The 135822-nt window shown below is 39.7% G+C and overlaps 9 protein-coding genes and 1 long non-coding RNA gene across 15 annotated transcripts; 7 read left to right on the forward strand and 3 right to left on the reverse strand.

Moving 5' to 3' along the window:
* The first annotated feature begins 1555 nt into the window (after window positions 1-1555).
* On the forward strand, window positions 1556-9949 carry pdha1a (pyruvate dehydrogenase E1 subunit alpha 1a). Its single transcript, XM_022190550.2, has 11 exons — window positions 1556-1699; window positions 2411-2479; window positions 2574-2747; window positions 3052-3178; window positions 3966-4057; window positions 4344-4436; window positions 4846-5001; window positions 5341-5412; window positions 5501-5568; window positions 6067-6175; window positions 7815-9949. Exons 1-11 carry the CDS (start codon window positions 1652-1654, stop codon window positions 7977-7979), a joined length of 1173 nt encoding a protein of 390 aa, XP_022046242.1. The 5' UTR covers window positions 1556-1651; the 3' UTR covers window positions 7980-9949.
* A 2705-nt stretch (window positions 9950-12654) lies between these two features.
* prdx4 (peroxiredoxin 4) lies at window positions 12655-18821 on the forward strand. Its single transcript, XM_022190551.2, has 7 exons — window positions 12655-12946; window positions 14697-14814; window positions 14899-15015; window positions 15205-15327; window positions 15633-15763; window positions 15924-15958; window positions 18699-18821. The coding sequence occupies exons 1-7, from the start codon at window positions 12754-12756 to the stop codon at window positions 18747-18749; spliced, it is 768 nt and encodes a 255-aa protein (XP_022046243.1). The 5' UTR covers window positions 12655-12753; the 3' UTR covers window positions 18750-18821.
* Window positions 18822-18934: 113 nt separating this feature from the next.
* Window positions 18935-21665, forward strand: LOC110948825 (diamine acetyltransferase 1). The gene is made up of 6 exons (XM_022190552.2): window positions 18935-20209; window positions 20321-20372; window positions 20483-20563; window positions 20645-20746; window positions 20886-20926; window positions 21038-21665. Exons 1-6 carry the CDS (start codon window positions 20144-20146, stop codon window positions 21203-21205), a joined length of 510 nt encoding a protein of 169 aa, XP_022046244.1. The 5' UTR covers window positions 18935-20143; the 3' UTR covers window positions 21206-21665.
* Window positions 21666-22658: 993 nt separating this feature from the next.
* On the forward strand, window positions 22659-35988 carry LOC110948826 (zinc finger Y-chromosomal protein 1). Of its 5 annotated transcripts, none has more exons than XM_022190553.2 (8): window positions 22659-23159; window positions 25689-25785; window positions 26105-26419; window positions 27861-28010; window positions 30931-31059; window positions 31152-31286; window positions 31430-31573; window positions 33200-35988. In XM_022190553.2, exons 2-8 carry the CDS (start codon window positions 25719-25721, stop codon window positions 34498-34500), a joined length of 2241 nt encoding a protein of 746 aa, XP_022046245.1. In that variant the 5' UTR covers window positions 22659-23159; window positions 25689-25718; the 3' UTR covers window positions 34501-35988. The 5 variants fall into 5 exon arrangements, with proteins under 5 accessions (XP_022046245.1, XP_051793196.1, XP_051793198.1 ...); XM_051937236.1 differs by lacking the exon at window positions 22659-23159 and adding an exon at window positions 23599-24182; XM_051937238.1 differs by lacking the exon at window positions 22659-23159 and adding an exon at window positions 23599-23893.
* On the reverse strand, window positions 35982-50975 carry LOC110948828 (palmitoyltransferase ZDHHC23-A-like). Its single transcript, XM_051937239.1, has 9 exons — window positions 50842-50975; window positions 49300-49920; window positions 46246-46413; window positions 44778-45015; window positions 37182-37321; window positions 37019-37098; window positions 36821-36934; window positions 36325-36426; window positions 35982-36237 (listed from the first exon to the last, which is right to left on the reverse strand). The coding sequence occupies exons 1-9, from the start codon at window positions 50958-50960 to the stop codon at window positions 36218-36220; spliced, it is 1602 nt and encodes a 533-aa protein (XP_051793199.1). The 5' UTR covers window positions 50961-50975; the 3' UTR covers window positions 35982-36217.
* Window positions 50976-57931: 6956 nt separating this feature from the next.
* LOC110948830 (V-type proton ATPase catalytic subunit A-like) lies at window positions 57932-65527 on the reverse strand. The gene is made up of 15 exons (XM_022190558.2): window positions 65384-65527; window positions 64701-64809; window positions 63572-63700; window positions 63181-63395; window positions 62960-63097; window positions 62734-62885; window positions 62398-62560; window positions 62085-62193; window positions 61184-61306; window positions 60958-61072; window positions 60240-60303; window positions 59924-60127; window positions 59290-59384; window positions 58761-58932; window positions 57932-58656 (listed from the first exon to the last, which is right to left on the reverse strand). Exons 2-15 carry the CDS (start codon window positions 64780-64782, stop codon window positions 58564-58566), a joined length of 1854 nt encoding a protein of 617 aa, XP_022046250.1. The 5' UTR covers window positions 64783-64809; window positions 65384-65527; the 3' UTR covers window positions 57932-58563.
* A 633-nt stretch (window positions 65528-66160) lies between these two features.
* On the reverse strand, window positions 66161-73572 carry LOC110948783 (actin-binding protein WASF3-like). Its single transcript, XM_022190481.2, has 9 exons — window positions 73405-73572; window positions 70841-71005; window positions 69143-69277; window positions 68863-69016; window positions 68658-68775; window positions 68382-68566; window positions 67781-68002; window positions 67375-67679; window positions 66161-67245 (listed from the first exon to the last, which is right to left on the reverse strand). Exons 2-9 carry the CDS (start codon window positions 70971-70973, stop codon window positions 67088-67090), a joined length of 1410 nt encoding a protein of 469 aa, XP_022046173.1. The 5' UTR covers window positions 70974-71005; window positions 73405-73572; the 3' UTR covers window positions 66161-67087.
* A 2249-nt stretch (window positions 73573-75821) lies between these two features.
* LOC127530557 (uncharacterized) lies at window positions 75822-80723 on the forward strand. Its single transcript, XR_007937129.1, has 8 exons — window positions 75822-75929; window positions 76261-76317; window positions 77706-77869; window positions 77943-78017; window positions 78197-78291; window positions 78536-78623; window positions 80407-80449; window positions 80558-80723. It is a non-coding gene; the product is annotated as an uncharacterized LOC127530557 (long non-coding RNA).
* Window positions 80724-80797: 74 nt separating this feature from the next.
* Window positions 80798-110776, forward strand: LOC127530631 (coiled-coil domain-containing protein 38-like). 2 transcript variants are annotated; one of them, XR_007937274.1, is made up of 6 exons: window positions 80798-81435; window positions 81944-82037; window positions 83524-83653; window positions 93587-93660; window positions 101117-101188; window positions 110251-110776. XR_007937274.1 is itself a non-coding variant. In XM_051937885.1 (3 exons), exons 1-3 carry the CDS (start codon window positions 81239-81241, stop codon window positions 83644-83646), a joined length of 414 nt encoding a protein of 137 aa, XP_051793845.1. In that variant the 5' UTR covers window positions 80798-81238; the 3' UTR covers window positions 83647-84176. The 2 variants fall into 2 exon arrangements, 1 of the variants encoding a protein (XP_051793845.1); XM_051937885.1 differs by lacking the exons at window positions 93587-93660; window positions 101117-101188; window positions 110251-110776 and having other exon boundaries at window positions 83524-84176.
* Window positions 110777-129754: 18978 nt separating this feature from the next.
* On the forward strand, window positions 129755-131241 carry gsx1 (GS homeobox 1). Its single transcript, XM_022190482.2, has 2 exons — window positions 129755-130262; window positions 130387-131241. Exons 1-2 carry the CDS (start codon window positions 129884-129886, stop codon window positions 130737-130739), a joined length of 732 nt encoding a protein of 243 aa, XP_022046174.1. The 5' UTR covers window positions 129755-129883; the 3' UTR covers window positions 130740-131241.
* The last annotated feature ends 4581 nt before the right edge of the window (window positions 131242-135822 follow it).

Below are 135822 nucleotides of genomic sequence, written 5' to 3' on the forward strand. Positions count from 1 at the left end.
TTCTGTTGATATAATATTTACATTAACTGAATATTCAGTGTAATTTAAACCGAAATGTTGATTTAAAACGAAATTAAAGTTGCAGAGGATGAATGAAATTGGCATAACTTAATTTTTCTGCAACTTGAGTGTAGGACCCAACACTTCAGAAACCTGTGTTTATGATACTAGCTGTAAAATAATCTATAATTTAAAATAGACAGACAAATTCTCCTGACTCAGTTTAGTTCACTGGTTAAACATAATTTCATTAGAAGTTCTCATAACTCAAAAAGACTGACTCATTTTGTAACTGTCAGGTCCAGATTTTTTTTAAATGCAACTTGTCAAAGTGGGACTCGCCTGTTATGAGACATGGATTGTGTCCATTCAATGCAAATAAAAATAGATATATTCAGTTTTTCCACAGTCCTTTCCTCTGTAAAGGTCATTTTTAAATGTCTCTGGTGAAAGAAAAGACACACACAGAGAGAAAGAGACTTAATGCTTCATTATAACAATAAAAATTCAGTTTAAATAACATTTAGGCTCCAGTTTTTTGCAGCTGTTGACATTTATGACCCAAGCAACTATTGAGCTATTGAGGGTTACATGTTTTCCTACTTTTGTTGGGTAATAACTATCATAATGCTGTATCTGATCCCAGTAAAAGTCTTTGTCATGATCATAGCTGGATTAGGTGGCTAGAGCAAAAATAGCGGTGACCTGATAAATGCATTAAAGAACACACACCACTATAAGCTTACTGCAGTTATAAACAGATATTTCAAGTTATTACACATTTAAAGAGGTCACCACAGAATTAGCACAAATGTTTGAAGTGTCAGAGAAGCATTATCCCTGCAGAATCCCAAAAAAAGTCTACTGGGATTAATATTATGGTCATAATGGCACTGCAGCCAACAAACATTGTCACTGTAAGATTCTTGATTGACTGATTGTTGGGTTTATTAAATGTCGTATGTCAAAAGATGGAAAATGTTGACCAATGTTTCCCAAAGTCCAAGTTGACAAATGTCTTGTTTTGTCAAGAAGAATAATTTACTGTTATAGAAGAGTAAATAGATCATAAAATATTCAAATTTAAGACGTTGAAATCAGAGAATTTCTAAATTTTTTCTTTAATTTTTTCAAATGGAATGATGAATTATCAAAACAGTTGGCAACTGATCCATTGATTGTTGCAGTTCGTGTTCATAAGAGGTCTATCAGCCAGTGAAATAGACCCCAAACATAAATATGATGACTATGTTTAAATAAAATTAATGAAATATGACATAATATATGACAGTTTTCATTGTGCTAACATGCTAACAGGGGTTTACAGTAATAGTGAGCTCATTGTTTGTGGCAAAGGAAAGGATTATAACTTGGTGTTCTAATTACTTAGTTACAATTACGAAAGTATATTAAAAACTTCTTAGATGTTTAATGAATAAAAAATGATTAAGCTATTATCCCGGGTTAATTTAAAAGTGAATTTAATTTCTTGCATGTGTTTCTTACACCAGAGAAGAAGAGGTGGCAGCAGCGTTGGTTCTGCCGTTATTACAGGCACAAAAGAAGAAGAAGAGCGGAGCCGGAAGGACAGAGGCTGACAGAAGGACGGATCAGTGCCGTGCAGGGACTGTGCTGGGCTAGCTTGGGAAAGATGCTGACCAATATCTCTAACGTGTTGAGAGCTTGCGCTCAGAGGAATGTAAGTGAACACATTTTATACCGTAAACAGTCTTGGAAACAAGCTGCATTACAGTCTGAATATGAAACCTCCCATATTTACCTAAACAAGGCTGTTGTCGCTGTTCTGACCTTGTCGGGCCGAACGGTAGCTTGTTTGGCTAACGCGGCTAAATTCTGCACTAAAATCTGTACTCTTTACGACAGTTTCAGTGTTTTGGTCAGTGAAAGCTCAGTCTTTAAGTTTTGCGTATTTCCGACTCACTGATTGTCTCTTTACGGAGTCAGGTGGTGTTTTAACAGTGGGTGTTATGAAAAGCTGCCTGCTAGCTTTAGTAACTTATTGCTAATTCTGTCAAATTGTGGAATAAAATGAATCAAACATGACAAACAGGTTCATGTATGTCACTGGGAGTCGCTCTGACACATTAGAATAACATACTTTTTTCTATGCAGTTATTTTTTGCGTGCTCATACTTATTGTTAGTATATTTCTTCATTTAAGGCTCAAACAACTGCTGCTGTCAGAACAACACTTCTATTATAACAGGGTTTTTATGTTCAGTGAGAAAACTGTTGTCAATAGTTTTATATGTAAAAAAAAAAGGTCTTGGTATTGGTACTGAAATTATTATGATACGTTGGTGTTAACTGATATTAAAAGTAGTGCTGAAAATTTTCAAACCTGCAGATTTTAGAAGTTTTCTTTCTATATCTCTATCTCCTATATCAGGGAGCTGCGGCGGTGGTGTCGGCACGCACATATGCTGACTTCACAAATGAGGCTACTTTTGAAATAAAGGTAAGGTTCAAACATGAGGTTGTATTTTGTGATAAACTCCCCCATGTGTATTTTGTGATTTATTTTTTACAATTTGTGCTTTCCTTCCCGCTAGAAATGTGACACCTTCAAGCTGGATGAGGGCCCAGCCACTCAGGTGGTTTTGACTCGTGATGAGGGTCTGCAGTACTACCGCACCATGCAGACGATGAGGCGTATGGAGCTGAAGGCAGATCAGCTGTACAAGCAGAAGATCATCAGAGGATTCTGCCACTTGTATGATGGCCAGGTTGAGTGAACTGTTTCTAATTCAGAATTTTTTCCATCTGTACAGTATAAATCTGTTGAGAGTTTGACTTTAATGTTAGTGGAATTATTTCTATTTACTGCTGTTAGATTCAGCAAAGTCTACTTTGAAATACAACCAAATGCCACCAGTCACATTAAAACAGACGCTCACAGATGAGCGTCATTTTATAAGATGCTGTTATCGAAATATTTCTACTGATCTGTGTTTTGAAAGGATTTTTTGAGTACATCTCTCCACATGAAGGTCCACAGACACGTCAAGCTGTTTGTTTTTCTTCTGGTAGGAAGCTTGTGCTGTTGGTATTGAAGCAGCAATCAACCTGTCAGACCACCTGATCACTGCATATCGTGCCCATGGCTATACTTACACCAGAGGAGGGACTGTGAAGGAAATCATGGCTGAGCTTACTGGTAAGTCTGCAATTTTCAGACATTAAAGTTTTTCCCATGTGGGGGATGAAGTGTAGTCATGCAGCAAACAGCCAGGAAAGGTCAAGGCACTCGAGCTTGCTGCAGACATTTTTCCACTGCACCGCACAGAATCACGTTTAACGTTATTGCAAAATAGGGTTGTCCTTCAGTGATCTTTGGAATATAAATAAAGGTTCATTAAATGAACAGAAAGGTGAAGTTGTTTATCCAACCCTCTAACGAAGCTAAAGACATCATACTTCCTAAGACTTCTTCACAATTAAAGAACCCTATCGATACTTCGGTGAAAAACTCTTAGCTTGAGGCAGCAACAGCAGGAAAGGTTCAGGTTACATCAGCAGTAGTTCAAAACAGCTTTGATACAACTAAAAACAATAATCAGTAAAATAATATACAATCAGGGACACAGGAGTAAAACTAAACTCCAAACATAGACATAAAGATTGTAGATTTACACTTAGTGAGAGCTGAACACAGAAGAGAACAGACTTCACAAACAGAAAATATGCTCAAGGATCCTGCACAGTTTTGACACTGAGTACAAAGAGGGAATTTGGCATAATTAGGCTGTGATCGGCCTGCCACAGCTATTCACTGCTATGAGGGCAACAGTGGAAACACGTGTCATTATGGTTAGACTTGTCCCAGTGAAGGGATCAACCCTCAAGTAATGTTCACTTTAATCATAACTGACTTTAAAATACCATCAGTTCTTCTGTTTTTCTTTTACTTCAACTTGTCTCTGTGCTTCTGTTTTAATGCACAGGCAGAAGAGGAGGCATTGCAAAGGGAAAAGGAGGCTCTATGCACATGTACTGTAAACATTTCTATGGAGGAAATGGAATCGTCGGAGCTCAGGTACACCACCAAAGTTTACTAACAAGGCATTTAAAGTAAAATTAGGTCAAAAAGATAAACAACAGTTTGTGTCATGTAACCACATACAAGCAGATACTGTAAAATGTAATACTGACATTGTATAAAATAAACAAAACATACCCAGCCAAGTGATTCAGCTGTTGTCATGCACGGTTCTGCAGCTATACCTTAGTTTTGTTGAATTTTAACTTTGATGGAATATTTGCGACCTTTGGGCTGAACCTACTGAAAAATGTTTAATATCCGTGTCGACCTATTCTCCCAGGTTCCTCTGGGTGCAGGTGTGGCGCTGGCCTGCAAGTATCAGGGCAACAATGAGCTGTGCGTCTGTCTCTACGGTGATGGTGCTGCCAACCAGGTATAGCAATCCTCTGCTTTTGAAGGTGCAAAGAAACATCTTGTGGAAGTGTTTGTGCCATCATGAATGTACACAAGGTCATCGGGCTAGCAGCTTCTTGAATTCATTCATTACACTGAGCTTAAGTTGGACTAGCCACATTTTGTCAAATATGTTTTTTCTCTAATCTTGTATCTGAGCTGCTGCAGATCCTACGGACCATCAGAGCTAACCAGACATACATTCTGACTGAACACAGTTACATAATGTTTACACTCAGAAAGGGAAATTAGTACAACTTACAAGAACAATAAAACACCTTCTAAACTCTCAGTTTTAGGACTTTAAAATCACGCCCACAGGCACACTACATCAACAGTCAAATGTGGCTTTTCCCCTGTGTTACAAAATCCTTTATGTTGTTAAACAGGGTCAGATTTTTGAAACCTACAATATGGCTGCTCTTTGGAAGTTGCCCGTCATCTTCATCTGTGAGAACAACAGGTATGGCATGGGCACATCGGTGGAACGAGCTGCTGCCAGCACGGACTACTTCAAGAGAGGAGAGTTCATTCCTGGTCTCAGGGTACTTACTTTCTTACTCATGTCTTCGAACCTGTTTTCCCACTATTAAAACTGACTGTAGGAAAGAGTCATACTGTTCAATGATTATGCTATTAAAACATAGCTTTTGTCAAGCGTGTTTGCTGAATTAATGTACTTTCTATGTAGTATAGTCCTTAACTGCCGTAGCTTGTAGGTTTGTCACTCATTAATTACTTCCACCTCGTAATGGCTGCAACATGAAACTTGATAGAAAGTGTTTGTCCCTGCATGTTTCCATCAGAGTGATCGCTTCAGTAAAAATTGCTGTAATGTCTCATGAGAAAGCTGTAGCAAAAATTGTACTTGTTTTTGTGTGCAGGTGGATGGAATGGATGTTCTGTGTGTTCGGGAAGCAAGCAAGTTTGCAGCTGATCACTGCAGATCTGGAAAAGTGAGTAAACACCGACTTAATTACAGAAAGGAGAAAATGTACATTTGCATTTACTCGTCTTAATTATTTCTGTCTCACTTTCCACCAGGGTCCTATTCTCATGGAACTGCAAACCTACCGCTATCATGGACACAGCATGAGCGATCCTGGAGTCAGGTACGCGATTGTAGCTCCTGTTCTTTGCAAATTTGGATTTTTGTTACAGCTAAAGTTCTTGCTTTGACTGACTGCTTTTGCTCTTTCTTGGTTCTCTTCAAATCAATAATCGTCCAACCTGCAAAAATTATCCTCACTGTGCCGCTGCCCCTTGCTTCTGCCACTGCTCCACAGTAGACTTTCTGTTTTATCCTTCCCTCCGTAGTGGCCTTGCAATGCCCTGACCGCAGCCTAGGGATGAACTGATTATTAATATGGGTATTGGCTTAGTAGATCAACACCTGGCTAAAAATCTAAGAAATCAAATTTCCTGAAATTTTGTTCAGTTGTTCAAAAATGCTAGAAATCTCACCAGTTTTGCACAATGAGTCCAAATCAGTTTCCTAATATGGCTTACTAGAAATACTGTTCAGCATCTCTCAATACTTAGCTGTGATTTAATGTGATTATGTTAGTGCATCCCTACAACACCCCTGCACCAATCTCTGCCCTTTTTAGCTACCGTACCCGTGAGGAGATCCAGGAGGTCCGCAGCAAGAGCGACCCCATCTCCATGCTGAAGGACCGCATGCTCAGCAACAACATGGCCAGCGTGGAGGAGCTCAAGGTAGCAATACTTCCTGTTTGTAAAATTAACAAACATTGCAAGTTGTTGCAACATTTATCTATCATTCTTAGACATTTGTTATGTTTTTATTTTAATTTCTAAACCTTTTTCATCCCAGATACATTGCGAGGGGTCTCAGATTTTTGACTTGTAGTTGAGAACATGAACATGAAGAGAAAAAAGCAGATTTTGTCATGGCAGTGACTCCATTGATGGCTGGAATTGGGTTTGGGGCAAATAGACTGAGCCCACATTTTATGTAACAAGTTACCCACAGCTTTTGAGGTGGCCATGACTACAGTCAACTACACTAACAGTGTTTAAATGCAAAACATCTACATGTAAGACATTATTCTAGAAATAAATTTAGTTTTAGAGTCCATTTTTGAGTCAGAAATGTGAGGAAGTGAGCTGCATGTTGAGAGATAAGAGATGCGAGTCAAATTTATGTGTTAAACATGATGCGCAAATAAAACTGTCTTTCTACAACAAAACACTTACTGTAAAGACATGTAGTTTGTATGTTTAGGCAACTGCTGGCCTTTTAAAGTTGGTAAATGCTGATGGCACCTCTAAGATTGCTTTATCACTACATGCACGATACCACGACTTTAGCTGTTTGGACACATCTGCAGTGATTGGGGTATTAAAACAAGCTTGTAACAGAAGTTTTCCTTTTAAAAATCAAGAACATGGAATTAAAAAATGTACATTTGTCTTCTATTGGGTTAGGGATACTGTCAGAGTTTACATTCAGTCACTTTGCATTATTTAAACAAGAAGAGAGTGCTAGAATGATCAGTTTTAGCTTCTGTCTCATCACCTCTTGTGATCCCAGGTGAAAGCAGCAGACATACTGTAAATGACAAGATGTCAATGTTTCGCTTAGCCAAGCCGCGCTAGACCCATGTTCTGAAGACACAAGGGTCTAGGATCGCTCGACAGGGAGGGAGACGGGCTAAAAGGTTTTCTTTCAAATCACTCTGCAGCTATTGGGTAGGTATACAACCAATCAGCGCAACGAATAGGCTGACGTAGTTCCTAGAGCGCCGGCGGATTGTGGCTAAGTCCCATTAGCTTCCCAACCAGCGGAGCCACGGAGCCAACTGGTATATTAAGGATTTGCCATATCCCGTCGGCATAAGTCCAAATACGTCTTTCTTCTCAATGAAACACTTCAGTGCCGTCCTTTGTTTATCTTTCAAGTTGAATTTTAGCTTCAAATCTTTAAGGGCCGTGGCCAAAGCCGAGTCGAAAGATAACCGTTTATTGTGCGCCGGTTGTTTCTGTCAGAATCGTCGCGCCTCTGTCATCACTTCGTTACGCCCGCCTTCTGACTCTACACTTCATGGTGATTGGTCCGGCCAGTTTTAGGAGAATCCAGCCTCGAGCCTTATGGAGGGTAACTAGACCCACCCTGGCAGAGAATTAAATTCGTTGCCGTGGGTTGTCTAGCGCGGCTAGGCTATGTTTCACTTGGAACATGGCAAAAACTCGAGACATTTGACACGTGCATGTATTTTTCTGTTATGTACTTAATGTACTCTGCTTATGCTGTCCTCTGTAAGTGCCTCAGTCATCAGAATCAATGCATAGAAACATGTTTTCACTGATTTTTCTGTTTGTGTTGCGTCTGTAGGAAATTGATGTGGAGGTGAGGAAGGAAATTGAAGATGCTGCTCAGTTTGCCACCACAGATCCCGAGCCCCCACTGGAAGACCTGTGCAACCACATCTTTCACAACAACCCGCCGCTGGAGGTGCGCGGCACAAACCCCTGGTCCAAGCTGAAGTCTGTTAGCTGAATTTTCTGATCCCTTTCTTTTATCACCTCATCCACCCTAAAACATATTCAGTCGTCTTTCTTTCACTCTAATGCGCACACATCATACATTGTACCATAATCTAGTGCCTCAATCCCAGAGCTTTAGGCATCAGCAAGTAATTTCCTTTCAGTACTGTACATGTAAACCACAGGAGCCATATTCACACAGAGTTGACAAAAACCTACTGCCATAATGATTTGTCAGTTTGAAAAGCAGCTTCCACAGTGCTAATTATCACAGTGCAACACAAAGCCTTACACACAGAGATGTAGAAAAGGCGGAAACAGCAGTAAGTTGGAAGTACATTTCTTTGTCACTATTGCCACAGTCTCATGAAATAAAGTCCCACATTTATTTATTTTTTTGAAACAATATTTAACTAAGAACCAATTATCCTCATTTCAGAGCTTTCATTGTCTGTTTAGTGTTTAAAATCACCTTTCCTGGTAGATCATTTAAAGTGTCCCTCTCAAGTTTATGAAAAAGTTACAAATTAACACCCATGAAGCGCAATAAATTTCCCAAGCTACTGTATTTAAAGTATATTGTGTCCTAAAATTGAGCACTTCCCATTTTTTGACAATGTTTTTGAGTTTTTTGTTTTTTTTTTAAATCTGGCCCTGTGTGAACATAAGTTGTAGACTGTACTGGCTTGCTTGATGTTTCTCTCGGGTCATTATTGAGGTCACAGTGCAATAAATGTCATCTGTCACTGTTCAACTCAAAAACAGACTATCTGACCTGTAAAAAATAACTTTGTACTCTTTATAAATAAGTGTACATGATAAATAATTCAAGTTAATCAGTTCTTGTCTTTTTTTTTTCTTTTTTTTTTTAATTTAACCTCTTGTTACTAAGATGCCATACAAGGCAGCAGGGTAAAGACTGTTGGCATGAAACGATCTCTGAGTTTACTGCATGTAACGGAGAGCAAAGAATACCAAGAGAAAGTTTTAAAATCTGTCGCCAAACCAAACATGTGCCTGGCAGATCTGGTGTTGATTGGAAGATGAATGTGTCGTCTCATGTTTGTCACACTCCAACCTGAGCGAGTGTGTTTGCGTTCATGTGGTTGCTTTGCAGATACTCTAGTCCCTCGTTTGAGTTTAAAGAGCAGCTCATCTACAATTATTTGGAGGACCTCTTGTTAAATTGTTGATATATGTAATTAAGGGTATTTATAGTCCTCGATATTTGTAATCAAGACTCCCACAAGCTGAAGAGTTGCCTGCAGCAGCAGTGGATGTAAACATGCCAACTTTTAGTCATTTTAGTGCTTTCATCCTCTAAGCTTCACTACACATTTTAATTTCCAAATCTAAGAGAGATGTCGGGTTCAGTATTATTGGTTGAGCCAGCAGTGCATCAGTAGCTTTATGTGCCACTTGTGTGTTTCACTAAGAAGGGTAGTTGGAATAGCTTTGACGCATCAGCAGTGGCACATTAAAAGCTCACGTGTACAGGATACATGAACATTTTGAATCTGAGTCTGCCTTTGTACAGTACTGTGGAGGAAGAAATATCTGCAAGTGATGCCCCTGGTAGCAAAATGAAAAAGCTGCATATTAACATGCAATGCTAGCAGGAAGCTACAGTGTTGATTTGTAGCTATTGTGAACGTTGTAATGAGGTGTACCAGGGCGGTTCAAGCCTTTTCTCTCTTTAATGTGAGATGTATTTAGTTAAATCAAAGGCTAAAATTGAAAATGTCAGTACATGTGTTACAGCTGAGAATGGCTGCAATGTGAGAATTTGCAGTCGTGAACTGTTACATTTAGGGTGGCCGAAGAACCAAACAAATATGCTCCATGGAAGCATTGTTTTTATGTGTGAGCCGCTGTAATAAAAAGACTGTAAGGTATTGTATTTGTGTTCTTCTCTTTATCTGTAAATGGATGTCAGTTTTCCGGTAGTTGTTGCTTAATAAATGCAAAGAGATGTGGTTTAAATTTAATATCTCTTCATTTTCAGCATTGTCAAAGTTGTTTTTCAAATCTCTCTTCAAAGAGAAGCTCCAGCCTTTAGCTTGCACCATCCTGACAGCAGCAAAGAGAAGAGGTTTATAAATGTCCTTCAGTCCTTTCAAATACGCTGCCTGGCCAAAAAAATCCACACATTCTAATATTTTGTTGGACTTGCCTTCAGCTTTGAGTATGGCACTCATTCGCTGTGGCATCATTTCGATAAGTTTCTGCAATGTCACAGCATTTATTTCTGTCCAGAGTTGCGCTACTTTTCTGCCAAGCAGAGAAGTCAGATCGCTGCAAAAAGTCTTCTCCAGCACATCTCAAAGATTCTCAATGGGGCCGAGGTCTGGACTCTGTGGAGGTCGATCCATGTGTGAAAGTGATGTCTCATGCTCCCTGATCCACTCATTCACAATGTGAGCCCATGAATCCTGGAATTGTCATCGCGGAATATGAAAAACTTCATTGATGGAAAGACTTGATATTTTTTATTCTACTGAAATAATCAGCTGACCTCATTCTTTTGGAACAAAACGTTGCTGAACCTGGACCTGACCGACTGCAACGACCACGAAACAATGTGTAAGCTAAAGCTCAGTGAAGCTGTCCCCCCACCCACATAAAAATCCAAGCTATCAGGTTGACTGATTTGTGCTTCGTTTGGGCTGATTTGTGCCGTTAAAATTTTTGTTTGTACCGCTATAGTTTTTGAGATATTAAAAGTTATTTTTTCAGTCATTCAGAGGTCATCATCCCCCCAGCTTGCTTCAAAATTAACCAGACTGGTCTACTTTTTTAGTGCTTTGTGCTGCTATAGTTTTCCTGCTTCATCCTCCTCAGGAACAACACTGATCTGCAGAAACATCTCTCTGCTGCTTCTCTGCTTCTGGATAATCTGGACTTGGAACCTTCTGCATCTTCTTCAGCTCCTTCTTCACAAAAGTCACCACGTTGTCCTCCAGTAGCTGGAACAGAGAAATGTGTCAATGAGTCCATCAGAGTGAAATCATGGAGCCAAACATCAGCTCAGGTTCCACCCCAGCTGCCTGTTGCATCTGTGAGTGAATGTTTAGTCCTCTTCTTTCTTTGAGGTTTCAGCTTCCTCCAGTTTGACTTGACAGTGTTAGAGCTAAAATACTGCAGTAACTGAAGGATATTAGAGCTAAAATACTGCAGTAACTGATTAGTATTAAAGTTAAAATACTGCAGTTAATGATAATTATGATAGTTAAAACACTGAGCTAATTGATGAGTATCACAGGTAAAATACTGCAGCAATTGATCATAATGAAAAGTTGAGTATCCTCTTAAACCTAACAATAATGTCATTTAACATTTAAATACTTTCCTGATGAGCTGATTATAATCGCTTCTGATCTGGCATCAAGTCTGTTTTCACACTCATCTTATAAATCCTGAATCTGATATCAAGACTTTGTGAGTCTGAATATATTCTTTAAAGAATGAACTGCTGTATCTAGTGTTTGTATTATGAGACGCGACTGTTCACACTGGAGTCCTTTTCAGGATAAAGTTGTTCAGCGATTATGTAACCATCAAGTATCATCATAGAAATGGAAGAAGAAATCAAGGAACGATCACACAAAGGGAGCAAAGAAGAAAAAAACACTCCACAAAGTATAATGGCTTCATTCTACAACAAAAGATTGTTTTAACATGTATGTATAAAGGAAATGAAGAACTTGTGAGAAACTACAACTGGCTCCTAAAGCGAGCCAATCCTCATCAACCTCCGTGTTTCAATGTCCAACTTTAGAGCAGAAATAAACCCTGTTGACAGCCGTGATCTAAAACAGTTGTGGTCTCTTTAGCCGATCTGTCCAGTCATAACAACTACACTGTCTGAGCATGTGCCAGAAAAGTCCTCATTTTTCAATGTTAATTCTTCTTTGAGGCCTAATTGTTCAGGTCATTGTCATGTTCTTAATGTCCACCCTTAATAAAAATAAAGTCCACATCACTTTCCAGGAATAATTCAAGTTTAACAAATGTCTCCCTTGTCAAAAAAGGTTTTAAAATAAGCTGAAAAATCTCCACACTTAAATGTCAACATGTCCTATAAATAGTCACTTCCCATGTTAAAAAAAAAAAACCCACACCCTCAGTTTCAAAAGTGTCCCAATTTGACAAAAGTAGTCACAGGAAAATGTCCAACTTTTGTCAAATTCTTTTGCTGTTCAAAACACGTCAATGTTTTCTCACTTGAAAAAGTTTTCTGAAGTTTCCAGGTCTGTCTTTACTTTAGGTTCATGTGTAACAAGTAGCAGTTTCTATTTATTCTGTACTGTCTTTAAACTATTTTCTCTCATTTGGAGCTGCTGTAACAGTGAACTTTGCCCACTGTGGGATTAATAAAGTTTATCTTATCAGTTGCTCTGATTTATATGAAATGTGATACAGATTTGGTGTGTGTTTGAGTGCCTGAACTACAGAGATGGAGTCCTCAAGCTGGAAGCAACCATGTGGAGGATGAAGCAGAAAGACGTGGGCATGGAGTGAAGAAAATAAACGCACCAAGAGAGGAAAAAAAATGCTGATTCATTAAGATTCATTAAGATTACGTGTGTACCAAGTCATTGCTGAAAGCTGGAATTTGGAGAATGCATGTGCGCACTGAGAGCTAATTAGCTCCAGAAGATGGCAGTAGGGGACTCCAGCTACAGGAAAACCTGAATGAAGAAGAAGAGGACAAGGAAGAGGGAAGGCTCCGTACCTGCCTAAAGTCTGATACACATTCCCAGTCAGTGGTCTCAAAGAACAGCACCATGGAGGCTCTTTTCCACAGTGTTGTAAAGAAGGAGCTGCTGTGCGTCGCCGCGCTGCTCCTCACCGTCCTCACATCTGCAGAGGAAGCGAAAAACTCTCAGTGTCACAACTACGCGGGAGGACACGTCTATCCCGGAGAAGCTTTCCGTGTGCCCGTGTCAGACCATTCCCTGCACCTCAGCAAAGCCAAGAGTGAGTTTCTGTCGCGATTTCGTCATGTGGTTGCATATTAATATTAGCATGATCAAAGTGAGCAGTGATTTTTTTTTGTTCCTCCTTCCTGACAGCTGCAGCTCCGTGGTGTCGCTGCTGCTGTCAGGACAACAGCCTGCAGCCTTTTGTTAGACCAGCTATGTCTCATAGTTTCATTCTCAGCTGATAGTTTGAAGGATTTAGTGCCACTTGCATTTTTATGCTCAACTTTAAATGTGATGCTAGTAGGACACGTCATTCCATGAGGTTCTCTGGATTCTCTCCGCCCTCTAACTGACACATGACCTGCAGTATGGCACAGCACCAAGCCAGTCCAAAGACAGACCTGATGACACTTGCAGCTAAACTAAATTACACATGCACTTTACCACCAGAAAGCATGCATAAAAAGTCATCCATGAGGCCTCACAATCAGCGTTTCAGTCCATTATTGCTTATGGTCTCTGTACTTTTTCCACTACTGCAGGATTTATTCTGCCATATGGAATCATGAGCTGTTAGACTTTACCCCTGGTCACGGTGTCTAGTTTTCAAGCTACTGTCCCCCCCATGCTTGTTACACTAGTTTTTTCTTCACTTTAAATAAATAATGACACATCCAGGGTTTTTCCTGCACAAAGGAACTTTTTTGGTGCCCACCTACAACATATTTTTACCAGCAATAAAGGCCAAAAGACAATCACCATCACAAAAGTCAGACTTTTTTTAGCCAGTTTTATTCATTTTATTATATTAATGCTATTTACTTGCATCTTGTAGGCATTTTTGTGTATTAAAAGATGAGATGAAAGAGAAAAATGCAGATTTCTGCCAAATAAGGTAACATTTCCCTGATGTTGTTTGTGTACGTGGACCAATCATGTGTTCTATCTTGCATGATTACGTCCTTAAACGCCCATTCAGACCCTGAAGAAACCCTGCAGACTGGAAACCTACACAGATATAGAGCAAGAGCAGCTCGGATTTATGTATTTGGTTTATCACATTGGCACACCGTACAGGAAGAGACTTTATTACCTCTGCAGATTCTGCACAAGGTGTATATATATATATATATATATATATATATATATATATATATATAAAGACATGAAAAAATGTTACAAAACTTTATATAGAGCATTCAGGCATAAATACTGTACTGTTCTGCCATTTATTATACTGAGCAATACAGCAATGCAGAACAAAACTGTAAATCTGGACATTACACACAATAAAAATAAAGCTAAAGATGTAAAGTAAACCTTCAGAAGTGTCTGCTAGAATCCTTCTGTGCAGTACGATATAGATATATGCGTCTCTACATACGTTGTGGCATCAAAGGTTGATGCCACAACGTATGTTGGTATTAAAGCTGGAGTATGACAAATAAACATGTGCTACATTTAAGCTAAACAATTTCACACAGTGAAAATCAGCTCCAGGCAAATCTCTCTGTGTCTCACCATACATCAGAGATCTAGATCTGCCATCTGGTTCCTTGGTAGTGATGAGTTTTACATCAAACAGCCATGATTAGTTTGCCAGAGCTGAAGAAAAAACGAAAGTTTCTGAAAGGCGTTTGTGTAATTACCCTCACTGCCACAAAGGGGAGACAAAAGTTTATTTTTTTCCTTGTACATTTTTGCTAAATTACATTTGAGTCAAATCATTGTTAGCAACAACAAAATGTCTGTCAAGGATGCTTTAAAATTGCACTCATTATACTTTTTTTTTCTTCTCAATTAAGTTTCAAAGCCTGCGCCACACTGGGAGGGAACAGCTGTTATTAATGGAGAATTCAAGGAGACGAAGCTGTCAGACTACCAGGGCAAATACCTCGTCTTCTTCTTCTATCCCCTGGACTTGTAAGTTACCATCTGAGGCGCAAATTGCATAATCACTCAGAGGATGTTCATATGTAAATGTGTGTTGTTGTTGTTTTTTTGTAGCACATTTGTCTGCCCCACTGAGATCATTGCATTCAGCGATCGTGTACATGAGTTTCGTGCCATCAATACTGAGGTGGTCGCCTGCTCAGTGGACTCCCAGTTCACCCATCTGGCCTGGTAAGATCACTGTCCCCAGTTACACCAACACAGTGCTGTTCTAGCCAAAGATCAAACGAACAATAACGCATCCAGGCATTGTTGTTGTCTAATTTCACCTTTTGTATGTACTTTTTAACCAGTGTGAACCATTTTGATCAAGTTTCCAACAACACTTTTTTTTTTTCTACCATTTTTTGTTTTTAACAGGATCAGTACCCCAAGAAAGCAGGGTGGACTTGGTCAAATGAAAATCCCTCTGTTGTCTGACCTCACTCACCAGATTTCAAAAGACTATGGAGTCTACCTTGAGGACCAGGGACACACACTGAGGTTGAGTTTCACGTTTATATTTATTTATATTTTTAGCCATTACCAAAGGTTTACAGGCATCTCAACGTAAAGAAACATGTTTCATTATATATCACTGTAATGAAACTTTAAATAAATGCAGACAAAGTATTGGAGTCGGTATGAGAAACTGTGCAGATATCATCATCTTTTGATGTCTTTACAGTTTAGAGAAAAAACTTAAGTTAAGTTTTCCCTAACTGGCCATTTAAATAACCATGTGGACATGAAGAGAGAAATGAAGCAGTAAGTAATGCTCTAGTGCCACCTGTCCATGTTTCTCTCAGGGGTCTCTTCATCATCGATGACAAAGGCATCCTGAGGCAGATCACCATGAATGACCTTCCAGTGGGCAGATCTGTGGATGAGACTCTGCGGCTGGTTCAGGCCTTCCAGTATACAGACAAACACGGAGAAGGTACAGGAAGCAGATTTCATTTAATTCATGCACAGATTCAGTTATATTAACAGCTAAAATTCATTTACTTTTCTCAAGTGGAGTAACATCGCACTTGTCAGTGATTCTTTGAGCTGTTTTTCTTAAAGTGCTGACTGGAATTGCATCATGTTTTTCACAGTGTGTCCCGCAGGATGGAAGCCAGGCAGTGACACAGTAAGTATCTCTTGTTGTTGATAGGGTCAGGTGCTTGATCACTAACTAGTGTTGTCTTTTAGTAGAAAGAAGATTTCAGATGCTCCTTTTCCACCACGGTAGTAGAAGAGATGGTTTAGAACCAGTGTCTAATTTTGATGCCGTTCACCATGTTTGAACTGCCAAGGAGCCGACTATCATCCTGGAAAACTGGTTCCAGAGTGACAACGGTGCTTTGCTGCTCTAGAACCAAGAACTGCTTATGACAACGGCTGTAAATGTGTTCATCATTGCTACCAAAACCAACTAAAACAGTTGAAAAAGGATTAACCAGAGTCTAATTTTCCCACTGATTCGATATTGTAACATTGCCAGCTTGCATTTATAAGTGATGTTGCAAGTATAAATGCCGGCAAACAGAGGGGTGTTCACAAACACAGATTGCTGTTTGAAACAGCATTGTTACACTGCGGTACTAGTCATTGAGCGGCAGGGAAAATGAGGCAAATAATGACTTCATCTGCCTCCAGCAGTGATTGTATGGAAGAGACAAACTCTCTCCTTGTACTCCGTTCCTCAACCAAATAAACTGGAGGGAGTTTTAACAGTGAAATCAACTTTTAAAACAGACGTACAGTAGGTACGGAAAGTATTCAGACCCCTTGAAATTTTTCACTCTGTCATTGTAGCCATTTGCCAAAATCAAAAAAGTTCATTTTATTTCTCATTAATGTACTCTCAGCACCCCATCTTGACAGAAAAAACCGAAATGTAGAAATTTTTGCAAATTTATTAAAAAAGAAAAACTGAAATATCACATGGTCAGAAGTATTCAGACCCTTTGCAGCGACATTCATATTTAACTCACATGCTGTTCTTTTCTTCTGATCCTCCTCAAGATGGTTCTGCTTCTTTATTGGAGTCCAGCTGTGTTTAATTAAACTGATTGGAATTGATTAGGAAAGGTACACACCTGTCTATATAAGACCTTACAGCTCACAGTGCATGTCAGAGCAAATGAGAATCATGAGGTGGAAGGAACTGCCCAAGGAGCTCAGAAACAGAATTTTGGCAAGGCACAGATCTGGCCAAGGTTACAAAAGAATTTCTGCAGCACTCAAGGTTCCTAAGAGCACAGTGGCCTCCATAATCCTCAAATGGAAGAAGTTTGGGACGACCACAACTCTTCCTAGACCTGGCCGTCCAGCCACACTGAGCACTGGTGGGAAAAGAGCCTTGGTGAGAGAGGTAAAGAAGAACCCAAAGATCACTGTGGCTGAGCTCCAGAGATGCAGTCGGGAGATAGGAGAAAGTTCCACAAAGTCAACTATCACTGCAGCCCTCCACCAGTCGGGGCTTTATGGCAGAGTGGCCCGATGGAAGCCTCTCCTCAGTGCAAGACACATGAAAGCCGCATAGAGTTTGCCTAAAAACACATGAAGGACTCCCAGACTATGAGAAATGAGATTCTCTGGTCTGATGAGACCAAGACTGAACTTTTTGGTGTTAATTCTAAGCGGTATGTGTGGAGAAAACCAGGCACTGCTCATCACCTGCCCAATACAATCCCTTCAGTGAAACGTGGTGGGAGCATCATGTTGTGGGGGTGTTTTTCAGCTGCAGGGACAGGACGACTGGTTGCAATTGAAGGAAGGATGAATGCAGCCAAGTACAGAGATATCCTGGAGGAAAACCTCTTCCAGAGCGCTCAGGACCTCAGACTGGGCCCAAGGTTCACCTTTCAACAGGACAATGACCCTAAGCACACAGCTAAAATAACAAAGAAGGGGCTTCAGAACAACTCTGACCGTTCTTGACTGGCCCAGCCAGAGCCCTGACCTAAACCCAATTGAGCATCTCTGGAGAGACCTCAAAATGTCTGTCCACCAACGTTCACCATCCAACCTGACAGAACTGGAGAGGATCTGCAAGGAAGAATGGCAGAGGATCCCCAAATCCAGGTGTGAAAAACTTGTTGCATCATTCCCAAGAAGACTCGTGGCTGTACTCGCTGAAAAGGGTGCTTCTACTCAATACTGAGCACAGGGTCTGAATACTTATGACCATGTGATATTTCAGTTTTTCTTTTTTAATAAATTTGCAAAAATTTCTACATTTCTGTTTTTTTCTGTCAAGATGGGGTGCTGAGTGTACATTAATGAGAAATAAAATGAACTTTTTTGATTTTGGCAAATGGCTTCAATGACACAGAGAGTGAAAAATTTCAAGGAGTCTGAATGCTTTCTGTACCCACTGTATAATGATGTGGCTCTGATATTTTCTCTCTAATCTGTGGAACACAAAACTGGTTCTTAAAAGGTTTACAAACTAACACTGAACCAGAATTAGCACCGAGTTTGAGCTGGTGGGAAAGTGGTGTGATAGGGTATCATTTCTTTGTAAATTCTTTGTCTATCTAGGTCTAGATAAATGACATGCTATCTCAATCTGTGTTGCAAAAATAAGTTTACATTTCGCAAATGAGTTAATGGATGACTGCCCTGAACCTGGCTTGACTAAAGGTGTGTCCACACAGGACAGTTTTTATGTTTATGAAAGTTCAGCTTGGTCTACACTGTTAATCTTTAAAGAATGTTTTCTCATTATGAACCTATTAGTGATCCTTGAAACACACTTTATAGCTGACTGGTTTGTTATCAGGAGCCTACTTTAGTCACAGCCCAGTTTGTATCATATTCTAGTGTCTTTCTAGTGCCTGGTGTGTTTTGTGTTACTGAATTTAATGGTTTCTTTCCCACAGATCATTCCAGACCCTTCAGGCAAGCTGAAGTATTTTGATAAACTGAACTGATCTGTGCTTCTGTTTTCCCAGTCTGTGAAATCCAGAACTTACTGAAAGTTCAAATAAAATGTGTTTTCGTAAGCTTTTGTCTGTCTGGTCGTTTAAATTCATCTGACTGAGTCACTACAGGACATGGGACATTTAGCTCTCACCTTTCGTCTTCTTTAGGACAGAAAGTTTCAAAGCTGTCATCACTGTGGGAAAGAACAGCTGTCATTGAAAGTCACCCAGTGGCTGGCTGCTAAATGCTCGTCAGTAGTAACTTATTGCACAGGTCAAAAAAGAATTGTAATGTCTAGAATGTAAATACACTGTTACCACAGAAGAGTTTCTTAATTTTTGGAAACTAACTTTAGGCCAAGTTTCCTCAAGTGTTTACTCAAAAAATTAAGTAAGTTTGCAATGGCAAGCATCTCACTGCAGTGTATATTTAACTTCACTGTCACCTCAGGTGCGGCTGAGCCATTTGTATGTGAAAAACAGTGCATGTGTCAAACAACATGTTCATGGTGAGAGACTGTAGAGAAAGCTACAGTGTTCTATTTCTGAGAAAGAAAATCTGCCATTTGAGTACGGATTCACGTGAACATGCTCCAAACAGGTAGAGTCCTGAACAACTTGTGTACAAATTGAACAACTTTTTTGAAAAGAAAGTCTTCAAGCTTGCACAGTAGGTTTGTGCTTTGTTTGCAGCAGCAGACAAGTTGCCATTGAGCAACAAAACTCAGTTGCTTAAAATAAGCTGCTGCATCAAGAATTAATTTTTTCGCTGCTCATTCGTGGCCATAATGTTCCAACTCAACTTCCTTGTTCACTTCTTTGGAGGTACACAAACCTTATACAACACATATACCTGAGGCAATCAACACATCAATAAAAGTCTGTTGTTCTAATTTATGCAAGTGACAGTTTGAAAGTGTCTGAATGTTTGCAGAACAGAAACACGTGACCAACTGCAGAAAACCTTGCTTTTTCTTAAAGGTTGTATTTGTGTAACAACTAAATAACTCATTTGAAGTATGAGTTTTTCTTTCTTCAGCTTGACAAACATTATGTGCACTGGTCATGTGTTGTTTTTTTTAGGTCTGGTTAATATTTACCTTTTAAACTGCGTTCTAATGAAGGACAGTAATGAGCTTAACGATAAAGAAACCGGATGTAAAGAGTCTGCTTGTCTATATATGGATTAACGTACAGCTCTGCCTCCTCTGGGAACAGATAAAAGGGAGGTTTCTGAGGCTGCAGAACCACTCTGCGACGAGGCCGACCCAATTCTGTTTATGCTGGTTGTCTTTATTCATTGTCGGGGGGTAAACTCCTGAGGAGCGAATGAAGAAACAAATTTTGCTTTTGTTCAATTTCAGAGGACTAGTAAGCAAAGGGAAAAAGGGTAAAAAAAGAAAATGGCCAGTTTTATATTACGCAGGGCTGAACCAAAGGACGTGTCCGATATCTTGCGACTCATAAAGGTAAGGCGGATGTAAAAAAACACTATTACTTTAATAGCTGGGAAGACTAAATTGCACAATACTTGTACTTTAAAGTTAACTTCATTGGCTTTCTTACTTTCTGCATTTTAGGAACTTGCGAAATTTGAAGAGATGGAAGAGAAAGTGATACTGACAGAAAAAGGTGCTGTAATTTACCTCAGTTTACGCTGAGCTGTAATATTTCAATGTGGATTTTCAAAAAAACATTTGCAGCCTTCACAGAGTCATATAAAGTCAATGTCCCACTTCTAGAATTACTTGAAGATGGTTTTGGAGATCATCCGTTCTACCACTGCTTGGTTGCTGAAGTACCAAAAGAGCAGAGCTCAGAAGGTAAAAATGAAAACCAAAAAAGTCATATTTCTCAAGAACTATTTATCTTATTAAAGTTTAACTCACGGTGTTCTCTTCCAGGGTACACTGTGATTGGCTTTGCAATGTATTACTTCACGTATGACCCTTGGATTGGGAAGCTGCTCTACTTGGAAGACTTCTTTATCATGCAAGAGTTTCGGGGTAAGGCTGTTGACATTAAATGTTATATGATGGCACTAAAAGTTAATAATTTACAGAGGTTTTGCAACATTGAAGGTTTTTTTTTATTGTCGTTGCCAGTTAGTCTTTTAATTGCTGTCTGTGCATTTTGTCTCACCAGGTCTTGGCATCGGCTCAGATATCCTGAAAAGACTTAGTGAGGTATAGTTTGAAATGTACAATTTATTCTTTTATGCTTACAGATTCACCTTAAGGACAGCTGCATCAATGCTTCACATGCAATTCTATTTTATGTCTTTATGCTTTCCCTAGACGGCAGTGAAGACTCGATGTAGCAGCATGCATTTCATCGTAGCAGAAAACAACACCAAGTCGATCGAGTTCTACAAGAGAAGAGGTGCTGCTGATCTCTCCTCTGAGGAAGGCTGGCGTCTCTTTGAGATCGAGAAGGCCGACCTGCTGAAGATGACTTCCAAATAGAGTTTGCTGTTCATTAACCTGCAATGATTGTTGACGATGTGATTGCATTAATTTTGTTCTGTTTGGTCAAAAGCTTGGCACTTGCTTAATAAATCTTTTTACCAGGCAACTGTTACCTTTGATAATAAAACATTTCTGCTGTGATCTGAAAGTTAGACTGAACTCTGCTGTTCAGTTAGCGAACACCGAGATTTTGGAATAATGCAGTAATTGTATGGAAATATTTCTCACTTGAATAATGTTTAGGGACCTGTAAAAGGAAAACACTGACAAAAATGACTTTAGATTTTTTTTTTCCTGCTTTGTAACTAATCATCACAAAGCCCTGTGTCATCTTGTGAGTCTTTTTTGGTTCTTGATTTCTGGGATGAAAATCTATTTGTGGAGGTGATTTTGTTAATTAATTATTCTGAACCATATTTTCCATGTATTTCAATAAATCCAAACATTTTTAATCTAACTTCTGACTCAGATGGAATATGGTAATAAACATTGACTTCAGTATTACAAGACAATCTTCATGTGTGAGCAGCCTGGAATCAGTGCTGAAAATGTTCAGGCCATTTAATTAAGTTAAGGTAAAAAGTACCAAAATGTACACGTAAATGTCTTGTTTTAAAAATATTGTGAAGCAGAGCGGTTCCTCACAGGGGCATGTTGTAATACTGCAAATTAATGTTATTGAACTACTATTACAGATTAATATGTAAGCAGAATTCTAATGTTTACATACAGTTAGATAAATTAAAACCAATTGAGCAGCTGATAACAGGTAGATAATCACTATGTAATGTCTCATAAACACAGCTAAAAGATTTTCCTTGTGCAAAGCAAAATACAGTAAACTGAAATTTATTATTCCATAAGTAAATACTCATACTAAATCAAATGTATTATGCCACTGAAGCTGCAACTACCAATAAATTAGATGTCAAACTTCCAGCTTCTTAAAATTGAAAATATTCAGATTTTTTTATTCCTCAATGAACATGAACTGAATATTTTTGGGATGTAGACAAAACAGGATATTTAAGGACTTACTTATCAACATTTCTCTCCATTTTTGACATCTTATAGAGAACAATTAAATCAATGAATCAAACTAATGGAGAAAATAATTTGTTGCCACCTTGTCTATTATTGAGTAAAAGTATAGCATATTGGTAATTGCTAGGTAAATGTGAATAGATTGTCTAGCTGCCTCTGGTGTTTAAAAAATAAAAACATAGCACTTCATTAACTTTATTTCTGCGTTTTTGCTCAGTAGTTAACTTGTGATTTTATTGGAAATAGTTCATTTTGACAAGAAGCAACATATATGAGAATTTAAAGAGTCAAATTAGCTGAGTAGTTGAGAAGAAACGGCTGTTTTCCACTCAGAGGATGAAACTCCGGCAGTGATGAGGTGTTTGGCTGCAAACTAGTGAGCGGTTTGTTTAAATGTTGTCTGCTCTCCGTCTGGAGGTCATAGTTTAATCGCCTTTTATTGTCCACCTCACCGGTGCAGTGTTGCTGTTTGGGGATCCGAAGCGGTCCTGAAGCTACATACCAGCCTTAGGACACAAACTAATTAAAATGAACACCGCAGTGCACGCTTTGCCATGAGTCGTGTGAACAGTGGTCTCTAGATTATGGCCTGTTTGGTGCCTGTCGCGGTGATTTCCACCACAACCCTTCCGCATTTTCCTGCTGCTCTCGGGCTGTGACGTGTCGTGCTGACGGCGGCCTCGGAGCTGGAGGAGCAGGGGGCTGTAGCATGACAAGATCTGGCTCCAGACGTCCTGCTTTGCTTTCAGCGGTGCTCCAGAAACAACCCCTAACCCCTCCTTCTCTGCTCCTCTCCGGCCCGCCCAAATAACACAAAATTCCCGACTGAATCCTGCCCGAGTCTGGGGGAACCAGGCGGCCTGGGAAGCCGAGGAGCGGACGGAGGCCATCCTGCAGCATAAATCTGGTACGCGGCTCATTCGTGCTCCGGGGGCGCCCGTTTTCAGAGCTCTGTTTGCATTCGTATTTGTTCGTGGGTCTTTGTTTTTGCATGCATGTGGTATTGTAATTTATTTCTTTATTCTTACTGAGAGGCCGCAAAGGGTTGGGCCTTTTCTTCTCGGGCCCGGGCCTCAATAGAGGCCGTAATTGGTAAATCAGGCCTATCCGGTTAGCTAGCTAACCTGCCCATACAAAGCGCTCCTGTATCCGCCTGTCGTTGTTGGCCTTTTGTTATCGATTCTATCAGTTATTGTGCAGTTTAGCCTTCAACTGAAACGTATTAAATACATTCTCACCGCCAAGGAGTATTTATAGTAAATGTTAAAATTAGCATTCGTCCAGACATAAAGCTAACAAAATGGCGGACGCTGCTGTGGTGAATATTGGTTGTAGAAAAGGTGTGTGTGTTTGTGTGTTTAGCCCTCCTGCTAGCTGGCTACTATAGAGCCGCATCAGTGTGCACCTAACGGAGCATTGCATCTTCATTTTGTGTTTCTTACACCCTCCATGTATGTCGGTGCAGCCAGCTTTTCCTAAACGTATGTTTTGGCCGTGACAGTCGGTCTTTGCATGTGTAATCAGTGCTAACGTTACTCCAGTGGTCAGTTGGAGACATTACCGTGGATCATCTCATCGGGTTTTGTGCTATGTTTAGTCTCGCATGGATGAGCTGCTAAGTTAGTCCGACTACGAGTGCAGGTATTAATGTATAGCTGGTGTCTTTTAGCTCACTGATGCTCTGTTGTGCGCCACATCTCAACACACCGTTGTCATCTTTTTCCACCTGGAGGTGGGGGATGGTACATTCAGTGGAAATTAAATGGCACCCTGGCTGCATCGTTTTCTGTTTACATCTCTGCATCCCCCCTGTGTTTGTTTCACGGAGAGATATTTTTTTGGTCGCTCATCATCTCGCAGTGGCGAAGGTGTTACCAGTTTGGCTGTGAGGATTATTGTGGGGAAATGTGTGATTTTAATTTTGGTGACTGTAAGTAGTGATGCGGATAGCAATTATGCCACTGGTCAATTCATTTGCTGTCCTTTGCCGCAGACAGAAACTAACAGTGTAAAAATCAATTTTCCCAAATGTGTTCTGAGCAATTTAATATTCCCCTTTAAGAAATCACGCATTTTAAATTGCAGTTGTAGCAGGCAATTACCACTGAGGCAAGACTTGTAATTTTTGTTGCAAGCTGAAATTATGCTGTGTGCATGTAAATATATGTGAATAAAACAAATTTAGCCTTCCACAGACAAGAATGCTATGTTTATATCAGGTTCTCAGAAACCTATACAAGCAGTATTTAGTGCAAAAGATTTTTTTTCTGGATAATTACATATTAGGGGTTGACTGATTGATTGGTTTGACCAGTTACCTAATTTGATATTCAACAGTTTTCAGATTATTGATGTGTTTTCTTTTCTTTTTAATTATTTTGAAGATTCTCGATAAATAACCTAAGTTAATTTTAAAGTGTGCTTCTGTGGCTGTCATGCACCGGCTCTCTATCTTGATACCATTCGGCTTCCTCAAGCAATGTCTTGTCAACAATGGTGTCTGATCGGTAAAGCATCACTAATAAATACCTTTCAAAACTGAAGGATAAAGGTTGCAAAATTAGGTTTTCATCAAATATGTGTACAGTCTAAAAAAAAACCAAGAGTTTTAATGAAGTTCACTGTTGAGGTTTATGTTGTTCTAAATTTGGACACCAATATTTTTATTTTTGCTGCCAATGTATTTAAATTCCAAATATTGGTTGTTGTTCTCCTTGAACACTAATAATCTATCATTTCGACCCTGAAAGACCATCTTGGTTGACCCCTAATGTGTCTTAGCATGTTAAGGTCATGCTGCAGTAGTTGTGCAGTTCCAAGCCAGCGGTCTTTCTATCATGTGAGTCACATTATATTGTTAGATTACCAATTCACACCACATTTTTCCTCAACAAGCCTTGGATAGCATGCCTATTATGTCTTTCCAAGGGTGCATCTTGAAAGATATTGCTCCTGTATTGGTTAACACACTGCGTTAGTCACATTTGCGCCTGCATCTTGTGATTCTGCAATGAAATCAAAACGGTTTCACATCACATTAATGACCATGAACACACATTAGTATTGCTTTTGTGGGTGCAGATTGAGATCCAGTTGTATCACGCACAGCATACAAAACAGAACAATGTTTTAAAGATGGATACTAATCTGTGTCATTTTATATGATGCGATTAACATCTGTTGTCTGAGAAAATTGACCAAAATTGATTGGTCCAGTCTGCTGCAATATTTAAGTACCATACTGAGAGACATTGCTTAACATATATGAGCATGTACAAACGGACTGATTGAAATTACTTTTGCGTGTAAGAACATATAATTAATAACTAATCTGTTCATTATTTAAACTACAGGCATTTGCAATGTTTTTCTGTCGAGCTTTGCTTCCAACAGTTTTGACCACCAGAGATCTAAGCTTTTTGTCATTTGCTTTCAGCTCTCCAGTAACAAATGCAGTGCGAGGACAATGGATGAGGATGTCACCAGGCTTGCAATACATTCTGAAGAGCCTAAAATAATATTACACGGATCGGGTAATTAGCCATGCTTATGTTAATGTTTGCACAGAGTATGTTTGTGGGTTGGTGTATGTTCTGATAAATAGAATCGGGGTATTTTAAGAAGCAGGATTGTTTGGATAACCAGATAACTTTTAATATTTAAACGACATAAGTAAATTGTACTAAGGAACGATATGTTACAGCCATTCATGGCAAGTTAATGTTACGGTTGCATGACATCAGTGAGAAAACAGTATTAATGTTTAATGTGCCGTAGAAGTCATTCTCACACACACAACACACTGTGCCTCTTGACGTTATCTGGTTAACTGGGTAATCCTGCTTCTTCCAGATGAGGGTGGTGCCGGCGGGCAGGAGTTTGTTGTGGAGCTTCAAGAGACTGTGTTGGTGTCAGAAGGCGAGGGGGAAGGCATGGCGGTTCACAGGTTTGCCCCAGACGAGCTAGTCATCCAGGATGCTGTTGAGGATGTGGTATCTGAGTATGTGCACTGCGATGAAGATGAAGATGTTGCTGTAGAAACCTGCGTGATGGCTCTGGAGGGCGAGGAGGAAGGTGTTGCCATGGGAGACATCCCTGAAGATGGGCTGGACCCAGAGCAGCAGGAGGATGACCAAGACGGCTGTGGAGATTATCTAATGATATCCTGTAAGTTCACTGCCCTGCACTGCATTCACAGTTAGCAGTTGTTAGCGTCTTGGCTGCATTGGATTGTTTTCCAGTCTGACATGGATTTGAAATGCGGTCGCTCACATCACCTGTAGAAAAATGTTTTAGTCAGATACTGAAAAGGGGTAAATGTTTCCATCTCCCAAAGACTCGTATTTAATCTTTGTCTCCACCTAAATGTAAAGATGCCAGTGAAAGTAAAGGGCGAATTACAATCTGATCTTAGTCCATCCATGATTTGTCATCTCTGTTCTGAAAACGACAGCTAAAGTTACACAGAAACTCACCAGGTAATTTCTGTGCTTTTGTTAGATTTTGTGTAATTAAATAACACTAGCTAAGCTTTGGTGATTGAATTGGTACAGTAGAAAAGTTGTTGTTTTTGGGGCAGTTACCAAACAGCTTTAGGCGTACTGCCTCATCGTTATAGAGCTAATGCAGAAGAGCTGACCATGATTCCTGTGTCGTAAATCTCGTGAATTTAATGCAGATATGAGACACTTTGACGATGTGTACATGGAGCCCTATGCTCTTATATGTGAATCTAAGTATATGGTGTATGTGGTGGGTAGTGGTTACCAGGCAGCAGCTGTATTTTATATTTTGTGTAACACTCACTAATAACTATCAAAATATTCTACTGTAAATGTGCAAATGTTGATCACAATGTCTATTTTAATTGGTGTTTCCTGTGCAGGTTGATATAAAGTACAGTGTCTAATTACAACTCCATTTAATAAAGAAGTGTGGTTGATTGTTGATGGCTTGATACCGATGGACTTGTGACACCTTTTGTCCAGAATATTGACACTGTTTGCTGAAAACACTTCTGTGCATCTACAATTTAAATCTATTTGACAAACTAGAACAATGTAAATTTCAATTATTTAAATCTCATACTACAGTCACATATTTCCCTCAAGCAGCCAGTTTTATTCTGCAGTAATTAACAGCAGTTATGTAGCTCTGACTTGCTCACTGTACTGTGTTACAAAATAAAGTGGTACGTGATTATGAAAGACGCAACGTACCACAGTACTTGTATGAAACACTATTTTCCCTTTATTGTTAGAATTTAATCTGTTCTGAATGTAGTAGGTTTCAGGACAGAGTACACGAATGTGCTTTCAAGAAGACAATTTGAAAATGTACAATTTAACCTCACTTTTAATTTACTGTATTACAGATAGACAAGAACTACTTCTAACGTGTGCTTTAATGATAACAAGTGGTACAAAATGACATAAAAGTTCTATTTTACCATTCAGATAAGCTGGTGTAAAAGCTGAGGACCAGTTACGATCAGTGTCCTTCTAGCATTTACTAGATTTTCTGGCACAATTTGCTCTGTCAGCAGCTCATAGGTGACTGACCCTCCCACACATCTTTAATGAAATGTACCGTGTCCCCCCTTCACTAGTGGACGAAGCTGGTAAAATGGTGTCTGAGGATGGAACCGAGGTGACAGTGGAGGGAGCTGTGGAGGACCAGGAAGTGGAGAAGGATGAGGATGGACAGGAGGTGATCAAGGTGTACATCTTCAAGGCTGATTCTGGAGAGGATGACATGGGTGAGTAGAAGTTTACTTCAGACTACCACTGAACTCATGATTTCCTCAAATTAACCTGTATTGTTTTAACTTCTAAATTGTTTTGACATTCTTCAATATGCTTTAAAAACAACTAAATGCAGGTAAACTTACTCCAGTCTTTTTTACTTGCAGTAGTTTGTGTGACATAAATTACTCAGCAAAATGAATTTGATAATATGTTTGTTACAAAAACAGATGTTATCGCAAATTAATGTTTTCTCTAAGGCAGATTATTATAAAGTTTTGCATTCAGGATCATAAAAACCGTATAAAGTCTTAAATTACATGTTCAGTAGTCATAAATATTGCATCTTGGTGTAGGCCAGGGGTCGGCAACCTTTAACACTCAAAGAGCCATTTCGCCCCGTTTCTCACAGAAAAGAAACCACCGGGAGCCACAAAATCCTTTTGGCATTTAAAATGAAGACAACATTGCATATATCGCTCTTTTACCTCTATGCCCTTGTTAATCAGTCGTGATTAATTAATTACAAAGCCTCTAATTAGATAGATTAATTTTTTTTAATTGTGTCCTTCCACTAATATTTATCTTATTTGGTTAATGTTATTTTTGCTCCTGGACCTCATATGTTACGTAATGTTAGCTGGAAATCAATATTTTGCGAATATCTATTTAACTTGTAAAATCTATTTATCTTAAGCTAATAACTTTTCTCCGGTAAGTTGCTGCACTATTTTCCAAGACGACACTCCTCTGACTCTCTGACCTGCTGCCTGAATGCTGTACGTGAAATCGAGCCGTGTTCTTGTGAGTAACGTGTATTACCCTATCATGCGTACTTTTGACTCAAAGACAAGACGTGTCTTTCTTGGAGTGGAGCTTTAATATACAGGCTTGCCATTCTTGAGTACAAAACGAGGTGAAACTACAGGCGTTGCTTCTCCAGGAGTAAAACAAAAAAAGGCATGAAACGTGTGGGAATCGGAAGCTCCGTGTCGCTACCCGATCCGTCCCGGAAACCCGATTTGTACTGCGCATGTGCGAAAAGTACGTCACTTCCGCTACTCGTTTTTCCATGCATTTTACAGCATTTTAACCTTTAACCCGAAAAAAATTGAATTTCCTGTCAATTACTTAATGATTCAAGAATTATAGGGTTAAGCTAGTAGTAGGAACCTTTAGTAGTGAAACTGGGCGCCATCCTCCTCACTACAGCGATCTGCTTCTGTCAGAGGAATCACTCCGTTAAACTGCGGCCAAGTGAGCCGCTGGGCGTTGCGCGGCTATTCTGCGTAATACCGTAATGTTATCGCAGGCGCTGAGCAGCCAGGCTGACAGACGTCCGCTGCAAATACATGCTGTTATTCAGATTTTGACTTTCAATATCTTCAAATCCTGAGGCGGTGACAAAGATCTCTCACTATGGCCTTGTCAGGGGTCATCCCAGCTACCACCTGCACAGTATCACCTGATTTTACTGTAAAATTTTAGAGAAAATTAATGTCAAAGTATGCTGAAATTTCAGTTGTGTTGATGCATAATGGCTGATTCTCAATTCAATTCAGTTCAATTTAAATTTATTTATATAGCACCAATTACAATTAAAATGTTTCAAGACGCTTTACAAACCCATATGGCCTGAAACCCCCAGAGGAAGCCCTCAGACGACAGTGGCAATGAAAAACTCCTTTTTAACAGGGAGAAACCTTAAGCAGAACCTCTCTCATACGGGCCAGCCCATCTGCCGTTGGCCAGCCGGACGATTGAAATTTCAGCATACTTTGACATTAATTTTCTCTAAAATTTTACAGTAAAATCAGGTGATACTGTGCAGGTGGTAGCTGGGATAACCCCTGACAAGGCCATAGTGAGAGATCTTTGTCACCGCCTCAGGATTTGAAGATATTGAAAGTCAAAATCTGAATAACAGCATGTATTTGCAGCGGACGTCTGTCAGCCTGGCTGCTCAGCGCCTGTGATAACATTACGGTATTACGCAGAATAGCCACGCAACGCCCAGCGGCTCACTTGGCCGCAGTTTAACGGAGTGATTCCTCTGACAGAAGCAGATTGCTGTAGTGAGGAGGATGGCACCCAGTTTTACTACTAAAGGTTCCTACTACTAGCTTAACCCTATAATTCTTGAATCATTAAGTAATTGACAAAAAATTCTTTTTTTTCGGGAGTAGCGGAAGTGACGTAATTTGCGCACATGCGCAGTACAAATCAGGTTTCCAGGACGGATCGGGTAGTGACACTCCGTCTTGTCTCTCTGCATCAACTTTGCGCTCTCATGCAATAGTACCCCAGCAGCACATCCGGTGGAGTGACACGTCAAAACAAGAGCGGTAATTTCACAATAAAATTCTCTATATTAAAATGCATTGAAACGCGCCTGAAAGGCAGAACAATTTATTTTCCAAAGTTACAGGGAGCCACAACAGAGGGCTGAAAGAGCCGCATGCGGCTCCGGAGCCGCGGGTTGCCGACCCCTGGTGTAGGCATGAGTAGATGCAGGTTGAGGACAGTCGGAAGTTATACAATTAAAAACTCTGTGTCAAAATGTTGTGACTGCATTTTGTAAGTGCAGGTGATCTTTTTATGTTGATTTAATCTGTACAAGAAGACTTACAGCAAGCATAGTCACTACTACTGCTTATAGCAGATAGAAAGTTGCATCACATAAGAGATGTGAAGATTTTGGCCAAAACTTCATCAGATTTATTTAGTTAGCTCATCTATTTTGTACCTTTCCTCATCCAAATTGCATACATTTTTTTTACATTTATGTTATTAGGTGAGATTTAATAAATACATCATAATAATTTAACACATATGATCATGAAAATCACATAAATTGCATTTAAATCTAAAATTTAACTTAGTGAACCATTGAGAGACCCTAGAAGGAGTTTGAAATTTGTTTTGATTCTGCAGGAGAGTCTGTTGACATCAGTGATGGGGACACGGAGAGCATGGCGTTGACGGAGTCTTCAGGCCAAACACTCAGAGAGAAGATGGTTTACATGTCCGTCGAGGACTCTCACCACAATCAAGGAAGCCATGGTGAGTCATGTGGAGCCAGCGAGCAGGGATGGCTGTCATAAAAGTGAACGTCACTAGTTTTTTGGTTTTGTACATGTTGGGCTCATCTACAGGTGGGTCCAAGGTGACTGATGAGGTTTATATGGAGGTGGTGGTAGGAGGCGAAGAGCCAGTAACTCACGACCGCTCGTATGACAGCGTGTCTCTAAGCAAGGACTTCATGCCTGTGGCCTGGGCAGCTGCTTATGGTCAGCACCCTTGTCTATTAAATTGCTTTTAAAACAACACTGGAAGCCTGTGCATCACCCACGTCTCTGAGTGTCTTGGCTTTAGCTTGACACGTGCTGGTCTGGTTGATCTTCGTGTTAAAGGCGTTCGGTTGCTCCCGCAGGTGCAGAGGACAGCGAGAGTTGTGAAAACCGGAACGGTGCAGCCTCGGCACTGCTGCACATCGACGAGTCGGACGGGGTTGATGAAATCAATAGACAGCGCAGCAAGAACAAGAGACGGTCAGAGCCTCGACAGGTCCAGACAGGTAAGGATAACTCAGAGGTCAAACCTGCCTTCAAAGGGCAGTTTTGAATGCAAACAGTGAATGCACTTTGTCATGAAACCTTATAAAGAAGCCTTTAGATCATAACTGCTACAGTGTGGCAGTATAGAGCTTAGGATTAGTGGAACGCTGCATTAATGTTGAAAGCTGCCACTGTGTCATTTTCATAATTGACTAGTTGGTAATATTTTAATTCAGTGGATTATTAACAAATGGGATCAGAGTGTTTAGCATTATGGCTAAATGCAGTTTTACCGTATAGTTTGTTGACAAAAGTGGAATCATCTCCTTTGGTCTTTATGGTCTGAGTCAGAGCGTACTCCTCCTACTTCACATCAGCCACATGTCATTCACATTCCTCCAGCCTGATTACATTCTGGTGTTGTGTGTACGTGCACTAAGACACAAACTCCATGAACATACTTGGGCAATAGAGGTTTAATACAGATCAATCATTTGTTTTGCACATCAGTTTGAGATTAACATTTTCTAGTAGTTAATATTAAACAGTACATTTTTTTTTACTTTGTTTCCTCACTGATGATCTACAACTAGTTTATTCTGTGGATTAGGGCTGACCGACATGGGGAAAACATTTAATCTCGCTTTTCCTTACAATTATTGTGATTGCTCAATATTCACTGAATAAACAGATAAATATATTTAAATCATGTGATGGAGCATTATTAAATGACACGGCATCAAAAGTGTGGACAGAATGAATTTGGAGAACCTCTGAGCCAACAGTTTAAACCCATCTGCTGCACAAAAACATATCCTAAATTGCAGCCTATGTGATTTGCTAATTGCATTGTTTCAAATTGCAATTTCAGTTTGAAATGGATAGGGTTTTCCCTACTACTGCTGATCAAACTGAATGTTTAGATTATGGGAAACCTGTGTTTTACTGTCAGCTTTAAATGCAAGACGTCTGTCTGTGAGACTGTCTAAGCACAAAAAGTGAGTCTGTTTCTTTCTGATTTGTGGCTGTGAGTTACCTGTAGCTCAAACTTGTGTCCTTTACATACATTTATTGTGCTCTCTTGTTTGAATAACTGTTCAGCTGTTGGACCTGTGGACAAGTAGTTTATAACTTTGCTACATTTTAGGCTTCTACAAGAGTTTGTTCAGTTTCATACAAAAGTATCATCTGCAAGGTGAAGCAAAAAGAAAACTCTGCCCTGAACATGTACTTTGTAACATCACGATGCTAGAACTCTAGAGCTAATAAACTGAACCATTTTTAAATTGAAGTAAAATATATTTGCTCTGTTTCTAGTTTGGAGGCCTTCTGCACTTGTTTAATTTTGTGTTGCTGCACTGATAAATTGTCCTAGTAATTGTTTCTGCAGCTTTGTTCATTTTATGTAAGTCCTGATTCCTGGTGGTATTAATGATGTTCAGAAAGCCTAAGTTACACACGTCATTGATATGAATGATAGCACAATGTTTCACCAATATACCTAAAGGTACTTTCCACCTTTTTTTTTTTAATAAAATTGTTCAGTTTAACTAAAAAGCTAAAATGACAAAGTTAATGTTTACTTGACAGAACGAAAGACTCCTGTGTAGTCATTTCCTTCTCCTTCTTTTCATTTTTGTCTCCAGCCATCATCATCGGTCCGTATGGTCAGCCGCTGACAGTTTACCCCTGTATGCTTTGTGGTAAAAAGTTCAAGTCGCGAGGCTTTCTGAAGCGCCACACTAAGAATCACCACCAGGATGTTCTGACCAGGAAGAAGTACCAATGTACGGACTGTGAGTTCACCACCAACAAGAAAGCCAGCCTCCACAACCACATGGAGGTGCACGCTCTGAGCAGCAAGGCCCCTTTTGAGTGTGAAATGTGTGGCAAGGAGTTCCACCAGCAGGCGGCGCTGTTCTCTCACAGACTGCAGCATCACCACCGGGAGCCCAAGAACCAGCCGCCTCCACCGCCCACCAAGATGCATAAATGCAAGTTCTGTGACTATGAAACTGCTGAGCAAGGACTGCTCAATCGACACTTGTTGGCCGTTCACAGTAAGAGCTTCCCCCACATCTGTGTGGAATGTGGAAAAGGCTTTCGACATCCCTCAGAGCTGAAGAAACACATGCGCACACACACTGGCGAGAAACCTTACTCCTGCCTGTACTGCGATTACAAGTCGGCCGATTCCTCTAATCTGAAAACGCACATCAAGACTAAGCATAGCAAAGAGATGCCATACAAATGTGAGCGCTGTTTTCAGACCTTTGCGGAGGAGGAGGAGCTAATGCAGCACGGACTAACACACGAGGAGAATAAGACCCACCATTGTGCCCACTGTGATCACAAAAGTTCCAACTCCAGTGACCTAAAGCGCCATATCATATCTGTTCATACCAAGGACTATCCACACAAATGTGCTGTGTGTGGGAAAGGCTTCCACCGGCCGTCTGAACTAAAGAAGCACTCGGTAGCCCACCGCACTAAGAAACTCCATCAGTGCCGGCACTGCAACTTTAAAATTGCAGATCCTTTTGTTCTCAGTCGCCACATCTTGTCTGTCCACACAAAGGAGCAGCAGGCCTCACCTGAAAAGAGTGAGACTAAGAGGACAGAGACACACACTCCTGTTGCAGCACCTAAAAAGTCTGCAGCTAGCGGGTCGAGCGCCTCGGGTCCACCAGCTCGAGTCAGTGCAGCCAGCTTAGCCAGCAGTGTGACTGTAGTTATTGGCAAAGGACAAAAAGAGAGGAGAATTTACCAGTGCCAGTACTGCGACTACAGCACCGGGGACGCGTCGGGTTTCAAGCGGCACGTGATTTCCATTCACACAAAAGACTACCCGCACCGCTGCGAGATCTGTTCGAAAGGCTTCCGGCGACCCTCGGAGAAGAACCAGCATATCATGCGCCACCACAAGGACGTGGTGCAGGCAGAGTGACTCTGACCGAGCCAAATACTGTGCCACAACAAAGAACAATGTTGAAACATCCATCGCACCCCAATCACTGCACCCTCAGCACCACACCGGTCACATTGAAACAGCGTGGTGTGTGCTGCACTTAGTCCATTCTGTTGTGTTGCTCTTTTTGATCCCCAGCCTAACGTTTGTTCAGAAATGTAAACACGTGTACATAACATTAATGCTGTCAGAGTTAGCAACCGAGCCCCTCCGTAGACTTGCACTTTTAACTGCATGTCCCTTGCTGGTGACAGTGTGCATGGCAGATTGTGCAGACGTCTCTTTGTAGATACACATTTTTTCTTTTTAATTTTGCAGGTAGCAATCAGTTCTCAATCACGATGGTCCTAATTATTTGTCTTAAAGCTGAAGTGTAATTTTCAATAATGTTTGCGTCATTTTGTTAAGATGTACTTAACACAGCAGTATGGATTAGCAACCTGTTCCCAGTAGCACTTGGTAAAATCTTGTGTCTGAGTGTGTGTGTGTGAGAGAGAGAGAGAGTGTGAGTGGGAATGTGAGGGACAAAAAAAGCAACTGTTGTGCTTCCTGGTACTCTGACCCCCACCACTCTGTAACATAATGCTTTTTGTTGTGTTAAGGAAACACAACGCTGACTGTGTGTGGAGAAAAGAAGCAGTTACACGTATGCACATAAATCGTGACACGATCATTACCACATCGCTTGATTATCACATGTCCAATATTTCTGTTTGAAGTCAGTAAGTGTACTGTAAGTTATTCAGAATAAGTGCCCAAAAGAGAAGAGATGAAGTCCTGACTGACAGTATTTAACTCATTAATGCTACCTGGGGAGTGAAATCCCATGAATTTGAAACAGCAGCTTCCGTGTGAGAAAGACAATGTTGCCTCTTCACGTACGTTTTTGACGTTTTAACCATGATGAGCTGTTCATACAGATTTTTTTTTAACACATCTATGAATTCACATATCGGTTAAATCAGAGAAGAAACATCATCTACAAGCACCAGTATGGTATCAATATTAGGCTGGGTTAAAAAAAATACAGACTTAACATCAGTGTCCCAATATAACTGTCATCTAAATGGGAATCGAACAGTATATCCGATGCTGCTGTTATGATACTATGGACTAAACACTTTGTTTTCGCCAACACAGATGTACTTTTGCCAGTAGAAAGGGAAAATGTATATCTTTTTAGATGCAACTTCAGACGACAGGTGCTGGTGGTGTACATGTACTTTGGCTTTTTACATTTTTTTTGTTATCACCTGTGATTATTTCTGTTTTTATATTTATTTCATTTACAAGTTGTTGTATAGGTAAGTGTAACTAGACTTCTATGGGACGTAAATTATTGTTTTGTATACAAATCTGTACAAAGCGTGTAGATGTAAACACTTGATAAAAAGGAAATCTCAACTGTGTTGTTATGGATGTACTTCAACGTATTTGTTAAAAAAGATAATAAAGCAAAGTATTTTAGCCATTTGTTTTATTTGCGAAGACGGCTCTCAGTTACAGCTGCAGGCAGATGATAGCACAGTGCTGAAACCCGGCTGTACATCGTTAAGAGCTATCCTTAACATTTAAAAGAGCAGAATTCAACCGAAATGTTTCAGTTTGTAGCAGTGAAGTAGAAAGATGTAGAATTTTCACCACAAATGTTAAGGTCCACAGAAAACATCTCTGACAGGACAAGCAGGACAGAAAATTATTCAGCTGGGCACTCCTCTGTGGAAGAAGAAACAGAAGGTGATGAGTGCCTTATGTCACTCACAATCACTGATTATTTTACGCAGAACTTGGTTTCAAAAGTACCATTTTTAGGAAGGTAAGCGATATTTTCAGGCAGGACGCCAGATTCCAGAGAGAACTGCCTGAACTTCTCCCGCAGCTCAGGGCTGAGGTCAACTCCACGTCCTGTGAAACCACATATCAAGTCACGTCAAAGTCAGCTTTATTGTCAATTCTTCTAATCTGTACATGACGTACCAAGAATCGAAATTACGTTACTCTCTGTTCGTGCAACAGTAGACGTTAAATAAACACAGAGAAGGTTCTGAGATTTAAAAAAAAGTATAAATTAAGAAATGTAATGTCCAAAATAAGATATATAAAGGCAAAAACTACTTAAGAACTAGAGAGCAAAAAACGGGTAAACTTAGAACAAGGAAGGAGAACTAGAACCAAGCAAGAACTAAGAAAAGCAGAACTGAGTGAAATGTAAACACGACCATGAGATAAAGATGCAGTCTGCGTAAAAGCACTGAAATTATTGGATGGAGTGTGGCATAATGGCTAAATGCGACTTTACCGTATAGTTTGTTGACAACGGTGGAATCATCTCCCTTGGTCTTGATGGTCTGAGTCAGAACGTACTCGTCGTACTTCACATCAACCACCCGCATGTCATTCACATTCCCCCAGCCTGACGAAGAGAACAGCAGAAGTAGTATCGATGGTTCAGCTGTGCGTACGTGTGCGTGTGTTACATGTGTGTGGCTGCACTTACGTTGGCTTGTGTACTTGAACTTGCCAGGCGTGTTGGTCTTCGTGGCCAGGTTGTTCATCCGCCAACATGAGCCGTCAGAGCTGCATCGAAACAGGATGAGTTTTTAAAGCATTTTATTCGGGTTAGAGCATCTTTCCTAACCTGCCTGCCGTCTCACACTCACTTGAGGCTGGAGTACGATATGTCCATGTCCCCGTCAGCAGTTGGGGTGAGCATAGCCGTGCCCATCTTCATGCTGCCTTTGCGACTGACAAACCACTGGGCGTTAGTGGCAAATCCAATCAGGTACCATTTTCCTGAAATCTGTGGACACACACAAAACAGAAAAAAAAGAATCACAGAAATTACACAAAGAAGACATAGTATCTGTCGATATAACAATCGCTGTGACGTGCATTTGAAAAAAAGTGTATGGAAGACTGTGGGGAAAGCAAATAAATTAGCTTTATAGATGAATAAATGCATATTAATTAAAATACTATTGCATTTTATTTGTTTTAAGAAGGCTCAAGTCTGTCCAGGGCATTGAGCTGCAGTATTTTTGATGCATTCCCTAAATCTATAACTGGATAAAAAAATATTTTGATGCCAAACATTAATAATAATGTATGTTGCATCTCTCGTGCGTAATCTGCTTTTGAATGCATTTGGAGGTTGTATCTGTTTGTTTTACATGAGTGGTGGAGTTCCACACTGACAGTAGGATGTGTGATTTATAGTTGATGTGCTTACGGCAATGTAGAATGACTTTCAATTCCAAATAATGTACATAGAGTGTGTTTGCTGTTGTTTAATATGCACTAAAGGCTGTTGCAATACCACACAGACCTTCTCATAGTACCAAGATTATATCAGGAAGCCACTTTCTTTCAATCCCACATTATAGCAGAAAGTCTCCACTAAAATACAGAACAAACACTGAACTGTGCATGTTATGTCCATGCAGAAATCACGCAGGAATACTGCTTCTGTTGAATCTACTCTGAGATGTACGTCGCTCTGGATAAAAGCATCTGCTAAATGAAATTGTAGAATTGTAGAAATCAGCTATAGAACACCAATTATAAGCAAAATGTCTGATATGTATGTCATTAAATAACGTGTTTTAACAAATTACTAGCCTTTAAAAGCATGGTCAGTAGTCTTTTATCTTTAACTCCACTTGATGCTCAAGCAGTAGCCAACTTAGCTGGATTTACAACATTCTGATCAATTAAAAGAAATTAATCCAGCTGCCATAAATCTATATACTGACTAGGATAAGAGTTATAGCACCTGTCGTGTCTCTTACCCCTTGTAAATTGAAGTCTGCTGGAGGAATGACCTCAGAAGAAACAGCCAGGGAGCAGAGCACAGCTCCCAGCAGGGTCAGCAGTGAAGTCATCGCCACTGAGGAGCACAGTCGGTGCAGAAAACGTAGATGAAGATCCGAAAATCTGTTGCTGAAGTTCTGCTTGACGGCCCCTTTATATAGCGGAGAGTGGGGCTACCTTTCCCCTCCCACACACACACACAAATCCTCAGAACTGGGATGAGTTCAAACACGTGAAGCTCCACACAAACACATGCACAGTTTCACAGCCACAAGGTTGAGCCCTGCCAGCGCAGATTCAATCAACCGTGACAGCAGGCAGGAGAAACATGCAAAGAAACTGCATGACCTGAATAACAAGTGAGCACAGATTATATCCTGTCTGTCACAAACTTGGAGCCCAGCTAATGTGTTCTCACTGAAATGATCATGTAGCTTCCTGTTTTTGTGCGTAAGCTTTGAAAGAAAAAAAAAACAACAGTACCCAAAATTAGTAAACAAGGCAGCGGCTGGGCTCCAGTGCTTTCTGTGGGAGACACCACAGAATCAAAATCAGCCGTCAGCAGTTGCAGCAGTAAAGCACAGACACAACACAAATGCCCCTGCTAATCGTACCTCACCATGTGATGAATGGGAAACTATAGTGTCTCTTTATAGGCTTAAAGTTTGTAAATAATTGCCTCCAAATTGCATGAACTACCTTCATGAATGGAAATAGCGTAAATAAGAGAACTGCCAACACATTCAGTTTAAAAATTTATTCCAAAGTTGACCCATAAACAGTCTCGCCTCAAGTGACTGTTCTGGTACATTTGATTGTATCACAGCATCATCAGCAGCAGGTTGAGTAACGCAGTAGCTGCTGTAATCATGCTTTTTGTCAAATGAAAGAATGGACTGTAATTTTATTTCATCTGCTGATAAACGTCGTGATCAAAAGCACCGGAACAGTCACTTAATGGAGCTGGAAGTTGACATGTTAAACTTTTTGTCATATTCCGTTAATGATTCCTGAGTAGCTTTTGCAGTGTGTCAGGGAGTAATCTCCTGCACTGCCATTAGGGAATACACTTGAAGGGGTGTACAAACTTCTTCCATTTCTCCATGGTACAGGTCTAACACCTTCATACCCACTGCAGGGATTTTCATTAATGGACAGGAGTCAGAGGTAACTCTACACAGCTACACTATCCCATACGTGATAAACTGTGATAAACTTTGTGTTCTAACTTTTTCCTTTTGCAGCAAGCATTAAGGTTTTCATCAGTCTGCGCTACAGTAGCTCTTCTGTTTAATCAGATGGCTCAGTGTTCACTCTCTACACATATCAGTGAGCCTTGTACACTCATGATCTTGTCTCCAGTTTCCCTGCTTGGCTCTCCTTGAACCACTTATCTGTACTTACCACTGCATACCAGGAACGCCCAACCAGACCTGCCATTTAGGAGACCTGCTCTGAGCCAGTTTTCTAGACATCACAATTTGGCCAATGTCAAAGTCGCTCAGGTATGCTGCCCAATTTTCCTGTTTCCTCCAAAAACATGTATGTGTTGCTATGGTATAGCTTCGTAGTTAGCTGGCGACTTGTTTTGCTCATCTTTTTTTTTTACATAATGGCAGACAAAGATCCAGGGGGACCCAGCCGTAAAAGACAACTTCACGAGTGCTACGCAAGTTTCTGGAGGGGGGCGTTTCTTCGTTAATGTTAAGAGGAGGGAGGTTAGAGGGGGTGAGGGAGAGGTTGTATGTGCGCATGCTCATGCGACGTTCATAGTCGTAGGAAATTAATCTCCTCTAATGCCTTTAAAGCAGAGATTCCTCCTAACTCAGACTTAATGTAAAAAAAAAAGTTGTCTTTGCTGTCACAATTATAGTGTGACAGATTTAGCTTGAGCTATTTATTATAGCTCAGCATACAGAAGAAGTATTGTATGAACTGCCCTTCTACTGACTGAATATTTTGTTAGCAGCCCATTGAGCAAAGCAGACACAGTGTCATATCGAAGCCATCCAGTTCTCTCCTGTTCCCCTGTGTTGCTTTGGTCTTGTTCACACCTAACACTGACAGGTGAGCTGGGTGATCTGATCAGGCATGAATTTTCCCTGGATGCATTCACTCAGATCTCATTTAGAGCTGCATATGGCCACATTCTTTGAGCAGTTTGAGCACAAATGCGTCCTGGACCACATTGAAGGACCACCTACTCACTGACATGCTTCCCACCAGTGAAAAACAAAAATGCACTTGGCAGAGTCATGAAGCGGGTTGAGTACCAGCAGCTACTATTAACCATTCATTTTGCAGAAGCCTGGAGTAAAAATAGAGCACTTTAAAGACCTACACTGATGGAAACTGAGCCACATATTGTTTTTTTTATATGCTATAAGACATATAAGCAGTAATAAACACCTCTTTAATAGGGACACTAACTTTGCAGATCTGCACATTGTAAAGAAGCCAGTGTGGAGTAACATCTTAGCTATTTTAAGGCAGGAAGGGATCATTCTAATAGAAAAAAAAGACTTCTAAATATGTAACTTTGATATACAGAGATGAGTTTCAGGGTTTAAACCAATGACTGGAGAATGACAGTAATTGTGACTGTGTAGCTTATGTGCATAATCATGGGTCAGGTCGTATCAGAACCGCTCATGGTGGGATTCTCCTGTCATTTACCACCACTCTGTTACAGCTACTTGTGTGATAGTAACGCTAAGGTCTCCAAGTCCCTCCTGTGCCTCAGTTTCTCTCCTCCTCCATCCTGCCTGCTGTCCAACTTCAATCTGCTCCGCTTCACCAGCCATGCCAGCTCTCCCTGCTTGCCACTCCAATCTGCAGCTCTGTCTTCTTCCCTGTCATCCATGCAGCCATCCCTTCCTCCATCATCTGTATTCTCCTCCACTCGTTCAGCCTTAACCTCTCACCCACTCTATCATCCAGTCTGAGTCTTCATTTGGGTCCAAATGTGTGAATCTACTGAATCTGGTTTATCTGGATGAATTCCACCCCGTGCTTTGAGTAAAGTACACGTAAATTTAATAGCTTCGTTTACCTAATACACACAACCTTACACAACTAATAACTTATAAAAACTGAGTAATATTAACCCTACCAATATCAAGCAACTACCATATTGTTCCCAGTAATAACTTCATAACCCAGTTGTATTTTTTTTTGTCTAAAGAGGTGGCTTACTCTTGATAGAAATCAGCAAAATTACTCCTTCACACCCACATGATCATAGTAAGCATATCTTTGTGAAGTAGCATCGAGGTTATCAAACCTCTGGAATTGATGATAATCAGCTAATCTAACACGAAGGTCAATAAGACACAACCTGAACAGCTGAACCGTCAACATAACGCAACACTTACAGAATGATCCAGCATAACAGAACATGCTCAACAATTTGCTGAACGTATCCCTGACACTTTCACTCACAATGTAACAATAGGAAGCTGTTCCTGTGCTTATTTGTTTAAAATAATTACCAGTATGACTAATTCAACATTGCTTATGTCTCAGACACAGGAGGACAGCTTATCAGGAGTAAAATATTTTTCCTGAGGATTACGTGTGTCAGTTATAAAGTATGATGATAATAAGCGGATGCCCCGTCTGAATGCCAACAAACCATGATTCACATTCAGAAGATGGACACCCATTACAGCCAACAATGTTACAATGACAGATGGAATGAACAACAGACTGCATCTGACTTTAATGCACTTACAGCTTTACCAGTCAGGCTATTACATGACTTCTGCCTCAAGGTGGCACCTGTCAGTAGTCTTGCCTGTTTTTGGGAGCATGACTTGTCTAAAAATTTACACTGACACTAGTGATAATAATCATAATAATAATTTTATTTATATAGCACCCTTAAGAACAGCTTTGACAAGGTGCTTTGACAGTCAATACATGCAAAAACAGATAATCAAGCAAGGCGTAAGGAGACAAGGCAGAGCAGTCAATTAAAATAAATAGTAAAAATGACAATAAATTGAATGAATAATTAGCTAGATTAGCATGCATATCAAAGGAAGTAGTCAATTTAGAAATCAAAGAAAGTTAAAAGTTAGAAATTAAAAATTACAAAACAAATGTGAGAATTAAAGAATTAGAGACATCACACCAAAGAACTAGGAGGGTAAAATTAAAATTAAACAAGAGAGGACATACAAAATAAAGAGGACATAATACAGAATAAAACATTAAAGGTAATTAAAGATAAAAACAAACTTCATGTAAAAGTGGGTTTTCAGAGGGGCTTTAAAAGAAGTTACTGACTCTGCAACCTTTATCTCCTCAGGCAGGTCGCTCCAAAGTCTAGGGTCCTGATGGAGAAAACTCGGTCAACTTTAGATTTAAGCCTCAACTTTGGAAAAAACAGAAGGGATCCACCAGAGGGTCTGAGGTTGCAAGGAGGCTCATAATGGCTCAACAGATTGCAAATGTAGCTTGGGGTGAGGCCCTGGCAAGCTTTAAAAGTGATCAGCAAAATCTTCAAATCAATTCTAAAACGAGGAAAAGGGAGTCAGTGAAGGGAAACCAAGACAGGTGTGATGTCGTCTGTTAAAATCGGTAAGAAGCCTAGCTGCTTTGGACAAGTTGGAGGTGACCGAGGAGCTTTGCAGGAATGCCAGAAAGGAAGAAGTTACAATAATCGAGACAGGAAAAGATGAGTGTATGTACAAATGTTTCCAGGTCTGGGTGTGAGAGCATCAGCTTAATCTTGGAGATTGTTCCAGCGAGCAAAACTGAGGTCTGGGTTAAATAAAAGGCCTCAGTTTATGACAACAAGCTTTACATTGGTGGATAATGGACAAAGGTTGTTGGAGGTGAGACTGTTGTGTAGGTTTGGAGGGTTGAAATGTAACATTTCATATTTTGATTTGTTTAGCTGAAGAAAATTTTGAGCCATCCAACGGTTAATGTCACTGAGACAGTTAGAAAGCTTGATAAAGTATTAGGCGTGACTAGTCCATCACTGTGGGAAAATAAATCCACAGAGTGGCCAGTTGGTGGCACCAGAGGAAAGTCTATTCATACTGACTCTGAATCTGTTAGCAACCAAGTTTGATGCCAAATTAACATTTTGGCTGAGTGTTTTAAATGGAAGAAAATGTATTGATTTAAACAGCTGGATCGATTTGCTCCACCCAAGATGTGCATTATGAGAAGTGATAATGGTAAACAGTGGGAAGTGTGGAGTGAAACTGGAGTCTAGACATTACAGGAGAGTGCACACACTGTTCAACCTTCCATTAGCATTATGCTGTGGGAGGGGGAATGAAGATTTTATCATTACAGTACACTGCAGTGGGCAGGATTTAAATAAATAATCTCTGTAGCTGATTATTTACAGAAACAATCCTTGCATGTGTTTAAATTTGTAGGTTTGGACAGTGTAAAAAGGAAAACCACAGGCACTGTGAGAAAGCAATGAGTAAACACCATTAGACTGAAAAATCAATAACACAGGGCATTGCAGAGAAGAATATGAAGTGAATCCAGGAAAAAAGATTGCAACAGTTCAGTAAAGACAACTGAAGCTGCTCCAGATATCTGACTGTACACCCACCACTGACTCACAGCCTGGGTCAGGTTCTGATACTCTATTTGTCAATCATTTTTTTGTTTTGTTGAATGAAGTCTCTAAAATGAAGAGTAGGATGCGTCATCCAACTAGCGTGGTGTTCTCCAAACATGAAGAACTCAGAATATCTGCGCTAACCATGACATACAACATATTTTAACATGTTAAAGTGCTAAATGTCACATGCCACACATAGCTGGAGGGCTGTGGAGGCACAGCTGAGCCTGACGGGATGAAAGTGACCACTGTATGGAGGATTTTCTCTTTTAGTAATTTATGGCTCAACCATGAGGCGGATCCTCCCATTTACCTACTGATAACAAAGATGTCTCTCTATTTTTTGATCCATCCAACAACTTTGTTTTTGGATGTTTAATGACCACTACTAACTCACACAGTTTAAGTTGGCTGATAGTCTTCTTTCTCCACAATCATTCCTCATTCCTTTTCATGCTTTATTCATATTTTTATTTCATTTTTCCGCTAACATGCAGTCAAAACATGACAGACAGCATGAAGGACTTTTTGCAGGTATAGAAATTGAGTGCAGAAACATGGCAGTGCCTGCAGCTTTATGCCTCCAGTTTAAATCCTCAAACTGTGCTATGAATTCAAACCCAAAGCATGTATCAGTGTGTAGAACCAAGACTAGCACCTTTACATAGCCCTGCAACTGTATTAAATAATTTTATATTAAGACGCTGGAATGCAATAAACATAAGGAAGTCTTCATCAGATAGTTTTTACATATGCTGCATTAAAAAAGCTTTCTGTTTCCTTGTCTGAGGAATCCGTAAAGTATAAAGTGAAACTAGACCAAGTCAGTGAGGCTGGAGCGAAGAGAAACTGAGGCATCTGTCATGGTGAGGAACTCAACCCAGTTCTGATAGAAGCCACGTGAAAACTCTCCGGTGTCGACCACCAGTCCCCACAGGCGGCTCTGGCCTGTTTTGTTCCTCAGAGCCAGCTGAGCCTCTCGCTCCGTCACATTGAAGCTGATATTCAGGACTTGTGTCACCAACAGGTAAAGCAGTCCACCTGTGACGATGCTGCTGTACCAAGCACAGGTGAAGCAAAGGGCTGTGCTGTGAAGAGGCAGAGGAGAAAACATAGAATACTACATTTAACATTTGACTTTCCAGTACTGGTTGGTTAACTCGTCTTATTTTACAGCTATTATGACACAATCCAAAGCACAAAAAAATGAAAGAATTAAAATGATTTCTCTTTCCTCTTATCTTGTTTTTTCATTTAAAATAAACAAAGAATAATATATTGTAAGAATAGTAAATACAGTACATAAATTAACTTTAGCAATGCCATGTAAGGTGAAAGGTGTGTTTTATTATCTATAACTGTTTAAAATGCTCACTGAACTTTTCAGTTATAAAAACATAAAATGTTGACAGCTTCTAGGAACATCTAAGAACAAAAAAAATATCTAAGAACAAAATTCTGCCTTCTTTTCTTTTTTCTTGCAAATGCTATTGATGACTTTCAATAGCATTCATTAGAATACATTCATTGATTATACACTATACTTTAAAAGTCCCGGTAATTTCATGTTTTTCATGATAACTCACACTTTTATTCATGTGCTAACATAATTAACCACGCCTGGGGTTACTGCATTCGCTTCGGTATCTGGCTGGGTAAGTATGTATGTGGGTGGGTGGCGGTGTGGGTGTGTGTGTATGTCCGGTCAGATATCTCTGCAAGTGCTGAAGTCAGGATAATCAAACTTGGCACTGAAGATCAGTCTAAGGTCCCCTGCTCAGTTGTGGAGTTAGAGGTCAGCAGATCAAGTAGGAAGGGATATATGTAGGATGATCAAAATTGAAAGCTACATGTGTGATGGTAGGGGCTGCACAGTGGCAGCCAGTAGATGGCGTGGTTCTGCCATCTACTGAGGGCTTTTCTAGTTTCAAAAGGGTTCAATTAGCTTTTCGACACCATTAGTTAACACGATGTAGCATTAGAAGGAGTGATGGTTGCTGGAAATGTTTCTCTGTACCCCTATGTAGATATCCCATTAAAAATCAGCCATTTTCAGCTAGAATAGTCATTTACCACATTAACAATGTCTAGACTGTTTTCTGATTCATTTAATGTTATCTTCATTTTAAAAAAACTGCTTTTCTTTCAAAAATAAGGACATTTCTAAGTGACCCCAAACTATGGACATATGGACTAACAGCAACTTGGCACATTTATATTTAATTTCATGAATATAAACTTTGATAACTTCTACAATATCAACATCTAATCTGCTCTTCCATTTATTTTTATAGTGTCCTGCAGACAGAGATCTGTACCTGGACTGACTGTAGACTCCGGGGCAGTAGAGGAGAGCTGTCATCAGATACTGTCGAGGACAGAGGCTGCAGAGCACCAGACTGATCCCGTACACAGAGGTCAACAGGAATACACAGAGGGTCAGCAGAAAGCTGCGATGGTTGGCCTGCCCGACACAGCTGTTAATCCTACAACACCTCAACAACACAATACAGTGGTCAGAGCAGGTTAAAGAGCAACAGGCTGTATCATAGTCTACATCGGGCATGGGCAAACTACGGCCCCCGGGCCACATACGGCCTGTTGGGCTTTTCAATCTGGGCCGCGAAATAAATTTGTCAATATTTGAACGGACGAAATTACAGTAAAGACCACATTCATTTGGCCTTCCCTTGCAGTACCCAACGTTTCTGTTGACACCACTAGATGGCGCTCCAGACACAAGTGACCTTTGTTGGTTTATTTTCTCTTCTTCTACTTTGCAGCTGCATTGAGCCCTGCCATAACGTCAGTGGATCAAAGAAAAGAAAAGTCGACAGTGAGTGTCGAGTGTTTCAGAAGGAGTGGAATACGAAATATTTTTTCGCTGAAGTCCGTTCAAAGGCTGTATGTCTTATTTGCAATGAAACCGTTGCGGTTTTTTAAGAATACAATATCAGCCGGCATTTTTCCACGAAGCATGCTAACTCCGCTAGCAACCAGTCAGCGCAAGAACGGACAGCTACGGTCAGAGGCTGGCAGCCAGTTTACACACTCAGCAAAATACGTTTTTTTCTGTAAACTACGATTCAAGAGTCAAGCACGAAGGCAAGTTATTTGCTAGCATTCAAAATAGCAAAGGCTAGCAAGCCTTTCTCCGAAGGGGAGTTTTTGAAAGAATGCATGGTAGAGACAGCAGGTCTCCTGTGTCCAGAGAGCAAAAATAAATTTGAAAAAAAAAATATATATCAGCAGGAGAGTTACTGGCCGTGTTGAACTAATCGACGAAGACTTAGCCAGCTGACTGAACGAAAAAGCGGAGTCCTTCAAGCTATATTCATTAGTACTGGACAAAAGTAATGGCATAAAAGACACTGCTCAGCTTTTAATTTTCATTAGAGGGATTAATGAACATCTTGAGACAACAGAGGAATTTTTGACCATGAATCCATGAAGGGGAAAACACGAGGAGAGGACTGTAGGACAGAGTGTCTGGATCATTCAGAGGATGAAGCTGTCGTGGTAGAAACTCGCCAATGTCACCACGGATGGATCGACAAACTCACAGGAAAAATGTACACGAAATGTACACAAATGTGACAGCCTTCAAAGCCAAACTGACTTTATTCTCAAGACAAATGTCAAAAAAATCCTTCTCTCATTTCCCTACACTGGCGACGCTGACAGAGGCCAGTGGACATGTGATGAAGTATAAGGAATCACAAGAAGACCTAAACGGAGAATTCTGCCGTCGGTTCTCTGATTTTGGAAAAAAATGACAAGACACTTCAGCTGGTATCATGTCCCTTGTCACAAGACCCAGAAACAGCACCTCAGGAGTTGCAGTTGGAACTGATCGATCTTCAAAGTGACTCAGTCTTAAAGACGTTCAGCTCCCTTAAACTGAATGACTTTTACGCTTCACTAAGTGAAGCCAGGTTTCCAAACATTGGGAAGATGGCACACAGGATGCTGGTGTTCTTCGGGTCTGCCTACGTTTGTGAGCAGACGTTTAGCGTGATGAACACCAACAAAGCACAGCACAGATCCCAGTTAACTGATGAACACCTCAGATCCATCCTGAGAATTGCCACAACCAGACTGACACCAGACTTTGATGCACTGACAGAAAAGGGTGACCAACAACACTGTTCCCACTGAAACTGACTGTGAGTATTCTTTACTTTGTCAGTATTGTCTTTAACATGTAATTCCTATTAGTTTGCACAATCTCCAAGCATCTGATGCTGGTCTGGCCCGTCTGTCAAATTTCAAAAGTCAATGTGGCCCCTGAGCCAAAAAGTTTGCCCACCCCTGCTCTACATTCACACTGTTGTATGTAAGATGATGCAAAACGAGCATTTAAAAGAAATTTCTTTAAGTGTACGTTTGAAAGGCCTTTGTTTAATTCCAGTTACGTTATTTTAAAATCACACATATCAGGTGTTGTAGCTGAGTGAAAATAGTTTTGGAGCAGACTCCGTTGCTTTTGTGTTCCTAGGCAGGAGCAGATGTTGGTTAATGTATTCTGTGCTAGGGCATTTGCAAGTTTTCATGTAAACTATTATGAAAACAAACCACTAGAAATGTGCAGATTTGATTATTTTTACTTAATATTTAGATGTTTTATGAGACATAAGGGCAGAAAGTCAGAGAAAAAAGTAGCCTTCTGTAGCAGTAATGTCCCACAGCACATCATATTACCTCACATAAGGGAGTTATCTCTGCCTTCTTCTGGAACTTGATGGCAACACCTTTGACCAATCGCACTCGAAGCGCTTTTTGCACTTACTAAAGGTTTTTCCTTATGTCTGAGTTCTTGCTTGTGTTGTACGTCACTTTGGACAAAAGTGTCTGCTAAATGAAATTGTAGAATTTACTAAATTCTGTTGAGCTCCATTGTTGAAAATCAGCAGAAATCCCGTCAGCAGCAGGTATCTCCTCAACAAAACCAACAAGAAAACCTATCGAAGCATATTTGCATTGCTAGACGACAAAATGGGTATGAAGTGATTTAAAAAAAAGTTTTTCTTTATGATTTATTGAAATGACTCTTTAGCTGGACAGAGACAACTGCTGCTTGTTGACTAGCAGGATGTGTAGATGTCCTTTTAGGGAATGTCAAGTCTGGACATCAGCAGGTACTACATGTGTGTGGTACTGAACTGAAATAACTGAATGTTAATCTAATAGTAAAATGAACCCTTTCCAGTCCCTTTAGTGTGATTGAAAACAATTGATGGGTGGATTTTTTTTTCTGAAGATCTGATTGTTGGTATGTAATTCAAATGCAGTAACTATGACTGAGCATTGATTCTCATGATTTCATGTAAATGTACAATGCAGTCAAGAATGAAGTGTTAAATCAGACCCACCAGATACAGTGGTGATCCAAACGCTGCACACATGATCCACAGGTCCGACAGTGTCCGGCCCGTGGAGGTCGCATTAGTTTACACACAGGACACCTGCTCCATTTAGCTGTCAGGGTCTGTGGTTTTGACTCTGAGGAGGAGGCTGCTGATTGGACAGATCCATTAAGGTGTTCAGAGTCCTTTTTTTCTGCCTCCTGATCGCGGCTGTGTGCTTCATGCAGAGCAGCAGTCACAAAGCCTGGGCCTCTCTTGGTGTTAATCAGAGACAGTATGGTGAGAATCATGCCGGTGGTGACAGTAAACAGCTGCAGCTGGCTGACGTCCCCTCGAGGTAAAATCTCTGTGATGAAGAGGTAGTACATGTGGGCCAGAGAGTAGAGGGCGAGAGTGAGGAAGAAGAGGGTGCGTCTCTTCTTTCTGTGCGTGGCGTAGTAATACCACAGCACCAGGCCGGGCAGAGCTGTGAGGATGATGATACCCAGCAGGTAGTGCAGCGCTGCAACCCTCAGCAGGAGAGGAAGCAGCAGCAGGGCCGGGATCAGGGAGATCTCCAGGTTCTGCATCAAGGCCCCAAACACTGGAGACTGACATCCACTTTTAGAGGGTTTGTCTTTGAGCCACCTGTGGAGTTTGATGCAGAGTTACAAAGATGTGTGGTTGTAAATGAGGACAAGAAGTCACAAGAAAAAATTTCAAATTAGTAGATTCATTCAAAGGGAACTAACAAGGTTGTCTTTTTCACTTTTGGGGGAAAAATTTGATTTTTTTGGTGTCTTAATAACCAAAAAAATGAGCTGTTTGGTTTTCCCCTTGGTCTTACTCTCATTTTGTATGAGATAATTAGTAATTTTTTGTGCTAACTTAATAAAACATGCATTTGTAAAGTAATATATAACATGCAACAACAACATGAACTCAAATAATATAGATTTTAAGTTTGGGCCCATTTACAAGACATGATCTCAAGATTTTTAACTGCACTGCGTGTGGTAACTCAGCTGTCACATTAAAAGAGTAATTTCACATTTTGGGAGATTTGCTTTTCTGTCGGAAAATTCTCATGTCCGTCAGTTTAATCAGAAGAAAAGCCAAGAGAGCCTGTGAACACATCTATGGCTCACTGATTCACACATTATATAAAAACAAAAGCTAAAAATGACAAATTTTCTGGACTGTTTCTTGGCAGGGAGACACTGACGGGCGACCACGACTATTTCCAGACTTTATAATAACCAGCTGCCGGCTGGAGCTTCATGAGAGTGGTATTAATCTTATCTAACACTGGCCAGAAAGCAAACAACTTAATTTACAAAACTCTCAGACTATGATTTTTATTATATTTCATGCATTTCTGGTTTTGCAGTCCAGCCTTGGAGCTTTTTTGGGTGTCCATGCACATCTTAAAGCAGCATTTTTATTTAAAAAGCGCTACTTCTACGTGATTATGTAAGTAACACTGGGCTTCTTCTACTCTCCAGTAACAGTTCTTGATTACATTCCAGTACTTGTCAGTGCTGACCCTTTTCTTCACACCCTTCATACCTGCTAAAGGCTTCATCCAGATCTTCACAGTCACAGCAACATCCGTACTGGTAGATATCACATTCACAGCAACACATAGGATCATCTGGCTCTGGAGGCTTTAACTTCTCCCATTTCATAATGGCTTCCTAAAGACGACTGAAGTTTACAAGCTGCCACTTCAACACAAAAGAAACTTAAACCATGAACACCACAGTACCGCAGCATAAAGGTTATTAAATAACTTCATTAATCACTACAACCAATAAAAACGGTCAAAACAAAAAGCTAAATGCATTTACTCAGTACTGTACTTACTGTATTGTACAAATTTGAGGTATTTATACTGAGTTTTAGTAGTTCTCAGAGGCAAATGTTCTACTTTTCACTCCACTACTTTTGTCTGACAGCTTTAGTTACTAGTTACGTTTCAGATTACAATTTTCCTCCCCTCTCCTGTACAGTAAAAGCAGCGTTCTTCCTCTTTAAAAATACAGAAACTATTCAAAGGAAAACCTTTTGGATTAGATGTAAAATACATTGTTACAAAGCTGACAACACGGTATGTTATTCTGAGCTCACAAAAGCTGAATATTTAGAGAAACAGTTCTTAAAGGGCAGTGATGTTACAAACATATGATGATCATTTAGAATACGAGTCATTCCTGTGGATTAAACTGCCCAAGCAGTTAAAAACAGCTCAGTCTTGAACATCTACAGCTCTAAAATGCAACAAACACAATCATTTAGCATTATTATCAAGCTCAAATGTCATATACAACCGTAAAACACCGACAAGGAATATTTTACTGCACATTGACTACATTTACTTTTGCTACTTTGAGCAAAATTTACTGATTAAACTTCCTAAATAAGATTTGAATGCATGACTGTAGAGCATTTACACAGTGTGGTATAAATGATTGTAATTAAGTAAATAATCTGAACCCACTGAACTCTCCCCTCATTGTTTCTCCATGTATAAGAAACAGAAGTAATGCTGACAAATTTATAATTCTAATCCTAATTTACAAAACAAAACAGCCCAATGATCATGATTAAAGGACATTGACTCAACAGGACACAAATACACATGAATGACAGCAACAGTGTGTCCAAGACAAACAAGGCATAAAAATAGTAGAGAAAGATGATGCTATTAATACTATGACTGCATATAATGAGGCATGAAAGATTCACAATACCACAGTGTAACAATGCATGATCATACCACAACTTGTACTGGACTCAACCTCTAAAAGAATTCAAGAAAATTAATTATTTCAGTAATCACAGGGTTTTCTTCTCTTGTTACATCCCCAAGAGTTTCGAATGCAATTTGTTGAAACAAGGCCACTGCGTCCGCTGAGACAAACTATCTGGGCCAGCAAACCTAAGACCTAAACTCTGAGATGCACTTGAGTTATTGTCGGTGTGAGTTATTATTTGAGTGTTATTTGTAACTTGGGGTGACAGCCTTGTCATACAGAGCCTGACCCAAATCTATACAGGATGCAACAGAAGAAAATACAAAACATAAAAGGGAAAAAAAATACACATTAAAGTCAGCATTTGTCTGTTTGTTCTATCAGTTTTCTAATTTAACAGTTCTTGTATGCATTTGAAACATACTTTTTAACATTATTGTTTCTAGGTATTAATTGGCAAAAGAGACGCATTCAGAAAGCAAAGACAAATCTTTCCTCTGCTGACTTACCTTATGTCTTCAAAACAAAAAAGCACAAAACTATCAATATATGTCAGATTTCCCAGATGAAAGTTATGCGTCTTCAGCAAGCGTTGAGGAGAAAAATGCTGAAGGAAGATGACCCCTTGTCACCAAGCTCCTCCTGTGAGTGACTGAGAGGGAAAAAAAAAAAAAAAGAAAAGAGCAGCCTACTTTCTCATCAGTCATTTGTGTTGAAAAAGGAAATTGGCATGTTTCTGCTGTGGTGGTGCTGCGGCGACACCGTATCAGCGCAGTGGGATGGTTTTCATTTCTTGGATTCCCATGGTGGAAGTGTCCCAACAGAAGGCAACTTGAATTCCTCCTGACAAGTGCTTTGATATTGTGTTGCATCCACTGGCTCGCTTTACCCAAAGCCTATCTTTCTCACATATCATTAAATAGTTCACAAGTCTTCCTCTGGGATACTTCGCCTGCCTCTGTCTTTGCAGCTTCTATCACTTGCCATTTCAGATTTGAATACTGGCATGGCTGTTAAATATAGGCGCTACCTCAACTGGTTTGAGGGAGCCAGAGAGTCTCTCATACCTCGTTCCACAGCTGAGGGCGGCTGCGTTGAGGTGTTCAAAAGCTGCAACGGCCACCTGCTAATCCACGCTGAGCTGGACGAGGGTGCACATGAGAAACATGACAGGCACTCAAAGATGAGAAAGTGAGCGATGATCCTCGGGGCAGCCCCACCCTCTGAGATCATATTTCCTCCCACAAGCAACCTGACCTTACCACTCGCACAGAAAACTCTGGAAGTGTGTGTGCGTGAGTGTGATCACAGTCAGAACCGGTGTGTTGATGTCAGTACGAGCCTGTGTTTCTGTGCCTCTTTGTGGCAACACTGGATACCAGCAGTGACAATGTGGGATGTGACCCCTGCAGAGAAGTCCCCCCACCCACCCTCCCGAAATGCTGCTGAGGGTCAAATTCAAACAAGCGACACGTGTTCTTGCTCATGAACACTTCAGCAGAGCAGCTTCACTGCCAAAACCTGAAACCAACCTCCATTTCCTCGCTGAGTCAGTAAAAAACATTTTATGAAAATCTGACGCAGCAGATTGCAGAGCTGATGGGGGCCCCGCTGTGGTTAAAGGCATCTTTTTTAAAAACAGGCATTAAAAGTGACAGCTCAGGGAAACTAGAAACACTGGCAGCTTGATGACAGAAGGTAGGACAAAACCTGAATTTCAAGAGTCATTCTTGGAGCGCACAAATGATGCAGCATTTTTTAACCTTTACTGACTCCAGTTTAAGCATCGAAAAGTACTTTGCCATCCTATTATCTTTAACCCTCCTGTTGTCTTCATTTATGGGCACTTCAAAAATATCGTTTCCTTGTCTGAAAAAAATCCAAAAATTCAGCAAAAAAAATTCCCCAAATTTCTGAAAATTTGCAAAACCTTCAGGAAGAAAATTCCAACAATTCCGTAAAATTTTCCATGAAAAGTTTTATTTTAAAAAAAATCTCCCAAATTTGGGAAGAAAATTCTTGTAAACATTTTCAAAAAATGAGTAAAAATCTTCCAAAAAAATCCTAAAAATATCTATTGTGATTACATATATATCAGTAAAATTTCTAATATTTTCTTTAAGAATGTTCTTTAAGAATGCTCTTAAAGAAACATTTTTAACATTTCTATTTTCCACCAAAAAATGTTCAGAGATTTACTAAAAATGTTGAAAATGTGGACATTAGAAGTTTCACTGTGAAAATATATATATTTTTTCCACATTTTGAGACTTTAAACGGGATCAATTTTGACCTGCAGGACAACACGAGGGTTAAAATAGACACTTAGCATGAATATGGTTCATTTCAGCAGGCCATGCAAAAGATCAAATGATACAAAGGCACCATTATTCCACATGTGAAGGTGGAAACAGACATTATATTCTAGCTCAAAGTGATGGAACCTGCTCTCCTCTGCTTTTACTGTCACTCACATATAGTTCTGTTAATGTCTTCTTCACACACACACACACACACACACACACACACACACACACACACACACACACACACACACACACACACACACACACACACACACTCTCTGCCTGTCAGTCATTACAAATTGAACAATAAGAGAAAGACAAGCAGGCGCATTTCAAGCTACGGTCTGGTATGTTCTTAATGTCTGCACTAGTGTGTGTCTGGATGCACCGAATCAATGCAGGGAAAAGATGCTGCTCTTGCTCCTGTGGGTTCTGCTTCCATTAGTCTTAATGGAGGCCGGAACCTGAGATAGAGGCCCTAATCTATTTTGACGGATTTTAATGCGGCGCATCACACTGAACAGACAGTAGATGCTGAAGATTATGCATCAGCAAACTGCTAAGACGCTGCACATGCAGGAAACAAGGCATGACGAGTAGTAAACCGGGAAAACTGATGATGAAACCGTCCAGTTCATGTACACTACAACTGTCTGGGATGCAGTTTGAGGCACCAAACTGCATCCCAGTTTGGTGCCTCACCAAACTGGGAGCCTTATCTGTGGAGACAGGTAAGGCTCTGTCTCCATGTGGCCATTCAACAATATTGAAGAATAAGGCTTGTGGTATTCCATATTTTTGTTTGATTTCCCATCATCACTGGACGGATGATGAAACCGTCCAGTTCATACTACATCTGTCTGCGATGCAGTTTGAGGCACCAAAGCGTTTAAAAGTAATGGCATGAATAAGTTTATTTTTTTCAACTGAATAAAGTCAGAAAACAGTAAAAAAAATGAAGTGTCCTCTGTACAGTTGATGCAAGTTTTTGCAAGTACGTTTCAGGTAGGTTGTTCCAAGCATGTTGGAGTTCTTCTGTGGGTTTAAACTCTATCAGGGTGTCTCTTCATTTAATCCAGAGATCAGAGCTCTGTGGGGGCCTCACCATCTGTTGCAGGACTCCTTGTTCTTCTATTTGCTAAAGATAGCTCCTTATGACTCTGGCTGCACATGCACACTGATTTATTAACCATATATAATTATTTTTATTAGTCTTTTTTAACAGGGCGACTACTGTTAAATGTGTGGTTTGTATCAGTGTGCCTTTTTGTTTGGAGATTCTGTTATTTTAGTTTTAATGTTGCCATTTTAGCCATTTATTTTTAGTTAAGTGATTATTGATATAGCTTATTTATAACAGCAGCCTCTGAGCCAAAAGGCTTTCCAGACAAGAAATAAGACTGGCATTTTGAATACATCAAGGTTAAGACCCTGCAGTGTGATTTAATATGTGAATTTTCCTGGATAATATAAATATTCTAGTTAACACTGTTCTTCTCTAACAACATTAGAGAAGAATGGCTCACTTTTATCGGGAAGAAACCTCCAGCAGAACCAGGCTGACAAAGGGCTGCCATCCGCTTTGACCGGTTTGGGTGAGGGTAAAGAAAAGAGACAGAAAAGGAAAGCAGAAACAAACAGACAAGAGAACAATAAGCAGTGGACAGAGCGGTGGGATCAGTAGCTGCAGATCAGATCTGTGAAGCTCTAGAGCCAGGAATACCTTCAGAGACAAAGGGAAAGAAAACAGAGAGGACAAAGAACAAACTAGAGAAAGAGAAGACACAATGGTAGAAATAAATGTATGAAGGAAATGCACAGAATAAACAGAGCAAAGGTGAAACATTGTCAAGACTTTTCAATGCCTCTGGCAGATCACAAAAGGACTTTATCAGCTTACCTGCTGATGAAACCACTTTACATTCTGAACGTCATTCATTCTGTCTGTAAACTCATCTGCACCTATTTATGTCATTTGCACATCCCAGCACATTCTCATTTGCATATTTCTGTATCACTCGTGTGTTCAGATTTTTTCTATATTACATTTTACATATTTTTATCCTATGTTTTTCATTTACCTTCACTTTATGCCCTAATATTCTGTATTGTCTTGTTGTTTACCCCTTTGGTTGAATATCGATGCTGCTGTAACAAATTAGTTTCCCTCCAGGGATTAATAAACGTAATAAACTAAATCTAAGTCTAACGTGGTTGGACTGATAAAGCCAGTAAATGTACTATCGCAACTGAACATAAAAAACTGATCTGCAGCTTTGACCTAAAAGTACATAATTTGAAAACTAAGCAATATTACACTAATTTACTCAACCAAAAATTATGTTTACTTGTTAAATTATTCTTGTTGGATTGGTTGTTACTCCAGCCAAGCTAGTTAGATCTTTAACTGTAATTTAAAGAATATATCCAACTTTGCGCCCTTTTCCACAATGTAAAACGACCCATTCCAACCCCACAATATTTGGAATAGCATCCCCAATCTTCCAAGCGTGATATTCAGATTTTCCTAACTGGAATTCTGAATGGGTGGCTGTTTTTATTCCTTTGGGAAGCAAGAGAAAGAAAGACCTGACTGGCTCGTAGCAGAAGGAACTCCAGACCAATAAGACACCGATCTGGCTGCATTGCATGAGTATGAAAGTGTTTTTGTACAGTACTGTCTATACACACACATATTTTTTGTGTTGTTTTGTGCTTCTCGCCAAATCTAAATTGGTGTGATTGGTTGTGGAAAAGCAGATCTCACACTTTGTCAGAAATTAGCAACCGCTGAGGAGTTATTTGCTCATGTGTCAATCAAATCTGGTCAAACTACATCCACAGTCTTGGCAAAGCAGAGAACCTGAGTGTTGCATTCTTAATAAATAATATCTAAAGTCATGATATGTATTGTTTTCTGAAATGGTTTTAAATTTTACAACATATTTTCAGAGGTTTAGCTATTCAAAATCAGGCACATCTTCTCATTGTGAAGAAAAAATAGATTTTTAATGCTCAGATTTTGAATGTAATGATTATTAAATAGAAGTGATTAAACGATTACCGGTACTTAAATCATTCTAACAGGCTGGATGTAGGCTTGTGGTTTAAAGTTTTTTACAAATACCGAAATGCCAAACTGTTTTTTTTTTTTTAAGGGAATCGAGTATAAAATGATGCACATTGTGTTTCAAAGATTCAATTTTTTCTAACAGTGCAGATAATCTGGGTGTTTTGCACAAATAGTTAGCTTCTAACAAATGTTGAAACCAGTAGATAGACAACACGCTGTATCATATGCATTTTTCAACCTAAAATAATAAAATTTTATGGCATGATTTAGATTTTAAGAGGTTAGTAAAGAGTCTTTTTCTAACAGTCACTCTGCAGCATTCAATCTGTGTGTGTGCGCCACCTAGAGCCGAGAGACTTCCACTGACAATGTGTGTTCATGAAGTTCATCAAAGGTCAGTTCACGTAAGAGTGAAGCAAATTTCTGACCTGAAAAATCCACATTTTGAAAGACATTGTAAGTCGCTTAGAATGTACTAAAGACATAAATACAAGCATATAAAAAATCTACCTGACACAATCAACTTTAGTCATTTTTTTACATTTATTTCAGGACACAAGAACGTACCATGAATATAATAGTGACACATCTGTTACAACACAAACTAACAGATCCATTCATTCACATTTTTATACATAATAACTATATATTCCACAACATCACGATCACACTTAAGAGGTAAAAGGTGGAAGAATTCTGTAAACCCCTGATAGAACACAGTGCCTCTGTCCCTTTATCCACCAACATGTTCCCATTTGATTTAGAAATTTGTATCGATCACCGTCACATCTAGGGGAAAAGAAAGACATTTCCACTCTCTGTTGCAGCTAATAGTTGAGTGCAAGTGCAGCACTTGACTGGGGCCCGCTGATTTAAACCACAAGATGGCGCAGTGATCTACAAGTGCCACGTAATGGGCCGAGACAAGGGGATGCTGTCTTCCAGTATAGTGTTTTTGATGATTAAAGTAGCCAAAAAAAAATCTAATGAAATGTAAATATGTGCAGGTCATGGAATGTTTAGGGGGACGTAAACAACAAGGAATACAGGAGTTCACATGACTGAGGCGCACACTCAGAACACGGGCCAATTTATCTGCACTATGTCGCACTGCACTGGGGTGTGGATATGTGGGAAGAGCTGAGAGGTAGGAAACTCATTCCTCCAAGGTCCGGAAGGAATTCTGCATGTCCTCCAGCAGCTGGGCGAAGTCTGCTTTGATCTTCGCTTCGCCATCCTTTACAGGGTCCTGTAGAATGAATTAAACACAAAGAGAAGATGTTATTGATCTTGAATGGCGGATAGCACGACAAAAAGATCATCTCCCCCCAAAAATGATGGACAATCGTGTACCTTGAACTTCATGGAGCTGATTTTGTAGAGAATCTCTCCCATGTGCTCTCTGATCATGGCCCAGGTGATTTTGTTGTCGCTCTGAGCCGTGGATTCCACAGCGTGTCGGGCCATGTCGTAGAACGCAATCATGTTTGAGAGGATGCCGACAGTTTTGTAGAAGGGGCAGAACCTGTGGATGGGACAGAAGAATGTGTAAAGTTCACAAGCTATGTTACAATCCAGTCAGGGAAAAAATATTACAGCCATGTCCCTTCATGTTCACATATGTCTTCAGTTGTTTCCTAAGAAATCACATGACGTCTTTAAATACATGCATTTCTGAGATGTGCAGGTAAATCTTCAAAAAACTTCTTATAATCAGCTTTTTCAAATGTTTTGCTCTTCAACAAAAGGGACAAACAACAAAGCTAATTCAGTGTTTCTAAGTTCAATATGTTCTTCATGCATTTTCAAAATGATACAAATGGGAAAAAGCTGTTTAGACCCTTTAAATGGAAAAAATTGTGCATAGATGATTAGTTTTCACCTGTCGTAGGGAGTATAACCGTTCTGCTGCAGGAAGTCATCCTTAATGAGCTTAGCCACTTCCAGAGTAATTTTATCAGTCTCAGCGAGGGACGCCTGCAAACAAAAAAAAACAAGATCAGCCTCGATTAAATGATTAATTCTACAGCTATAACAGAAACCTGCTTAATAAAACACAGAATCAGAGATAAAGATAATCTACTAACTATTGTTGAAAGATGTGTGCTTTTAGAGAAAACGTTTAGGAAAAAAATTAAACATGAAACTACATTTACTGTTTGTTTTGGTTTCAGTCGTGCACTGTGAGTTACTTGCGTTTACTTTATGAAAGATGTTTCAGTTGTCTGACTTTCAGCTAAAATTTACAGTAGATAAACATCTTAGACAGCAAAGAGTCTGAGAAAACAACCATTTTTAGAGTGTCAGCAGCACATCCACTGGAATCGATACAGACTGATAATAAACATTGATGTCTGCTGCAACAAAAGGTCTGAGGACTGAAATACCATTAATAAAACAACACACTTGTCATTAAGACTCTTTCCACTGTTGGACTGTAATTTCTGCCTTTTTCAGGTAGTCTTGTACTCATTGTGTGTATTTAGCCATTTCGTGTAATTCTAATCTGACCCCACCTTGCCTACAAGCTGCACGATTTCAGCCAGGTCCTCCTCCTCCTGCAGAATCTCTTTGGCTTTCGTACGAAGAGGAACAAACTCAGGGAAATGTTTGTCGTAATATTCATCTAGAGCTCGTGTGTATTTGCTGTAGCTGATGAGCCAGTTTACGGAGGGAAAGTGCTTCCTCTGTGCCAGCTTCTTGTCCAATCCCCAGAACACCTACAAAGAAGAAACCGTAAAGATTCCCAGACACTGATACAGCTAAAGGAAGAAATATTGATTGCCAAAGGGAGTTAGGCCAAATGTTAAGATGGAGGGTTGAGCTGCTTACCTGAACAATTCCCAGTGTGGCTGAAGTGACGGGATCGGAGAAGTCTCCACCAGGGGGGGACACACTAAGAGGATTCACCATATTAAAGGGAAAGTCAGCTACATTACATGTCCGTGTTTGTTCTGTTCCCTTTAAAAAGTTTCACACGCAAAGCTAATCATAAGACGCTGAAGTCAAAGACCTGTTTGAGTATATAACAATAACAGGATTTGGTAAAGAGATGAGACAAAGGTACTGGGGCTGAATGATTTAGGGAAAATGTTCAATTGCAATTTTTCTGACATACTGTAAAAATAATCTGTGAAAATCTTTTTAGAATCAAGTTTAAAGCACTGACAGTGTCAGAACAGGTGAAATTCTGGGTCAGATGCACTATAAAATGTACCAGGTGTAGCTGGTAAATAAGATTGTGCTTATGTCAGTTGAACCACAGTATATACATCTGAACCATCTGGTATTAATAGCCAAGTATAAAACGCTGATAGTTCCAAACTGCTTGAAAGAAGAAAGTGAGTTAAAGCACTAGTCTCATTACTTAATAGCCACAGTTTGTGCATCCCAAAGTGCCGTCTTTGCAATTTTATAACTGCATTGTTTCAAACTGCATTTAGAAAGACAAGTTTTGCAAGTCAAACTTAAATTTTCTCAACACTAAAACAAAGTACAGCCATTTTAATACTGTTGATAAAGAAATCTGTCTATACGAAAGTCAACTCACGCTCCCACGATGCTGACGCTGCCTTCTCTCTCTGGATTTCCCAGGCACTTAACACGTCCAGCGCGCTCGTAGAAGGAGGCCAGCCTGGCGCCAAGGTATGCAGGATACCCGCTGTCTGCAGCCAACAACATTAACAACTGTAACTGGTTCACAACGTCTCATCTACTGTCTGACTGTGCCCTTTAAAAATTCACATTAATAATTCATATGCATCCAATAATCTCACCAGCAGGCATTTCAGCCAGTCGTCCAGAGATTTCTCTCAGAGCTTCGGCCCATCGAGACGTCGAGTCGGCCATCATACTCACATTGTAGCCCATATCTCTGAAGTATTCAGACAGAGTGATTCCTGAGGAGGTAAGTTGTTACATTTGATGAATTCTCCAAACTCACAAACAGAAAAAAAATGAAGCAGGCATAATAGCATTTAAGGTGTTTTAAGACACAAGAAACAGAAAATGATGTTTTAAGTGGCAACAGACAACTTTTCATCTTTGTCCTCTTGTGTTTTCAAATGGAATCACTGATGGGTGGAAAGAGGAGAAGAAAACACCTGAAGAAAAAAAACTATTCATTCTTTTAATTTACAATGGGACATGAAAGCAGAAATTAAAGGCAAAGTGCAGAGCCTAATTGTATTAGTGCAACTTAGTGATCAAGTGGAAATAATACTAACTGAATGTCATTTTTGACATTGAAGCTTAGTTACTATCACTCTTAATCTTCTTTGTTTTCTCCAGCAACGGGGCTGTTTTTTTGTTAGTGAATTTCCACACTTGTGGATATGACCTGGAGAAAACCGCTAACAGCTACCAGGATAAACAAAAGCGCTGCCCTCATTGTGTTTTTATTATGCAGATGCACTTTGTTTGGGTCATAAATCAAGTCTCCATTATTCCAGGAGACGTCAGACCCAGGGTTAGACGGACCAGCATCGTAAAAGTGATGCTAACAGGGAACCAATCAAAACACCGATGGTGTCATCCTTTTGCAATTACATCTACATTTACTTTAGCATGATAAGTTACAGCAAAAAAAAAAGTTGTCTAATGCCACTTGAATGAAAAAATACTTTCAAAAACTATAAATATACATATCGACTGTCCTCTAATGTGAATAGTTGATACCTGTATAAATGGAAGCCTCTCTAGCAGCCACAGGCATGTTGGATGTATTAGCAACCAGCGCTGTTCTCTTCATGATGCTCTCAACTTTGCCATCGACTTCCATAGTAAGCTGTTGGCACGAGGAGCAATAACATTATACAATGCGCTGAACAGTTTTTGATCCAAATATTAAAAGAATGTTTTCTCTTTAATTGTATTCTTTTCTAAGCTTAAAGTAAGGTGGATATAATGCAGCAGTATATGTACTGTATATAGTATATTGAGCAGAAATCACAGACGTGACAAAGTGAAAGCTTTATGTTCTATGACCGACCTCTGGGAAATCACGCAGCACTTCAGACATTTCATTTCCACGCTCTCCGCAGCCGACATAGATAATGACATCACTGTTGGAGTACTTGGACAGTGACTGTGAGATCACAGTCTTTCCACATCCGAAGGCTCCTGGTATAGCAGTGGTGCCGCCCTGCACACATCTACACAACAGAAAGGTCGCATAGTTTCATTTGTAGCTTCAGTCACCAACTGAAGACTCACATTTATAAGTGAAAAAGATTACACATAAATACAAAAATAAACTTGTCATAACACCACAAGTAAATTAGTGCTTCCTGCCTCTACAACTACGATCCAGCTGTTTAACACTCACGGGAAAAGTGCATCCAGAACCCTCTGACCGGTCAGCAGTGGATGATTAGCAGGTAGTTTTTCTGTCACTGGGCGGACTTGTCGTACTGGCCACACCTGCATCATGGTGAACTTCTCCTTTATACCTTCAAATTCAAGCTCCAGAACCACATCCTGGATGCAAAAAGATCAGAAGATCAGTTCTTAAATCAAGCAGAAGAGCGTTTTTCTGTAGGAGCAACACTCACTGAAAGGTCGTAGTTTCCAGGTGGGGCCAGGTAGGTGACGGTGCCTCTGTTGCGAGGTGGAAGCATCAGCTTGTGCTTGATTAAGGAGTTTTCAAACACCATGCCGTAGATATCTCCACCTGTCATGTGACTGCCAACCTGGAGAGGAGATCATGTGAAATCAGTCAGAGTGGCAGAAGAGGACAGACAACAACATCCAGCTGAAAAGGAATTTTTCTTACCCGAAGGCTCTGGCCAGGGGAAAATTCCCATTTCATATCTCTGTTAAGAGCACCAATGTTCACACCTCTCGGGATATAAATACTTTGAGTGAGGTCATTGATGTCTTTTAGTGGACGCTGGATACCGTCAAAGATGGAGCCCATGATACCCGGCCCCAGCTCTACAGAGAGAGGTTTTCCAGTTCGTAGGACAGGGTCACCAACAGACACACCAGCTGTCGCATGAAGTTAGGGGAAACAAAAAGCATAAAATCTTGGACACATAATTTGCTATCACTAGAAGAAGAAGAAGTAAAAAAAAAACATCTTAATTTAGTTTGAAGGTAAATCCTGACATGCTCTGTGGCCCTTTTAACCGCAGACAAAGGCAAAATGGCTGCAGAAAGGATACATGTCTCCTCGTAGACCTGGATAGTTGCCATGTCTCCCTCTAAACGGATGATTTCTCCCACCAACTCACTGTGACCGACACGAACCAGCTCATACATGGCTGCTCCTGCCATCGCAGTAGCCGTCACCACTGATAATTAAACAGATTTGTGAAAACAGGAATGAAAGGTATTGAAATTAATACAGTTTTGAAAAATGTTTTAACACAATACTGAGAAATGTAGTTTAATATTACCGGTAAGTACAACACAGAGAATATACTCATGTACAAACTGCCCCACACTGATGCAATCAATGAATGAGCATGTGAATTCCTTTGATTCAAAAATTCAATATTTAAGGTGTCATTTTTATATTTTAGATGAGTTATTAAGTATTACCTTCAATAATATATACAGGTTTAAACCTAAATTAGCTTGCTATTGCTAACCAACTTACGGTTCTGTGATAAATATGGTATACATTTGCCTGTTATGAGATTTTCTACATAGTTTAAACCAGTTTAGCTCTTTCTTTAATATATCAGGGCTTAATGGCCCATTGTGAGCAATAATACAAATCAAAGAGCAAGAATTGCTTCATTGCGATATTATTTTACCCATATACAGTGTCTCAGATGATTTTCTAGAAATTTCACAATATCACATGTGGACAGGTGACACATTAAAGGAAAAACTTAAAGTGTCTTAGTAAGATGCCAGAATAGCTTCAATACACATTGACATTGATTTTTTTAACACTATTCCTTTAAAAGATATCCCTTCATTTATCATTTGATTGTGCTGGAGGAGAACACAATCTAATATACGAGTCTAAAATCTCCCAAATGTGTTTAACTGGATTGAGATCTCATGACTGAAAAGGCCATTGCATGCGATTCACATCATTTTCATGCTCATCAGACCTTTCCACAACCCTTGTGCCATGGATGGGGAACAACATTCTCATCATAATCACCCCCACAGCCCCAGACAACCACCAGCTCACTTCAGGGGTCAAGCATTCAGGTTTTTTTTTAACTTGTCACCAGTCTGTATTACATCAATGTCACAGTCAAAAAGCTACATTTTACAGAACAGATGCTAAACAATGTAACCCAGCCATTTAAATATAAAGGAAATGATCCAGACCTGGTCCAGATACCCCATGGACGTATCCAAACTGGCTCTCTCGCTCCTCATCCCGGATCTTTGGAAGTTTTGAGGTGTCCATCTTGATAGTTTCTGTCCAGCTAAATCCCTTGAGGGACGATTAGAAGACACAGGAGTCATTTAATAAGAATACACTCAGCAAACAAATCTCACTGTCACTAATTATCACCAGGCTAAAGCAACACAACAAATGTTTCGGACTACATTTTACAGTGTTTGTGGCTTCACACAATATGAGGACAAGGACATTTACTGTATGTGGGCACCATAATCTGCTAGCAGCGTAGTAACTTTGTCGGATGAATGGTCAAGTATAGCAATGTAAGGACAAAAGCTAACTCAGCTAAAGCTGCAAAGCTTTTCATGTAATTCAAGAAACGACGATAAAGTGAAGTAAGCTGGCTCTGTTCATTACTGAGGACATGTTTTATTGACAGATGATAGCACAATGTTTATTACCACACACGGAACGATGAGAGCAAAGCTGATTTGTGCGTTTACGCGTACAAGTCAGGTGACTAGCTAGCAAACACTAGCTATCTTCATCATCACCTCATATAGGTTAAGCTAAACTGACAGTTATTTACGCTATACTTGGAACAAAACTGGAAGGAAAGCTGTTCTGAATACAAAACCGTGTAGCGTTAATATAAGTATCTCACCTTATATTGCTAAACAGCTGCCCAGGTTTGTCGTTACCGTAGCAGGCTGAGGAGGAGCTTCTCTGTGCTAATCACCTGCCAAACACCGGACTGTCACAGGAAGAAAACAGCTCCATTCTGGCTCTACGGACTTCCGTCACTGCAACGCAGGTGATCGTAAGAGCCAAAATGGCGTCTGACGGGCAACAGATTCGTAGTCGACGACAAGCTCTTTTGATGTCCACACCAGATGCGTTACTGACCTCTGCTGGATCAAAGTGAAAGGTTCGTCTCAATTCACAAGCTATGGCGGTGTCAGTTCTTAAATAAATGCACTAAGGCCCTATCATCTTATCTTTACAACTTAATTTATATTTAGCTTTGTTGCTACAAATTTTACCTTTTACCTAGATATTAACCATACACTTTTGCTATGTGTTTACGCCAATTTGAAAGCTTAACTATCTCAGAATTCTTTATTGCAAAATTAGTAAAACTGAAAAGCAAAATAAAGTATCTATGCCTAATTTCCATAATCACCAAGTTACATCTCTTATGAGATAATCTGCCATCACTGGGAAACAAATGATTACTAATCAAAAGATATTCAACAGCTATATCAGAATTGGACTGGCATGTTTGCTGTTGTCATGTGTACAGAAAGGAAATATTTCTGCACATGGACCGCAGTGAATCATGATTTTTAATGCATTATAGGCACTTCAAGATGGTTTTGACTTCTAGAATTTAGGAGAGATAAAAGAGGAAAGATACAAGGACGAAGACAGCAGCATAATGTTCTGTCTAATTTAGAGAACTTTAATGACATGTCCACATTTCCAAGACACATCACAGCAAATAATAACAATAATTTCATGGCAGCACACAACTGTATCCAGACTGTTCATGATATCCTACTACACATACTGTGGGACAGTGAAATGGTCTCAAATTGAGGTAGCAATAAAATGTCTAACACATAGTAGAGGGAGTTTCACATTTAGTCCAAAAATATTATCACCAACTTAAATTACATAAAATTATTTTGAAAATATACACTTAAAAATCTTTTAAACTTTTTCATTTTAGCGCTGCACTCATTTAAAATCAATAGACGTTTATTACAAACAATTTGACTAACATGTGACTAATAACATCAGCTCTTTTCTATTCAAGTGTCCCAGTTAGCCATGGCGATGTGGCAATGAATCAGCACGAACGACACAAAGACCCTGAAACTGAAGCAGCTAGATGGAAATTAGCCAGTCATGTATTATTTATACCTGTGCTTAGTTTACAGTGGCATGTCAGAATGCCTTCAGTGAAAAAGGCAGAGTGGAGGGACAACTTGTACTTGTAGGTATGGAGGTATGTTCAAGGTGTCAGTTTGTCATTACAACAGGATATTTCATTGGAATGTGCAGTTTAGAATGACAATGATACAAGACTTATGGCTCACATTGCAGCGATAGTACAAAACAGAACATTTAATAATCATAAAATCAATCTTGTTTTTAAATATGTGTACAGTACATCCGAATATTTACTTGTTTCTGAACAATGGTGCAAACTGCGTAGTCATGAAATGTAGTAATGAAATATTAAAGTGGCAGAGCAGACTTATTAATACAAGATGAAGCAGTGGCTCAGTACATAAAATCCACTAGATGGAGCCAAATTGAGAGTTTTGTTAGGTTTTTACTGAAGATCCAGTAAAGCGTGCTGTCAGTCTGACCACTCGTTTTCATCAAGCTCCGAGTCATCCTCAGAGTCGCTGTACTCGACAGCAATGCGTCGGGAAAGGATGGTGGCCACGTCGTTTCCTACTGGCTCCCGCTTGTTCTGCTGCTCCTGCTGCTCTTGAACTTTTTTCAGCTGGATGCCTAAAAAGAGATCAAATACATTAAAATCAAGTCAAATACTGTACACCTGTGTCAGTGGAGGCTGTGCACAGGGCAGCAAATAGTTCCATCATGTCGGCATTTATTTGATCAGCAACAGATCTCACTCACCCATGCGGATGGCAGACAGCAGGTCACTTCTCGCATCTCTCACAGGTTTAGTCTCAGCTCGGCCGCCTTCACTGTGTCCTGATAGGTGTGAGGGTACAGCTGGGGGAGGAAGAGGAGGAGGCGGGGGCCCTGGGGGAGGAGGGACCATGCGAGGCCCCGGAGGAGGTACTGGTGGGAGTGGGTAGCCTGGGCCTACATGCAAAACTCCATTATGCGGCGTTGGAGGTAGCGCACCCAGAGGGAAACCAAAGGCCGTCTGAGCTGATGGGATTGGTGGGCCTGGGACAGGAGGTGGGGGTACGGAGCTGTTGGACGGAAAAAACAAAGAGGATTACGCTGCTGATGAGGGAAAAGTGATATTATATTTGAATCTCTCTCTGATTACGCAAACAACAAACTCACGTACTTGTGATCTGCAGCAAGACGAATGGAGCCGTTCATTCGGTCCGCAGCGTGCGGCTCTGCTGTGGCGTAGGTTACCCTCTTGTAGTTGACATCAATGCTGTGGTATTCATGCTCCACAGGTGGTGAGGGTTCTGAGTTCCCAGGAACGTAATCATGAGACTTGGCATAGTTACAAGCAGCGTGGGCAGGCAGCGGAGGGATCGGGTAGTCGAGGAGGTCAGGCCTGGATAAACAATGAAAGAGAGAGAGAGATTCTCATGCAGATGCCGCCACAAATCCAGACGGTAGATTTATTGTTACAAAATCTAAGCTGGACATTTACACAACAAATATATTACTATTTGAGTCACATGGTCCTATTCTTTGAAAGAGATCTACACCCTCTCCAACACAAACATACACAGTAAAGACTTTAAGATTTTACTTCTGCCTACTTCAATCTACATCTTGATTATCATATTTCTGTATAAAATACAGTTACACAAGAGGTGTTTTGAAGATGAATGTTGCCTTTTCTTTTTTGAAATGTTTCATTTTTTCTTTCTTTTTTTAATTAGATACACACTCAAGGCTAAAACAAACCAAACAAAAAAAGCACTGACCTGCCATCTGGAGACAGCGAGCCCTCCGACGATGCTCCTCTCCGAAGTGTCTGTGGATGATGGTGATCTGGACGAAGCTCTTTATCGAATGCCATCATGTTCCACTCATGCCTGCGATTTCGAGCCTTTCTCACCTTCTTCACTTCACGCTGAAGGGTGCTGCTTTCTACACATCGCTTCTGCTCCTGGAATTGGTGGACGGAGAGAGAAAGAATGAATAAGCTCTCGCTGAGGGAAACACATAAACATAAAGGAATTGAGATAAAGTACTCTCACCCTCTGCCTCCGTCTTTCTTTCCTCTTGTCCTCTGTGTCCTGGAGCATCTTCTCCTTCCACAAGTCAAAAAAGTATGACGGGTCCGAGTAAAACTTCATTGCATCAGTGGAATCCTCTCTGCATTTAAAAACATTTTCCAACATGGCACATGAATTGAAACCGTAAACTGATCAGATGTTTCACTTTTGATGAAACGTACAGTACCTGTAGGATGTGAGGGTGCTGAGGGGAGGAGGCCTGTCGCTGCCTTTGTACAAGTCAGCTACAGAGTTCGGAGTGCTGCCCTTCGACAAAACCTGCTGGTCCTGGATGGCAGAGCTTTTGAACGCCTTCCTCATGTTTATGTCCTGAAGAGAGACTGCAAAACAGCAAGATGGAGAATTCAAACGCGAGAGTAAAGAAACCGAGCAATAAAGTACTGAATTAACAGTTGCTGCATATATGTATATGTATTGAATTAGGAGTTGCTCTCCAGTGGACTAACCCTCCTCCACGCTGGAGTCCAGCTGGGTGACCTTAACAGCCAAGCGGTCGATGCGGTCCTGAAGGGAGTTTGCTCGTACATAAAACGTGTTGGCTTCATTGAAAAGCTCCCCAAATACATTTTCGGCATGTTTACCTGCAACAGACAGGTGCCAGATCTCAAAAAAGAGCAGCTTACTGCACGACACAAGAAATGGAAAACAAAAAATTCACTGTACCAACTATCTATAGTTTTGTACATTTCTGGATGACTTTTATTGCTCTGGATTATACATTTGCACTAAGTGTTTGGTTAGGGCGCATGTCAAGCAGCTCAGATCCACTTAATGTGGAAACTATCATTAGACTGCCTGTGTTTGTGTCTCCGCCCACCTACTCTCCGTCTGATCTGCCTGTGATACAAAGCTTTACGGTAAGCTCTAAGCTCCTGTAACTTCACTAAATCCACACACGCGCGCACACGCGCACACACGCGCGCACACGCGCGCACACGCGCACACACGCGCGCACACGCACGCACACACACATACACTAATCAGAGCATCCATGCCCCAGATGTCCAGGAGTAAATTTGCTTCCTAAAATAGTCTTTCACTCTCACCTCTACATTTTTCTCTCTCCCTCCACAGCAACTCACACCAACAAAAACACAGGTATAGCAACCTTTACAGAGACAGTGCAACACTAAACTAAACATTTCAATGACTCTGTTTCTGCACTAAATGATTGATTAGAGAGTACATCAAATAGATTTTAGTGCTGATGACACTGTTGAACAATAATGCACACAGACTGAAACAGTTAGATGATGAAAGTGTTGCCCTTAATATCGTACTCATGTTGCTTTTTGTGTTTAAAAACCTACAGTCAAGACGCGCTGGGATGTATTGCTGATGGTCTCCGATAATCACCTTTAGAGGATTAAGAAAATATAAGCACTTCTAACACTAAATGGATACAAGTCAATATGTTAAATCCTCTGAGAACAAACAAAGAACTGTTTATCCACTGTTGTATTTATGCCGCAATTTGTGATGTCCTAAATCTCAGCGAGTTTTGTGTTTGTCTAAATGAGGTGAAAAACAACACTGAACTGATACTGCATGCTAGAAATTAGCAATGTAGTGCATTTCTCCAGTGACTTTTACTGAATCTGTTTCCTTCTAATACAGAATGAGCTTAATATGAAGTTAGTACATTTGTATTCAACTGTGGCAAAACTTACACATAGTTCCTGCGACAGTTACCATAGACTTTTATGGCTTAAAATAGGTAATTTGGGGGAAAACATGCACGATAGTAAGCGTGTAGAGTAAAGCTAATGGGTCTGTATAACCATATTTGACAGAAATCTATAGGGTTTCCTGTTATTTGTGACTCTCTGATGAAGAAAACTGTCTTTAGAATTGAGTAAATAAACTACAATTAACACAACTGCTCAAAAACATAAACATATATATTTTATTCTCAATTATTATTTTGTTGGTGATTTTCCTATGGTCGTGGCTGAAAACTCTTTGAAGGTCACCTAAAATCTCTTTGGGGGTGTCATAAATGTTTCTATGTAGGAAAAACCATGGTTACATAGAAGACGGGTCATACAGCTTCCCTCCTGTAATGATCTCAGTTTTTAAAAGTATCATTTACAGTAACGTTTTATGATGCAAACATTGCTGAATTTGAACCAGTTTAATCTTACTCAGGCTGCTGAGCTGACGGATGATGGCGGACAGCGTGTTATTGGTTACACATTCCAGCTCATTGCCAATCCCATCAGGCACGGCACCGTGGCACAGGTGCCGAGGCTCAATGTTTCTCTTGACCAGAGGCATGACCCCTTCTCACATCTCAGCCACTGCACCTGCTGTGGGACAGAGAACAGAGCTGACAGCTCACTGTGTGCTGCAACCTGCAGAGAAGACCTATCAGCACATTAATCCATATTCATTAAGCAATAACAGTGGCAATGAAACATGGAGACTAAATGCATTGGGTGCACTGACCTGTGCATTAAGCATAGGGTCCAGGTTAATGCACATAATTGCCTCTGGATTGTTATTCATTTTCCCACCAATAGCTACAGTAATGATTTCCATTATTTCTGTATGTTGATAATTTCACAGGCGACATGAAAACGAACACTAATGACAGATATAAATTGCATATTTTACAATAACAGCTGCAGTTCTTTATTTTCCTGAATTTAACATTTGTTTTGTCTGTTATCCTTTTGCGATTTGATTAATTTGAAAGGAGGGGTAAAAAAAAAGTGTAATGGACAAACAATATCAAAATTAAACGTTTGAGAGTTTTGTTATATTTGCTGTGTTGTACAGTGCACCACTTGCTGCTAAATGTCCCAGTTTATCACCATCTGTCAAAGTGGTTCACCTATTGTGCGTCACTGGGTATTTTTGTAAAGGATTTCACCTTTTCAGCTACAGCTATTTTATTCAGCAAGCTGATTGTGATGAAAGAGGAGAGAAGGCAACAGATGTCCCAGTTTTGAAGCAAACCTGAAATTCACTTTGCATGTTTTTATTAAATGGATTGGAAACAAGGCATGGTCTATGATTACAGGTAGGGGAAAGCTAGCACACCAGCAACAATAAGAACACCAACTGACCACAACTACCATAGTGTGAGGATATTTGCACCATTGTGCCACTTTAGAAAATGTTTTGTTACAAAGGAGGGCACACCACAATAAATTTCACATTGTGGCATTTTTAACTAAAATAAACCATAAAATGAGATTACAAATTCAGAGGTCTAATCCTTAATTCATGTAAAGGCTGTGTATGCTGACTTAATTTGGATGACTCAATCAGTGTAACTCTGCAGATAGTTTACATCTATATTAGGTTTATTTTATAAGTTGCAGCCTAGCAAGTTCTTGCTTCTTTTTGATTTGATAGAAAGCAATAAATGTATTTTTCTTCTTCTGTACTCAGGTTATTATTATTCTGCTGGTCACAGAGAGGGCTGCGCAGTGCCTCGGTGGTTAGCACTGTCACCTTGCAGCTGGAAGGTCAACGGTTCACGTCCTGGCCTGGGCCTGAGATCTCTCTGAGTGAAGTTTGTATGTTCTCCCTGTGCACGTGTGGGTTTTCTCCAGGTCTCCAGCTTCCTCCCACAGTCCAAACACTTGCCAAGGTTAACTGGTAATTCTAAATTGCCTGTAGGTGTGAGTGTGATTGTTTTTCTCTTTGTGTAGCCCTGTGATAGACTGGTGACCTGTCCAGGGTGTCCCCTGCCTTCACCCTAAGTCAGCTGGGATAGAACTCGCAACCCTAATGAGGATTAAACAGTGTATAGATGAATGGATGGTTACAGAGAAATGAAGGGCTTGAATGCGATACACAGCCAGAGCCTTTCTTGGCTCATATATGAAAGTATTTTTTAACTATACATGATTTAAGTAAGTATCTAAAAGGTCAGTACCAAATGTCTACTATGTATTGTTATCCCTCTGCAGCAGTTCAGAGAGGAAACATTTTCCGTGGAAGCACAAAGGTGGGATTTTCATATCAGAAAGACTTTATGGTAAGAGGAAAATACCCACTTCATTTGCCTGGCTCATACTGCTGCAGCCTCATAGCGTCACATGCACTTTAGATAATTCCTTTTTGCACAGAAACTGCTATAAGAGCTGGATCTCTGTGCAGGCAGTATGGACAGGGGAGAAATATGAAATGAAATCAATCAATTTTATGAATATAACACATACCAATTTCAATGCACAGTTGTACGGTTAGATTCAGAGGAAAAGAAAAGGTTTCCTTTCATGTAAGGGTATTAAGTAGAAATGCATGATTTAATATACAAGAATTTTAAATATTGTTGCATTGATAACACCATCATTTTTTATTTTATCTTTTTCCAAAGCTAACTGACTAAAAAATAAAATGGAGTAATGATAATAAATATATTGTGGTAGTTAATGTATAGTGGTTCTGATGACAAATAAAGGCATTAATAAAGTATATTTGAAAGAATTTAATTTATTATGCATAAGGTCAGAAAAAAAAATAGTTTCCAGGGTGACGTTCCCATAATTCATTGCGCGCCAAGACCCAGAACCGTAACCTGTCACCGTGTTTGAGCTAGCTACTTCGGATTTCTTTGTTTTTTTTCTCGACAGAAAGTTTGAACAACCAAGAAAAGGTAATTTTTCCAACTCTCACACACAAAACATGACACATATAACAATGTTTCAGCCGCTCCAGAAGATGCTTTAGTACATAACAGTGTGTTTCTTACCATAGAGTTTCTGTTGCTTGTCAGTTGGTTCGACGTACGTCTTGTTCACGTCAGCACGCAGGTAAAGGGCCAAAGTCAAAGTGGAGTCGAAGCAGCTTCATCCAAATTAAAGAGACTACTTGGTGTCCTGCTGCAGTCCTCAGTGTGCTGACAGTCATCTCTGCAAGGCGGAGTTCACTCTGAAAACAAATCTCTGGTCCAAATCACAGCTTGAGCCTCCAGAGGATTTGTCGGGCAGATTTACTCCCGTTATCCAATCACAGCCGTTTGGCATCCGCCGTTTTTTTCCAGGATGCATTAGTCCTATTTTAAAGGACATTAGCTTCCTGCCTTCTATGAATTGGATATTAATATGGCAACTTATGAGTTGTTTTTTTTTTATAGAAGAACAAGCAATCAAATCAAACCTGCGCTTAATGATTACCGATGTGTTGATGGGGGCTCAATGAATGCATTGACCTTTGAATCTCATCAGAAAAAAGCAAAAATGCTCATCACACTACCAAATAAATTACTTGTTTTATTTTAAGAAATGACTATGAAATTGCAAAATATTCAATTTTGCTGTCTGATACAGAACATGGAATGCAAATTATGATTTTGTGAGAAGAAGTGAGCAGGTTTTTTCATTTTCTGCAGACTGGCAAAGTGATTAATAAATTAGATGAACACTGAAATGTGCAAAGCGTTTAGTATTTGCAAAACTATGTCCATAACCTGGGTTAGAGCTGAAACAATTAACTGACTCAGATTAGTTGTCAGCTATAAAATTAATTGACTGTATTAATCAGTTTAATCAGTTTGAAGATTTCTCTTTAAACGACAAAAAGCCTCATTTCCCTGATTCTAGCTTTTTTGTATTTGATTATTTAAAAAAAAAATTGAATATTTTATGGTGGTAGACAAAACGAGACATCTGAGGACATAATTTGGGGCATTTTTCATTATTTTATAACATTTCATAGATCAAACAACTAATCGAGTAATTAATGAAAAAGTATGAAAATAATTGTTAGCTGCAGCCTGAAAGTATACGCATCCCTTCAGTTTCTTCCTCCAGTGTCATAGTTATTCCTCGTGTTTTACAGATGTTTTTGAGTGGTTGTGAGTGTGTGTGTGTTTTGTATAAGCTATTTCACCTTTTCATGTCTTAGATCCCTCACTTGGCATAAACAGCAGCATGTCAGTCCCAGCCAGTCGGCTAACACCTCAGTGGGTACAACTGGATTACCAGTTAAATGAGACATTCAGAATTTGATTTGAAAGCCACACACACACACACACACACACACACACACACACACACACACACACACACACACACCGTATATACACTGTTTTTTTCCCCTCACAGATGGTATAATCTGGATTGGGACTCCCTCACCACATCTGTAACCCAGATATGGTGGCTTAAATCTTCATAAGTGGCACACCATGAAACTGTATCTCACAGTTATTACAGGAAAATCGCTTGTTTTACAGAGATGTTGTTTAATCCAACTATCTCCGTGTAATCTGCATTGGTGGTGGGTGTTTTGTATGAATGAACATTTTTAAGCAAGCAAGCAGCCGTGGAGAAAACTAGTGGAAAGAATGAGGAGAAGAAGATAATATAATAATATATAATTATAGGTAAGTTGTGCACGATCCAAAAAATCTGAGCAAAGTCAAGACAAAGACAGGGAAGAATATGGGTTTTAAATTGATTTCTAAAGATGTGCACAATTGTGGCAGCTGGGAGGAAATTCATGTATGTCCAAACCTCACAGCTTGTGCCACCATCATCTTGGGCTGTGATGTCTTCTGGTTGCTTTGGGATAATAAGCTGGATAAAAGTGGTACAGGTGGCCGGCATTATAGCTTTACTGAACACTTCAGCCATCATCCCTCTCTGCCGCTCCCCTTTCACCTCTGTTGCCTTTCACCTCCATGAGCTGTAGTGCTTACCGTACACGGCATTCAGATCACACTGATGGGTGGAGGGATTTTGATCGTCCTCTTTGGCCTCTTGTCTGATCGCTGGTTTGCACAAGCTCATACATAAATTCATTTTTCCTACCTCGATTACTGTAATGCATGTTATTCTGGCTTCAGTCACAGCTCCTTGCCTATGGAGATCAGACTGACAACATCCTCAGTGTTTTTTAAACCTCTTCTTTAATCAAAAGGCCTCCATGAATTTTTGATAATGTGTTTGATGATCTCTTTTGTTTTCCCTTATGTTTTGTTTTCTGTCTTTTATTCTTATATTTAATGATTTCTCTGCCATTTTTATTGCTGTTATTAGCCATTTTAAAATATTTTTTTATTTCTGTAAAACACATTGTAATTTTGTGAATAAAAGTGTAATGTAAATAAAGTTTATTATTATGAAGGTTTTTTTTGTTTTAAACATGGAATGTGTTACAGTTTACAGATTTGACCAATGAAAGTGAAAAGAAGTTGCCATGACTACAGCTGAGTCACAACAACCCAGTCTGAAGTACGGCATTTATGTGTGATAAAGTTGAGCAATAAAGAGTAAGGTTGGTAAGGTTTTTATTATTTTTTTAATTAAAGAATGTCTAAAACTTGTTTGCTTCAATTCTATGCTAACTTGTTGCTGATTTTTGGAAGGCTAGCTGGGTATGACGGCTTGCTAGGCTAATGATAACCATGTTAGCTAAAGCTAGCTCTGTAAGAAGTGGTAATAGATGTGTGTGTTACTTTATAATTTGATGTTTCACAAGCATGTATCCCAGGATTAAAAAAGAACAGAGTATCTCATCAGAAGACATTCATTGTTTTCTGTTTTAAGAGAATATGAAGAAGTTGTGCCCAGATTTGTCATCCTCAGTTTGTTCTTTCAACCTGCAGATCCAGAACAGCGCCAGACGGCAGAATAAAGTTCAGAGATGGCTTCACCACAGCCTGGTAAGTGTCTGCAGTGTCATAACAAAATGCAGTGATTTACAAATGAGAAACAGTGTAACTACACTGATGTTCAGGGGTGTTTATTAGCATTAATTCATTTTTAAGAGAGAGATGATGGAAGTGTGATGTGTTTTAATTTGAACTGTTTTAGACACTGATAGGCTTCACAATGGACTATAGGACTTAATCACTGTGGTGAATATAGAACTGAAGACAATTGTTTGCTCTGTTTGATTTGCACCTTTTCTTCATTTGTTCTGTGTGTAAAATTAATAGAGATGGATTCAGAACAAAGTGACCTTGAAATGTCAGACACCGATAGTCTGGCGAAAGAGCTGAGAGGAGTAGTGATGGAGGAGGAGGAAATGGAGGAGACAATAAAAAACACAGTCCTCCTTATTGAACACACAGATGACAATCTTGAACTTAAGAGATGGGTGATTACATCAGGTGGGTGAAGAGAAACCAGAGCAGAGAAAAATGTCACATTTTTAAATACGGCTTGAAAGAATTGCTGACCGGAGTGGTTGAGAATAATCTGTCCTCTGTCCTCAGGCAGTACTAAGATAAATGAACTGGAGCTCATTATGCTTAGTTCTCAGAAAGAAGCGATAGAGGTAAATGAATTAATGAACTTTATTTTAACGGTACAGCTGGACTGGGTGAGGTGGAGAAGTTGTGCTCAGTTGAATTCAGAGATTTTGATTGTTTTGACTGTAAAAATAATGATATATTAAATTATACTGATCAGTAGAGACGGCTTCAATCACAGTAAACATTTCCTCTTTAAAGCCAAGTGAGACGCATGCATATCTGAAAATGTTTATTAAAGTTGTTTGTGTAGTTGCTGTTTGTGAAGAATCAAAATCTGATGCTGTTATGTAAACCAAAGTTTCACATCTTCCATATAACCTCCACAATACCGGCTGGTCCCATAACTTCCTAAAGATGCCAGTTCAGTTTTTCCATATAAAAAGCTAGTCTGCTAAATAAACAATTACAAAAAAATAATGCTACAGATCAAAAGAAGACAAATAAGGCAAATGAACTAATGAAACTAATAACTCATTCTACATACAATTTGTAGACAATGTGTTTAGTTTGCCTTTGCAGACACTGATGGAATCACTAAACAAAGGCCTGTGTCTGAGATATCAACCATTTGAAACCTCATTTGGACTTAAAACAATGAGCTTCTTTGTGCTGCTGTGAAAATACAGCACAAGTAACTTTGCTGTTTCTCCACTACAGACAAACACTCAAGTACAGCATTGTGAACCAAAGCAGCTACAGGAACATTTTTGAAATTTAGATCACTTTTTTTTGCAGAGACCCTGAATTTCCTCAGTGGGATATGAAATACTTCCTGTATTTCCCTCTGTCCTCAGGTCCGGTTGAAGAAGGAAAAGTCTGAGATTTTGAAGACTGAGAAGGTCGTTACTGGAAAGAACAAATTTATCAAACTGCTTGCAGACAAGTATGAGGCAGAAATTTGCAGCCATGAAGCACTTATCATGGATTTTGAGAAGAAATCTGCAGATGCAAAAACCCAGTAAGTACTTATTTTATCTTAACACTGAATTAAATTTTCATTTTACAGTGTTGTAATACTTGAATGTTGTCAGTTTTGCAGAAGCTACAAAGGCTAAAGCAGAGTTGGATGCTGTGATTGAGAAGCTAACTGGTGGGACACTTGAAAGGTAGCACTTTAATAACAAATTTAGCAACATGTGCACACTCTCCATGTTTTAGGTGTATGATTAGCTAACAGGTGCAAGGAAAGGAACTTAAAACAATGGAGAGAAATTTGGATGTGCAGTGATTATTTTTGCAGTGTAGTTGTGCTGATGTGGATCTAAATCAAGTCTTTTCTTTGCAGTGAATTCGCTGAGGTAGAGGCAATCCTGAATAATTATAAGAGTTACAAGAACCTTCTTTTCAATCTGTTGCTTCCACAGACAGTAGTTAGCAAGGGTAAGTCTGAATACAAATGAAGTATAAGGGCCAGAGTGGTGCTAGTTTATCCACTGATCTCTGCCTTGAATTACATCATCTTTTGCAACACAAATGCTATTACTCAAGTAATTAGTTTCCACATTGGAGTTTCACAAGTGGCATCTTTTTAAAAAAGTGATCAGAATCTTTGCTGCAGAGATTCACATATCTGGACCTGTAAGTCTGAACTGCATATTTAGCAGGAATGATCCCATTTGCACAGGTCCGGAGAGAGATTTGGAGTCCAGTCCACGTCGAGTGCTGCCTTCCACCAAAAACCCCACACTGTCCTCAGCCTCCAGCAACACTCTGTAAGAAAACACACTCAGCACTGAAAACTCAAATGAAATGATTTACTGTAAATCCTCCATCAAATGAATTATCAAAGCAGTTACCAGTTCGTTTTTTCGACTGTTGCCTCATCAGTTAATCAAAAACAAAATGTTTTATTTTGTAACAATATTTATAGAAAAATACAATAATTTACATGTCAGATGATTTATGTGCAAAAATCTTTGTAACTAAAGCTTTTAGATAATTGTGATTGGGTAAAAGCTGTGTTTCTCTTCTGAAATGTAGTGCAGCAGAAAATATAAAGTAGCTTGAAATTTAAATAGTCCACTAAAACAGAAGCTTTGCATGTGAGTAAATCTACTTAGTTACATCCCGCAATATTTTTATTTAAATTTAATGAGTTCATTTTATTTCTCTTCTTCTTATTTATTATCATTTTGAATATCTCTTTTTGCTGCTGATTAAGAAAACTACACAGAAAACCTTCTGCCATATAACAGTCTACACACACATATATACTGTATTGCCAAAGTATTTGCTCGTCCATCCAAACAATCAGAATCAGGTGTCCAATCACTTCCATGTCCACAGGTGTATCAAATCAAGCACCTAGGCATGCAGACTGCTTTTACAAACATTTGTCAAAGAATGGGTCGCTCTCAGGAGCTCAGTCAATTCCAGCGTGGAACTGTGATAGGATGCCACCTGTGCAACAAATCCAGTCGTGACATTACCTCACTCCTAAATATTCCACAGTCAACTGTCAGCTGTATTATAAGAAAGTGGAAGTGTGTGGGAACGACAGCAACTCAGCCACCAAGTGGTCGGCCACGTAAACTGACAGAGCGGGGTCAGCAGATGCTGAGGCACACAGTGCCAAGAGGTGGCCAACTTTCTGCAGAGTCAATCGCTACAGACCTTCAAACTTCATGTGGCCTTCAGATTAGCACAAGAACAGTGCTTCAGCAGAGAGCTTCATGGAATGGGTTTCCATGGCCGAGCAGCTGCATCCAAGCCATACGTCACCAAGTGCAATGCAAAGCGTCAGATGCAGTGGTGTAAAGCATGCTGCCACTGTACTCTAGAGCAGCGGAGACGACTTCTCTGGAGTGACCAATCACGCCTCTGCATCTGAAAATCTGATGGACGAGTCTGTGTTTGGCGGTTGCCAGAAGAACGATACTTGTGGGACTGCATTGTGCCAAGTGTAAAGTTTGGTGGAGGGGGGATTATGGTGTGGGCTTGTTTTTCAGGAGCTGGGCTTGGCCCCTTAGTTCCAGTGAAAGGAACTCTGAATGCTTCAGCACACCAAGACATTTTGGACAATTCCATGCTCCCAACTTTGCTGGAACAGTTTGGAGCTGGCCCCTTCCTCTTCCAACATGACTGTGCACAAAGCAAGGTCCATAAAGACATGGATGACAGAGTGTGGTGTGAATGAACTTGACTGGCCTGCACAGAGTCCTGACCTCAACCCGATAGAACACCTTTGGGATGAATTAGAGCAGAGACTGAGAGCCAGTCCTTCTGGTCTAACATCAGTGTGTGACCTCACAAATGCGATTCTGGAAGAATGGTGAAAAATTCCCATAAACACACTCCTAAACCTTGTGGCCAGCCTTCCCAGAAGAGTTGAAGGTGTTATAGCCGCAAAGGGTGGACTGACGTCATATTGAACCCTATGGATTAGGAATGGGATGTCACGTTCATATATGAGTCAAGGCATGTGAGCAAATACTTTTGGCAGTGTAGTGTATTTTTAACTTCTCCTGAGCTTAAACTCTTTCTTTGCCATTTCAGGGTTGCAGATTCTACCCTGGATGTGAGCAGCACAGAATATGAGGTTTGGTTTTCTGAATTTCAGATCAAATACCACTCAAGCAACATCTTTTCATCTTGAGTGTTTATTTGCAGCGCTCACACTGTGGTGTCTCGTCCCTCCTTTCTTCAGGAGTACTATTCGAATCCCCAGCAGCTGATGAGTCTGCTATCAGACTTGACAAACCAGAACCTGTCACAGATTAAGAACTCCACCGCTATGGATAACGTGCTGGAGCACGCCGTTGAGTTAGCCTCAGAGAAAATGTGAGAATCGTATACAGTATATCTTGAGAAAAACCGGCTTTAAGAATGAGCTTTATCCATAGATACAACAATAAAAAGCTTGACATTTCAAAAGAAAACAAAAAGGGATAAATCATAAATTGTAACAAAGCACATAAGGCACCATGGGATAAACTGCACACAGAAAAACTTACATACCTGAAAGACACAAAACATTCCTACCCTCTCTCTGTCTGAAGGAAAGAGTTGGAAGAGAGGCTACCGTCGCTGGTACGTAACATGAAGGACAGAATTGTCAAAGAGCAGGAGAGAGCGGTCATGCTTGGAAAGCAGGTTCAGCTCCATGAGTCAGTAAAATACAGGACAGGGTAAGGAAACACAATGTCCTGGCTGCAATTTTTTATGTCACTTATTTCAAATCAACAAGTCACACTTAGGGATTCAATCTAGACACATTTAGTAATAACACCCATAAATCCAGCATGTTCATTTTGATCCCAGCTCTCCTGCTGTTTGTTGTTTTTTTTCCCCCCACCTCTTTTAACAATATTCTTACTTCCAGGATATTATGTTGGATGCTGTGGATAAGAAGGTGACAGAAGTGCTTTCGTGCTTCGTGGATTGCCGGATGCCATACCTCAACATCACCAAGAAGCTGTGTAATGTAGAGTACCGTATGTCTTTAATGCTCCAGCAAATCGAGAGCATCCCTGAAGACAGGTTTAAGATACTGAAGCATATCCAGGAAACACAATGGAGGAACAGGTTTGTCACTGACCACAGAGCTTTTTAGGTATTTTGTTTACCACATTACACATTGTAGATTAGTGAGTAGATTGACCTCATTGCAGTGATAGAAATACAATGGACAGTATTAATTCGTAGCAACTTAAATATGCAGTTGGCAGAAATGTGGAAACAAAAAAGGCAAATGTACTGAAACTCCTCTGTTTACAGCACTGCACCACCATGTGCTGCTCCCATTGTGGACTGTGTTACTCTTTATACTATATACTTTGCACATCTACTCACCTGATCTGTGTGGACACCTGCGATTTTCTGAAACCTCCTGTCATAGCCTACATTTTCTAAAGCCTGAAATCAGAGCTGAGAGGAGGTGCAGCAGTCTAGTTTCCTCTCAGACCATTTTCATTACAATATGCTGAATGGTTCGTAGGGATTTTTTGTCCAATGGCATTACAAGAATAAGAAAAAGTTTGTCCAACGTCATGTGAAAACCTCTTCTCTTCCTGCATGTCGTTTCCTGCTCCAGGCTGCGTGAGGAAAAGCTGCTGCTGGAGATTGCGAAACGGCAAGAAAAGTTGGTGAAGTACATGAGAAGATCTATGGCTGAAGCCAAGAAAATTGTGAGTGACTTAAAAATAGATGCATACAACATGTACAAGTATGTGAAATTGTATTATGTATTTTTTTTTGCATTCTGAATTTTTTTTTTCACATTCACTTTAACTGCATCCTACACTGTATGTATAATTTGAGCCACTGAGTAAGACAAGATAAGATAAAAGTTCACAGATCACAAATTAAATTGCAAATATGGAAAACATCTGGTAGAGTACAGCTGTTGTGTTGTTCTACCACAGCAGTCATTAGAAAGTTGTTTGTAATTTGGAAAAACATTAAAGCTGCTGTCCGGAGTTTCCGTTTGTTTTCAATTTATGTATCATTTTTTAACAAAGCTTAAATGTGTTAGTCTAGTTCGATACTATAATATAAAGTTAGTATAACGCGATATGAAAATTTATTCCTGAGCTCCACCTTCCTCTCATAGACCCCCATGTTATTCCAAAAAGCGCCGGTTGCTGCCGACCAATCAAGTTCGAGCTTCAGCTTTGTCATGCTGTCAATCAACGGTTACGCGCACAGCAAGCAAGCCCATGCAGAAGTGGGCGAGCTACGCACTACGGAACCGCGCGCACGTTTGTTTTGCTTGTGGAGGAGAGAGCATCAGGGCTCAGCAACTTCCAGAAAAGTTACCAATCCCACGGCTTGTCAGGCCAAGAGACTGCAGGACGTTTTTTGGCTCGAGGTGCTCGCGTCGCTCCCCGACCACGGCCTCCATAGCCCGCCTGACGGCTTCGTTTAGATGCCGTGTTCGGGGAGCGAGGCGAGCACCCCGACCACGGCCTCCATAGCCCGCCTGACGGCTTCGTTTAGATGCTGTGTTCGGGGAGCGAGGCGAGCACCCCGACCACGGCCTCCATAGCCCGCCTGACGGCTTCGTTTAGATGCCCGACCTCTGGAGGAAGATGTTGGGGCGTCTGGGACATACTCTTCGTCAGAGGAGTCATGCAATTCTGAACTCTAGATAGAAATAAATAAACAATGTAACACATATACACGCGTAAATGCACTAAGTTTGATAAACAACGTCATCGAGAGGGATACACGAGTGTAATCACATATTGAAACTTTACTCGTTAGTCCTAGCAGATTCATGTTATTTTGGTATTAGGACAAGTTCGACTCAATACAGCATTCTAACGTAATTCCTTTATTATTTACTAAATGTACTAAATGTAGAAGAGGGGAAAACAGCAAAACAGGCGAGATGCTGCAGCACTCCGGGCACTTCTCTCATGTACTGCGCGCGTGCACAAATAAAGGGGCGAAATCAGAGGGAGGGAGGGAGGGTGGGACCACCAGTGTTTTGGGAGACGCTGCGATTCAAACTCCGGACAGCAGCTTTAATACTATCTTTCTGAAACAGAGGAACCAAGCTTCACACAGCTACAGCTTTTAGTTTGTAAAATGCTGAATTGATCTTTTTTCCTGATAGCATGTCCATATCAGTAAACTGATGCTGAAAACTTTGCCCTTCTGTTCTTTTAGACTGGGAGAAAGCTCATGCCCAGATGCTTCCCTGTCAAGCAGAATATTCAAGTCCTTGAGGAGGCTCCTGTCTCTCCTGTGGAGGACCTCAATTCCTACCTCTTCTCTGAGGACTCAGATTAAAACTCAGGTTCTCATGCCATTCAAATTACAAAAATGCAGTAAAAATACAGCTGTTTGCATATGATTGAATCACCGTGATCATATAAAAATCTGTTTATCAAACACACTTCCTTACTAAGACTCCATGTAGTCTACAGGTAAATGCACATGTAGATACCTCTGACATAAGCAAACATCTGGAGTCTGAGAGGAACATTTTTCTTGTTATCACATTTTAAGGACATGATCTTTTTATTAGATGTTGCCATGTTTAGTTCACAACATATGATATTACTGGTGAATGTGATCAGAAGTGATGCTATTGCATGACTGGTTAGGTTCTCAATAAGACATGAAAGAGAATCCTCTGAAAATTTCTATCAAGAAGTAGCTTTGAATGGAAAAACTATTCTCAGGAAATTACATTTGTAGATATTCAATTTTTCACTACAAATTCATATTTTACTGTTTTGACTCCACAGTCAGAAATTCTCAGCTGACTTCATCTTTTGCTCATGATATCTCAAAATGTGGATAGTTTTTTTAGTTGAATGTCCAAACTTTTATGTATAACATCAGGAAATGTGTGCAAATTGTTCTAATTATAGCAACAGACCATAATAACGTTTTCATAACATGCATGTTGTCTTCTAAAATAATCACCATATCAATGTCCTTCAATTGTGTCTTTCAGAAAGATCTGTATGTAAATAATTCATTTCAGAGATTTACCAGAAAACATCTTGGTTTTGCTCCTCAGTTAGCAGTTCCAAAAGTTTGTTTAACCTTTGAAGAATCAAAAAATTCAGACTCACATTCAATTGTCTGAATTCTAATTTAGTTACCCAGGCATGAAAAATATAGCCTTAATCTTAGTCTGGGATTAAATGTATCAATTCCACAATTTTTCAGAAGTCCAGGATATCTAGAGTCCAGTAAATGTAAAATAAAACTATAAAAGCACTCAGAAAGCACAGTAATCTGCCAAAAGCATTGTCAGAAATGCAGTATTTTTTTATATAAATGCAACATAGTTATTGGTGTTCAGACATCACAGATTTTTCTCTAGCAGTCGTCATCACACCACCTCCTACTGTGACATGCCTGTCTGCTCTGTAGGTTTTAGAGAATGTAAGGATGGAATCAACTTGTTGCTGTGGCGTCAAGAATGTTTCCACAAAACAGAAGACATCTACTTGAAAACAATGCAATACCATACAAGAGCTTTATTTATCCCCAAAGGGAAATTCTATCATCTGGGAGTCTCATCTGTTTACTTTAGAATTATACAGTCTTAATTGCTGATGGTATGAAAGCCATCACCACCGATGTTTCTTTGCTCATTGAGGGAGATATGAAGTGGATGATCCATGTTTCTCAGAATGGCTTCCACCTTGCTCAGTGCACATCTCTTCACCTCACCCTCCAGTGAGTTCAATTGATTCCGACCACAGAGCCAGCTTTTTTTTTTTTAACCAGTTTGTTCAGACGCCTTGCATCCTTGTGTTTTATGCTGCCTCCCCAGCAGACTGCAGCATAAAACAACACTTCCCACCACAGACTGATAAAATATCTGCAGGATCTTACTGCAGATGTCTATTGATTGGAGTCTTGTGAGGCAAAAGAGGCTGCTCTGCCCCTTTTTGTAGATAAAGTCTCTGTTTTTAGACCAGTCCAACGTATTATGCAGGTGTACACCTAAATATTTATACGATGTTACCACCTGAATGTACACGCCAAAAGTGTTCACTGGCTGAAGAGGGGATTTGGATCTGTGGAAATCTACGATCATTTCCTTTGTCTTTGAGGCGTTGAGTAGCAGGCAGTTTCTGTGACTCCAGTCACTGAAGGCACTTATCAGATCCCTGTATTCGGCTTCATGTCATTTCTGATACATGCCACAATAGCAGTGTCATCAGAGTATTTCTGAATGTGGCAGGACTCAGTGCTGTATTTGAAGTTTTATGTATATAGTGTGAACAGGAATGGAGCCAGGACTGTTCCTTGTGGAGCCCCAGTACTGCTCAATAATGTTCCAGAAACACAGTTCCCCAGCCTGACAAACTGTGGTCTTCCTGTCAGGTAATGTGTGATCCAAGAAAGACAGAAAGGATCCACTCCCATCTCCGTGAGCTTGTCTTTGAGTATGCTGGATTGGATGGAGGGGAATGCATTTGAAAAAGCAAAGAACATGATTCTCACATAAACTCCATGTTCCTTCAGTTGAGACAGGCCATGGTGAAGCATTAAGAGGATGACATCATCCACTCAAATGTTTTCTTTGCATGCAAACTGTAGGGAATCAAGTTTGTCTTTGACTTCAAGCCTCAGCAGGCGTAGAATCAGCCGCTCCAGAGTTTTCATGATATGTGAGGTCAGGGCAATAGGCCTGTAGTCATTTAGTTCAGTCGGGCATTTGATTTTTGGTACCGCTACAGTACAGGATGTTTTCTATAGAGCAGGCACCCGCTCCAGCACGAGACTCAGGTTGAAGATCTTGTGGACAGTTGACACAGTTGTGCAGCACAGTCTTTAAGCAGTCTTGGACACACACCAGCTGGGCTAGCTGCCTTCCCAGAGCAAAGTCTCTCAAGCTCCAACATCACCCCTGTCTCTGTGACAGAGAAGGGTACAGGTGCTGGAACGGAAGTGGCTGCAGCTGTGGAGATGTGTAGGAGACGGAGGAGAAGAAGGAGGAGCTATAGTGGAGATTTCCATATGTTGAGGAGTAGCAGTGGAAGTAGGTGTGTCCACAGTGTCAAATCTGTTGAAGAACAGGTTGAGTTCATCAGCGCTTTCCACATCAGCCACTATTGGCTCCCTTCTCTTTTTATTGTTGTGTCCAGAGATGGTACTGATTCCTCTCCACACATCAAGGATGTTGCTGTGTTGAAAATTCCTCTCTATCTTCTTTTTTGTTTTCCAGCTTTGCCATCTTCAGTCTGCTCTTCAATCATGTTGCACTTCTTTGAGCCGTTCTTTGTCACCATCTCTAAAAGCTTTTTTTTTTTGTACTGTGCTCTCTGAGTGATTTTCTAATTTAAGTTGTAGTGCTGAATATTCCACAAGCCCCTAATTTTTGTTTTTCTTGCTGGTGTGAGTTGAGGCAGGCAGCTGATGTAGTCTTCACTTGTCATACTGTGACACCGTGACGCTATCTTGCAATGACACAGAAATCTTTAACAAATCTGTGGATCCAGACTATATGCCGCTTCAGTGCCAAAACTTTATGAGGTGATCCTTGTCATTTATGACCTTCCCTGAAAATTTAATCAAAATCTGTTAGGCCGTTTTTGAGTAATGTTGCTAACAGACAGACAGACAGACAGACAGACAGACCAACACAGATCGACACATAACTCCGCTGTGTTCCTTGGGGGAGTAATAATGAATACAAGAGGAGATGCTGAATATTTTTTTTTTAATCGCAAAATATTTTTGAATGAAGTTTCATGTTGAAGTTGCCCACTTCATTTTAAAAATTAAAATCTATTTTTAATCAGACATTTTAATGTGTAGTTTTAAAGCTATTATTCTGTTTTTATAGTAATCTGCCTGGGAGCATCCACTGAGGGGCCTTCCATAATTTAGACAGTGCCATAATCTCTTAGCCAGCTCAGAAGTATTAACCCCAATACAGTATTTACCCTCCCCATTATCACCATCATTGACCCTGCTGGTCTCACACTGTCACCAGCTTACCCACTTACTGCACACTGGCCAAACACTAACACCTCCATCATCCATTACACACAAACTGCCTCTCCTCTGATATTTGTCCTCCTATTATGGCTTTCTAGTCCCTACACTATATTGATCACTGCCAATGCCTTGGCAGTTATTACCCACTAAGAGTGAGTAACACAGCATCAGTGTATAATTTCACACTCCCTTTTCATGCTTGCCTTTGCGGTAATCCACACTGTCTGACGGTATCAAAGGAAAAGTCCAGTGTTTCTGTTAAAATCATGAATGAGCTGTAAAGATGTCATTATTATAATTGAGGGTTCAGTGCTTTTCGTCCACACGGTTGTCGCCACGGCTTTCAAGCAGAGTGATGGATGATGATGATGCAGTGGAATGCGGAGAGTCTAGGAGGGGATTTGATCATAAAGCACCCACAGGAGATGAACTAATTTGGGATTTGTTTTACTTTTAGTATCCTTGTGTGGCAGAATCATGATAGATTTCATTCATTGATTCAGTATGCTTAAAATTTTAATCTTTCACTCTGCCATTGCTGCCCTGTGCACTCTAAAAGTAATTGTCGCGCTCAAATGTAGTTGTTATCAATTTCTAATAAAACTATGTTCAACCAACAAAGTACGTTGAATTAGGAGGATTAGCTTTTTCTCTACAATCAGTTATTTTTAATTACCAGTCTGACCGTCTGAAATTGTCCAAGCATGTTAAAGTAGGGAAGGAGACTTGAAAAATGATGTCAAAAAATAACCCTTTAGGTTACCTTAACTTTCATTTGTTTTTTAACCAACCAACAGAAAATTTGAGTTCACTTTACCACACAATATTAAGTTAATGCAATTACTCATGTCAGCCCGCCCTGCAGAATATCAGTTTAAAAGGTTTTTCTAAATGAGTTAGATTTTTTTCTATTGTAACCAGGCATTTAGTTAAGCGAATGGAATCGGTCGACTGAATTAGTTTTAAGTTTGCACATGTACAGGCATTTTATTAAAGAAGCAGTCTACCAGTTTTACACGACGTTTAGTTTACCCGTCGTAATAGCAGACCTTGAATACAACTTTAGAGGCTAGGAAAGGCACTTTTCAAAAAAACATACCAGTGATGATCTAATGATGATCTAACCTACTGAAATATGCCTTTATATGTGTTCTATAACTCTTAATAGCACCCTTTTAAAGTTTTTCAAATGTTGACAGATCTTTAATGCATTAGGTGAAGAAATACAAGAAATTATATTCCTCTTGCAAATTTTAGGCAAAAATCAAGACATTCTGTAGTGTAGTACCGGGATACTCAAATGCTTTCACTTTTCACTTGGTGCCATCTGTTGGTTATTGCAGGTAATACACATAAATGAGCTGATGAGCTGTGGTTTAAAACATCTGTCCTTTCAGATGAAAATGTAGTATGAAAATACAGTCCAATAGGATTGATATTTTTGTGAATTCCTAAGTCATACTGTTTGGCAGGAGTTCCTGTCTGACTATGTTATGTTTATGTGACTGTAGGTTGTTATTGTGCAGGGGAAGCAAAAGTGAGGCTTGCATGAAAAAATCTGTTGAAATAAATATATCTTGTTATTAAATAGATCCTGCTGCTGATCAGATATGAATTTACTGCAACTTTTTACAGAAAGAGTTTACTCTGTTGATATGCAAACTCAGTAGTTCTTTTTTTTTTTTTTTCCATAGAACTGTCAGGAAGTCTCAACCGACCTTGTATAATAATTTTAGACTGACAACTCAAGGTCCACGTTTTCATTTTTCTAAGGTTTTATCTGTCACATGAATCATTTGGGGATTTAAAATTTACATTTAATTGATTAAAAGATCTAATCACCTGTAAAAATAGTTATAATTGGTCATTTTTAAATTATTTGGTGTGACGATGGTTAAATTTACCAGTGCTGCTTCTTTGTTGCGTTAACAAATCATTAAAATTCACCATACCTTATCATTATAAAGCTATCATCATATTATCCAACTGTTTTCTTCTCATCCTGTTTACAATGGGCCTTTACAAAACACAAAACCTTAAATTTTCCCATAGCAGAGCGCTGCACATCACACGGCAGTGGGAAAAATAATCAGCCGGAGCTTAAGGCCGTATCAAAAGCCTCACAGTTCCTGAGCAGCCGCCTTTAGAGGGGGTGACTCTTAGAATGCCTCAGCTTGTTTGTCTCATGGTTTAAGTGGTGCACATAGCCATGGAAAGATCATTAAATCACTGTTTTACCACTTGGCTTAATCCCCACAACAAAAGGGGAAGATACAAAAAAGAGAAAATGGAGAGAAAAAAATGGTGGGCGAGATTAAGTAGAAACTTGATGGATCTAAACTGACGGCTCTGTTTCCCAGCGTTGCTAAGGGGAGTTAAGAATCTTGATTCCACATCTCCCAGGCTGGAGAGTGGTTGCTGATCGGACTTTCCCTGTTACCCCTGCAGTGGCCAGCCTCGCTTGTAGTGTCCACTGCTGTGGCCATCTGCCGGATTACCCAGCAGGATGTATTTTTATAGAGAGCATCCTATTCATATCCTGCCTGCTAAGGTTTACATTAAGGTTGAACTCGGGTGCACTTACAATGGCAGATGAAATAAGCCCTATCCTTCTTACAGCACCCCTCCCCATCTTCTCACTGTTTGAGAGACTGATAGCAGTGGGTTGAAAGGGGCTGCTTCACCGTGGCATGAAAGAGGATCTCATGCAATGCCACTGTCTGCTGCTGATTTTTATTCAGCTGCTGACAATAAAGTGGTGCCCAGCATGAAAAAAACATTTGTATGTGCCAAGTGCGATTGTTTCTTCTAATAGGCATCAACAGGCCAACTTCTCTGTGTTACCATACAGGTGAACTCATTCCTGGGAAAATGTTTTTTTCTTTCTCAGCCTTGTAGGCGCGATGGCGTCCCCCTTTTTCCTCGGCCTAACGGGATTAGTCGTGCCAGTGCTACCCCGGCTGTCACGGTACTGTCTACTTCCCATCTCTCTTCTGGGCCTCTAATGTGATTAACCCATTCCCTGTGGTCCAAATGGTTCTGGAGGGTGGGTAGAGGGACATGGGGGTGGAGGGGGGCACCTCCCTGGCATGTTCCTCCCCATGCTTCACTCACATTGGTGCTTTTGTTGGGCAGGAAGAACCGAGGTCGAAGGTCTGTCAGGATGTTGGAGATGAGTAAAAGTGTCTGAGGGTGGAATTCATCAACTCTTATGAGCACAATTTAAATCATAAAGTTGTTATTGAAACCATTTTAGCATTACTTCCATCTGAAAATCTTCAATATGGACCAGCAGGCCTTCAGCCATTTAAACGCTGGCTCTCTCATATGATCATCATCTATTCAAAACTCCTCAATCAGTGATGAAAATCTGGTCAAGCTGATTTGTATTATGGCTTCTGCTTTCAAAGACATCACCACTGAATATTTACTGCTTGCTTAAGTGGAGACAATAATGATTGCCTACGCCCATCATCTTGTCAAATGTCAGTGTTGTGGGGCTTCGCCTGTTTAACACATGTCACGCTCATTTTCGACTCATCTGTCGCAAGTCTTCTTTGGGGCATCTGCTGCACACAGAGGACCACATGCCCTTTGCCACCGCTCAGAGGGAGAAGCCCCAGAACCTGCGGGCTGCACACAAAACCCTGAAATCACCTCTGCAGCAGCAAGCACTTGTCACTTTATATTTTTATCAGTGTGGCGACATACGGCATACTGTAGCTCCTCTGTGTAACGTGGAAAATTCATTAGCATGTGCTTGAAAACTGTCCTGTGAACAAATTAGATTCCTGTTGGCAAGGCTGGACACTAGAAGGGAAAGATATTTTTTTTGTTTGTAGAAATATCACACCATCAATGCAACACAAAAACCGCTGTGCTATTGTAATCTGGTGTATTCACATTTCCTTTGTACGAAAAATCACTTTGAGCTACTCGGAAATAAATTTTTAGATGTGAAGTTTTCAGAAAATGGCAAAATTTTGTATGATATCTATCAGTTTTGGTTCCTCATAATGGCAGCAATGCAACATTTACTGCGTATAAAGTGAAATATCTGCACAGGCAGTAAATTTATATCTAGCATATTTTATTTTTGAAGATTACAGAAAGATTTTCCTCACACTCTGCCATGTGAAGGCCAAGAAAACTGCAGTCCCTGTCCAACCTCTTGCTGTGTTAAGCGCTTCACGTGAGCCCACAGCCACGGTCAGGCGACGACACGGAGAATTAAGAGTCTTAATTAAGATTTTTTACAACTCTGCATGTGCTGTTCATATGCGAGACAACAGGCTTGAATAGGGTGGGGTACGGTGGATTCTTAACCAGCTGCCTGCTCTGAAACAAACCCCAAAGTTAACATGAAGATCCACACGGTGAAGGAATGTGTATCACTTTGGTTAGATAGTATGTAAGGTGGTTTGCACGTCAGAGAAATGTCTCAGAATGTGTATTTATCAATAATAAGTCTATACGTTTAATTTTTAGCAGACATTAGCCAAAGAGAAAACAATTCAACATTGTGGTGGAAAGACAATGCCATGCATGAGGGGGTAGCACCCCTTGTGTGGAGATTTGGTGGGTTTCCAATCCTGATATCCAACACAGCACCATGTAATGGAAGGTGACACTTATTGTATTAGTAGGGGCTAATGAGTGTCTAAAAGCCTGTGTGACTGTGTGCACTGAGGAATCTCATCGTGTGTGCTGGGTGGCAGGAAGAAAGGACAATATCTCTGCAAAGGAGAAGAGGCCATGAAGTGCAGCTTAAAAAACAAGGGAGAAAAAAAGAAATGTCCACCACCATCACTGCAGATCTCAGGAGGCACGCGAGGCCTCGGAGACTTTAGTGTACTTGAATTCTAATAGAGATATAAAAAGGAGAAAATGAGTGGCCTGTTTTATTTGATGCCTGTTGCTGATCAGTTTAGGCAGGTAAACTTTAGCTGTGCTCACATAGGCATCAAAGTGTGAAATTGTGGTTTTTGGGAACCCCCAAAGAAATTAAATGCGCCGGGCTTCTGCAGCCAAAGACAATATTAATCACAACATTTGCAGGTTTGTGTCCATAAAAACAGCACCAACAAATATTAAACTTATCAAAGGCTAGTATAAATGAAAGTAATCTTTATAGCCTGTAGTACTGTATCTGTCTCAGCTCCTCTGACATGTAGCATTTGTTAACAAAATAATGGTCAGAAATCACATAGAATATGAAAGCAGCAGGAATCAGTGGTTTATTAGCATTTAATGCATTCTGGCCGACATAAGGTTAAACACTGTGGCAAACCCAGCAGAATAAATCAATATTGCAAAATATCTGTGAATAAAAATGTGGTGTTGATGTGTTTAGCCCAGAGGTAATGCAATGTTAACCCACAGACTACTGAGTGTTCATGCTGACATTCAGATTTAATATAACATATTGGTGGCAAACTGCCATGTTTGGGGTAAACGGTGTACAACAGCTTAATAAACAGTGCAGTACCACATTTTAACCACAAGGTGGATATCTAACAAAATGAATGCTTCTTAGCTTTTAGAAATAATACTCAACACAGACCAAAGTTCACTGCTAGGAGTCAGTGCAACTTTTGTTTTACCGTTTTTAAATCATCAATATATTTTTTATGCACTTATTTCAACAGGTCTCCGAAATAATCTTTGTTTTTCCAAGAATTCTCTTTTCAGATGATGATTTGTTTATAGTGTTTTCAAGGGAGAATGAAAGATTAATAGAACAATTCGGGATTTTCAGGGTGCCACAGATCTTTCATGAGTCTTTTGCATTCAGTATAATCTGAATGCAGTGTTTATGGGAACTCCCAGCTACAGTCATTCTATACCTCAGTTTTAAAGCTTGAAGCACTTGTGCAGTATGTTGACCATGATATTTTATATTTCCTGCACTAAACAGCCACAAAAACATGAGTTTAGGGTTCAGTACATGGCTTCAGTGTTGTGATAGTTGTTGAACACTGGGAGGAAGGTTTCCACCTGCCATAAAAAAAAAAAAAAAAAACACTGTGAGCCACTCAGCTCTTTCTCAGTACAGGCTCTTAAAATGGCTTCCATTAACTAATATGACATTTGCTGTACGGTGAAAGTCAGAATATGTGCAGTGAGAGCAAACTACAAACAAGCTGTTCTTTTATCTGTGTTAAATTCAGGTACATGAATGAAAATGACAATGAAAATATAAAAACTGGGAAACAGCAGCAGTTGCATCTCATCTTTTGTAAAACCTTTTTGATTACAGTTGCAGTACAGTGGATGATGCCTAAATAATGGAGAAACAAGAACGAGGACTGACAGATCCACATTTAGTGGTTGGTAAGACAATATACTGCAATTTTTCAAATTGTTGCTCCACTAATACATTGTTTTGGTAATGTGGTAGAGTTGGATGTATGACAGTCATAACTTGCTAGTTTTTACTATTAGAATCTGGATGACTTTGCTGAGGCGTCATTATTTTAAAATAAATGACCAACATTAGATCTTCTGACATCTCTTTCATGTTGGGTTTGATCCACTAATGCTGGTGCTTTTTAAAGTTGTTTTTATGTCTTTACCAGTGAAGTAGCTCCACCTCACACCTACAATGTTGCTTCATTAATTAGACCTCAGGTTTGCTTTTGACTCCAATTCTGCTGTTGTTGCAAATTATTAGCCAAGAGATTGACAGACTTATTCCAACCTGCACTGTGAAGGTTTGAATGATGTATTCAGCGTGAACAAGCACGATATAATGACTCGTGCATGATTAGTTTGAAACGATTCTGCCTGTAATTGGAACCTATATCAACATTTGATCACATTTTAGCGCAAAGTTACACATAAGTATATTCACTTACTTTTAAACCAAAGTGAAACTCTCTGTGAACTTCTTAATAAACTACATGAGAGCTAAGTCTGAGGTTAGATTGATTCAGAAACACATTAGTAATGACTCTCTTATAAGATCAGTTTGCTGTGCGTCTTTGTCAGTGACGCTCCTGCCAAATATTCCAGGCAAACAGCCCTCATCTCCTCTTTGGGCAGCTCAGAGTGTTGGACGTTTTTATCAATGGCCATCAGAATAATCAGATGTCAACAATTTAATCATCACAATTATCCCTGTAAGTGAGACAGCACTTCCACATGATAACTATCATTTCATGTCTGTCCTTTATTATTCTTTTATTGTTTGAAATGTGTAGTTCCAAAACAGACAGTATAGGCCCTCATTGCTTAATGTTTGGATGAGCTGTATGAGTCAGCCATCTGAACAAACAGCTACTACCAACTGACCGACTGAAGAATGAACACCAGGATACACACTACCAGTCAAAAGTTTGTACACACCTTCTCGTTTAATGGTGTATCTTTATTTTCATGACTATATTTACATTGTAGAGTCTCACTGAAGGCATCAAATCTATGAATGAACACATGGATTTATGTAGTAAACAAAAAAAGTGTGAAATAAGTCAAAATATGTTTTAGATTTTTCAAAATAGCCACCTTTTGCTTTGATTACTACTTTGCACAATCTTGGCATTCTCTTAGTAAGCTTCATTAGATGGTCTTCCAACAGTCTTGAAGGAGATCCCAGAGATGCTGAGCACTTGTTGGCCCTTTTGCCTTCACTCTGTGGTCCATTTCATCCCAAACCATCTCAACTGGTTTAGCTCAGGTGACTGTGGAGGCCAGGTCATCTGATGCAGCACTCCATCACTCTGCTTCTTGTTCAAACAGCCCTTATACAGCCTGGAGGTGTGTTTGGGGTCATTGTCCTGCTGAAAAATAAATGATGGTCCAACTAAACGCAAAACCGATGCGATGGCATGTCGCTGCAGGATGCTGTGGTAGCCATGTTGGTTCCTTCAATTTTGAATAAATACCCAACAGTGTCACCAGCAAAGCACCCCCACACCATCACACCTCCTTCTCCATGCTTCATGGTGGGAACCATGCATGTAGAGACCATCCGTTCACCTTTTCTGCATTGCACAAAGAAACGGCTGGTGGAACCAAAGATCTCAAATTTGGACTCATCAGACCAAAGCACTGGTCTAATGTCCATTCCTTGTGTTTCTTGGCCCAAACAAGTCTCTTCTGTTTGTTGTTTTCTCTACAAGTGGTTTCTTAGCAGCTATTTGACCATAAAGGCCTGATTGGTCAGTCTCCTCTGAACAGCTGATGTAGAGATGTGCCTGCTACTAGAACTCTGTGTGGCATTTATCTGGGCTCGAATCCGAGGTGCTGCTAACTTGTGATTTCTGAGGCTGGTGACTTGGATGAACTTATCCTCGGCAGCAGAGGTGACTCTTGGTCTTCCTTTCCTTGGGCGGTCCTCATGTGAGGCAGTTTCATCGTAGCGCTTGATGGTTTTTGCGACTGCACTTGGGCATACATTGAAACTTCTTGCAATTTGACTGACCTTCAGTTCTTAAAGTAATGATGGACTGTCGTTTCTCTTTACTTAGCTGATTGGTTCTTGCCATAATATTGATTCTTACAGTCGTCAAATAGGGCTGTCAACTGTGTACCAATCTTACTTCTCCACAACACAACTGATGGTCCCAACCCCATTAAGAAGGCAAGAAATTCCACAAATTAGGCTTGACAAAGCTGTGAAGTGAAAACCATTTCAGGTGACGACCTCACGAAGCTTATCCAGAGAATGCGAAGGGTTTGCAAAGCAAAGGGTGGCTATTTTGAAGAATCTAAAATACCAAACAGGTTTTGACTTATTTCACACTTTTTTGTTTACTGCATATTTCTATATGTATTCATTAATAGTTTTGATGCCTTGAAAGAGAATCTACAATGGAAATAGTCATGAAAGTAATGATAAGCCAGTAAATGAGAAGGTGTGTCCAAACTTTTGACGGGTAATATACAAACATGTGATTTGTGTTGTTTTTACCAATAATGCTTGATTTAAACTTAATAATCGAGTATTTTTCATCAAATCATATTCACTGCTGATGTGCATTCTCTATTGACTGGCCTGTATCCTTTAATAGCAAAACCAAGTACTTAATTACTGAAGTCATTGGTGGTAGAAGAAGTAGTTAGAGCCTTTACTTAAGTTAAAGTAGAAATACTACAGTGTAATCAGTATGTTTATGTGTAACAATTTAAAGTCCTGCATTCACAATTCTTCTGAAGCAAAAGTTCAAAGGTATTATCATCAATATATACTTTAAGTAAAAGTACTCATTATGCAGAATGGACCATTACAGAATCATATATAATTAAAATTTTCTTTTTAATTCCGTACTGCTTGGTGGTTTAACCGATAAAAACAGAATTTAACAGAGTTATATTTTAATAAATACATTTGATTTACAAAATAAGTAGCTTGTAAGCTTTAAAATTATTGCAGTGCAGTACATAATGCAATATTTGTCTCCAAAATCTAGCAGAGTAAACGTAGAAAGTAGTGTAATATGAACATACACCAACATTGTATTTGACTACAGCTCTTCAGTAAATGTGCTTAAATACACTCCACCACTAGAGGTAATCCAGTACGCTGCCAGAAAACATGCGTGGTTCAGTTTTGGATCACATCAACAAACTTTAGTAAAAAAAACCTAAACAGTTTCAAAGCCCACCTTCACACAGGATGCAGTCATTTGTCCCTGTTTTCCTTCACAAAATTCACAGTCTCAAGAGTCTCAATACTGGAATTCTTGTCATTGTTCTGAATTTATGAATAGCCTAATTTGTTACCGGATCACAAATGTGCCATTTCACAAGTGCCGCAGATTTCAGGACGCTTTCACCGATGGATGGCTGTGAAAAAATAATGTCATCAAACCGGGAGGCTGTCAACTGGAGGCACATGGCCCACTGGAGATATAATGGCATCAAGGAGCTGAAATGAAAGCGGGCTTTTTAAACAGACCGGTGCAAGCTTCCACTTGGTACACAGGTCAGCCTCAGTGCAGCCATCTGAACGTAACTCAGGTTGACACAATTTGACCTCAGCCGATACCCCTCTCTGCTGGCCTTTGTTTTCACCTTCTCCCCTGGGATTTTCATTTAATACCATCCTTACACATTCTATTAAATTTTCTAGTCTTCTAAGCTGTCATTTCTCAACATTTGCTTTTCTATTATTTCTCGGAACTCCTCGTCCTTTCAGAAATGGCCCTTTGTAGGCCTTCTGACAGAATTGTTTCTCTTGGCCTGACCTTCAAAGGAAAAGCCTTTTTAGTGGCTTGAATGAAGAGGCTATTGTTGTTAGCTTAACTTAGATGTTTCAGAAACTACAGAACATTTTCAAACTGCATCCTATTTAATAATTTAAAGCAATCTCTAAAACACTGGGTTGCAGTTTCTGCTGTGCTTGTGGACATCCAGCTATTGGTAAACTTTCCATGAAGCAGGTTAAATGATCAGCTTTACTCATCGGTTTTTGAAAGCAGTGATTCCAAAGATTTCACAGTCAAATGAGCAGCAAAAAAGTAATATGTTTAATACTGCTCACCACAAAGAGAATCTAATCTTTGCTTTCTTCTGTGGCTTTAAGCTCAGCGTCAGGCAGAGCACTGGAGTGTCTTAAACAGCTTTTTTAAATAAAATGCCATCACCTGTTCAGCAAACAGGTGTCTACTCATTTTGTCCTCATAGTTTGGTTCATAGGCAGAAGAAAGGGGGAAAAGAGCAGGTTGGAGTTTGCAGAGAAGTTTGGTTTAATCAGACTTTCATTTGCTTTCAGCAGAGCAATAAATCAACTCAATAACCTCCATTTAGATGCATTATAATTTGCTTTTTGGAGTTTATTCTAACTTTCAAATAGTCATAGTGTCTTTGATGGTGCTTTAACAGATGGTAAAGAGTTTCTTCTCAGTGTGAGAGTTAAGTTTTAATAAATGTTTGCTTTTTTTGTTCAGACTACATGAAAAATGCCAAAAACATCCCAGATTGATTCTCCAGTATGTCCATGACTGAACTACTGACTTTGATTTTCATCCCAAGGCTCAGATAACATATTTTCCTGCAAGGCATCAGCTTGAACTTCATGAGGAAAAAAACACAATTAAGTATTTGCACTTCTGAGTTTTTGTTTGCTGCCCCCCCAGCGGCCCAGCAGTGTTTCCATGTTTCTGGGCTCAAAGTGCAAAATGTTTGAAAACCTATTTATATTCTTTTAAATTCTTTTTAGGAAGAATCTGGACAAAACAGCGTCCATCATTTAGAAGTAGCAGGTGGATGATTGTGCATTTCTGGTCGACTGATCCGAAATAAAAAGATGCCCGAAAGAGCATTCAGTATGAGCAAAGGCGATGTTCCTCATTTCCTAATTAGCCTTTGGATTCTGCTTCCTTGTGCGGCATCCGGCATTGTTGCAACAAACCAACATAACAGCAACAAAACCTTCTGTATCTTTTCAGAGGAAAAGCTTCCTTTTTGGGGGGCCGGTGTAGCCGTGTTTATTTTTGAACAGTGAATGGGTGTGAGGTGTGAATCTATGAATGCTGGGAGGTCAACCCACCATGATGCTGTAAATACTAACAGGGCCAGTGGGTAATGAGTGAGGCCATGCCTGAGCTCTCTATTCAAGCCGTTAACCAAAGAGACTGAACAAGGAACAGTTTTTGTCCTGAACAAAGATACACATGGAAACAACACATGAAACAAGAAACTAATTGTCATTGATCTCTCATTAATCTTGTCTGTAGCTGCTGGAATTTTGTTGGATTTTAGAGTTTCAGACAGTGACTCTGGCCCCCTTAAGGATAAATAATATTTCAAATGTTCAAAGCTTATGTTTATAGTTATAAAGCAAGTTGCAGGTCTGAGTGAGCTATAAGCTGAACAAGAATCACATCATCCGATTTTGTGATGTGAAAACAGTGTTCAATAAAGGTCTTAGAAGTCACAAAAATAACAAACTAAACTGGCGATAGTAATACAAAATAGTATTTAGGCTGTACTTGAAGTAAAATATTGTTTGGAATTAATGTCATTTATCTTTTTGCTTTGGCAGTTTATTTTTGTAAGGTCGGTCAATTTCAAGTGATGCTTAATCCCTTTAAACTGGTATTCCACATTTGGTGAAAATGGAGATTGTGCATTTGATGTCTTGATGGGACTACAAAGAAAATACAGCAGCAAGTCTGAGGGCATAATCATGTTTAACATTTCAAATTTGGGTAAAGCAAATACTTCAGTTGGAAACTGTAGATTGACTTTCCTTAGAATTAAGTTTCAAAAATAGAAAACTGTTCATTTGAAAGGAGTTTTGGTACTTCTAACATCAACCAAATGGCTTCAACTTTACTTGTTAATTTAAATTTCATAAACTTAACATGTTTTATGCAACTTTATGATTTAGTGTTTATATAGGGATGTTGTATATAATGCATTTGAACTATTAAAATAACTTGAAATAAACCACACTTTAACCATCTGTTTTTAGTCAGAAGGCTTTTATTTCCCACCATAAAGTATGACAGTAAGATGCACGGTAAAAGCAAAACAAGAATACAATTTTTTTATACTGCTTGGTAGAATATGACAGAAAGTAGTGAATGGCTGTGTTGCTCTGACTGGAGTGGGAAGATTTCCACAGACAGCCTGCTGAGATCTCCTGCGCTGGTGTTAAATGAAGCATGAACATCGTTATACACAAATACCTTCATATGCTAATGAAGCTTTGGTCTCGATTTTATCTTGATGAAATAAACAGCTGCATATATATTGGGTTATATGCATGCTTTAGAGCAGGTTAGAGAGAAGGAAAGCGTTGAAATTTGGAAGAAAGTTTTAATCGGAGTTGGTGTGAACCTTGAGCTGAACCTGGCAGAGCTTAGATGGTCATGCAGACAACAGGATTTAACCAGGAGGACATGCAGCTTAGGCTTGTCAGGACTAAGCTTAATGCAGCAGGAACATATTCTAAGAGGAGATTTCTGCTGCAGTTTGTTCATAAAGCCGGCTGGTAGATGGCCAACAGCTTATTCACTGAAAGTTCATCTTTTTGACATGTCGCTGCCAAAAATGGGACAAAAAGTCTGCACGTCTTAAGAAAATAGAATAATAAGAACAGGTCTGAAGTGCGGCATATAGTGAAAGATTTCAGGCTGCAGATCAAATCAGTCAGTGAGGAGCTATTAGGTTAATAGTTGAGCTTTTTCTTTTAGGTTTGTCACAACGCAACTGCAGTTGCACTATTTGCCCATAGGATGTCACTATATAGAAGCTTATCTTAAAACATGTCTTTGGGTACAGTATCAAGCAAGTTGATGTAGTGCTGATGAAACTTCTCACTAAGTCGTTCATACACATTTGAATTTAATGCAATAGTCAGAAACATGTGACAGTATGTATAAGAAGGGTAAAAAGTCTAATAAAATATGGTTTATGGATGCACTGGTTATTATAGTATTTCCAGGATGGCTTTAAACATACAGTCCTCACCCAAACTAAATGTATAAATCAGTAGCACTAAAGTGAAATAATCACGACGCACTAAATTGTCTGATGTTTAACTGAATACAAACCACTAAACCCACAGTTACACCACTCCATTATAATACACGTTGTCAGTCATTTAACAGCAGATATCACTGGCCTCATTGTGCTCCTTATGACCATTCACAGCTGCTCGTTGATTTAGCAAGAATTAAGCAAAGAATTTAACAAATTCCTAAATCGAGGAATTATAATTGTCCTTTTTAAAAAGCTTTGTTTTTACAGCACCTTTACATAACAGTGACATCGCAATCAAAAGTAACAAACATCGCAAACGAGGTGTACTGATCGTTCTGTGTCATGTTTTCCACAGAGCTGAGTGAACATTAAGCTGGTTCCACAATTTGGCACTGAAGGACCGCAAAGGATGAGATCACGATGGGAGGTAATTTAACGTTTAGTCATTCTAAAAAAGTGAGCCGATGACAGAGGTTGGTTTTGGGGTGCATGCTGGGTCACATTTCGTCAGAAAGGTCACTAGTCCTGCTTTTGATTTTGGACTACCCAGTGCAGGAATGACCTCCAAGCCTCTGCTGTCATTTCCTTCTTTCATTTTATTCTCTGATTGCTGACAGTGATGAGAAAAGCAACAGTTTATCGAGTTCAGATTTTAATTTTTATCCTCCAGCTGTTCAGTTTATCAGACATTTGTGGTCTGAGTTTGATACCACTGCATCACTGTTCTACAAGTTTAGTAACCTGTAGAACCTTGTGCCAAGATACGTGATGCATCCAGTTAGGTTTTGTCTAATTTAATATGAAAGACAAAGCCCTGCAGTGTGCAATAACACGACTGCATGTCATCCGTGTGTCAGTGGAGTCTAAACACAAAGCTTCCACTTGGATTCATACCAACATGTCTGAGTTGTGTGGAAACCTAAAATATTTGTGCTGCATCTCATCTGCTCCTTAGTTAAACAGGAATTTGTCAAAGAGACAAAAAAAAAGAGCCAACTTTCTCCTCTGATATTGTTTTAGCAGACACTGTAACCTTTAAATACCTATAGCTGTTTTTAATCCAAATAAAATCAAGGCTAATGCTTCATTACTGGGTATTTTTACATAATGATCCTCATGCTGCTGCTGTTAATTTTTTTATTAACGCAATTACCGGGCTCTTAGTGGACTGGGTCAGAGAGGTCTAATTACCCTGCGTCATGCTGGTAAATAGTTGGAGGTGTCTCTGAGCAGGTGGCCCTGGAGGTAAGAGGGAGACATGGGGCATACCGAGGCGGGCAATTACTGGATGAATTTCACTTTAATAAATGTTGAGCTACATTTGGAAATTCAGATAACAGAGCTTTCTGCCTAATGGGTGCTGCACTGAGGCCACTTGAGCAAGAAAATGATCTGAAAGAGGGTTTAATTAACACAAGCTACATGATCCAGGGAGCGCGTGACAGAATGTTAAAGTGAGGGGGAGAGCGCACAGCACAGGGATAGTATGAAAATTAGCGAGGGGGATGGGGAGAGGAGGGAAGGGGAGGGATGGGGGTCGGCGTGCCAACTTTTATCTCACAGGTTTAAAGTCTAGAATGTGCTCCTGGCTTTTTGCACATTACTACGGATGCAGGGAGAGCGTGTCGCAAACATCCACAAAGTGTGTGTGGGGATATGAGGATATGTGCAGAGCAGGAGGCCCGGTGCAGCTCGATTTGATCATTTTAAGCTGCTACTACTGCAACTAACAGCACTGTGATTTGATAATAAAGCACAATCAGCTCAGGCGCAACTTTTCCAGCTGATTACTCCATATTTTTACAATTCCTGAGCAGAATCTCTTCACCCTGATAATCAGACATGATGACAAGTTTGTTTTGTTTCATTATTCAGGTGGATTGTGTGCTTTGTTCCTGTGAGATGTATCAGCTCTGTAGGGTCCCTCCATTATCCACCCATTATCTGTACACTGCTTAATCCTCATTAGGATCATGGGGGGACTGGCGCTTATCCCAGGGCGGAAGATGTACAAGTTTATTTGTCAATCAAAGAAATGTGCACCTTTTAAAGTTCCAGCAACTTTTTACTAACAACAACTTGTTGTATTCCTGTGTGATCTATTTTCTGTTTCATTTTTTTCTGGCTGTGGCACAAGAAGATGTCTATCCCTAGTTCTTCTCCACAGTGCTTTGATTGACTATTTTGAAAAAAAGCACACCACTAGATATTAGAATCGGTGAAAAAAGATAAGATAAGATAGCCTTTATTGATCCTTCTCAAGGGAAATTTGAAAAAAAAAACTGAGATGTAAGCATCAATTTGGAGATCTGGAGGATTTCTATCCAAAATAGCTCACCGTCAATGAATAGGTCAAAGATCTATACACAGAATGGTGACAGATAAAAGGAAACCTCACTATTGGAGGGTTGAACACTATTCTTCCAAGCACGCTCCCTGATTTGGTGTTTTGTTGATGGCTGGTGAAGAGTGATACCACACACATTACATTGGGCTTAAATCCTCCAGAGGTGTTCAAATATGATTCATTTTCCTACTCATCCAAGCATTTAGTCACCCCTCTCTGTATGGAAGCGTTCTTCACTCACATATTCAGGTTTTCCGTTTAAATTGTTCCTCCCCTGTGCTGTATTTCCTGCCGTGTGGGACTGATGTGACAGAGGAATCCACCGCAAACTTTCTTGACTTTTTACCTCCGGCTGAAATTACAGCAAATAGCAAAAGCATTGCAGCAACCTGACTGTTAAGCGTTGGAAAATGAATCTCCTGGCTTTCCAGCTTTCCGATGATGCACAACACTTTTAAGTGGTGCCTACTGTTGACCCCGGAGTTACTATACAACAACTGCAACCCCGCTGCCTCCCCCACCCCCACTCCCCCCCAAAACTCAGCAATGTTATACAATAAGTGCTCTCAGCTATTTATAGTCGCCGGTTGCTTGGATGAGATGCTTTTTTTAAAAAAAAGGCAAACCTGGAGGAATGCATATGCACATGAGATAGCTGAGCATGCAGTGACATGATCATATGTTTGAAAAGTTACACATAATTCAGTGGCTGCACCTGCATTATGTGTCACTGAAAGGACTGCAGCTCCTGTCACTTTTTATGTTTTTAGTGTTTGTTGCTGCACTAAAGCTGCACTGTATAGCTCCGTGTTGTGTGTATAGAGGACGCGGGGTTTTGTTTTTGTTTAAACAGTGTATATGTGTAGTTTTGTGCATGTAAGGTCCTCATGGTTTTACACACCGTGGTCTCCCTCCACTCTCCACTGGAGCTAAAAGCCCCGAAACAGAACGGTAATTGCCCAATTAGGGCCCTCGCTCTGTGGGCCGCAGAGCACTATGCGCCTCCACATGCTCACAGAGTCAGATAATTGAGCTGAAAGCAAATGAACGGATGGCAGACAAACAAGCTACTAGAAAATAATTACTTGGAGTGTTTCTTTTCAGTACCTGTACAGCGAATTTCATTATTGTCAATAGCCTCTAAAGCTGCTCGAAACGGTGGTATTTGTCATTTTCATAGAGACTTGATAATGACATTAATTTGTCTTAATGGGTTGGTTCTATTGTTAAAAATAGTAAAATGAGCAGAAATTGTCTTTCCTCAGCAGGTAGAGAGGACTTCACCACACTCCCGTCAGACATGAGGAGATAATTTGGTGTGCTTGTCAAATTTCCAATAATTTGTTATATGGAACATGAGTAATGCTAATACCATTAATGTCCATTTTCCTCTAAATTCATTACTGCCCTTTTTCCCTTTTATGTTTTTAATGCCTCTGCCATTTTTCTGTGCTTCAAGAGGTTATACCAGGACTGATTAAAAACATGCACATTTAGACTTTTGCCTCGTACACACACACACACATGCACGCAGATATAAACACGTCATTTAAAACATCTGTAAGATCAGCCTGCCATCAATCCTCCCCCTAAACAACTGGAGGGTCTGTTAGAGCTGAAATATCAATTCAGTTGGTTAGCGGGAGGATGCATTCAAACAAAAACAATAACAGCATCAGGTTTAATTTACAATAAGGTACAAAATCTGCCAAAAATCAGGTTCATTTACCTTCATTATGATTGTCAGCAGAGGAGGAATTTTGCAGTCTGTTGCAATTTGCAAATATGAATTTGTGTTTAATGTTGCAGTGTACACCTTTTATGTAACCCTCAGTGCTGATATTCACTCTTCTTTAACCATAATTTCATTTTTTTCTGAATTATTTGGTGTTTTAATTTAATTTTGAAAGACAATAGAATGTATTTTATTCAATAAATAACAATATAAGTGTCACCTCAGACATAAAATGAATGATAAAGTATTTAGTTGAAATGCTTATTTAAAATAATCAATTTAAACCAATTCCTAAACACATATTTAAAAATTGCCTTTTTAATATGTGAAATGAAGGATTATAGTATGAAAATATTAAATACCAGCCCAAGAAGTAATTACATAAAAATAAATTTGCCCATTAGTGCAATCATGTAATCAGCTAGCAGCTACATATTACTATCGATGTATTTTATTTGAATTTTCTACTCATTTTTTTAAAATCTGAAACAAGTAAAATGCACTCGCAGTGAAGGGTATTTTTATAACTTAGTGTGCTGAGCAAATAAAAAAATCACAAATGGAAAGACTGTAAAAAAAATTAACAAAGAAGCAATTCAAAAAATTTAGTGGTCAAATTTATACTTCCTGTTTTATTTCTGAAATTCAGAGGATATTCAGAAATAATAAAATATCACAGAATTTAAAGAATAGAGAAAAGGAAAGAGATTAAAGTTTGAGGACTCTGTTACAGCTGGAGGTATTTTCCTCTTTTAAAGCCTCGCTGCTCACAGGTGAAACTCCTAACATCGGTGTGTCAAAACAGCAGAAAATAACCTGAACTTGCGCAATAAGTGTCTTATGGCAGACGTCGAGAATGACGAGTTTCTCATCCTTTTCCTCCATCGTGCCTTCAACAGTCAGCAACGTGTGAAACATGAAGTGGGAGGAAGAAGAGGATGACAACATGATTAACACAAAACTCACACAGTCCACTGAGCAGACGGACCTTAGTGCTGTAGACTAATTTAGGAAAAAATGCAACACACAGCTTCATTCTTAGAAGTGTTATTTAAAGAAAGTACACAATACAGCATTAATGTTGGCTTCTTACTAATAACAGTGTCCAAAAGAAAATTATGGCCACAGTTGTAAAAAAGAAAAAAAAAACTTAAGCTCTTATAAACAATCTTATTATATTATAGTTCCTTTTATTCTTACTTTAATGTTTTTGAATCTGATTGTTTTATTTAGTAATATTTTTCCTCAGAATTAATGCACTTAACTGAGGATTGAAATGCATTTTACTGAGGCTGAAGTCTCATACACTTCTACTGATTAATTTCTAAACAAGCTTAAAACCCTGTCTAAATGCCATAAAAAAATAAAAATAAAGTGTACAGTAAATACTGAAGAATCGAGCTTTAATTGTTACATTTACAGGTGACACTGCTCAGTGTGTTCAGGTTTTGCAGTTAGAAAATCTCCCCTCAGTGATGACTGGGAAATCAGTAGCCTGCAGAGGGCGCTGGTAAAAATAAAATGAAATACTACAGTAATGACAGTTCACTGTTTCAATATTTGTTTAAAATGAGGTCATGGTACAGTAGATATGTCCTGAGTGTGGTAAATAAATGTATTAAGGTTTTTTTTAAGTAAGGAGGGCTCTTAATAATTTCCCTCCATTCAAACATACATACTAAACAAATAAAGATCAGTATATTTTTATAGTGCTCAGAAATAAGACACAATATTAGAAAATCCATCTTACTGTATAACATGGAAAACGGTCCGTGTATTTTTCTGGTAATTGGATTTTTCCGTTCTAAAAGGGGTATTGAATAACAAAAAACAAGTGGTTATGCGATTTTCGTTTTAAAATATAAAAATTAAAATTGAAATACAAGGTGTTTTTCCTTTTCATGATCAAAAAGGGATATACGAAATTTTAAAAGTGCTTTGTCATTTTATATTTACTATAACAAGAAAATAAAATCAGTAAGAGACAGAAAAAAGGTCCCTTTTTTTCATTTCCTGAGACCGGAAGTGGTCATCAGCAAGTGTGGAGCCAACATAGACTGTATATAAAGATGGACGTAGCATCTGGCTCCAAAAATGAAGCCCACCCGGAAGTGTCAAAAACTTGCAATATCACGCCGTCCGCTAGGGTTGGCTCCAAAAAGCTTTTGCTCCATAGACCCCAATTCATTTTTGGAAAAAATAAAATTTGATAGACTGTTTTTCTACAGCTCAGGATTTTTTCCCCGTTAGTTTTCATGGTCAAAATGAGAGATTAGGTGGCCGATCTTAAAATAAATCAATACTGAATTTTAAATAAATCGTTAAAGTTGGCGGAGCCAGGGGGCGTGGCTATACTTGATTGACAGTCCCACTGACCGGTCCTGCCCCGAGTTGCTCTCCGGTCCAGCCTGTTTGATGACGCTTTTTACATCACTGGCTCCAAAAAATACAAAATGGCGACCAGGAAGTAACAAAATCCGGGCTTCATTTTCTCAGCGTTGAAACTCACGGGTGACGTCACGGTTAGTTCACGCCTGGGAGCCAAACAGAGTACTACAGTGTATAGACTATATGTAATTTTTTTCGGTAGTTTTCATGGTCAAAATGAGGGATCAGGTGGACGATCTTAAAATCAATCAATATCGAATTTTTTATAGAGCATTAAAGTTTTGTGAAGCCAGGGGGCGAGGCTACTTGATTGACAGTCTTGTCTGGAATAATTGACAGGTCCTATGGAGGAGGCAATCTTCCACTTCCTGTTTTGTCAAAGTGGCCTTCTACAGGTTTTGTTGGAGCTCATGCAACAAACATTTTGGGTAACTGCACATTAATATGGATGGATGACACTGAATTAGAGTCTGTTTTAATGAGACTGAGTTCAGATGTGTAGCTCTGTCATTAAATAGGAAATTATTTCTCAGAATTCACAGAGAAAAGTCTGAAATGTTTGCTAGGTTAGCGTCCCACATGTTCTTTGGCTCAGCTAAAGCTAACTCTCTCCAACTTCTGGATCTCTGGAGTTGCTTGTTGTTCAAATATCTTGCTATAGGTGCTGAAGCTCAGAAAGTCTGAGACATTTGTTCAAAATAAGCTCATTCTCACACATCCAGCACATCCAGACTCAGTCTCATTTATATAGAGATTAAACTTCAGTGTCATTCATTGATGATAAAGTGCAGTTTTTCAAATGTTTGTTGCACATGCTCCTGACCAAACCAGTCCAGGTGGAAGACGATGTGCAGAGAAGCTCCAGAGGATGAATATCACAACATTTATGTTGGAAATAAATGTCCTTTAATTAGACATTGTCATGCAAAAGTTGGATTTCCCTTTAATGATGATCAAATCTGTCAGTGTTTTGTTGATGTTGGTTTCTAAATGTTTTCTGACACTCGGCCCCAAAGATTAAAACCTTTTACAGTTCACAAGCTGCAACAATTCACACATTAACTATCTTTATGACTGAACTAAGATAAAAAGTGAAAAACTGCCTGATTCCTGCATCATGAATGTAAATCTTTTTGGTTTTCATGACAGTAAACTGAATATATTTGGGTTTGACATTTTATAAACCAAAACAAGAAATGAATTACTGGAGACAACAATCAACAGATTAATGGACAAAGAAAATGTGTTTTCCAACATATATGGCTGAATTACTCCACGCTTTATTTTCATGTTTTTTGTCATATTTAAAATATGACAAAGTAATAAATTTAAACCTCTTTGACTAATCCAATTTATTTGTTTTTTAAGAGACTAATCGAAAATTAAAATAACTTTCTCCACTAAAACTAATAAACATGAGGACAAATAGAAACGGTTTTAAATACTGCAGTCCTACGACGACAAGAATAAAGTTTGTCAACAAAAACTAAATCTGCTGATGGATTACATTAAAGTCCTAATAAATGATAATAAAGTGTGATACTAAAGGTGTGTGGTGCTAAAAATCTCAAAGTAAAGATATCAAGTTGAACATCTGGATGGAGGCTGATAAAAGTTGACCTCCCTTCATTTCTCTGGAGCCGACTCCAGGGATTTTATGGATGCTGGTTAAAGACCTGCTCTTCTAGTCATCTTCCTTCTAGTTGCTGTAAAAAGTCACTCCGTCCTTGCCAACTTCAACACCTCTTCATGACAAGTTCTTCTGCTTCTGCCGCCGACCTGTTGGGAAACCCGTCGAGATTCGGATTTTCGAAAAACTCGTTGGGCGGGGGAAGGTGTGGTGGGAAGTGGGGGAGTAGAGGGGAGCAGTGGGGGGAGGTGAGGGAGTAGAGGGGGGAGACCGCCACCCACCTCCCCTCCTACTCTCCGCCTTGGCTCCACCCAGACTCCACCCATGTGGTCACTTTATTAGGAATGGAAACTACGATGTCAAAGGGACGACGAATTTATTTATTTTTGTCTGATCTGTAGCTCAGTGAGTTAAGGGTTTGTCTATGGAGCTACAGGTTGCTGGTTCAAGACCAGCCCCTGCTTAAATTTTTGAAAAACTTAGACAAAAAGAAAGAAAAAGGCCAGTGGTGGGTCTTGAACCTGCTACCTTCCACTTGTAGTCTCTCTTCTTACCCCCTGAGCTACTTACTCAGATACTAAGTCTTCTTTTTTTGCGCATTTATCATCTATTTTTTGTCGTTTTCAAGTGTTTTTTTTTTAACTCGAGTATCGACTCGACCGTTTTTCTCAGGAGGTTGGACTTGAGCCTTTGTGCTGGAGGGTTGAACCCTCAGTTCCAAGACTTTCCAAAGTCTCCAGACCTCCCGAGTCCTCAGGACCTGAGCTTTCACACAGTCTGAGGACTGAAATTTTCTCAGTCCCACAGTAGATCTCTGTTAGTTTGAACTTTGAGACAGTCTGAGGGCTGAATTTTTCTCAGTTCCTGAGCAGTTCTCTGTTAGTTTGAACTTTTCAGCAGTCTGCAGACTGAAGTTTTAAAAGTTTCTCATTACTTCTCTGTTAAGTTTGGACTTTCTGGTTAACAGAAGCCTTAAAACTTGTGACCATGAGTCTTGATTTCACATTTAGACCATCCATCTGAGTTCTTCACAGACCTTCACCTGTGGGTTCTTTAGAAATCCTGAACAAACTTTGATTCTCTTCACTGAACAATAAAGTTTGTGGAGATCAGAAGGTAACATTAGTTTGATCAATGCCTTCAACTACTAGTAGACTTTATCTGGAAAGCAGTTTTCTGAAATGAGCTCTTAGTAAATCTGTCCACAATCAAACCAAGAATACAGAAAGAGGAAATGTTTGAAGAAACAACTTGATGTTTTCATTTCAGACTAGAAAACTCTTTTAGACCTTTATCTGTTTTTGCTCTTTTTCATCATTTTATTGTCTCTTCTGTTAAATTTGATCTTCTAAAGTCTAACTGGTGTCTTTTCAAATGTTTTGTCTCTAGTTTCCATCCATCCATTTTCCTCCGCTTATCCGGGGCCGGGTCGCGGGGGCAGCAGGCGAAGCAGGTCTTTCCAGACGTCCCTCCCTCCAGCGACGCTTTCCAGCTCTTCCTGGGGGATCCCGAGGCATTCCCAGGCCAGACGAGATATATACCAGCGAGTTCTGGGTCTGCCCCGGGGTCTCCTCCCAGACGGACGTGCTCGGAAAACCTCCAGAGGAAGTCTCCCTGGAGGTATCCGAATCAGGTGGCCAAACCACCTCAACTGGCTCCTTTCGATGCGAAGGAGCAGCGGCTCTACTAGTTTGATTCTTCTTAAAATTTTAGTTTTGCTCTTTTCTCACCTTTTATTCTTTTCTAATGTCTGATTTGATTTTGAAATGTTTTGTCTTTTTAATGTTTGTTTTTTCAAATGTTTTATTGGCTTGTTTGAAAAATGTCCTTTTCTTTCCCAATGTTTAATTTTTCGATTAAATCTTAAAGGTTTTTCTTTTTCAGTGTTTTATCACCTTTTAATATTTAATTTGCTTTTTAAACGCTTCATTGTATTTTCTGTTTAACTCCTATTTAAAGTTTTATTGTCTTTAAAATTTAATTTTCTAATTAAATATGTATTTTTAAATGAATATTTTGTCTTTTTAAAGGTTTAATAATCTAATTAAATGTTTTATATTTTTTAATGTTTAATATTTTTCTTGTTTAATTGTATTTTTAAATGTTTCTCATTTAAAATATTTCATCTTTAATGTTTAATATTTGTCTAAAAATTTTGTTTAATTTCATAATTACATGTTTTGTATCTTGTTTAATTATCTAATTAAATATATTGTATGTTTAGTATAATTTAATTGTATTTAATTTTCTTCTTAAAAGTTTTATTGTATTAAGTGTTTTTTTCCTTTGATTTAAATGCTTTTTAATGTAATTTATTTCTTTAATCTTTTTTTCTGTCAAGACTTTAACCCCAACCTTAAAAATAAAACAAACCCTTAAATCACAATAAAATACTTCTGTTGTCACAATGAGTTAGTCAGTTATTCAGTTTATCAATTAAACTTTATTTGTTTAGCACCTTTCACAAAAATGACAAAATTAAACAAGCAAAGAGAAAAAAAACTATGATTAAAACTCAAAAACATCTTTTTAAAAAGATTTAACATGGTAAAATATGTTGTGTCCAGGGGATGGAGGGAGTTTATTGAAGCCTTCTTGGGCTCACACAGTAAATAATTTACAATAGAAACTTGATATTCAGTCTAAGGAAACTGCAGAGCAGCAGAAGAACCAACAATATCTCCCGTTTTCTCCTTTAAGGAGTCGACTCTTCTTGTGCTTTCAGACCAAAGAACTACAGACTCTTCACAACCTGCTCAAACTCTTGGTACAGGACCTCACCACACGGGTCAAGAAGGTTTCCTTCTCATTTCTACTCTGAAGTTCACCTTTTCCTGCTGAAACTGCTGACAGATGTTTCTGCTGCTCCAAAGTCTGGTCTCCAGAACTTCCTAAAAACTCTCAAAGTCTCTTCTGCTGCAGGTTGCTTTGTAGAACTGTTCCAGAAAACCTCACTAAAACACATGGAGGGGCCTCAAGCTAGTCGTCCAAATGAAACTGTACAAAAACCAAACTAGCACAACCCAAATGCTAAAGTCTACTGCAGCCTACCAGAGAACCTCTTTAAACAGAGAATCAGGACAAGAACTCTTACCTTCTGGACAACCAACGTTGGTTCACAAACAAGAATACAGAATGTGTCTGACCAAAAACCTCTAAAGACTCACTACAGCCAAGATAAAGACACAACTCAGCTGCACCAAATCCACTAATCACTGCTCATATTAGCACCATGTGCTAACTGTGGCTAAAGAACCACATTTACCAAGACAACTATCCAGTACAAAGCCCTAAAACTCACCAAGAAACACATTAAATAGGATTTTACTGCTGGAAGCTGCAAGCCAACGCCTAAAGAACAAACTAAAGCAACGGAGCCAAACCCAGTTCAGTAAGAGAAGCAGAGGACTTTGACTGCACTCAAATGAAGCAGGAAGACACTGAGCTCCTCAGGTGTTCCTCATAACACCAAGCAGCCACCTGGACAGCCAATAGGAACACAGCTCACTGGAAGTCCAGAGGGCTGGCTTAGTGAAGTAAATTTAGTTTAAAGTTGAAGCAGAAAGTTAACAAAGAAAGTTGAAAACCACCTTCTGATACCTGAAATCTCTGAGTTTTCACACAAAGAACACCTGAACATGTCAAGCTGGTTCCACAGTAGAACCTTCATTGTAAAAATGTCATAGTATGGCGTGTTGCTCAAAAACATTACAACCAGCTCTCTAGGGTCACAGAGGAGTGACACAAAAACAGGACAAACACTGGTTTCCAGGGGGTTAGGAGGCTATTTATTTGAAAGAGTAAGTTCACAACAACACAACATGAGCAGAAAAATCACAAAGTCTGTCTTTAGTTCAGCTGAAAATATTAGTTTTTGTCTTTTTTATTGACCAAACTTTTCAGGAAGTAGATGAAGAATAATTAAAGCTCTCATGTAGAAGTCCAACTTATTTTGGATCCTTGTGGAGAGTTTAATCTTAGAGTTTGTAAAGCTGTTGAGTTTTTAGAGTCACATGGATTGTTTTGACATTTAATAACCGAGTCCTGAAATAAAATTACAGTTGTGGATTTCTGTCATTTAGTCTGGACTAAACAAATAACAGCAGCATAAATCTCAAACGTGATTATGAGGAGTCTGGATTGAGGTTTCTCACTTGATAATGATCAAAACATGAATTTCAGGTTGGTTGAAAGGAATATTCCACCTGAAATCATTAAATGATGCAAAATGCATGCTAATAAATGCAATAGAAAGCTGTATACAATTATTTTGAACATATATGCACAGCTTTTGTTTTTTCATGGAACTTTGATTTCACAACTCCATATTTATTCATTTCACAGAACAATATAGTTTTTATGTATGCATATTTTCATTATTTATTAAAAAATGTGCTGCACAAAGAGGATTCAGATTTTTCTGCACATTTGCAACCAAGATTCTGACCATTATAAATATGACACTGATGAGAACTCTGAGTCTGTTTGTTTGTGCCATTTATTTATTTGAATTTATGTATCTCTCCATATTTACCTTATATGAGGTAATAAATACAGCGAGTGTTGTTCTGCACTCATTTGTTGCACCACAATTTCATATTTTCAAGCAGTGGAGTATTTTAATGCTTGTGATGGAAAATCGTCTTGCACAAAAATCAAAAACTTCTTCAATCCTGCACAGTTCTTCCTTCAGCACTGCTTACAGAAAGAAGCGTTTAACCGCAGGCAGCAGGTTTAGAAGCTGTCAGATCATCTTTAACCTGCAGGTCCACCAAGCTCTTCTTTACTGACAGCAGCTAGTGACTCAAAGTGGTGCCCATTAGTGGTCCTGTCAAGTCAATGAATCTGCTCCATCATGATTCGTTTGTCCATAACACCACAGAAAAACCTGCCGTTTGGCCCAATTTTGATGCATTTTCAATTACAGTAATTTGTTCCTTTTTCTTTTTTTCTGTCCTTAATGAATGAATATATTTTATTTAAGTGTCATGCACCCATATAAGTGCCCAGCCTGTATGGGCTTATATGACACTGGTCATCAAACAGAGAAGATGGCATACAGTTAAATGAATCACTATAAACATCAGGTTGTATAGATGGTTTTCAGTCTCAAAATCCATGCCTTCTCTATATAGCTTGCAACGGAAAATATTTCGTTTTCAAATAACCATTTTAACATTTCTCCCTCGGACATCCAAAACAGATCATGATTAACATTCTGGATTTTTGCAAACAAAACCGTTCTCAAATTCATATACAAAGGACAGTAAAACATAAAATGAAATTCATCTTCAACCAAAGACATATCACACACAATACATAGTCTTTTATCCTCGGGGATCCCTTTGTAACGACCAGTCTCAATCTGTAGAGGCAGCACTCCGGCTCGGAGTTGAGCACACAGAGACCTCTGTCCTCTTTTTAAATAACAATTTACATAAGGCTCTACAGAAAAACAGTCCTTCAACTGAATGTACGTTCATAATTTTGGTTTACGAAACAAATCGAAGTGCCACTTTTCTTTATAGATCTCAAACAATATCTTTCTCTGGTCTCGTAATTTACACTGCAAATTATTTTGAAACAAGGACTGCAAATTCATACTAACAAAGACTTCAAGGACACCTTTAGTCCAGGGATATTTATGAATTCTATCCCAATTGAATACCCTCTTAATAGTTTGAGTGTTGCATTCAGCTGAAAGAAACAGTACAATTTCAGACTTTTCAGTGTGAATTAAATCCCTTTAAGGTCCATTTTACCAGAGGTAACGAAACTATCTAATAGTTATAGACCCCTCATTAGAAGATGTTTATCACTTAAGGTCACAACCTCCCTCATGACACATATTGTATCACCTGACAATGATAAAGCATTCAATTTTGCATGGTTTGGTTTGGAAAATGCATACTTGTTTACTTTATAGTTGTGTCTGAATGTCAAGATCCAAACTTAACCCACCATGCCTGACATCAGGTGACATTTTGTCATCTTGCCTTGAACAGTGTGTGGTGTCTCTAGTGTAGCGTTGACTTTTTACATGCAAATACTCACAGCTACAGGACTGGGACACTTTACTTTGGGTGTTTTAAGGTAAACAAACACTACTTACATAGTAGCAGGAGACATTTGGGGAGATAATTTGATATGGCCAAAACACTTGAGGATCCACTTGAAGTTTCTATTCAATCGTTCTATTGTGCTTTATTAGGCATCATGCAGAGCCAAAGCAGAAGACACTGACCCTGATTCAGAGGAGTCTGTTGCCTAACTTCTTCATAGCTGACAATATTTGTGCACTGGAAGTGTTCTGTCCCTAAAGTAGATGTAAATGATGGTGTACAGAACTGAAAAAATCTTTGAAAGACTCTTCATAATGAACTTAAGAAAAGCAGGATTTGTTCATGACTGCTTCACTGGATCGCATTAAATCCCCTGAGTGTTCCTAATAAACAGGTAAGTCATTGCTGTGATGTTCTGTGTAGCCAGTCTACATAGAAGTAAATGGTTTTAAACAGTTATTTTATCAAACAGCTAGCTACAACTGCAGCACAAAGTCCAAAACAGAAGCATTGAGAGCAGTCAAACTCTTCTTCTTCTTCTTCTTCAGAGGCAGAAAATAATGTAATTTTCTCAATGGAGCCATAACAAAACTTAATCTACATGCAAATCTGTCATATATCAGTGTCCTATATCAATTATCTTTAAAAAACAAAATAAAAATAGGATAAAATCTCTTTTGTTTGGCCTATAATTGCAATTCATGCTAATTGAATCTGTAAATCTCTTTAAAAACTGACAGTGTGCTCCTACAACTAAAATCATCAAATGATTCACTAGTTTTTTCGTGGTTGTAACATTATGTGTGCTGTTTCAGTCTCTAGTATGTAGTGACAGTGACATCCACTGCAGATTGTTTACTCTCTGATCTGTTTTTGAAGTAGTTCAGTGAGTAGTCGTGATTAATTACTGAAACAACATAGCGATGGAAGCTTTATTTCATACGACTGAAAAGAGTTGCACACAATCACTGTTAACATTGTGTACGTCCACTCATAGCGCCGAAAGTTAAAAAAAAAAACAGCGCTAATGTGCATCTAAGTGATACTTGTGCCTGTATTTAGTTGTGTTTGAGTCTTTTTATATTGTGTAAAATGTCATAAAGTGCTGTAAGTGCCACAGGATCATTGTTTGACATGATGACTGAGCTGATGATTCATTTGCGAGGCCTGACTTCTGTTTGGAGCTTCTTATGTAACACTCGGTTGAATAATACTTTTTAAATAGAGACACTCTTTCTTTCCACGAGGCCACTGATGGTAAATTGTGTCTGAGTGTGAGGTATCTTGGGATGTTACACTGCAAACAGGGAAAAAAAAACAGGAACATAACAGGGATGATGGATGCAAAATACACAAGATACATAAGATACTGGATGCAGGTTTCTTCATTTGCTGTGATAAAACACAAAATATGGGCCGTAATGCAAAAACCATCAGCTGTGAAACTGCAGAATGTTCTTCGGTATGTGCAAGAACTCTCTACACTAACTTTGTTTTATGGTATTTCCATTCGGGCGAGTTAATCTGCTGTGTTTTATCGTTTCATGCAGTCTGCATCATGTGGTCTTATCAGATGCTCTGCTGGGAAGCTTTTAAAATGTCCACTCTGAATAAAAGCTTTATCACGAGTTGCAAATGGTATTGGTTGTATTGCCCTTAAACTATTTGTAAAATATGGTTCTAATCTAAAAAAAATTTGAGCTTTCCTCCTGGAGCAAAACAAAACAAGTTTGCTTTGAATTCACAGAAAATCATATGTCAAAAACAAAGTCTCAACTGTCTGAGTATCAGTACAACAACATGGTATTTTCGATTCTGGAGCAGCGTTAGAGGAGAGCTGGGTGATAATTCAGCATTATCATCCAGGAAACTTCTCTTTGCCCAATTTTGAGCAATGCTACATTCTAAAATATTGTTGTTTATGTCTATTTATATGTATTTGGGGGCAATTTTGTTCCAGCAACATTGAGCTGAAGGAACCAGGGATGTTGTTGGTATTTCAAACCACTAGAACACATGGATACCTCAGCTGTTTTTAGTTTTACACATGAGGTAATACACAGAGTGTTAAGTGTTTCATAGACATTTAACAAAAAAATACCCTTACTAGTCCCTAAAACCTTCCAGCAGGAATGAAAGGCGTGTTTCCTTCAAAAGATGATAAAATGATCACAGTCAAACTGCATAAACAGACAGAACTGTCAGACTTCCAGCTTTCTGACAGTTCTTGAAAAAATTGAAGTGAAGAGCAAGTTTAAGCTGAAAATTGTGTCATTTCATTAAAATAACTTTATCCTACATCTGTCATTTACAAATAGTCAAAAACTAAGCATTTAGGTAAACCAGATTCTGTAAAAGCAAAAAACAATCTACAGTCTCCAGTGCAATTGTGAAACTATTAATAACTCAGCTGCAACCAAGAGTCAAGTGACAAAAATTGAGGGACTTCTCTGCTCAGCTGCAGACTGTGTTTATACTGAGCATATAGTAGGAGACCATTATGGAAACTAACTAAAACTATAAGCATCTATAAGATGTAATGAGAACATTTTTTCCCCTTAATATTGTTAACATCCCTGGACATGTTAATCATGTTTTTTTTCTCCGATTTTTTTGAAAATATACAATCAGACTTTAAAAAACACTGTTTTCTAGCACTATAAATGCATAATATTACACAAAATACACCCTTGGGTTCTTTCTTATTGTTCTTCTGTTTCCATAGAGAGACAGGACTTCATATTTCAGTGAAAATTAACCTTAAATGAGTAAAAATGTGAAAGGATCAAAAAAAAAACTGGAACTGCCTGGGGTTCAGAGGGTTAAAGTTAGAATGATTTCAGGCTCGCTCCCAGCCCTCCGCGAGCATCCACAAAGATGTGAACATGGACAAAAACCAAATAATTAAATTAGCAGCGCTGGTAGCTGCGGTGGTTTCTGGTGTTTTTATTTGTGCAAATGACATTTCTCTGCGGGCCATTGTTTAGAAAGCGATGTGATCTGCATGTTCCCCATTTATGTTTGCATTCATTGCAACCATTAAGGATTTTATCACATTTTTCATATCTCTTGTTTCTCTGATAATTATAAAAAAAAGGTTGGAAATGGTTTATAGTTTTCCTTAAAAATTCAACACATAATAAAGAGCAATGATTGTGTGTATTTAAGTATATTTATTGGCAATTTTCTGTTATCTTTCTACCTATTTATGTAGTTCAAGTCTCTTTTTTTCCCATTTGTTTCCTCTAAAATGCATAATTGTTGTCATTATTTTTATAGTAATAGTAGTAATAGCAGGACTAGTAGTTTGTTTGTTTTTTACTACTAGTCACAACTCATTTAAGCTAGAACAGTATATCACCCTTGTGCATAAATGGCAATAGAGAGCCACTAAGCAACATTAACCAAGTATTTAAATTGAATTTAAAGGATATGCCCGGTGTCTCATTTGAATAATTCATTGATGGTGTATCTCCACCTGCTTCTGCCTCCGTGCCAACGTCTGAATTTGTGTGACGGAGCGGCTGAATGGTGATGTGTGACACACTCCTGATGAAAAATAACAGCGGCCCTCAGATCTGAACAACAGCTGATGAAGAATCGCTGACTTTTATTGGTGCCGAATAAAAGGATGCGATGAAAGAGTCAAAGGCTGCGGCGGAGAGCGAGGGATTCAGAGGGAGGGGCGGAGGAGTGCAAAACAAGGCCCCATCCATCACATGAGTTGAGAAGACACATTCCAGTGCCCTTAGCAAGAGGATACATTCACTCAAAGTCACAATGGAGGGGGAATCTGGGAGAAGCTGGGAGGGGCACCCATCAATACACAACCTCACCCTTGGGCTCTCTGTGTGCGCACAAACTCAATGCCTCTTCCAGCTCAATTCAGTTCCCTCTATAGGCATGACAAATGTACATTTTGCCCCCGATGAATGTGCTCATACTCAAAACAACAAAACAGATGAAACAACAAACTCACGGCGTGTTAACAGTCGGGAATTCTCTCTCCTCTCCAATCTCTCTCCCTCCCTCTCTCTCTCTCTCTCTGTCTCTCTCATTAATCGGAGTTGGAGAAATTTGAGCCGGGGTTGTCGGATATCTCTGTCTGGCGGAGTTAGTGGGGATTTTAGGGTGGAGGGAGCAGGTGATGGCTTTCTGGAGTGCACTCATTTACACTCCTCCCTTTCTCTCGCTGAGCAGCGTGAAGAGGTGGGAGAGATGAGGGGCCGCCTCCTCTCACTCCTGTGAGCTGCACCTGCCAGGGGTGAGAGGATCAATTGTGAACTCTGACCTTGTACCTTCCACAATGCCCAATTATTGCCCACACCATGTAATATATACATTGTACATTAAGAAGGGAGAAAGAACGATATTTACTGACACCGAAGCCACATAATTGTGCAGCTGCAGGATGGAATAATGTTCTCATTATAAAACAAATAGGATATAAACAAGAAATTATATTAACCTTCTCCTTTCTTGAAGTTCATCAGATTATTTCATGGTACATTAGGTTGAATTTGTACACAGTTAGCATGACTCTACAACTATTTTATGCTAAAATAAAGCATCAGCCCCTGCCTTCGCCCAAGTCAGCTGGGATAGACTCCAGCACCCCCCGGGACCCTAATGAGGATAAAGCGGTGTATAGAGAATGGATGGATGGATGGATAAAGCATCAGCTTGAGAGAGCCTAAACATCTCCTTGTAAAATGGCAACAGAAATGTATGAGGACCAGTTCTGATTGTCGAACTTAGTAGGACATGTTCATCATTAATCTGATGAGCTACATCTGTGGTTGCTTTGCAAGTTTGAACAGTTAATTGATGTTGTATATCCACTATAAATAAACTTGAGACTGGTTTGTTTAAGTTACTTTTTGGTTGTTGATTAAGCTCCTAAAATCTCAGCTCTGTGTATCGAAGTTAGATGTTGAGAAGAGTTTTCCCTTCCTGCTTTATCGCTTTAATGTAACTGCACACCTACAGTGTGTAGGCCTATAAAGTCCCCGTCTCTCTGGCTCCACCCTGCTGCAGCTCAAGCACACCAGCTCACCTACAGCTCTGCTCAAACACTTTGAAACTATTCTATGCAACATAATGACAGATTGTATAATCAGGCTAATGATGAAGAACCTGAAGTAGAAGAATATAGAAAGGCCCATCCCAGAAGTTGACAGGATTGGTTTCTCAGGTGTGTTACGTACGAAACCCCAGAATTCTGAATCCCCGTTTTTAGGACTGTCGTCAGCACATTGCAGTTTTTACACATGATGCATCTTCTAGCAAATAAACAGCATACAGACATGTTAAAAAAGAATCATTAGAGAATGTTTTTAAAATCAACTGCAAAGACAAATGAGATAAGCACCGAAAATATCGAGCACTTGAGCATAACAAAAGCTTTTGCCTTCAGTGGTGGGTTTGCTGCTGAAATGTTCACTAATTTGAAAATTAAAGATTAATAGAGCAGAAACAACACTAAGAATCACCTCAGGGATCAACAAGAATTGCCAGATACTGTACAACGCAGTTTGCAAAACCGTTTGGATCAACAAGTATTGGTACAGTGGATTAGTGATGCATTGGAAACCATTTATAAACTCAAAGACAGCTGGGATTAAATATTTGCAGGAGCAAAGAAATAGTTTTGAGATGTGTTAAATTCAGAGGAGTTCAAATCCAGCCTACATGATGGTAGAAGGTTCGTATGGAGAAAGCCAGTGGAAGAACTTAAACCAGACCACAATAAGGGTTTGGTAAAGCATGGAGGTGGTATCATCATTGTCTGGGGCTGTTTTTCCCACAACAGTGTAGGTGGATTCGTGATTATTGATCATCCAACGCACATCAGCCACCTGTTGAAAGGATATTTTCTCTTTCAGTGGCTTTAACCTGACTCATTCATTCCTCATCACTCCAGAGACTTCATCAGTGAATTTATATCTTTCACAGCAGATAATTTTACCCACACTGCATACAAATACGTTAAGTAAGTTATATCTTTTGGCATTTATAGTTCTGGAGCTGCACCAACAGATTCCACAAGTGTTCCTGTGTTGTGCTCGTTCAAAAAGGAGGCCTCTATGTTTTTATGTCACTGCGTTTTGCTGGCAGCTCATTTTTTCAGTGAACTGGGTACAAATGGGTATTATTCAGAGTGATGAGATCCATTTGGGGGTTTTTCTCAGGACTTAGAGTAGTGTGAAAGTTGGTGTCAGTGGACCCCTGGCCTAGACCAGCTGAAAGCCAGTGTGTTAGTTTCTATGGTAATGGAGAAATAGTAACTACCTCCCAGCAGCGTCCCGCCGCGTGTCGCCTCCTCAATAGAGCGCATCTGCAGAAAACTGAGGGACCCTGCGAGATGGGCAGTGACCCGTCATCACACCGACTCACACATAGATACGGTCATATATAGACGCTGAATTAGCCTAAACCTCTTTTTCACCCTGCTTACGTCATAACTCTTGAGGGAAAGTTGAGACCGAGCCATATATTCCCCGTTTGCTCAAAAGCAGAGTGTGGGACAGAGTAAAAAGCCGCTGCAGAGGTCATTAGGATGAGGAGGGGGGAGAAGTAAAATGCAACAAAGTGGGGGGGAGAAAAAAAAATCAAACAAAAGCTAACTCCAAATCACAATGCCGGCAATAGAAATTTGAGAAGAAAAGGGGATATTGAGTTATGAAAATCATACAGGGGGTCGGCTCTTACTCATGCAAATGTCCCCAAATTTCTCATTCATTGCCTTGAAAGTGTTGCTCTCACCAAGGAAACCGACCCTTTAAAGTGTAGCTACAGTTTAATACTCGGTATTGTTCCTTAAGATTGAACAGAGAAATGTTAGAAATCATTCTTTTAGTGTTTTTCTCATTCAAATGTAATTTCTGATTTCTTCTTAGTGTTGAAAAAAGTAGCTCAACCAGAGTTTAATTGAAGAATTTGGACTTTTAAAATGTCAGAGTTTGTGTTGGCAGTGAAACCTTTGTACCCTGAAAAAAAATGAAAACAATTCGAAAACAATGGTGACTCCTGAGAGGAGGCTAATGTGACATGAATGGGGAGGAAATGGGCCAAACGGCAGGAGGTCATTAATGAGAAAACCATAAACTTTAAGGAATTGGAGCCGTTTTTTTACTTTGCGCTTCCTTTCAGACTCCAAACTGTTCTTCCTGAAGCTCATCCTGTTCTCTGGAGGAACACACTGAGACGGGCTAATCATGAACCGCTGAGCTGAAAATGAGTAAGTAATGGCTACATGAGTAGTTTTAGTGGGGTGTTTGTTTCCCTCCCTCCTGCTCTAACTCTCTGACCTCCCTCCTCCCTCAAGCTTACCCCCCTCGGTGATTTCCCATGGGCCTCCAATTGATTCAATTAAGCGAACACACAAATACCATATGCTTAAAGATGTTTTTTCTCAACCGACCACTAGACAGCTCGGCAGCTGCATCCAGAGAACATACATGGGTGCACACAGCGTTACAAAAGTTGAACATAAAGATCAAAATCACTTGCAATTTGTCTATTTTCCTTCAGCTCTTTGCTTTTTGAATTGAAGATCAGAGCCTTCGAAAATCAAAACTCAGAGAGAAAAAGTGACTAAGGGGAGGGAAAGATGGGAGGATCAGAGGAGTGAAGCGGTGAAAAGGAGGGAGGAGCAGCGAGTCCCCATCAGAAGTTGTCCTTGCGCAGTAATTCGGCTTTGTTTTCTCCACAATAAAAGTCTCCTGCGTGTTGGCCGACAGAGCCACGCTCGGCAGAGAGAAATGAGGCAAACACAACATCGCAAAAGACGCTCTGCATTCTTTCGCTTTTGTACTTGTGGGACTGTTCATGAAAGAGCAACAGACTCAAAATAGGGAACAAAGGGGGCAGTGTGGATGAAGGCACTATCGCTGACATCCCCAGCACTTTGAACAACTTGTCAGCGCAGACACTGAAGCAACTGCATTCTGTCACATTTGTGTACAAACCCCTTGAAAGGGCTTGCTGACCTGCCCATATCCCTTTACTGGGGTTCAAATGGCAAGAGGCATTCATTGTGTCTGGGAGAGTTCATTAAATTCATTGGTTTGACCTGTTATTTCTAGGCCAAAAGTCTGCTGATTTGGAAAAATGTGAGTCAGTCATACGTAAGAGCCTACTGACCTCCACAGGGTAACAAACCCTTTTGAAGAGCGTTTCAAGGCCTTCGTATGAATGGGGTCAAAGGGGAGGTTTGAGACATATCTATGGCAGAACCAATGGATTTACATCAAAAGGAAATTTGAAATCATCCAAAGATATTTAGACCTCTAATGGTTTTCTTTCTGATGCTGTTTCAGAGCACAACACAGTTTCTAATTATTTTTCGCTCATGAGCAAAGTGTGAGGATTGATGAAGTGCTGACATCAGTTGGAGAAGAGTTAACGGATGCTTTGTGCTTTAGTTTGAAGGACAAGGTTGGTAGAAGTCAAGAAAGTTCAGGGGAAAATATACTTGACCATTTTAGTTCCCATAACATCGTCACATTTAGATGTAAATGGGCTCATTAGAGGGGCCCGACTGTCAAGTTTGCATCTTCTTCTCATTTATTCTTGTCAAAAACAAACCAGGACACATAGCGTGTATTTTTCTGTCTTAGTAAGGTTGCAAATGGAAGAAATTCTGCCTTAATTTTGAAGGGCATCAGTGGGATTTTAGAAAATGAACAACATGAGAATACTAACATTACCAGAATTGTGATTTTTACCATCAGTCATTGAAATTTGCAACTGCTAATAAGAGAAATGAGTAAATCAGACAGTCGTCATCAGGTGCCGTCTTCGCTTAGAAGGTTGGCCTCCATACATCTCCATTTGTGTCTATTCTCCATAAATCAGACAGTAAATATAATATTAAAGAAACTTGAAGATAAAGAGATGTTTTTTGTTTGCAGAAAATTTTGCAAACACATGCATTCTGTAAAATGTTATTTTAAAGGTTCATTTAAAAATTCACTTGTGTTTTATGTTTTGCTGCATTTGAATCCAGTTAACATTTCTAAATGCATGATAAAAACATTCTCTACAAAGTTACTGTTGGTAGAAAGGTCAAATATACAAGTATCTAAGTCTAATGGGGTGGTTTTCACACTTTCCTTTTTTTTCATACTTGGCCGTTCTTGGCCTCTATACATTTTCAGGGTGCAGACAGAGTTCAGTGTGTTTTGTTTTTCTTTTTGGCCGAATCTCAGCCAATAATTGGGAAGACACAAAATGCATCTCAGTCCACTTCATCTGCATGTACATCTTCAATGCTTTGCAATGTGGGCTTTAAAAAGTGCTCTGTATGATTATTAATTATAAGGAACCCTTCAACTACAGCTCAGAGTGGTTTTGAAGGTAAACAACCAGAACCGAGCAAGCAAGGCAAAGCAATGTTAGACTTTTCATTTTTAACATGACTGAATGATCCTCCACATCCACAGCAGAGCTCCTTTCTAGTTTTTTTCATTAGCAGTTATTCATTAACAGCAGCCCGTCATCCACAGCTACACTGAGACTGTCAGAGCTCAGACTGTCGGTGCTGCCAGCAGAGTAGAGGCGGACATAGCTGCGAGGATGCACCTAGCAACAGCACTTGACCTGGACTCAACCGCATCAGAGAGGCTCTACACGGCAGACTGAGGCGGAAACTCAGCTACCAGATTTACCATCAGGGGACACAATATAACGTTGCCCCAAAAGGAAAAAAATCTAAAGGAACCAAACTTTCTTAGCATGCCAGTCACATCATCACGAATATTTTTAACTGGTGTGGTAATTTCCACTGATTAGGGACTGTTCTATGATGTAGGTATCTACATTCATGCTGTCTGTATGTTTCCAGTTGGCGTCCTAACTGCTTCTAGTTCTTACTCTACTTAATTTCAGAAATGTACCATTGTTATTATAATTTTAAACAAAGAACTAACGAGTTAAATCTGTAGACATTTGAACAGATTGATGGCTCTATTATAACAATAAACATCTTTCAGTCAATTTTACTAATAAAGGCTGTGGATACGACATTTTTATACTCACATAACACCCATGTTCCTTCTGCACTTTGAGGTAATCTCTGGGATTAACCTCCAGAATAGAGTCTACAAGAAGATTTTAAGGAGTTACAGCAGCTCAGCGTTGTACCATCGTGACGTATGATTCGTTTTATTCACACAGAGACGTTTCACTGTGCACATCTTAGAAGTTGAAATGTGTGGGTCAAGTGTGTATCAAATGTAACTTAACATTCTCTGCTGATTTAATCCTGCAAATTAGAAAATAACAGAGCTTATATGTAAATACACAAAAAATGAGAGCAACTCAACCTCAGTGGTTGAAACGTCCGTCTGTAACTTGCAGTATGTTAAGATACTGATTAAGATAACAGTTCAGATCACAGACGGTTGGAGTATTACTGGTAAACTTTGCTGTGTATTCTTTGTATTGATCACATGGATTCATTTGTGCTGTGTATTGGACAGAGACTGTTCTTATAAAGGGAGGGACAGAGGATTCTGCTAGATTTGAACATTTTATCATCAACCATTACATTTACAACAACACTCTTTTGGCTTCATATATTTGTTCCGAATTTGAATTTGGCTGACTGTGGAAGAACGAGATGACTCATTTGTGTTGCCTAACATTTAAAAAGAGGAGGAAGTTCTTCTACTACACCTGAACTTTCATTGTGTTCGTAAGCTGATGTCATCATTGTAGTTGGTTCTTCTCATTTCCCCTCTTTGGTAGTCTCAGTTAAATCCTCGCAATTCTTGGACTGGAATGAAACAAGCAAATGGGATAAAATGAAAAGAAAAATCACATCGGTATTTTTGATATAACAACTAAAAATTGCTCTGAAGCTACAGTTACATGCCGCATAACATGTATTGTCATGTAGAGGGAATGACTGGTCATTTTGTGCAGCTACTTTTTGCACTAAAATGTATTCATTTAAAAAAAAACAAAAAAAAAACAGCTACACTTTTGTTCCGAGAGTCTTAATTTAATCCCAACAATTACTCAACTCACAACAAATCATTGTTTGGCTGTTATAAACTTGTGGTGAAGTGCTAAAGATGTCAGCACGAACTTTATCAACTCCAGGTTTGTTTGAGCAAGTTCACCCCTTAACCCTCCAACTATTTTTTTTTTTACTGGAATTTCAAAACAAGGCAGAAAAAAAATGCCACCTAAAAAAAAAACAACCTGGTTCCAAAAATGGCTGAATACAATTCTGACCGTTTCTTAAGGAACTCTTTGTAGTTGACCGTCAAAAAAGTCTGAATTCATCGTTTTAGATTAGTGAATCTGACTTACAGCAGCTCAGCATCATAAAATAGTTCAGGCTTTTTTTCTAATCTATCTTTTGAAATGTGACTGCTCTGTGCCGTTTGTGCTCCTGTCGTATCGGTGGCATTTGGAATCTGAACAGGTTGACACAGGCAGAATTGTGACGTTTTGTGTTTTCAAGCAATAGTGAATAAAATCTGAGAAGATTCAACCAGAGCCGAACGAAGAACAAAACATCCATTTATGGGAGAGTAAAAACACACATTTCTAACACAATATATAAAGTATTGTTTTATAAAAACTGCACATCTAGAAACACTTTATTTTGTGTTGAAAATAATCCATTTAAAATTGATTTCGTGAAAGCCACACGTTTCTTGTAACTTTCATTAAAGTAAAAATGCTGTTTGAGCTGCTTAATTGTGAGGCCAGGCTGAGTTAAGCTGCACTTGTGGGTAATTATCATCTTCAAATGGTCACTTAAACATCTCCTCAGATTGAAATAATCACTGAAACGCCTCCGCTTTTTAGATATTATCAGTCAGCTGTATAAAGAAAAAAAAACACACACAAGAGAGGGAAGATTTCTTGTATTTGCAACAACAGACAATGCTCCATTGGTTCATTCTGGGTCAGATTCACCTGTGGAGCCTTATATCTGTCACATTATAGCACCTCAAGTGACAGCACCTCTTTGTCCGTCTCCCTCTCTCTTAAGGATTCATTAGTCTCTATAGACTCCTGCAGCCTCAACATATTGCACCATTCAGCTGGTACTTACGTGTCATCTGTTATCTATTGGACTGGTGTTTCTGGTGGGCATATGAATGATAATCAGGCCTTTGTGCGTCCATAGAGGTGCAGCGGGATCTGCAGTCTGATGTTGCCTCAGGGGGAGATTAGGAGGGGCAGCCGGCCCTCTGTGTCACGTCGACAGTCACAGCGCCCATCCACGGCTGGGCCAAACCCCACTGGGACCTTAAATCCTGTTACACTGTCAGCTAAAACCATCATTTGTATTAGAGATGTGTGGGTGTTTAAGTGTGTGTACATATTAAGTGAGGGGGGATAGTGTCTTAAACTATGAATTATTCATACCACAAAGAAAAGGAGATATTGACTACATCTCCATAAACAGACTGCTCTCTTTATGTCATCAGGCACGAGATCTTTGGGTATAATTGCATAAAAGCCCCTGAAAATGTGCTTCTCCAACGGCACAGCAGGCACTGGTCAGTGTTATCATCAGGGATGAATTTGAGTGATGGCAATTGTTCCAACTTAATATCTTATAAATAATTTACTATTTCAGGGGCACTGCTTTCCCCTCCCTATCAAACATTAATGTTAAGAAGCTTTACCAACCCACAGCTGTATGCTAGTTACTGAACACATGAAGCTATGCTGAATTAGTCCGCCTCATCGGTTTGTGCCCCAAAAAAAGAACAGATATGGACGTGATGATGCATGTTCTTATCAGAAGTGGCTCTATATGTGTGGATTTTTTTTTTCTAAAGCCTGGAACTAGTGCAAAAATGAGTGGTTATAATGTGAGTGGGCTATTTTCCTCGATTATTTATCTCAGTAACAAGTGATTATGGAGAATGAGATTCTTTGCACTTCTGGCCCGCGCCTCCAGAGGGAGGTCAAAACTATTTGTCAGTCTCCAGTTGGGATTGCAAATTAGGATGAGCCTCCCTGCGTGACGACCCATGAAACCTCTATTCCTATCCACGGGATGACTGCTGTACATAATTTGAAAATTAGGGCCTTTGATAACATCTTTATGTCGAGCAATGCATCAAGCTGCCACCGCGTAAAGGCGCACGGTGGCCAGAGAGAGAGAGAGAGAGAGAGAGAAGAAAAAAGGCAGACCATAATATAATTCTTTTTAAATGTGCAGCGTTTGATTGAAAAAAGGCACATTTTGCACCTATTTTAACTTCGCCACTGGAGCATAATCTTGTGAGAATAATGGCGTTTGTGATGAAAACATGTTATTATCTAATTAAGAGTGAGGATAAAAAGCGTCTGATTTGTATTTACATGTTTCAGGAGATTGTTGCAAGATTGACAGACTAGTTAATGGCTAATTTCTGGCAGGATATGAAAGGACAGAGTGATACAGAAAAGAAAAAAAAATGAAAATGGCTCTCTCGGATTTAACAGGTTTTTGTCCTAATGACTAGATCTCGTTAAAGGGTTTAACTGCTCCTAATTTGTACCTATTTTAATGGCGCAAACCTAATTACAGGTCTAGCTTTTTTGTGGAAGATTAGTGGTGTGAAGCTGAGCACATTAAGCCTCTTTTATGAGGAGGGAACAGATAGCATCACACCGTCATGTGGGCAACGGACGTGACAATTCATGGGGAAGAGACTAATGCGTAAAGCAGGAGAGCAAAAAAAAAGAGAAAACAAACAGGTGTGGAAAAACTTTATGTGTCATATTTCTCCATAGTTTAATTTCTCCTTTAAAAACTGCAGCTCAGAATAAGAGAAGCCACATTTACTCACATATTACGGCTCCGGGCCCCTTTGAAGGTCTTGTTCAGAAAGCCTTAAAGTGAAAGAAAATGTTTTCCTATTACTTAATTCAATCAGAGCGCAAGGCGGGGGCTTGACGCGCAGCGCACTGGGCTCCTCTATGACAGAGTCGCCTTTGTTGCGTCTATCCGCCGCTGTCACACACTTTAATTCGACTCTCTTTCTCTCTCATTGAAAACCCTCCACAATGACATTCAATAAGGGCCGCAGAGTGAAAACCTGGTTATTTTTACATATTCTTTCCCCCGACTCGGCAGGGGCCCGAGCAAAGGAATTAATCACTGCTCTTTAACAGCACTGCCTTCAGGCGATGACTTGTCCCTTTTTTTGTGCCCAGAAATGACACATTAACCCTAAAATGGATATGCATAAACTTTACATTCAGCTGTTGCGTTTGTGTTGTTTGACAGTAAAGTAGCCACACAAGTGCAGGCCCAAATAATTAATTCAGTAAATAATACAGGACTGATTGAGTGGTGAATTCGGAGAAATGCAGCCATACATTTTACTGGGTTTATCTTCTCATGATCTCACCAAATAGACGCATCATGAAGATGTAATTTAAAACAATTACAGGGGGAATTATTCTGCTTTTTACCTGCTGTTGCTTAAATGGAATAAACGTGCAACAGATGCATTTTCTTCTTGCTTTGGACACAATTCCAACTTAAAGACTGTTTAAGACCAAACTTCAATGCGCACTAGCTTTTTCCAAATGTGACAGAAACGTTTTCTCTCGCAAATTTAAGCTCTTCTCTATGATAAAATGAGAGTGATGATAAAAGGGAGAATGGGCAGTGCCGCCTCTTGCGGCGTGGGTGGGGCTGACAAGAATAGACTACATTATGCAGTTCATTTAGTTAACAAGTGAAATAATGGGGAAGCGTGCAGTGGGAATGCCGAGAGAAAGGCACAAAACCCTATTGAGAGCTCTTGGCCGCTTACAGCGTAACCGTCACATGGCCGAACCGAGTCCGCGGCGGCTATTTAAGGAGCGGCTGTGCGCCTTCAGCACCACTTCGCTGTCCACCGTCCCGAGGAGAGCACACACGCGCTGAACGCAGCCGCAGTAAGCACCGGCTCCAACTTGAAACCGCGCCGAGCAACAAGTTTGCAACCATGCCGAGGTCTTTTCTCGTGGATTCCTTGATTTTAAGGGAGGCCAACGACAAAGGGAACGAGAACAACCCACCTTTATTCCCCTACGCCGTGCACTCGCCGCACCACCCGCACGGGCTGCCGGGCTCCTGCCACTCCAGGAAAGCGGGGCTGCTGTGCTTCTGTCCGCTCTGCATGACCGCCTCACAGCTCCATCCGTCTCCACCGGCGCTGCCGCTCCTCAAGGCGTCTTTTCCTCCCTTCAGCTCACAGTACTGCCACTCGGCTCTGTCCAGGCAACACTCCACGTCCAACAGCGTCAACCTCAGCCACGCACCGGGGATTTACCAGGCTGCGTACTCGGTGCCAGACCCGCGCCAGTTCCACTGCATCTCTATCGGTGAGTAAAAAGCTCATTTCAGGTTTCACTGAGTGGAGCTGAGCCGCCTTTTTTTGTTGTTTTTTGTTTTTGCATGCGTTTCTGTGTTGTCTGTGTGGCTGACGGTCTCTCTTTATTTTCACAGAAAACAGCAACGGCAAACTTCAGAGCAGCAAGCGCATGCGCACCGCCTTCACCAGCACGCAACTTTTGGAGCTGGAGCGAGAGTTCACCTCCAACATGTACCTCTCCAGACTGAGGCGCATCGAGATCGCCACGTACCTGAACTTGTCTGAGAAACAGGTGAAAATCTGGTTCCAGAACCGCAGAGTGAAGCACAAAAAGGAGGGCAAGAGCAGCGGCCAAAGGACTGGATCACATAACTGCAAATGTTCGTCCCTGTCGACGGCGAGATGCTCGGAGGAGGAGGACGATGACATTCCCATATCTCCCTCTTCATCCGAAAAGGAGGACGTGGACCTGTCCGTCTCCCCCTGAACTGCCCTCTTGCCTCCCCTCTGAAAGATTTTGAAAACAGCCAAAAAAAAAAAAAAACAGACTGTGCCACTTGTGTTCAGTCGTGTGTACATAGACAGAGAATATTTAATCAGGGAGCTGCCCTGAATTATTGTATAGCTGTATACATGTTGTACGTTTTGTATGTAGTTTTTTTCTGAAAACAGTCCATTGTTGTTGCCAATCCGATGAGTATGGTAGGCATATTTGTAAAGACAAACCCCCAAAAACAACTCCAACATTGTTTATTAGTATTTGGGGGAGGACAGTATTTTGTGCTATACTTGATGACTGCTGGTTAGATTCATTCTATGTGGATGGAACTGTGACTTCAAATACGGAAAGCTGGAGAGAAATCCCCCCCCCCCCCCCCCCCCACTGTCCCATCGCTGAGACCACTCTGAAATTATATCTTCAGTGTAATTGAAAAATATTTATTTATTTAAAAATGTTGATACTTAAATAAAAATATTTCTGAGCGGTACACTACGGTGTCGTGTTGGTTCTATATTTTTGGGGGTTTTGCGCATTGCTGAGTGCGCACGGTGGCGCACATGAAATCCGGTTGATGTTTTCAGATTGAGCACAAGATTTTTCAAAAACGTTAAGGGGAAAACAATTAGATAATTAAAAATACTGTGTGAAAATGTTTAGTAAAAATGGTGACATAAAATATTCTTATAAATATTCAAACTATCGCAGGCAGCACTTATGTGGAATTGCGCGTAGGCGCAGCCTCTGTGCAAATGAAACAACATATATTTTAATATTCTCTTACATGAAGACAAAGCGTACGGGCTTCAAGAATAATTTTAAAAAATGTTCAACAGGGATTTTTTTCCCGGCAGAAAATCTTAAACAAATTTGGTGCCACGTTTTTTTCTGCCAATCTGATATTATCCTGCGTCTTCCAGGCGAACAAAAATGTTGTTGTGTACCTAATCTGCACATTAGTTCATTATGAGCTGAACGAGTAAATCAAAAGCTTGATAATCTTTAAGGTTAAGACGCATTAAAGACGTTATTGTGGGGTCCCCTTATGTGCTTTCCCTGGGGGACACTCAAGCCAGATATCACTGTCTGGCCCTTTGGAACTCTTTTCAAGTTTCATCCCAGCTGAAATGATCTGTCTCGTGTGACTGAGTTAATCATCACTGTGGGGGGATAATGGTGCATCAGGAGTGTGCATATCTTAAGATATCGATCTAAGATGAAAATAAATGAGGAAAAGACAGAGTCTGGTGTCCATGACCGACCCAGATTGTTCTCTTTGTTAACGCAGCAGCGTGGTCAAGTTTATTGTCGGTTTTATGAGCTCCAGGTGCGTTTAAGTCTTCACACAAACCCTCTCAAACCGAGGCAGTATTATATTTTAAATGGCAAATAACATAATTATTAATTAGCATATATTTTATTTATTGTAAATTGTTTAAACCACAGAAATTAAATAATGTACCAAGTCTGATAATACTATGCAGCGTCCTCAAACACAAACTGAGCCTTTTGGGTAAAAGCTAAAATATTGTTCTGGTTGAAAACAAGTTTAAGAAAAAAGTGAAAATGCTTTTTTTTTTTAAATTTCAGTTAAAAACATTTTATCTCATTGAAAAAATTACTCTCCAAAAAGACCAAACTAGGAGTGGCCAATTTTGATCGCCTGTTTTACGCACCGCTACAGCTGCTCTCTGTCTGAAGCTTTGCCTGTCAAAATAACATTTACCACAATGAGCATGTTTTAAATTATATTTGCCTCCATATAAACGTACCTCCAGACTTTTTTAAAGAGAGTGAAAACTGTTCTTAAATTGCGTACTGCACATTATCTGCGGCAGTGTGCCTGGTTTGGATGTGAAGTTTCGCTTGTAAACTTTCATTTAATTGTTCACTTAACCATTTTAACAAAACTCTAATATTTGCATTTGTTAAGATATGGGATTAGACTATTTTGTTAATTGCACCATAGAGCCCCATTTTGCTCACAACGTCCTCTGCAAAGCGCCCTTTATCCATTCAATAGCCCGGGGGTATGCGCCCTGGGGGAGCTTATACGCTCGGTGCTCCAAATGCTCAATTTATTTATTCTTAATTTTGTGCCGATCAATTCATTGAAGCAAAAAGGACTACGGTGTCTTTTTAAAAAGAAGAAAAGGGAATTGTGGACGTAACCTTGACGGAGCTGAGGAGAGGGCTCCCCTGACGCTGGAGAGCCGCTTGAGTCAACAGGCGCCCATCTAGCAGACTCGCCCTTGTCTTTATTCCGGCTAATTTTTTATTTACGGCTTTTCTTTGACATGTCTCTTATCTATCAGATTAAAAGAACAGCTTGTAACAAATCAGTCTGCACGATTTACAACAGCATTAAAAGGGGACAAAGGGAGCAGGCAGTCAGTACCTGAGAGTCTGGTAGACGGCGCGGCGCTGCAGCTGATTCGATGGTTTGAAAATACGCACGAAACAAAATACTTGAATCCTGAAAAAGAGCCTTTGTACGTTTCTTTAGAAATCAAGCAATTCTGCATGACAAAGGACAATTAATAAGCCGTCTTTTCACGACCAGCAGCTGGTTTCCCCGTCAAGGAAAGTTGGAAAAAATTCAGACTGAATGCGCGCAAAAGCCCTTTGCGCGCAGACAGCAACCCAAGGTGACCCATTTGGCACAGTTAAAATAACCAAGCCGAGGTAAAAGCGAGGGAACTGTCAAAAACATTTAAGCTGAAATATCTTGAAATTGCAAATCCCTTTATGTGGAGGGACGCTGCCGATGTGGGTTAGTCGTACAAAGGAGGTGGTTAAGTTGGAGAGGCTTTGGAAACGGACACGTGGCTTCTCAATGAGAGCTCTTTTGGACCCGCGTGGCTTGCTGTGGCACTGCACATTCAACTACTTTAAACTTATCCAGGCTTCATAAAAGTGTGTAGTAAACCTTAACAAGTTGACCTGCCAACTTTTACACAACACTTTATAAACTTTTAAACACTTTAATGCATTTTTAAACGTGCTTGTTTAGTCACTTTAGAGGACAAATGCGAGCTGCTCCATGCTTCCAACCTCGCCCGTACTCAGTTTTTGTTGGATAAAAGGAGACTATTTTAGTAGGAATACTTCTAAAACATGGATTTAATGGTTAAACGACACTTTTAGGTTAAGATTTAACTACTTTAGGGCGTGTGTGGCGTTTTTATTGCGCGTTTTTGCCAGTAAATCTGTCACAAGAAACGTGTCTACTGTTACAAAAATCCGTGCACACTTCTGTGGTGTAAAAATGGCAAAAGTTTGAATTTTGCATTAATATCGAAAAGGCAGCTAAATATTCCATCATTCTGCAGTGTGTTACAGGTGTTTTTTCTAGATTTTTGTGCAGCTTCATCCTTACAGCTGCATCCATGGACTGTAAACAGGTTTATTTGATCCATAAGGTCTTTTTTAAAACGTCTGTTGTTCAAAACGGAACAGCAGCGTGTCTCATTACGGAGCTGTTGTTGGTGACAAAGTGTGTTCAGTTGGGCTGAAGTGGAGAAGGAAGGAAACCGCCCGTCGCTTGCCTTGAACTCGGGCTGTTTTCTGCTGCAACATTTGAACCCGTTCAGCTGTATATAATCTGTTTAACAGCTAATCAGTAATGTAAGATGAAGGGGACTGGCACGCAGCTCCACGTTTTTTTTCCCTCGGTTTCCCCCCCGACTCTAATTGAATATTCAACGCGCGCACCGTGCTCTGCTTGCCTTTTTCAGTGTGCTCAGAATGCGCCTTTTTAATTCTCGGCCTATACACAAGCAGTGGATGTCAAAGGTCGAGAAATAATGAACTGCGCAGACATGGAAGAGACCTCAGCGAGCGCCACCGCTGCTGCTGCAAAGGGAATTCAGCTGAATGTGGCCAGAATGTGAGATTTGGATGAAGCTACAGTGGACGTTTCGCTGTGTTTTCTGCATTAAGTCCATATGTAAAAAAGGAAATATTAGAATCAGAGAGAAAGCTGGGAACAAGAGGCCCACCTGCGCAGTGAGATGCCTGCTGGAAGCGACGAAACTTCTATTGAATGTCCAGGTAAAAATGATGTAACAGGTGGTTTACAAGTATTATAATGGGTTTTTATCACTTTGCACAAACACTTTAGTGTCCTGACTTGTGTGCGATGTGCCCTAATGCACTGTGTGATTGTGCACCTCTTTGCTATTGCGGGAAATCACAGAAATGTGGTTCCTGCAGCTGGATTACTGAGTCGTGACAGCGCACGGAGCTCAATGTGGTTTTATAACGCACGAACAAGCAGCTGGAAGTGAGAAATGTTTTTGCAAAGGAGGCCGGAAAGTGCATGGTTTTCTGGCTGCACAGAAAAAGACGCACGCACAACGCGCACAGACGCGTTGGAAACTGATTCACATGTCGATGCTGTTTTCTTCTGCAGGTAAAGACTGAATAACTATCTTTTCTCGACCACAGTGCCTGTGTATTAGTTGGAGGACTTCACATACCTGAATCACTGAGTTTCACTGTCTCCAGCAGTCCGTTTGTTCCGCAGTTCTTCCTCGGAGCTGCAGTGGAGCAGGAGCGTCATCTGGTGGCAAGGAGAAGAGATCTGTGACTGGCATGGAGATGTGCAGTCATGCTCTGTAGAGTTCTGAAAAAAAAAGTCCAAACAACATATTAGTCCTAGCATCCTTCAGTGTTTTAAATATACTTGACAAGAACAAACAAGCAAACCACATGAAGCTGTCTCCAGAACCAGACCCACCTTTCCAGAGGGCCCCATTTCACTTAGGGGCCCCTTAAATACTCCACATTCAGGCAGCAGCAGCACAGTCTCTGTTTTCATGGTGCTTCTCAGCCTGAAGCTTTGTGAAAGAAAAGGAAGAAAGTGTTGTCTTCATTTACCCCCCCAAAAAATTGTTTCCTTGTCTGAAAAAATACAAAAATTCAGCAAAAAATTCCCCAAATTTCTGAAAATGTGCAAAACTTCAGGAAGAAAATTCCAATAATTCCTTAAAAGTCTTTTTAAAAAAATCCCCAAATTTGGCAAGAAAATTCTTGTAAATATTTTCAAAAAATGCGTAAAAATCTTCCA

Source organism: Acanthochromis polyacanthus, chromosome 17 (assembly GCF_021347895.1).
Source record: "Acanthochromis polyacanthus isolate Apoly-LR-REF ecotype Palm Island chromosome 17, KAUST_Apoly_ChrSc, whole genome shotgun sequence".
NCBI classification, from domain to species: domain Eukaryota; kingdom Metazoa; phylum Chordata; class Actinopteri; family Pomacentridae; genus Acanthochromis; species Acanthochromis polyacanthus.

Bases quoted from the DNA above. Each gene is read 5' to 3' on its own strand.
- prdx4 (XM_022190551.2), top strand. From the start codon at position 12,754: ATGGAGGCTCTTTTCCACAGTGTTGTAAAGAAGGAGCTGCTGTGCGTC. The intron at 15,328-15,632 runs GTTGAGTTTCAC...TGTTTCTCTCAG, and splicing joins GACCAGGGACACACACTGAG to GGGTCTCTTCATCATCGATG. The intron at 15,764-15,923 runs GTACAGGAAGCA...TGTTTTTCACAG, and splicing joins TACAGACAAACACGGAGAAG to TGTGTCCCGCAGGATGGAAG.
- gsx1 (XM_022190482.2), top strand. From the start codon at position 129,884: ATGCCGAGGTCTTTTCTCGTGGATTCCTTGATTTTAAGGGAGGCCAAC. The intron at 130,263-130,386 runs GTGAGTAAAAAG...TTATTTTCACAG, and splicing joins GTTCCACTGCATCTCTATCG to AAAACAGCAACGGCAAACTT.
- LOC110948830 (XM_022190558.2), bottom strand. From the start codon at position 64,782: ATGGACACCTCAAAACTTCCAAAGATCCGGGATGAGGAGCGAGAGAGC. The intron at 63,098-63,180 runs GTAAGAAAAATT...TCTCCTCTCCAG, and splicing joins CCCCTGGCCAGAGCCTTCGG to GTTGGCAGTCACATGACAGG. The intron at 61,073-61,183 runs GTGAGATTATTG...TGTTGGCTGCAG, and splicing joins ACTGGCTGAAATGCCTGCTG to ACAGCGGGTATCCTGCATAC.
- LOC110948825 (XM_022190552.2), top strand. From the start codon at position 20,144: ATGGCCAGTTTTATATTACGCAGGGCTGAACCAAAGGACGTGTCCGAT. The intron at 20,210-20,320 runs GTAAGGCGGATG...TCTGCATTTTAG, and splicing joins ATATCTTGCGACTCATAAAG to GAACTTGCGAAATTTGAAGA. The intron at 20,373-20,482 runs GTGCTGTAATTT...TCCCACTTCTAG, and splicing joins AGTGATACTGACAGAAAAAG to AATTACTTGAAGATGGTTTT.
- pdha1a (XM_022190550.2), top strand. From the start codon at position 1,652: ATGCTGACCAATATCTCTAACGTGTTGAGAGCTTGCGCTCAGAGGAAT. The intron at 4,437-4,845 runs GTATAGCAATCC...GTTGTTAAACAG, and splicing joins GTGATGGTGCTGCCAACCAG to GGTCAGATTTTTGAAACCTA. The intron at 5,002-5,340 runs GTACTTACTTTC...TTTTGTGTGCAG, and splicing joins AGTTCATTCCTGGTCTCAGG to GTGGATGGAATGGATGTTCT.
- LOC127530631 (XM_051937885.1), top strand. From the start codon at position 81,239: ATGTTGGATGCTGTGGATAAGAAGGTGACAGAAGTGCTTTCGTGCTTC. The intron at 81,436-81,943 runs GTTTGTCACTGA...TTCCTGCTCCAG, and splicing joins GAAACACAATGGAGGAACAG to GCTGCGTGAGGAAAAGCTGC. The intron at 82,038-83,523 runs GTGAGTGACTTA...CTGTTCTTTTAG, and splicing joins TGGCTGAAGCCAAGAAAATT to ACTGGGAGAAAGCTCATGCC.
- LOC110948783 (XM_022190481.2), bottom strand. From the start codon at position 70,973: ATGCCTCTGGTCAAGAGAAACATTGAGCCTCGGCACCTGTGCCACGGT. The intron at 67,680-67,780 runs GTACGTGAGTTT...TCCGTCCAACAG, and splicing joins CGTCTTGCTGCAGATCACAA to CTCCGTACCCCCACCTCCTG. The intron at 67,246-67,374 runs GTGAGTGAGATC...ATCTCTTTTTAG, and splicing joins GCTGTCTGCCATCCGCATGG to GCATCCAGCTGAAAAAAGTT.
- LOC110948826 (XM_051937236.1), top strand. From the start codon at position 24,015: ATGGCACCCTGGCTGCATCGTTTTCTGTTTACATCTCTGCATCCCCCC. The intron at 26,420-27,860 runs GTAAGTTCACTG...CCCCTTCACTAG, and splicing joins AGATTATCTAATGATATCCT to TGGACGAAGCTGGTAAAATG. The intron at 31,060-31,151 runs GTGAGTCATGTG...GCTCATCTACAG, and splicing joins CCACAATCAAGGAAGCCATG to GTGGGTCCAAGGTGACTGAT.
- LOC110948828 (XM_051937239.1), bottom strand. From the start codon at position 50,960: ATGAAATGGGAGAAGTTAAAGCCTCCAGAGCCAGATGATCCTATGTGT. The intron at 37,099-37,181 runs GTGAGTGTGAGA...GTTTCGATGCAG, and splicing joins ATATCGTACTCCAGCCTCAA to CTCTGACGGCTCATGTTGGC. The intron at 36,427-36,820 runs GTAAAGTCGCAT...GTGGTTTCACAG, and splicing joins CGTTGTCAACAAACTATACG to GACGTGGAGTTGACCTCAGC.